The 129,238-nt window shown below is 41.6% G+C and overlaps 1 protein-coding gene, 1 long non-coding RNA gene, 1 other non-coding gene and 2 pseudogenes across 15 annotated transcripts; 2 read left to right on the forward strand and 3 right to left on the reverse strand.

Annotated features, from left to right (window-relative positions):
* Positions 1-1,580: 1,580 nt before the first annotated feature.
* LIN54 (lin-54 DREAM MuvB core complex component) lies at positions 1,581-80,362 on the forward strand. Of its 8 annotated transcripts, none has more exons than XM_066279903.1 (13): positions 1,581-1,716; positions 18,643-19,358; positions 24,682-24,805; positions 31,269-31,411; positions 49,883-50,099; positions 57,220-57,290; positions 57,896-58,093; positions 59,590-59,681; positions 60,817-60,888; positions 61,687-61,789; positions 61,947-62,084; positions 74,303-74,505; positions 77,249-80,362. In XM_066279903.1, exons 2-13 carry the CDS (start codon positions 18,675-18,677, stop codon positions 77,448-77,450), a joined length of 2,247 nt encoding a protein of 748 aa, XP_066136000.1. In that variant the 5' UTR covers positions 1,581-1,716; positions 18,643-18,674; the 3' UTR covers positions 77,451-80,362. The 8 variants fall into 8 exon arrangements, with proteins under 8 accessions (XP_066136000.1, XP_066136004.1, XP_066136002.1 ...); XM_066279907.1 differs by having other exon boundaries at positions 18,643-18,695; XM_066279902.1 differs by lacking the exon at positions 1,581-1,716 and adding an exon at positions 1,970-2,484.
* LOC136307267 (small nucleolar RNA SNORA51) lies at positions 46,925-47,048 on the reverse strand (annotated as a pseudogene).
* Positions 57,416-57,751, reverse strand: LOC136338037 (large ribosomal subunit protein eL30 pseudogene; annotated as a pseudogene).
* A 7,914-nt stretch (positions 80,363-88,276) lies between the features above and the next one.
* On the reverse strand, positions 88,277-88,352 carry TRNAT-AGU (transfer RNA threonine (anticodon AGU)). The gene has a single exon. It is a non-coding gene; the product is annotated as a tRNA-Thr (tRNA).
* A 17,022-nt stretch (positions 88,353-105,374) lies between these two features.
* On the forward strand, positions 105,375-121,344 carry LOC136338038 (uncharacterized). Of its 6 annotated transcripts, none has more exons than XR_010731907.1 (7): positions 105,886-106,027; positions 106,195-106,362; positions 110,207-110,409; positions 111,462-111,560; positions 115,972-116,097; positions 116,363-116,441; positions 118,013-121,344. It is a non-coding gene; the product is annotated as an uncharacterized lncRNA (long non-coding RNA). The 6 variants fall into 6 exon arrangements; XR_010731910.1 differs by having other exon boundaries at positions 116,029-116,097; XR_010731908.1 differs by lacking the exon at positions 110,207-110,409 and having other exon boundaries at positions 118,013-119,942; positions 120,968-121,344.
* Positions 121,345-129,238: the final 7,894 nt, after the last annotated feature.

The following is a 129,238-nucleotide window of genomic DNA, read 5'->3' on the forward strand; positions in this document are numbered from 1 at the left end:
GAGGTGGGGGGGGGCTCCAGCCCAGTCAGTGACCCCTTGCTCAAGCCAGCAACCATTGGATCCTGTTGATGATTCACACTCAAGCTGGTGAGCCTGAGCTCAAGCTAGCAACCTACAGGTTTCAAACCCTGGATCTCAGCGTCCCAAGTCTAGGTCCCTATCCACTGAGACACCACCAGTCATGCAAGGAGAAATCATTTGAGGCGGAGACTGTAGCCGCTTGATACCCTTTCAACCCTCAGATTCCTGCAAAGCTTTATTTTTAATTCATAGATGAAAAAAGGAACTTGATAAATGTTGTACACTAGTAAGTGGTGGTGCCAGAATTTAAAACCAGGACTTTTTTGGCCCTGGCCGGTTAGCTCAGTGGTAGAGCGTTGGCCTGGCATGCAGGAGTCCCAGGTTCAATTCCCAGCCAGGGCACACAGGAGAAGCGCGCATCTGCTTCTCCACTCTTTCCCCTCTCCATCCTCTCTGTCTCTCTCTTTCCCTCCTGCAGCCAAGCTCCATTGGAGCAAAGTTGGCCCCGGGCGCTGAGGATGGCTCGGTGACCTCTGCCTCAGGCGCTAGAATGGCCCTGGTTGCAACAGAGCGACGCCCCAGATGGGCAGAGCATCGCCCCCTGGTGGGCATGCCCGGTGGATCCCGGTTGGGTGCATGCGGGAGTCTGTCTGCCTCCCTGTTTCCAACTTCAGAAAAATATAAATAAATAAATAAATAAAATAAAACCAGGACTTTTTAATTTCAAAGTGATTGCTGTTTACACTGCACCTCAACTCCTCCATCGTTCCATGGCTACAGTCTTTCAGGTTTACCTGTATGCCCTCCATGCTCCATTAGCAATTATAGACTGTACCACAGTCTTTTACTTTATACTATTTTGTAATTTCTATTGTTTCTTCTGTGTAGTTCATCTCCCACATGGAGCAGTATTAACTGAATAATCTCTCAGTGCCTGTTTATCCAACTCCAAGTCTAGGCACCTTTTCTTATTTTATAATGAAAGATAAGTGGGGGAAAAAAATAAAAGTAAAAGGTGAATAAATACAAAGAATTTTGATTGTGTTAGTCTTAACTAAACACTGTAAATTTCTCCCTTTCAAAATAAAAATAACTCTGCGAGGTCTCCAGGGGCTTTTTAGCTACCTCTACAAAATTAGTGCCTAAAAAAACCAAGATTTAGCATTTGTGAATATGGATCACTTCCACACCAAAGCACATCAAACAGCGTCAGGATGCTAGAAATCGCACCTGCAGCACGGACTTCCTAGCAAGAAATGCTAGACGAGGCAAGTCCTCCAATTGCTGGCGCAATCCCACTCTTCCCCCTCCCAGCCTCAGCCGGATGGAACATTCCGTGCGAAAGCTTTGAGAGCGCTCCCACTCGGAGTCACGTGGAGCTGGAGCGTACAGACGGCGCCTTGCGGAATGACGCGAGCTTGGGTTGCCAAGGGGAGGGCCCGGCGCCGCGGAAAGGGCGGGGCGGAGAAAGTCAGAGGGAGAGGCGGGGCGGGGGGAGTGGAGGGGCGGGCGGATAGGGACGCACGGGCGGGCAGGGGAGGGCCCGGCGTATTATGGGATGCGGAGGTGGAATGGCGCTGGGCGCGTGATTTTGAACAAACCAGGGTCTGTGTCTCGGAGGCGCCGCCGCCGCCGCGGCTGCTGGGAGTCCAGGGAGCACGGCGCGAGGAGGAGGCGGCGGCGCCGCCGGCTCTGGTGAGTGTCAAACCTCGGGGTGGGGGCATCTGGGCGGGCGGCCGGGAAGGGGCGCTGGCCTCTCCTGCGGGTGGTGGCGCGGGCGGAGGGCGCCAGACCGCCCCCTTTGGGAACCAGGGCTGCCCTTCCGGGAGCCCGGGCTGGTGGGTCGTGATGGAGAGCGGGAACCTGCAGGCTGGGGGTCGCCGCGCCCCACCCCTGGGCTGCAGTGGGCGGGAGGATCCTCCGGGCTCAGCCTCTTCCCGCCCGCACCCGGGAGGGCGGCTGTCACCCGGCAGCCCGCCCTTCCTGGAGGTCTGGAGGAAGACCTCCCGCGGCTATTGACACGCACACTGCGTGGCCCGAGGAGCCGGCCGTGTCGGCCCCGGGTTTCTGGGAACCGGTTTTGCTGCTGTGTCATTTTGTACCAGCCCCTCCTTTCCCTGCTGCCCGCCGCCCCGTTCTTTCTACGCCCCTTCGTATGGTATCTTCGTGTGTGTCCGTTTTCCTCGCGAAGCCCACCAGCCAAATGTCATAATGTCCCCGAGGTGCACGGGGGAAGGGAGCGGGCCGGGACTTAGCTTGGCCAAGCAACGGTAAACACCACGCAGAGTGCGGATGGACGCGGCTGGCGGTGTGGAAATAAAGTTTAAAGATGAAGACTCCGGGAAGACTTGATACTTTTAAGCCTCTAGCAGGCTGCATATAGAGACGGCGATTAGACTGGGTGATAACACTAGTTTAAGCCTGAATCTACCGACTTTTATATGGAGTTGCCATTCAAGCAAGGTAAGGAAAATGGCTTTTTCAGCTTATACGTCGCTCTTCTTAGACTAACTTTTAAAAAAGACAGTAGAGTGGACCTATTCGAACCTTGACATTCAATTTGCTTATTTCAGATTGGTCTTTTAGAGCTTATGACTGTATTTGATAGGTCTAGAATTCAGCCTTTGAATGGGTGATTGTCATATCTTTCTGAAATTAACAAAGTAGACAGTTTAGGTTTTTGAAAAATTCTGGTCTAGTCAGAAGCCTTGCAGCTTGTTTTCTTATTTCTTTGATGATTAAAAAAATACCTGCGTTCTCTTTTTGTTATTTATTACACTGCATAATGAGAGGAGCTAGTGGGGGTGGATGGGTAACTCCGGGGTCTTGTTCTAAAGCAAGCTGTTTATTTTCACTGTATTGGACAACGGTAGATATTTTTTTCATTTGGTGACTTAGATCCTAAAAATGTGGCAAAGAATTTTAGCGTGGAGGTATATTTGCTATATTTTAGAAACTGTTCATCCACAAATACATTTTAAACGTAGTTGCACTTTGACGTCTTAAACCAGTGACCAACTGGAAGTTACAGTACTACTCATGGACAGAATTTATCAAATAAATTTACGTGGAGAGGAAAATAGTTCAGAACTTTGTTTTGCACAGTATCTGCGTAAGGATCAATGTCTGTAATTTGCAAATATGTCAGTGAGGTCAGACGTGCATATGGAAATAGCTCATTCTGTTAGAGTAGTGCTGACAGTGGAGGAAAAATGTCGAGTTGGTCTTGATTAAAGGTCTTGATTAAAACATTAAAGGTCTTGATCTTGTTTTATTGCCTGAGATGAGCACAGTGAATAAAATGCATTTCATCACCTCAAGTTTCTTTTTTGAAAATGAAAGAATGTGGGTTCTTTATTGTCCTTATGTCACCTTCCCATGGCTTTTGCTCTTCAAAACAAAAATATGCCGGACTAGGGACCCCGCAGGTGGCGCGACTTCCTTTGGCGTGGCTGCCAGGCCCTCAGCAGCACCATTTTTCGTTGTGGGGTGGGAGGTCTCGGCGTGGGCTGTGTGGGCATTTGTGTCTTCCTGTACATTTGAAGGTTGGCGGGGCCGGCGGGAGGTTTCCCCGGATATGTGGGTGTGCGCCTCTCGGGAGGGGAGGGCAGGGAGGGGAGGAGGAGAAAGGGGGAGGTTACTGGCGGCGGCTGCAGCCGGGGCTCTGGCTGTCGGGGAAGCTGCTGAGCTGTGATGGTGATGACGAGGTGAAAATGGCGGATCTTTCGAAATACAATCCCGGCCCCTGACATACCAGAGGCGGCGGCAGTGGCGGCGTCGCCACCCGGGCTCCCTCCTCGGCCCCCGGTTTCCCCGGAGCGCTCCACTTCGGGCAAACTGGGAAAGGAAGCATCTGGACAGAGCTACCGTGCACAGGCAAAACAAGCACCGCCCGGGCTCGGAATTGCCCGGGACCTTCTGGAGCCCCCACCTCGGAGCCGGAGGGAGGAGAAAGCGACAGCCGCTGGAGGTAGAGAAGGGGGTACCAGAGGGCTTCTCTGTCTTGAGATCTCTTTATTTGAGGGGTGGGAGGAATAGACTTGCATTGTGGATCAAGGAATGACTAATCCAGAGTGCAAAGAATCAGTAGCCTCGTAATGACATCAACATTATTCTTTGGGTGTTAAGAGGGCTCGAGTTTGCTGATATCTAAGGCTGCTGCTGAGGCCTAGAGGAGCCGCCAGCACTTATCATGATTTCCTGACTTAATATTCAAAATATCCACTCTGGCGGGTATTGGTTTGATGATGTCCAGCAGTTTACGAGGTTATATCTTTCTTTATGGAAGCAGAGCATTGCCATTTTATTCTGCATTTAAGCTCTTGATTTAGATCATAGTCTAGAACTTGTTGGGGTATGGATACTCACATTTTTTTAGTGCATGTACCAGTTTTGTAACAATTAACAATGTTGTGCTTTTCTTTTATGGCTCTGTCATCCATAGAGTGACCCCCTTTGCCCCTGCCATTGGCAAATAACAATTGAGATACTGTCACGCGGGTTTTATATTTATGTTTTTCTCTGTCCCCTCCCCCATTCATTTAATCAATTCAGAGAATAAAGTTATGAAAGATTTTGCAGAGGATTTTATAATCCAAGTGAATTACAGTTCTGGGAGCTCTAGTTTTGTCTTCATTGTTAAGAAGTTGTGAGATAGCTTGATGCATACATCTGATGTGTGTCATTACGTTGGTAAAGATGAGTTGAGAATTTTTATATTCCAGAATACTGGTCCCTGTTGTTTAAAGAGCTGGAGACCTGTTTTGATTGACTTTATGACAGCCATAATTTAGTTTTGTTAGGTTACCTAAAGGTCCATGTGTGTTTTAGATTGTGCTGCAGAACCCTAAGGAATCTGTCTCCCTGCACCAACAGTACATGTGAATCAAATCTTTATATACTAATATCAAGCCCTGTATTTTTCCAGCTTTTGTAGTGGAGGATTGGGTCAGTGATATTAAGTATATAAGAGAGAACAGAGAAGTGAATATTTAAGAAATGCCTACTGGTAATTTTTTGATTAGCAATATTTTCCTTATCCAAGTTTCCTATAAACAGATGATGTCATAGTATGTCATAAATATACATTTTTTTTATTCATAGGGGAAATATTTTGTGTGTATGAGCATGTCAATCTTGGACATTTGTCTTTCATTCATTAGAAGATTAAACCAAAAAAAAATTTTAAGGGAACTGAGAGATACTCAGAAGGCTTAGTTAATGAATTTTTTTTTTTTTAAAGGTTGAATTGTTTAATTTTATTTATTTTTTACAGAGACAGAGAGTAAGTCAGAGAGAGGGATAGATAGGGACAGACAGACAGGAACGGAGAGAGATGAGAAGCATCAATCATTAGTTTTTCATTGCGCGTTGCAACACCCTAGTTGTTCATTGATTGCTTTCCCATATGTGCCCTGACCGCGGGCCTTCAGCAGACCGAGTAACACCTTGCTGGAGCCAGCGACCTTGGGTTCAAGTTGGTGGGCTTTTTTGCTCAAACCAGATGAGCCCACGCTCAAGCTGGCGACCTCGGGGTCTCGAACCTGGGTCCTCTGCATCCCAGTCTGACACTCTATCCACTGCGCCATCGCCTGGTCAGGCTAGTTAATGAATTTTTAAAACTCATTTGTCTGATGTCCTTGTACCTAGTAGGACTTTGATTGTTTTATTTTGTTTTTTCTTAGAGATTTTATGTTGCAATTATTTGGTCCTTGCCAACCCAGCTGCTAAATTAGTAGTAAGACTAAGAATTTTAAAAATAATAAAGAGAGATTAAAATGTTTTCCTCCCCATTTGCTTTCTTTTTCTTTTAATCGGGAAGGGTTGTTGTCATCCTTTGTGACTGTCTTTAAAGACCAGTTTTTAGATTTTTGTGGTTGGAACAATTGTCTGTTAATAATTAAAGTGTGTTAGAAAGAAATGAAGGAAGAATTATGCCACTGGAGATAGTCTAGTGTCTTTTTTGTGGGGAGAGGAGCATTATACATTTCCATTAATTTTTTTCAAATATTACTATTGGTTATCTTATCTGTTGTGTTCTACATACTATGCTAGTGAAAGGGAAAACCTTGATATTATTGCCTCAGGAACTTTTAGTTTAGGAATCGTTAGAGGTAAGTTGGAAGGATGGGGTTGAGTTGAGCCTTAATGCAGAAGGCTTGAGAACTATAGAAAGTTTTTAAATAGGAGAGTGGCAGCCTTAGAGATCCTCTTGAGGAAGATGAATCCTGTAGCTTTAATGTAAGATGTTGAAGGTTAGAGGAGATGGAGACAAAAATAGCATAGTAGGCTAAAAGCTTTGAAATTTTGGAAATTCTTGGTTGTAGTGGGAAGGAGACATTGTGATATATGACTAAATTTATAGAGAGACATTAAGGATGACAAGACCTTACACCCTGCTGTTTTATAGAATAGAATATTGAATGCCATAAAAAAAGCGAAATCAGCCTTGGCCAGATATATTGGTTGGTTGGAGCATTGTCCCAAAGTGCAGAGGTTGCCTGTTCAATCCCCAGTCACCATACATACAGGAATGAACAATGTTCCTGTCTTTCTCCCTCTTCCCCTGCCCCTTTCTCTCAAATCAGTATAATAAACATTTAAAAAAGAGAGAGAGAAATCAGAAGAAGCTTTTTTTGTGTGTGACAGAGAGAGAGAGACAGAGTGAGGGACAGATAGGGACAGACAAACAGGAATGGATAGAGATGAGAAGCATCAATTCTTTGTTGTGGCTCCTTAGTTGTTCATTGAGTGGTTTCTCTCATGTGCCTTGACCTGGGGGCTACAGCAGAGCGAGTGACCCCTTGCTCAAGCCAGTGACCATGGAGTCATGTCTATGATCCCATGTTCAAGCCAGCAACCCTGCGCTCAAGCTGGTGAGCCCACACTCAAGCTGTCCTCAGGGTTTTGAACCTGGGTCCTCTGCGTCCCAGTCTGACGCTCTCTGCTGTGCCACAGCCTGGTCAGGCAGAAGAAGTAAATTAGCTTAGAAGAAAGGAATTTTCATTTGAGGTATAATGTGCCACATAACTGTATTCACAGTTATCATGCAAATAAATGAGGCTTAGAAATTATTGCTTAGTTTTACACATTAGTAGGAGAGCCAAGATTTGGAAGTGGATATTTCTGATTTGAATCTCTTTGTTATTTCCATCATGTTAGTCTTAAACATGAATGTAGCCCTTTAAAGGTAGGAAAATACTGTGAATCCCTAGTATTGGCCTAAATACACTGCTCACAAAAATTAGGGGATATTTTATTGCTTCTTATTTATTTTGAAATATGCCCTAGGTTTTGTGAGCAGTATAATTTTATTTTATTAACATATTTTATTTTAAATGTATATACAGTTTGTCCGTAAAGTCATGGTGCACTTCTGACCGGTCACAGGAAAGCAACAAAAGATGATAAAAATGTGAAATCTGCACCAAATAAAAGGAAAACTCTCCCAGTTTCATACCTATTCAGTGCAGGTTGATGTAGGCTCACGCACAGATTTTTTAGGGCTCCTTAGGTAGCTATCCCGTATAGCCTCTACAGGTACAGACTCGTCACTGACTGATGGCCTATCAGAACGGGGTTTCTCCACCAAACTGCCGGTTTCCTTCAACTGCTTATCCCACTGAGTAATGTTATTCCTATGTGGTGGCGCTTCGTTATAAATGCGCTGATATTCACGTTGCACTTTGGTCACAGATTTGAATTTAGTGAGCCACAGAACACACTGAACTTTCCTCTATACCGTCCACATCTCGACTGGCATGGCCGTGGGCTGCTCTGCTGTATACACGGTGTTACGTCATCATCTGTGCATGCGCACATGCTGCCACATCACCCTACAGAAACTGGGAGGGTTTTCCTTTTATTTGGTGCAGATTTCACATTTCTATCGTCTTTTGTTGCTTTCCTGTGACCGGTCAAAAGTGCACCATGACTTTACCTTGTAAGATTCTTCTGTGCCTTTTTCTTTAGTTCACCCTAATTCTAGTACCATTGATTGTGGATATGAGGTGACTATCTAGATGTTCCACAATATACTTTAAAAAATATGCCTGACCTGTGGTGGCACAGTGGATAAAGCGTTAACCTGGAAATGCTGAGGTCGCTGGTTCAAAACCCTGGGCTTGCCTGGTCAAGGCACATATGGGAGTTGATGCTTCCAGCTCCTCCCCCCTGTCTCTCTCTCCTTTATTTCTCTGTCTCTCTCTGTCTCTCTTTCTCCCCTTTCTCCCTCTCTGTCTCCTCTCTGAAATGAATAAATAAAATAAAAAATAAAAAATAATATATTACCAAAATGAAAATATAAAAATTTAAAAATCTTTTTCAGGACTCATAACTTTCAGTCTGCTGCTCCCAGTTAAGTTCGAGAAATGTTCTGTATCTAGTTTTTGAGTTGTTAATGTTTAATTTTAGAAATCAAAGGTAAAATCCAAATGGTATAGTGAACCAGTTAGTACTGGTGATAATCACCAGGTACAAAAGTATATTTCTTAAACACTCAGATATTTCTGTCTAAGCATCAGCAAATTACTTATTCATCTCTAATAGGATAATAGGTCATCACTTTATTATTATGTATAAGAATTAAACAGTTGTTCACCCAGGTTGTCCACCTGTAACTAAGAAAAGAACAGTAATAACACTGGTAATATTCTATAAGAAACTTTTTTTAAAGTTTCTATTCATCGATTGACTTTTAGAGGCGGGGGGGTACACTGATTTGTTGTTCTACTTATTTATGTGTTCATTGATTGATTTTTGTATGTGCCCTGACCGAGGATTGAACCCACAAACTTGGCATATCAGGACAGCCCTCTTACCAACTGAGCTACCTGGACAGGGATATAAAAAAACTCTTAAAAAATATAAAAACAGGGCCTGACCTGTGGTGGCGCAGTGGATAAAGCATTGACCTGGAAATGCTGAGGTCGCCGGTTCGAAACCCTGGGCTTGCCTGGTCAAGGCACATATGGGAGTTGATGTTTCCAGCTCCTCCCCCCTTCTCTCTGTCTCTCTCTCCTCTCTCTCCTCCCTCTCTCTCTCTCTCTCTCTCTCTCCTCCTCTCTAAAAATGAATAAATAAGAAAAAAATATATATAAAAACATAGAGCATTTGTCATTTCTATCTTATGTTGTTTTTCATTTTATATTTAATTCATTTATTTTAATTGTCACTATTCTATTTTTTTAATTTTATTTTTATTTTATTTATTCATTTTAGAAAGGAGAGAGAGGGGGGGAGAGAGAGAGACAGAAAGAGAGAAGGGGGGAGGAGCAGGAAGCATCAACTCCCATATGTGCCTTGACCAGGCAAGCCCAGGGTTTCGAACCAGCGACCTCAGCATTTTCAGGTCGATGCTTTATCCACTGCGCCACCACAGGTCAGGCAATTGTCACTATTCTAAATCATACCCTCCATTTATCTCTGTCTTGAACTAAATACTATTAATATAATTGCCTCCTAACTTGTCTCTCTGCCTACAGCCCAATAAGATACTGAGATGAAGTTAATCCTCCCAAAGTACAATTATGATCATGCCACTCTATTGATTTCTATGCTCTGTCAGGGCAAGATCTCTGGTTAATTTCCAATAATGCCCTGCACAAACTTGGGAAGCAATTAGTATTTGTTAATTAAATGACTGATAAAAATCTTAAGCTAGCTAAAAGCTAAGAGAACCTTAGAGATTTTCAGATGAGATGTAATTGTAGCATTTATTGTTTAAAAGCTAAATCTAAGTGTTTAAAAACTTATTTGAAAAGGAATTTCTCAATTTGTTATGATAATGTTACTTTAAGTATTATGAAGACTCAGAGCATTATATAAACCTATCTTTCTTAAATAGACAAACCAAGGTTATCTTTCAGAGCCCAGTGTAAATAAAACTAGAGTTTTAGATGACACCCCTTCTCCATATTTATTTATTCATCCTTCAGATTTGTGTTGACGTAGCACTATCATTTGCCAGCTCTGTTCAAGGCACTGGGGAAAGGGGATACAGTGGTGATAAGTATAGACAGATCCCTATCCTCATGGAGTGTGCATTCTAAAACAAGTGGGGGAGGAAGAATCAGACTATAAACAAAGGTACTTTCTGATTGTGGTAGATGCCATGATGGAGGTGTCCAGGTGATGCGATAGAATGCCTAGAATAGTGGAGATGAGAGTGGGGGTGCCATTTTAGAGACGTCTTAAAAATGTTATATAATTAGATTTAGAAATCATTAAACTTTCTGAGATTCAGTCTTTAAGTATCAGTAGGTTATAATCATTTAACCATGTTGGACTGGGAGGGGGAACCTCAATGTCTTGACTTTTGTAATCGTACTTTGCCTTTAGAACTTCGGGGTTTTTTTAGATTTTATTTATTTTTAGAGAGAGAGAAGGGAGGAGGAGCAGAAAGCCTGAACACCCATATGTGCCTTGACTGGGCAAGCCCAGGGTTTTGAACCAGTGACCTCAGCGTTCCAGTTTGACGCTTTATCCACTGCGCCACCACAGGTCAGGTGACTAGAACTTTGTTTTATGAGCAGAAAATATAGGAGACATGGGGAATGCATTGTATATTTTGCATTCTTTTCCTATAATCCCTTCACAAGTAACCCCTTGTATAGCTGAGGGGACTGGAGCTCTCAGTCCTGTTGGCTTGTGATAATACTCTCTTTTTTTTTTTTTTTAATTTTTTTTTTATTTATTTTTTTACAGAGACAGAGTCAGAGAGTCAGAGAGGGATAGACAGAGACAGACAGGAATGGAGAGAGATGAGAAGCATCAATCATCAGTTTTTTGTTGCACATTGAGCCACCTTAGTTGTTCATTGATTGCTTTCTCATATGTGCCTTGACCGCGGGCCTTCAGCAGACCAAGTAACCCCTTGCTGGAGCCAGCGACCTTGGGTCCAAGCTGGTGAGCTTTTTGCTCAAACCAGATGAGCCTGCACTCAAGCTGGTGACCTCGGGGTCTCGAACCTGGGTCCTTCCGCATCCCAGTCCAACACTCTATCCACTGTGCCACCGCCTGGTCAGGCTGATAATACTCTCTTTTTGTTGGAGTGGTCCTCCAAACAGGGATAATGAGGCTGCATGTGCTATTACATATCTTCCATTCCTAAGGGGTAAAATTAGAGCGATGATTCATGTAACTAGATGGCCGTACCCTTTCCTGCCATGCCCACAAGCTCCTTTTTGAGAGTTTCTTTTAGCATAGGCTGCTCTGCTGGTGACCCTGCTTGAAACAGATAATGAATTTCTACTCGTAAAGTAATTATCATCATCTGTTCAGTGGCTGATGAAGTGTGTTGGCTCCAGAACTCTGCACAGACCCATACTACAGAGATTGGTTAAAACAATCAGACCTTTTCTTACAAGTTTGAACTTTATTCTCAGTTCAAAGGTAGACTCCTAGTCCTGTAACTCCCAGGCTCTTTTAATAGGACAAAGAAAAAGACATGTTCTTCCTAATGACAGAGCTTCAAAATGCACGGAGCAGAAATGCACAGAAGGGAAGAAATAGACAAATCCACAATCATATTAAGGGATTTTAACAGCCTTTCTCAGTAATTGATAGAAGAGGAAAAAGTAAGAATATAGAAGATATGAACCACAGTGTCAACAAACATGACCTAGTTGACATTTATAGAACAGTACTCCTCGGTAACTATGGAACACATTCTTTTCAGATGCACATGCAGTGTTCACCAAGATAGACCATCTACTGAGTCATAAAACATCTCTAATTTCAAATGATGGAAACATTGTGGAGTATTACATTCTCTGACAATAGTAGGAGTAAATTAGAAAGCAATAATATGTTTTTAAAAATCACCAAATAGTTGGAAATTAAATAGCACACTTTTTTATTTTCTCGATATCAAAAATAAAGTCATAAGGAATATTAGAGAACATTCTAAATGAATGAACGATAATAAAAGCATTAAATTAGTAGAAAGCAGCTAAAGCAGCATTGGGGGAAATTTTTAATGTTAAGTGTTTATTTTAGAAAAGAAGAAAGGGTTGACAAACTTTTACTGTAAAGGGCCAAATAGAAAATATTTCAGACTTTGCAGGCCATGTAAAAAAATTATATGTTAATAATCATATATATGTTATAATATATAATTATTAAAGACGTAAAAATAATTCTTTGTTGCAAAGTAATACATAAACAGACCATGGTCCTGATTTGGTCTATGGGCTGTAGTTTGCTGATTTGTACTTTCATCTTAAGCTTCTAGAAAAAGAGCAAAACAAACCTAAACTAAGTAGAATGAAGGAGATAACAATAGTCAATTAAATTTTTTTAAAGTGTGATTATTAATGACATCAAAATGGTTCTTTGAGAAGATCAATGAATTGCTAAATCTCAAGCCAGATTGATCAGGAAAAAAGGAGAAGACAGAAGTTATCTAAATGAGGAATGGAGAGTTGACATTTCATAAACATTAAAATAAAAGAATATTATATATAACTTCATGCTAATAAATTCGGCAACTTAGAGGAAATATACAAATTTCTTGAAGGATGCCAACTTTCAAATATCAAGTCATTCCAGAAGAAAGAGAACCTGAATAACCCTACATCTCTTGAAATTGAATTTACAGTTTAAAACCTTCCCAAGGCCCTGGCCAGTGGCTCAGTGGATAGAGCATCAGCCTGGTGTATGGATGTCCTATGTTCAATTCTGGGTCAGGGCACACAAGAGAAGTGACCATCTGCTCTCTCTTCCTCCCTCTCCCCTTCTCTCCCTCATCCCCTCCTGCAACCAGCTGCTCGATTGGTTTGAGTGTAGGCCCCGGGGTAGCTCAGTTGATTCAATCATCGGACCCAGACGGGGTTGCTGGGTGGATTCCTGTCTAGGGCACATGCGGGAGTCTGTCTCACTATCTTCACCCCTCCTCTCTCTTGGAAAAGGGGGAAAAAAACCTTCCCAGAAGAAAATTTTATGTCTAGATCGTTTTACTGGTAAGCTTTAGCACATGTTTCAGGAAGAAATAGTAGCAATTCTATGCAAACTTTTCATGAAAATTAAAGAGGAAGGAATATGCCCTAACTCATTTTATTAGGGTAGGATTATCTCCTGACAACTACTGCAAGAAAAAACCCTACAGACCAATAGCCCTTATGAATGTAGACAGAAATGCTTAACAAAATATTAGCAATTAGAAGTTGGCAATAATATCTCAGTTCGGATGCAAACCGCTCTGCCTGCACAGCATGTTCCTGGGCCAGTCGCTGTCTGCTCTGGGGTTGAGAGCAGTAAGGGAACTGATACATGCATGACGCTCATGATCCTTGCTGGACTGTGGATAATAAGTCCTGTCTCTCTCTTTGTTTTTGTTTTTAATTTTTATTTATTGATTCTAGAGAGGGAGGAAGGGAGAAAGAGAAACATTGATTTGTTCCACTTATTTATGCATTCATGGTTGATTCTTTTATGTATTCTGACCAGGGATTGAACCCACAACCATGGCAATTCAGGATGAAACTAACCAACTGAGCTACCAGGCCAGGGCCAAGTCCTGTGTCTCAGACCTAGGACTACTGTGTCTGCCAGTATCAAGGAAACAGTAAAGGTCTACTTAGCTTGCTTGGAAGGTCAGAAATCTCAAACTTGCCTGGCCTATGGTGGTTCAGTGGATAGAACGCCGACCTGGAATGCTGAGGTCACTGGTTCAAAACCCTGACCTTGCCCAGTCAAGACACATAGGAAAGGCAACCAGTAGCACAACTAGAGTAAAGCAATTCTTCTTTTTTCTTTAATTTTTTTTATTTATTAATTTTTAGAGAGGAGAGAGAGAGGGAGCGAGAGAGAGAGAGAGAGAGAAGAGGGAAGGAGCTGGAAGCATCAACTCCCATATGTGCCTTGACCAGGCAAGCCCAGGGTTTCGAACTGGCAACCTCAGCATTTCCAGGTCGACGCTTGATCCACTGCGCCACCACAGGTCAGGCCAGCAATTACTTCTTATTCCCTCTCTATTGTAAAACCAATAGATAAAATCTTAAAAGATAAAAAAAGAAATCTCAAACTCCATGCAGTTCTTGACAGTTTTGGCCTTGAGGATAGAAGGCTCACAAGAGACATGGCTTTCTGAAAGAGGCAGGTTGAAGGCTGTGTGGGCTGAGTTAGGGGATAGGAAAAGACTCCGCATTTCGTAGTGAATGTTTTTTTTTTAAGGAATTTTTTTTTTTTTGGTATTTTTCTGAAGTTGGAAACGGGGAGGCAGTCAGACAGACTCCCACATGCGCCCGACTGGGATCCACCCGGCACGCCACCAGAGGGCGATGCTCTGCCCATCTGGGGCGTCGCTCTGTTGTGACCAGAGCCATTCTAGCGCCTGAGGCAGAGGCCATGGAGCCATCCTCAGTGCCTGGGCCAACTTTGCTCCAATGGAGCCTCGGCTGCGGGAGGGGAAGAGAGAGACAGAGAGGAAGGAGAGGGGGAGGGGTGGAGAAGCAGATGGGCACTTCTCCTGTGTGCCCTGGCCGGGAATCAAACCTGGAACTCCTGCACGCCAGGCCAACGCTCTACCACTGAGCCAACTGGCCAGGGCTATTTATTTATTTTTTTGACAGAGACAGAGAGAGAGAGTCAGAGAGAAGGACAGACAGACAGGAAGGGAGAGAGATGAGAAGCATCAATTCTTTGTTGTTGCATACTAGTTGTTCATTGATTGCTTTCTCATGTGTCTTGACCGTGGGGCTACAACAGACCGAGTAACCCCTTGCTCAAGCCAGCTACCTTGGGCTCAAGCTAGTGAACCTTGCTCAAACCAGATGAACCCGCACTCAAGCTGATGACCTCAGGGTCTTGAACCTGGGTCCTCCACATTCCAGTCTGACACTCTATCCACTGCACCACTGCCTGGTCAGGCTAGTGAATGTTCTTATCCAAGTGGTGGGCAAGGGTGACGGGCAGGGAGGGTAAGAGTCCTTCAGAGTTTTTCCTTTTAATGAACATTAGAAGCTGAGCTGAGAGGTGGTAGCCTGGATGGTGTTTGGATGTTATACACTCAACTCCATGGCCTTGCCTGAAAGACTGTGTGATTGCAGCAGCTGAATCAAGGAGTCCCAGAGGTGATAAAATGGTGTTAGAAATAAGGATGGAGCCCTGGCCGGTTGGCTCAGCGGTAGAGCATCGGCCTGGCGTGCGGGGGACCCAGGTTCGATTCCCGGCCAGGGCACATAGGAGAAGCGCCCATTTGCTTCTCCACCCCCCCCTCCTTCCTCTCTGTCTCTCTCTTCCCCTCCCGCAGCCAAGGCTCCATTGGAGCAAAGATGGCCCGGGCGCTGGGGATGGCTCCTTGGCCTCTGCCCCAGGCACTAGAGTGGCTCTGGTCCCGGCAGAGCGACGCCCCGGAGGGGCAGAGCATCGCCCCCTGGTGGGCAGAGCTTCGCCCCTGGTGGGCGTGCCGGGTGGATCCTGGTCGGGCGCATGCGGGATTCTGTCTGACTGTCTCTCCCCGTTTCCAGCTTCAGAAAAAGAGAAAAAAGAAGAAAAAGAAAAATAAGGATGGAGAGCTTTGAGTGGATTGAAAACATTAGGAATTCATTTAGTTGAGAGGCAAGTGTGGGTGCTTGAAACTTAAAGTAAATGCACTGTCAGGCCACTATCGCCTTCATGGCGTGACTTTCCCTCTTCCTACACCTGACTTCAGGTGCGTTAAAAGAGAAAGATAAATAGGGGTTGGGCTGAGGTCTCTGTATCCTCAAAGAAGGATCAGATGCCAAACCCACATGTCAAAATATGCTGGGGGAACTTCAGGAAGCTGAGGGAGTTCATCTTTTATGGCTCTATTGGGTACTGGCACCCAAGTCGTTGTCTTGCCTTATTCTGTGGGGGATGGAGTGTTCAGATGCCAGTTGGGGCTTGGGCTGGGGTTGCACCCAGGGAAGGAAAGGCGATGTGACATTATTGGGCTGGGTTGGGGGGTGTTGTTGTGTACTGTTGTGGCTTCCATTGCTAAGGTATAATTGGTGTTGAGTTCACATGCCTGTACTGTAAATTCCCATAACTGCCAGAGTGTATTCTCCTGGTCAGGAGGAGCCATATATAAAGAAGTGTTAGTACTTTGTGGTCCCACTAGTACTAGTGATTCCTTTGATGTACAAGTTATTGTGACTGATGATTTTGTAATAGATATAAAGAAATCATCCACTTCAATAAGAAGCAAAAAAGAAAAAAGTATTTTAAGAATGGTAAAGATTTTGACAGGCACTTTTCAAAAGAAAATATACAAATAGACAATACACATATGAGAAGATACTCAACATCATTAAGCATCTGGAAATTTCAAATTAAAACCATAATGAAATATCACTTTATACCCACTTGAGTGGCTAAAATTGAAAAGACTGATAATACCAGTTGTTGGCGAGGATGTGGAAAAACTAGAACTAGTGTACATAGGATGGTGTAGCCAAGTTACCAAGTTGTTTGGCAATTTTATGCAAAGTTAAAAATAAACTTACCTTATGATCCAGCAAGTTTACTTCCAAGTATTATTCAAAAGAAAAGAAATTATGGCCTGACCTGTGGTGGTGCAGTGAATAAAACGTCGACCTGGAATGCTGAGGTTGCCGGTTCAAAACCCTGGGTTTGCCTGGTCAAGGCACATACGGAAGTTGATGCTTCCTACTCCTCCTCCCTTCTCTCTGTCTCTCTCAAATGAATAAATCTTCCCAAAAAAAAGAAGAAGAAAAGAAATTATACATACAATAAAAATTGAACTTGCTGACCAGGCAGTGGTGCAGTGGATAGAGCATCAGACTGGGATGCGGAGGACCCAGGTTCAAGACCCCAAGCTCACCAGCTTGAGCCCAAGGTTGCTGGCTCGAGCAAGGGGCCACTTGGTCTGCTGTAGCCCCCTGGTCAAGGCACATATGAGAAAGCAATCAATGAACAAAACTAAGATGCCACAATGAAAAATTGATGCTTCTCATCTCTCTCCCTTCCTGTCTGTCTGTCCTTATCTGTGACTCTCTGTCTCTGTCACCAAAAAAAAAAAATTGAACTTGAATATTCATAGCAGTATTATTCATAAGAGTCCAAACTGGAAACAACCCAAATGTCCATCATTTGGTGAATGCATAAACAAGTCATGGTAGATTCTTACACCGGAATATTACTCAACAATGAAAAGGAACAGAACTACTAATTAGCTCAAGAATAAAGATAAATCTCAACATGCTGAGGGGGAAAATTCATATCATATGATTCCTTTCTGTTATGAGTAACATTTATGTGAAGTTCTAGAATGGGTAAAAAGGCAAAGCTAATCTATAGTGACAGAACAGATTAGTGGTATAGGCTGGGATTGACTATAAAGGAGTAGACTTATTTTTTTCCGTTTAAAAATACCAGTGGTAAAACGTTAAGGCAATATAATTTTGTGATTAAAATTATGAACTTTGGTATCATAAAACATATCCTGAGTTTGATTCCTGGCTTGTTCATTTGATAGCTATGTGACCTTGGGCAAATTATTTAACCTAAATTTCTTTATCTGTCAAATGATACCATTTTACATTTGTTGAGAAAGCAAATTAAATTGTCATCCATCACTGGTAGATAGTAAGTACTTAATAATCATTAATTTTGGCACTATTAATATTTATCAGTGCTAATAATTATAACTTGCAACTCAAGTCTGTTACTTTTAATCTTGGAACAGGTATTGCATTTTATATTTTAAAGGGCAGAAGAAAGAATTGTTGATTAGGTTCCTATGAATCTTTGATACTCTACGGACAAATATGTAACTTAATATATAACTTAGTCATAAACATGATATACTTTCTTTAATAAGTGAAGGTAATGATACTCTTATTGGAAGTTCTACATGATGTTTGGCTAAAAGCATCACAGTTCTGATTTGTTCATAATCTGCTTCATTATTACTACCATTTTTATTCTTTATGAGGACTGGCTGTATACCTCTCAAATTGTGCTTTTATTTGACATTTTAAATGGCTGAGGAGAGTTTGAGAATCTTCTTTTCAAATAAGGGTTTCTTTAGTATGAAACTAATTGATCAAACTTGGGCCTAATAAGCCTTTTGATCTTCACTTGCTGGGGTAGATTACTCTAAAAACTTTTAACATTGAGTATTTAATGGATTTTAATGAAAGGTATAATATCATCATTTTAGGACCTAGCTCACTTGAAATTTGGAGATATTTTTCCAATATCTATTTATATTTTAAAATCTTTATTTCTTTGTGTGTATCAGCAGTTTTGAAGTCTGTCAGTAGGGCAAAACTGGGAAGAAACAACATGATCATACATGTCAAAGACTTGAAAGTTTTATGAGTGGGCATTGAAAAGGAGTTTTCTGTAATTATGTGACTTAGTGTTGTCTGAATACGGTACACTTTTGGATTGAGGCATGGTGAATGAGGATATCTGCTTCTAGTTTTGTGTCTCATATGACTTATATTTCTGATTCTTGAAATTTGAGGATGTTAAAATGGTTTAACCAACATCTGCATAAGGAACAGCCTCAATTACACAGCATTAAAAAAATGTCATTTTAACTTTATTATTTGCATTTTTCTGGAATAATTTTTTCCTTCTCAAATCTATTTTGAAACCTAGTAATTTTTTATTTTTCAACTTTTATTGCAGTGCCTGATCAGCTTTCTAGCAGGAGAACGATCATGGAGGTGGTGCCAGCTGAGGTGAATAGTTTGCTTCCAGAGGAAATAATGGACACTGGTATAACTTTAGTGGATGATGATAGTATTGAGGCTGTTATTGTTTCATCCCCAATTCCTATGGAGACAGAACTGGAAGAAATTGTCAACATAAATTCTACTGGTGACTCTGCAGCCACGCCCATTTCCACGGAACCAATCACAGTGTACAGTAACCACACTAACCAAGTTGCAGTGAATACCACAATTACTAAAGCAGATTCTAATACCACAGTGAAACCAGCTTTTCCAAGTGGCCTTCAAAAACTTGGTGCTCAGACTCCTGTGACTATATCTGCCAATCAGATTATTTTAAACAAAGTATCACAGACATCTGATCTTAAACTTGGCAATCAGACCCTTAAACCAGATGGACAGAAGTTAATTTTAACAACTTTGGGCAAGTCTGGTTCACCAATTGTTTTAGCACTACCCCATAGCCAACTATCCCAGGCTCAGAAAGTTACAACTCAGGCCCAGTCAGGAGATACTAAGTTACCACCGCAGCAAATTAAAGTAGTTACCATTGGAGGGAGGCCAGAGGTGAAACCTGTCATTGGTGTCTCAGCATTGACCCCAGGAAATCAACTGATTAATACTACAACTCAGCCCTCTGTGTTACAGACCCAACAGTTAAAAACAGTACAGGTAAAAAAAAATAAAAAGGGGGCTTATGAATTAAAATATTAAAATGCATGTTAAAATTAAATTGATTGGTAGTGTGTTTGTAGGGTGATTAAATGCTTAGTTGTTACTGAATTCTCTTCATGTTGCATTTAGTAATGTGGTTTTGTAGAGTTTGATGTCTAATCCTTTAATATTTTTGCTAGAGAACTTAGAGCAAACTTAATCTTGATTAAATTCTAGATGAGTATATTTATAGCTTTATACTAATTTTTAAATGCATTTTATTCTTAGTAATAGTTTGATTACAAGAATGTTCTGCTGGTATAAAGATGCCAGAATTGCTAGTGGGCTATCAAAACATCATTCAGACATGATTTTTTCAGTTAACAGATGGCCAGAATTGAGGAACACTTGCTGCTCTGAGAAACCCTTGGAGCTAGAAATAGTGCATACTAGCCAGTGTGTGCCTTTCTTTGGAGTTTACTGTCCATTACCATCATTCATGTTTGCATTTTGGAATATATGCTTTAGATGGGGACAACTAGATTTGAGTCACTTCTTTGCTACCCTATTACCTGTGGAACTTTGGATAGGTGACTTATCATCTCTGAGTTTTTTACTTTAGCTGGAAGATGGCTGTTTGATCATGATGAAATACCGTATTTCCCCATTTATAAGACACTCCATGTATAATACACCTTAATTTTGGGGCCTGAAACTTGAAAAAAAAATGTATTACATAAAGTTATTGAACTCAAGTTTTATTCATCATAAAATTCTTACAACTCCTCATCACTGTCGAAACTCCCATCCATTAGCTTGTCCTCATCTGAATCTGAGTCTGATGACGAATTGCTGTCTTCATATATTGCCTCATCCTCAGTTCCATCTATGGCATTTGAAATGCCATACTTCTACAACCACTGTGCATAAGACTCACCCAGTTTTTAGACCCCAAATTTTTTGAGAAAAGGTGAGTCTTATACCTGGGGAAATACAGTACATAGTAACATCAAGTTCTTAATGTAGTTCTCAAAACTTTTAGGATCCTTCAAAATGGTACTTACTATTAGCATGATTAGGACCTTAACATAGAAGGTTAACAGAACATTTATTAAGTGGTTTCCTGTTTTTTATGCCCAAATAGGCCTTTTTTGGTCACCATTACTCTTAGAAATACAGTGATCTACTTAAGACCAGGGAACACAAATACATTCCCTGTTTGAAAGAGGTGACTTTTAGAAAAAGGGAGGAGGCATCAGTTAAAGAACTAAAGCAGTGGCATAAAAAAATAGGAAGGTTTGAGGAACTATCCACTCTCCACTGATACTAAAATAATGTTTGGTTGGCAAAATATTAGAAACTTTTTTTCTGTGGGCTTTATATTTAAGAACTTTGTAAGTTTTCTTAAACCTTGTAATTTGCCCAAATCCCTTCTGCCACTGTTAAACATTCTCTATTCTTTTGTTGTTGTTCATTATACTTAACTCTGAATTTCTTTTAATTCTTTATAAAAAAAAATTTTTAATTAATTTATTTTAGGGAGAGAAATAGAGAAAAACATTGATTTGTTGTTCTTCTCATTCATGCATTTATTGGTTGACTCCTGCATGTGCCCTAACTGGGGGTTGAACCTGCAACCTTGGCGTGTATGGGGTTGATGTTCTAACCAATTGAGCTACCCACTACCCTCTTTTACTTCTTTTAATGAGGGTTTCTTCCTTTTTTTTTGTTGGTTTTTTTTTTTTTTTTTTTTTTGTATTTTTCCAAAGCTGGAAACGGGGAGGCAGTCAGACAGACTCCGCTATGCGCCCTACCGGGATCCACCCGGCATGCCCACCAGGGGGCGATGCTCTGCCCATCTTGGGGGCCTCGCTCTGCCGCAATCAGAGCCGTTCTAGCGCCTGGGACAGAGGCCATAGAGCCATCCTCAGCGCCTGGGCCATCTTTGCTCCAGTGGAGCCTTGGCTGCAGGAGGGGAAGAGAGACAGAGAGACAGAGAGGAAGGAGAGGGGAAGGGGTGGAGAAGTAGATGGGTGCTTCTCCTGTGTGCCCTGGCCGGGAATCGAACCTGGGACTTCTGCACTCCAGGCCGACGCTCTACCACTGAGCCAACCGGCCAGGGCCTGATGAGGGTGTCTTGAATGAGATATTCTATCATCATCAAGCATCTTTTCCTCAGCTTGGTTTTTTAAATCAGTTTAGAAATATTTTTCTTTTTTCTTACTAGAAAGTTTATTTAGAAAAGTTACAGAGGTAGAAGCGAGTCATAGAAGACATGGGCTCAGGAAACAAGTGACAGAGGAAAAAGAAGAACCCCTGGAGCTTAGGCTACAGAGAAAGGCAAGAAAACGTACCTGGGGGAAGGAGGTGGGGAAAGGTGGGCATACTCCATTAAAAGAGCTGCTGAAACTTGTTTTTTATTGGTTTTCCAGAGTATATCCAGCTTTGGGGATATGGATCCTAGCCATGTCACAAGAAACTGATAATGTAAATCAGAATGTCATTCATTTACAAGGACAATGTATTACATACTGTTTTAATGACTAAGTTATTTATATCCATTAGTTTTCTACTATAATCACAATAAAAACAAAGACTGAGACCTAATTCTTTTAACTTTTTATTGTTACTTTTATAAACCCTGATTCTATTTGTTAAAAAGAACTTTGGGTTAAAAAAATAACAAAAACAAAAGAAACCCCATTTAGGATATTATTCTACTTGTCCAGTTATTTTTAGGTAACCCAAATCCTTCTAACTAAAAAGTAACCTACAAAGCTCTGAAGCACAGGAAAAAACAAATCAGCAACACATCTATATGTTTTCTTCTTAGGCATCAGAATATTTGGTTTATTATTACACGGTGTATATGATTGTCTGGTTTTTTTTTCCTAGATAGTCAGTCCTCAGAGTTAAGTTTAATGAGCATTGAAACTGTTAGGGTATGGACAGCAGGTAAGGGTGGAAGAAGGAGACCCATCTTGAAAAATGAAGGAAAGAGGTGACAATTGAGGCCAGAGGCAGTAACAAAGAGGTATAGTTATACTTAATTACAGATATATAAACATTTCCCCATATTTTTATGCATAATATATAAGAGTAATAAATAACTAGGAGTTTGGAAGAGTGTAACTCCTAACTAGTTCCTATATCGCTACAACACAGTGCCCAAAATTACCTGCATGTATTATCTATTCAAATATTTGATAGTCTTAATTTGTAAATATCCTTTTTTGATTCATGTTGGCCTTAATCTGCTGGTTGGATAAATTTGTTATAAATGATCCGTCATGCTTTGTTTTACCTAATGAAATAATTTTGTTTTAGGGGAGTTTAGAATTCATAATGCAAAAATCATGGTTCCTTAATGGAACCAGAAATCATTAGTTTTCAGCAAAGCTCCATTAAAGAAACATAACAAAAGGGCAGGTTGAGATTGTTTATTTGATAAATCACTGTGCTTTTAGTTGTATTGTTTATTTTTTTTTCTGATTGGTAAGTATTCATATAGTCATATAATTGTGAAAATCAGTTAAAAATAGGTAAATACTCCTAATCTTTATAGCTAAGATTATTTCTTTTTTTTTTTTTTTTTTTTTTTTCATTTTTCTGAAGCTGGAAACGGAGAGACAGTCAGACAGACTCCCGCATGCGCCCGACCGGGATCCACCTGGCACGCCCACCAGGGGCGAAGCTCTGCCCACCAGGGGGCGATGCTCTGCCCATCCTGGGCGTCGCCATGTTGCGACCAGAGCCACTCTAGCGCCTGGGGCAGAGGCCACAGAGCCATCCCCAGCGCCCGGGCCATCTTTGCTCCAATGGAGCCTCAGCTGCGGGAGGGGAAGAGAGAGACAGAGAGGAAAGCGCGGCGGAGGGGTGGAGAAGCAAATGGGCACTTCTCCTGTGTGCCCTGGCCGGGAATCGAACCCGGGTCCTCCGCACTAAGATTATTTCTTTTGAGACATGGATTTTAAGACTGTCAATACTTCGATCTCTTGAGATTATTAATACTAAGTTAATAGGTGGCATATTATGGCTTGCTTTAGAGTTTCCGGCCTATAAACACAGTTAAGGAAAACACGTATGTCTCCCAAATTACATATATTTTTTTAAAGTACAATTATGAACTCATTTGAGTATATCAGGGTTTTTGCAAGTTGGGTGTTTTTTTAATATAGTACTGGATCCCCTTATTTTTTAAAAAAATGATTTAAAATTTATTTACATTTTATTTTGTCAGTAATATGTTCTGAGTGCCCGAAAGTAATATATGCTGTGTAACAAAATATGTTAGTTTAACTTATAACTTGAGCATAAAGCTAATATTTACCTAGTTCTGTGATCTGTCACAGCTTCCTGCATATTTCTGTCATTCAAGTTGGTCATGTTTTTTCATGTTGAGTCCTTTTTAATAATAAATAGTATTTTCAGGGCCTCAATGTTCATGTCTGCCCAAAGATAAAATTAATATTTAATGTTCTTCCTGCTCTAAAAGTCTAAGTGTATGCTTCTAACTTTAAGAAGAAACTATGTTTTTGCATACACTTATAATTTCAATATAAAAACATTGGTAATTCTAACTTCCTTGACTTGTGGAGAGTTTTCGTTCAGGTCAACAGTGTACCAATATATAACCTAAGATCAGAGATGAGTAAAAGACCCTCCCTTCAAGGAATTTATACTCTAGTAAACAATGTCTTAGTAAATAATATTACATTTGAGAGGATTTGCCTTTAGAATAATCTTTGTTTTGCCAAAGTTGTCTCTGCATCTTAGGATGTTAACTTGTTCAGTTCTTTGTTTATCTATCCCTAACATATATAGATGTAAAGCTGAACATCTAGGCATAAGTCCATCTTATGTATTTATATTCTGCTTCTAGGAGTCAATCTAATTTAATTATATTTGCAGATGGCTTCATCATTTGCACTATTCTTTCTTACTCTAGTCCATCTTTTTATTCTTGAATAATTTTTTAGTTTGAAAAAATATTGCTGTGCCATAGTATTTTGTTTCTATTATTAAATGTTAAATAAACTATTTTAAACATTTTTTTAAAATACTAATTTGGTTTTAATTATATGTCTATTCCCAGGGACTAAAATAAGGATTTACTGTGAACTACAAAGTTATTTGGCCTAAGGATGTTATCATATTAATATTTTGATGAATGGCTACATTTTAAATGTTTTTAACATTAATACTTAGATAATATATGTGATATATTTTGTTAAATGAGCTTGTTTTATGTGTCCTTCTGTGTGTCAGTCTTTTGTCTAATTTTGATTGAATAGGTGTTTTGTAAAACCAAATGGTCTTCATAGTTATTTATATATTTCAGATTGCTAAGAAGCCTCGAACACCAACCTCTGGTCCAGTAATTACGAAGCTGATCTTTGCAAAACCAATTAATAGTAAAGCAGTTACAGGACAGACAACTCAAGTATCACCACCAGTCATTGCAGGTTATATTTCTTTATAGTTCATTAAGCTATATTTTTACCTTCCTTTTAGGTTTAAAGAAAGGCTGTTCTGCCTCCTTGAAATACATTAGTGAAACAAGTATAGCTTATCATAAACCAAACTGATTAATAAGAAATGTTACACTTTTTAAATTTAAATGTGTGATTAAAGTAAAACACCTTCTCTTAAAATCAGTCCATTATTTTAGTCTCCTTAATTTTGGGTAGAATTTTAGCATGAAAGTAGTACAAAGTCTTAAACTCTAATAATACTACCTAATATAGTGGTTACTATATGCCCTGCACTATTCTTGGCTCTTTACATATAGTGACTTCTATAATCCTGGCAGTTATGTGAGGTAGGTACAAATACCAGCCCCATTTTGTCACTGGGAATACGGTGGTGCTCATCTAGTTAATGGCCAAGTTGAAATGTGAACCCAGGCAGTTTGTCTCTAGAGCACAGGTGCTCAGTCTAATTGTTTTAAATTAATACATGTGGGAGTATACTAGTTCATGGTTTTAGTTTGACTTTTTAGTTTCAGTATTTTAAAGTGCTCTATATGCAGTTTTGTATGAATAGAAAATTGTCGTGATGCTTAAGTGATAACAGAATTTTAGGTATATTTTATCAGCAAATTTCTTAGTGTGACCCGATTCTCTTTTATTGTATACTTTAAAATTGGTCATCACCCAGTATCAGTAAGACCTCAGAAATCTTGATTTTAGTATTTTCTTATTTTTATTCTAGATTATCTGCCTTTGTACTCCCATTCTGGCAATTCTTTGACTTTGAAAGCTCTGGTCCATTAACCCTCCCACTTTCTCATTAATAACTGTCCTCTTCCTGTCCTTACAGTCTTCCTTATTCAGCATGGAGTCCAGGACCCATCATTGTCCCCCCTTGCAAACATCACAGATGATCTTTTCCCTGTATCTTTCTGTAATAGCTTGGTTAAGTCCATCTCTCTTCTTACTCTTGCCAGGCCAGCAGCTCAGTATTCCTAGAGAAAACCACACAGCCATGATAACTGGTCTTTAATTCAGAGTTAAACTGGCATTATTCCTAATGCCAATTTGGAACTCATTTCTAGTTTCCATTGTGCTGGAAGGAAGTACCCCAGGACGGTCGACTTTGGCTAAAGAATTTCAAATGCTAATTACCCATTCCTGTATGGTGTTTTTTTTTTTAATGTTTTGTTCTTTTTTAAAGATTTTATTTATTGAGTATTAGAAGAGAGGGAGAGAGAGGAAGGATGAGGGATGGGGAACGAGAAGCTTGCTTCTTGGGCAAGCCCAGGGTCTTGAACTTGCGACCTCAGCATTCCAGGTCAACACTTTATCCACTGTGCCACCACACATCAGGCCTTGTATGTATTTTTTTTTTTTTTTTTTTCTGAAGCTGGAAACAGGGAGAGACAGTCAGACAGACTCCCGCATGTGCCCGACCGGGATCCACCCGGTACGCCCACCATGGGGCGACGCTCTGCCCACCAGGGAGCGATGCTCTGCCCACCCTGGGCGTCGCCATGTTGCGACCAGAGCCACTCTAGCGCCTGGGGCAGAGGCCACAGAGCCATCCCCAGCGCCCGGGCCATCTTTGCTCCAATGGAGCCTTGGCTGCGGGAGGGGAAGAGAGAGACAGAGAGGAAGGCGCGGCGGAGGGGTGGAGAAGCAAATGGGCGCTTCTCCTATGTGCCCTGGCCGGGAATCGAACCCGGGTCCTCCGCACGCTAGGCCGACGCTCTACCGCTGAGCCAACTGGCCAGGGCCCCTCGTATGTATTTTTGAATAACGTTCTTCAAATGTTAACTAACCATGGATAGGGTAGGACTATATCGTAAAACCACCTACTACTGTCTTTGCTAAACAGACAGCATAACAGTAGGCAATTCTGAAGTCAGTGGCTGTGATTAGCCATTTTCCTGTGGTTTGGAATTGTATGTAGGTAGACTTCTCATTTTAGCAGATGTGAGAATGCATGGAAAGATTGTGATTTGAGGGCAGTGTTGGGTGAGTGAATGTTTTCTTTCTCTTTTGTCCTCAGTAGAGATTTGGGATGAATATAGAAGGCTGGTATCTTGAGGGCTGCATGGTAGCAGGTATAGTCCCAGAGGAAAGATTGGAAAAGGGTTGGAATTTGGAGCTGGTTTAGGAAGTGGGCTTCAGTTGGCTGAAAGTGAGCAAGGCTTGGATGTATTGAGGAAAAAGGGGCTGCCAGCTCCCTGGGAGGTTTTGGGGAGGTAGAACAGGTTAAGCAAGAGGAATGTCTCGGTGCAATGTTCTTTACTGTTTTTGAGTCTGAGAGAGTCCCTTAAATTTTTTTTAATTATGTGGGAATATTGTATGCTAAACAGTCAAGGTCTTTATAGAAGTGTCTGAATGTATTTTTGGTTAGTGTCCAGATTTCACCTCTTACATTTGACTATAATAGATGTCATTGTTGGATCTTTGGTTAATTTATAACACGTTGCACACTAATCATAGCTTCGTCTTTTAACTAGTTTTTATTAGCCTTACCAAAATGTATAGAGATAGACTTCTGTTAAATTTCACTAGAGTTATTGGCATTATGTTCAGTTTGGAAGGATAATTTCTTCTGTTAAATAGTTATTTATAGCCTTTTAAATTCATGTAAACCAAATTTTAAACTGCTAAAGTAGCTCTCCTGTTGAATTGTCTTATCACAAGAAGGTTCCTACCAGACCAGTCAGTGGCACAGTGGATAGAGTGTCAGCCTGGGATGTAAAGGACCCAGGTTCCAAACCTCGAGGTTGCTGGCTTGAGCACGGGCTCACCAGCTTGAGCGCAGGATTGCTGGCTTGAGGGTGGGATCATTAACATGACCCCATGGTCACTGACTTGAGCCCAAAGTTCGCTGGCTTGAGCAAGGGGTCACTTGCTATGCTGGAGCCCCCCCAGTCAAGGCACATATGAGAAAGCAATCTGAAAAACTAAGATATCCCAACAAGGAATTGATGTTTCTTATCTCTCTCTCTTCCTGTTTCTCTATCCCTCTCTCTGACTGTCACTCTGCAAAAAAAAGAAAGTTCCATCATCTTTATATTGTAGCTAATGATCTTTCAAAGCACATTTAGATTGTTTTTTAATTACTGTTGGGTTTCTCACTGAAGCTGGATATCTTTTTCTGACTCTTCCCTCAAGACAAACTTATGTTTGTATAAAAGTGATTTTCCTAAAATGGAAATCTGATCTTGTTACACTGTTGCTTAAAATTTTCTTGGCTGTATCCTTTCCTGGGCTTTCATCCATTAGGATTAAGTTTAAATGCCAGTGCTTTCTTAACATTAAAGACATTTATGGTGTATGTAATACATACCTTTTTCGTTTTCACCTCCCATAAGCTCTAGATCTACTGATTTAATTTATTTTAAGAGATTACCAAATGGACCATTGTTCTCTCAGAATTTAGGATCTTGGCACTATTCCTTTTACCTGAAATGCCTTTCTTTGCTCTTGCTCTTGACTACTAACTCTTCCATTTTATCTTTGGATTACCACCCCCTACCTTGAAAGCTTTTGACCCCTAAGTAACTTGCACACTGCCTTTTAAAATTTCTTAGTCATACTTTATTGTAATACTTGTCTTTCTTGTCCGTCTCCCTACTAAATTCATTTTTTTTAAATGGCAACTTTTTTTTGTTTTGTTTTGCTTGCCATTTTATTTATTTTTTTAGAAATTGTGGTAAAAAGATATATATACATATATGTGTGTGTGTGTGTGTGTATATATATATGGCATAAAGTTGACCATTTTAATCATGTTTAAGTGGATAATCCAGTGGTATTAGATACATTCACATCATTGTGCAACCGTCACCACCATCCATTGCCAATACTTTTTCCATCTTGCAAGACTGAATCTACTGCTCACAAAAATTAGGGAATATTTAAAAATGAATATGAAGTGATAAAAAAGGCATTTGATTTTTTTTATTAAACAAAAACATCAGAAAAACAAACGACAAGTCAAAGAAAGTTGTTCAGTTATGCAAATGAGATGCAAAAACAACTTATTTTATTGGTGAAAATGCACTATACAAAAGGCTGAAAGTACTGGAGTATCTGCACGTTCCCTGATCCCCTAATTTTTGTGAGCAGTGTAGTTATCCATTCTTCCCTCCTCCCAGCCTCAGTAAAGACTTTATCGTTTTGACTTTGTCCTTTTATGACTGGCTTATTTCCTCATGGTCCATCTATGTGATAGCATGTGTATATATAGCCAATTGATGGTAGTTCTTTTGTCTCTGCTTCTCCAATACCTAGAACAGTTTCTTGCACATAGATATGGTTTAGGGAACGTATTGTTGAGTGAATATGTGTATCATGGAAGCAGTGTAGTGGTGTGGAAGAGCTATTGTGTTTTAGTCATGGCTCTTCTATTGATTTTCTCTTTGATCTTGAGTAAACACAGTATCTGTTTATCTTACTCATTTCTGTAAAATGTTGATATCACCAACCACTGCACAAGACTTTTGAGATGGTTAAGTGAGACACAGGTCCTTCTTATCAGATTTCCCAAGGTATAAGGTTGCTACTGTGGAGCAAACTTCATCAATGTAAAAATACTCACTAGTGAATTAATTTCTTGTTGCGACACCTTAGTTGTTCATTGATTGCTTTCTCATATGTGCTTTGACCGCGGGCCTTCAGCAGACCAAGTAAATTAATTTCTTATAGAGCTAGTTATCACTCAGATATGCTAGCTCCCTGTCCCATACAGCCCCCCGATCTGTAGCTTTCTGGAATATGTCTCTTGATTCAGGTGAAGAACACCTGACAGTAGAGTGTAAATGCCTTGCAAATACAGTTTCCAGGTGAAATTGTATTAACTTGCATACTTGCATGAATTTGTCTACAGAGCTAAGGCTAAAAAGGGATTTGGAGATTAGATAATGAGAAGTGCTCTCTGGGTGAAAAACAAGCAGGCCTCTTAGAAGATTTGATTATCCAGCATCTGCTTGAAACGCTTTCAGTGACTAGAAACTCACTTGTGTTGAAACAGTCATTTCAGTTGGAAATTTTTGTTAGAAGTTTTTCTCAGTGCTGAACTGAATGAACAGTTTTTGTTTGTATGCATTACTGCCGTGCAACTGATTATTCTAATCCTTCAACTTGACAGCCTGGATCAGTCTGGAGAATCTTGATTTTCCTGCTGTAAACAATCTCTAAATTCAGAAGTTTTAGGGTTTTTTTTAATCCCCCAAATTTATTTTTTTATTCATACTTAGTGATTTTCAAAGGGCGTTCTTCTCGTGGGTCTCTCAAGGACCTGGGCTGAAGAGTAGCCATTATCTCAGGCGTGGCAGAGAAAAAGAGCTTTGAAAGGCCTTGCTCAGGCAGTAAATGTTCTGGCAAAGAAAAGACACACCTCACTTGTACTCATAATTCATTTGCCAGGACTAGTCACGTGGTCATAACCTAACCACACGGAGTGGGGAAGGGTAGAAGTGCAGTTCTATCTAGTGTCCGGAATGGGAGAGAACCAGAATACTTGATAGATGGCACTAATAACTACCACACAGTCTTTTAAGAATTTGAAAATGTGTCATGTCTTTGTATTTCTCTTGCCTAGGATAAAAATTAATATTTCAACTCATTATAATATGATTGCTAATTCCCTAAGTCCCTGGTCGGCAAACTGCAGCTCGAACTCTTTGACCCCTTGAGTGTGGCTCATCCACAAAATACCACGTGCGGGCGCTACCTCAATAAGGAATGTACCTACCTATATAGTTTAAGTTTAAAAAACTTGGCTCTCAAAAGCAATTTCAGTCGTTGTACTGTTGATATTTGGCTCTGTGGACTAATGAGTTTGCCGACCATGGCCCTAAGCCATCTAGACACAGTTTTTCTGTTCCTGAAGGTTATTGTCCAGAAGGGAACACAGTATTTCTGTATTCTTGCTGGAATCTAGATGGGAAGATTTTTTTTTTTCCTTTTGGCAGTCTAAAATCAGACAGTATTAAGCCAGACAGTGTTCAAGTGAGTCCAAAAACTATATTTTTATAGATGTGGATTTAATTGTGGCCTGTGGTTTAAGTTCAAAGAGTAAGACAGCTCCAGTACAGTAGAAAACAGATTGAAGTTTTAAGACTTCAAGTCTTGACTTTCAGCAACTCTGTTTGCACAGCATTTTGCTTAGCTATCCTGAGCCTATTTTCTGATAGATTTAACAAGATTGGTGAGAATCTGAGCAGAGGTGTTTTCATGGGCTTTATGTAAAGTGATGTTACAATACTATTACTAAGACACATTGTTTTGTTTCTTTTTGCTTAGATTCATAATAGGTCATTAGGAACTTAATTGAGTGTTTTAAGTTCATATGTGGATACATATGAAATAGTAAACATGTCCTACAGTCCTTGTGAGCGTAGATACATTACATACATTTTTGTATTATTATTTTAAAAAGTCAAACTGATGTGCTGCCTCTCATTTGCAGGTAGGGTTCTTTCACAGTCTACTCCTGGGACTCCATCAAAGACCATAACAATATCTGAAAGTGGTGTTATTGGATCAACTTTAAATTCTACAACACAGACACCAAATAAAATAGCCATCTCACCTTTGAAATCACCAAATAAGGTAAAAATAATTAACCACAAATGCCAAATACTGTGGTTAATGCCTTTATTTTCTTACTAGTCACTTCAGATGCCTTGGTTTTAACATACAGTATTCCCAGACAACTGAATAGGTATTCAGTGATACTGAATTCATTTTGAAATCAGGGATATATGACATAAAAAACTAACTCTAAACACATAGCAACCTAGTAATCATTTTGCGTGCTAAGATGATTTTCATGGTCCATATGACTAGGTACAACAAAGCTCTCTTGGATAAGGTACGTTATATGTTTAGTACTTCAGTTAATATTTGTGCAGAATTACTGTTTTTGAGTAGTCATTTATATATATATATAAATGACTATATAAGTCTAAAATGGTAAATATAAGTCTTTTTGATAAAATATTTTGTGTCTTTTTCTTAAGTTGCCCTGGGTTTTATGGAGAATTGAACTTCTGCTGGGTAACAGAGTACCCAGAGACTAGAAATTGCCATCAGATGTTGGTAACCATATTATCAGAGCTTTAAAGCTTATGTGCAGTTCATTCGAAGCATTTGACAGCTTTTCATGATTTGTTTTCTTTTGAAGGTAGCAAAGTACCCACTATTTTACTCTTAGTTCAAGTAAGTAGTCTCAGTTCACTTTCCTAAAATATACAGAAGTCATAATAGCCAGCAAAACTTTTGAGAAAGTTATGTTTTAAAGGACATATTCAGTTGGAAATTCAAGTGTCATTATTCTGTAAGATACCACCCTTGTGATTCTAGAAACATACTGCCCTTTGTACTGCCTTTTTCCTTAATTTGTAACTTTTCATAAATAGAACAAGCATTAAGTATTCACTTTCATTTTTAAGCAGTCTAGCTATTGATTTCTGTCTTAATGAGACTTGAATATAATTTATAAATATGATATCTTACAGTTTGTTAAAATGGGGTTCTAACTGCATAATAATATAGATCTTTATTAAATGGAATGAATTCAGCAAAGATTGAGTGCTTATATATACTGTACATAGTAATAGGTACTGGAGATAAAAACATAAATCAGATAAGTTTTTAATTTTCAAGTAGTTAAATAGGAAAGACTTAAACATTAAGAATTGCCCTATAGAATCATTAACAGTCATAGGTAGATTGATGAGCTCTGCTGTGTATGTCAGGGAGGGTTTATACAAAGGAAACTATTCTTTTTTTTTTTTTTAAGGAAGGAAACTATTCTTGAAAGGTATTAATGTTAAAAAGCTGGTTTTGGTTTTAGCTGTAGGTAAGCAGAGAAGGCTTTCTGGATTAAGGTAATACTTTACACAAAAGTCTAAATGTGTGGCCCTTTCAGGGAGCCAGGTTGCTTTGGTAGTGTGAGAGGTGAGGGGGCTAACATTAATGGAAAGTCTCATGACCTTCAGGGGAGTTTGGATTTTGTTATTTTTAAAGACTTTCTGTTGCTTCCCATTGCTGCTAGGACATGGGTCTCAGCCTTGTCTGCTGGAATTACCTGGGGAGCTTTAATACCATTGTCTGGTTCTTATCCCCAGAGACTCTGTTTTAATTGGTCCAAAGTTTGGCCTAGAATCACAATTTTTGAAAGCTCTGTGCTTCTAAACCACTGCTCTAGGATAATAGGAGGTTTATAGTTTTTAAAAGAGGAGTCTTGTGGCATTATGAAAGACAGTTTGGAGGAAGGGAAGCCTGGATTCTGGGAGAGACCAGTTACGTTAGCAGTTCTCAACCTTGGCTGCACTTTCAAAGCACCTGGGGAGCTCTTGTAAAAACTAGTGGCTGGGCCTTCCCTGGAACCCATTTAAATCAGAGTTTCTAGGCCAGGGGTCGGGAACCTTTTTGGCTGAGAGAGCCATGAACGCCACATATTTTAAAATGTAATTCCGTGAGAGCCATACAACGACCCATGTACGTTACACATTATCCAATAAAAATTTGGTGTTGTCCCAGAGGACAGCTGTGATTGGCTCCAGCCACTCGCAATCATGAACATGAGCAGTAGGAAATGAATAGATTGTAATACATGAGAATGTTTTATATTTTTAATGTTACTATATTTTTTATTAAAGATTTGTCTGCGAGCCAGATGCAGCCATCAAAAGAGCCACATTTGGCTCGTGAGCTGTAGGTTTCCGACCCCTGCTCTAGGCTAAGGCCTAGAAATTAGATTTAATACTTTAAAATTCTGAAGTATAGGCCAGGATAGAGAATCACTAAGTTTGGTTATTGTAGCACTTGAGGTGAGAGCTAGACTAGTAGCTAAGGGGTTAGGGAGGAAGAGATGTGTTGAAAGCGGTTTAAAGCATAATGACTGGATGCTGGGCTGTTAGGGAAGGGTTGAATCCACAATGATGCCTAGATTCCTGACTGGCATAATGGAGTATGTGGTGGAACTGGAATGACACCACTGATGTGTGGGCTGTATCTGGAAGCATAAAAACAGGAACTAGCCTTATTTTTCTGTCATCCTTGACTTAGCCACGTCATGTTGGATCTTCTTTTCCTGGCCCTTGACCGGAGGTCATTTTTAACTGTAAGCCTTACTTGGTGATTGAATGTACAGTTATGAAAATTTGGTCAAAAGCTGACATCCTGTTGAAAGCTGCTTCTCTCAACTCAGACCTTGAATTGGCCCAGGGATCATGTGGTAGAAAAGAGGAGTACAATCTGTTTCTTGACTCTTATCCCTTCTCCTCTTTTCTGCTTTTGACTTCTGATTGGAAGGAAGATTAGGAGAAAAAGAACAAGGTTTTATATGCCTAGCACTGTTGTATTTGTAATCCAGCTGTTGGTACCCACTTGTGACAGGTGTCCAGGTGTGGACTTTTTTGGGGGGTGTGCATTTAGAAAGGGTTTTGGAGACTCCTGTGGGTATGCCTACACTGCCCAGTTCTCTGTCATGGGTGTGGCGAACACTCCAGCAACCTTTGGCCGTTTCCTCCTGACTCTCCTGCCTCCTGTAGTCCACCTTCCAGCCTGTTACTGCTGAGCGGCCTTACTTCAGAAGGCCCATCAAGATTGGCCCATCAAGACCCTTTAACCATACTGCAGCATCTGCTTGGCTAACGGGAAACCTACGGGACAGAGATGGAAGTGCAGCTTGCCTGGCTGTCCTCTGAGTCCTTGCTGTGCCATTTTGACAGTTCTGTCCATCCTCTTGCTTTCAAAATTCTCCAGGATGGGACCAGTTTCTGTGTTCACATATGCCCTAAACTCCTGGGGATACCTGCCACATTCTCCTAAGGACTTCCTCATTGCATTTAATTCTGGTAACTAGACCAAGATGGGCTTAAGAGTTTCTTTATCGTAATGCATTGTCCTGCAAAGATTCAGATGCCAGTTTTCTCTCCTTGGAGAGCTCTTCTGTCTTAGATCCCACCCTGGGGTAAAGTTCTAGCATACTCTGTGTTTATTAATTTACTTCTATTTCTAATCTGTCTTATTTTGTTTCCTTTTCAATGGCAGGAGGTGTATGATAATAGGGATGCTCTCTTTTAGTAAATCTGACATGGGTGTTTTGTCTTCCTCCTTAGAGTTGTGGGCATTTATCTTTTGTAGTTCTTATCTTTGGGGGCCTCACTTCAGCCAAATTTTGAGGTAGAATAAAACATCCTTTTATCTTCTTATATATATTTGAAGGGATGGCTGATTTGAGCAAAGAGGTACATTGTTTTGTCCTTGGAGATGTTTGTCCTTGAAGTACACACTGATTATCTAGAGGAGAATGTCCATTAGGAAGCTGAATATAGGCAGTGCTGAAAAGTACTGCATATAAGTGAAATCAACAAGGGAACATGAGGCTTTGTGAACAATGGAAAGAAAGCAGGGCTGAAGCACAAAGTAATACAGGTTTGTAGAAGAAAAGGAGCCAGTGGAAGAGAATGAACGGTAAGAGATAGTAAGAGAGAGGGAAGGGAATATGATTTCAAGAATGATACTGAGCTGCAATTTCAAATGTCATAGAAAAGTCAATTTAAAAAAAGTCTAGGCCTTGGCCAGTGGGCTCAGAGGTAGAGCGTCGGCATGGTGTATGGAAATCCAGGGTTCGATATCTGGTCAGGGCACACAGGAGAGGTGACCATCTGCTACTCCACCCTATCTCCTGCACACCCCTCTCTTCCTTTCCATGGCTCGTATGGTTTGAGGAAAGTTGTCCCTGGGCACTGAGGATGGTTCCATGGCCTTGGCCTCAGGCACTAAAATAGCTTGGTTGCCCCTGGCAACGGAGCTGTGGCCCCAGCTGGGCAGAGATTATCGCCTGGTAGGGAGCTTGCCAGGTGGATCCCAGTTGGTTGGGGCACATGCAGGAGTCTGTCTTGGCCTCTCCACCTCTCACTTAATAATTTTAAAAAAAAGAAAACAAAAAGATTAAAAAGTAAGGATTGGCTGGAGATCTCCCTACTTTTAATAAAAAGTGGTCACAAGGAAACCCCAAACACCCACCCTTCTCTAGCTATCAACACTCACGCTTGACCAGGTGGTGGCGCAGTGGATAGAGCATCAGACTGGGATACGGAAGGATCCAGGTTCGAGACCCCGAGGTCACCAGCTTGAACGCGGGCTCATCTGGTTTGAGCAAAAGCTCACCAGCTTGGACCCCAGGTCGCTGGCTCGAGCAAGGGGTTACTCGGTCTGCTGAAGGCCCGCAGTCAAGGCACATATGAGAAAGCAATCTGAACAACTAAGGTGTCACAAAGCGCAACGAAAAACTAATGATTGATGCTTCTCATCTCTCTGTTCCTGTCTGTCTCTGTCTGTCCCTCTCTCTGACTCTCTCTCTGTCTCTGTTTAAAAAAAAACAAAACAACAACAACAACAACAACAAAAAACCATTCACAATGTGACCATTTGCTTTGACTATTCCAGGATTTCTCTTGTTATTTATCCTTGTGTATATTAGGTACCACTGAAAGGCCCGGATTCCTAGGTCACCTTTCTATAATTAATATCTTCTGTTAATATAAGGTCTACCGTAAAGTTCTGTTCGTTTTTGGAATAAAACAAAATACAAATTTTTCTTACCGTCAATAAACGTTATTAAATAATATAATTGCCATTATTATTAATGATTTCTTGCCAGTGTGAGGGCAATTTGTATATCCCATTTTTGAAAAATGTTTTATCTTTTGATGAGAAAAATTGAACCAGTGCTTGTTTGATATCTTCTTCATTTTTGAATTTTTTGCCCTTCAAAAAATTTTGTAAGGACAAAAACAAGTGATAGTCGGTATTATTCCTTCACCAAACACTTTCAATAAATTTCTACATGCTTCTGTAGCATTTCTTCCTTGTTGAAATTTGTAAAAATTACAGTGGCGTAAATGAACTTTATCAGTAGCCATGGGTACACTATCGCTTCACACATAAGACTAATGTGAATCAACTTTGTTTTAGTTCATTTGCTACGTCAGTATGTATACATTAAGTGATAAAAATAGAGAGGCACACATGCGCCAAATAAACGTGCTTATGTGTCGAAACTTGTGATAGAAACGGACAGAACTTTCCGATAGACCTTATATATACTTATTTGTGAAAATGACTTTCAGCATTTATAAAAGGAAAAGATGCTGGAACTCTCATTCTAGTAATAATGTAATATTTACCTATGGATCCAAGAAGTAATCCTTAAAAATGATTTCCATCATCTATCCTTTTTTTTTTTTTTTGGTATTTTTCTGAAGTGAGAAGCCAGAAGGTAGAGAGACAGACTCCTGCATGCACCCAACTGGGATCCACCCAGCATGCCCACTAGGGGGCAGTGCTCTGCCCATCTGGGCCGTTGCTCCGTTGCAACTGGAGCCATTCTAGTACCTGAGGCAGAGGCCATGGAACCACCCTCGACACCCAGGCCAACTTTGCTCCAGTGGAGCCTTGGCTGCGGAAGAGGAAGAGATAGAGAGAAAGGAGAAGGGGAAGGATGGAGAAGCAAATGGGCACTTCTGTGTGCCCTGACCGGGAATCTAACCCAGGACTTCCACATGCCGGGCCTACACTCTACCACTGAGCCAACTGGCCAGGGCCTTGATGACAACTTTTTTATAGTAGCAGTCCTAACAGATGTGAGGTGGTTTCTCATTGTACTTTTGATTTGCATTTCCCTAGTTATTAGTGATGTTTATATATCTTTTCATGTGTTTATTGGCCATTGTATATCTGTTTTGGAGAAATATCTATTTCAGTCCTTTGTCCATTTTCTAATTGATTTGAGATTTGGAAGTTAATACACTCTGGATCTTAGTTTCTCATCAGATACATGATTTGCACATATTTCTCCCATTCTGTGAGTTGCTGTTTTACTTTTGACAGTGTCTTTTGAGGTACAAACTTAAAATTTTTCATGAAATCTAATTTGTTTATATTTTTATTGCCTTTGCCTTTAGTGTTATATCCAATAAATCATTGCCAAATTCACTGTTGTGAAGCTTCACCCTGTGTTTTCTCATAAGAGTTTTCTAGTTTTAGGTCTTGCAGTTAGGTTGTGGATCCCTTTCAAGTTGATTTTTACATTTGATGTCGGGAAAGAGTCCAACTCCATTCTTTTGCATGTGGATATCAGTTTTCCCATCACCATTTGTCAAAAAGACTGTCTTTTTCACAGTGAATAGTTTTGGCACCCATGTTGAAAATCATTTGAACATATATGCGCAGGTTTATTTCTGGACTCTTCTATCCTCTTGGTATATGTGTCTGGCTATATTCCATTGTTGGTTTTATTTTTTAGGATAAATCTTTGAACTATTTGGGATTGTTACAAGGATTCTGTTATTAGGGACCCAGCTATTTTTCTTCAGACCAAATAACTAATCCAGTTAACTTTTTTTTTTTCTCGAGAGAGAGAGAGAAAGAGAGAGAGACAGAGACAGAGACAGACAGGATGGGAAAGATATGAGAAGCATCAACTTGTAGTTACTTCACTTTAGTTGTTCATTGATTGCTTCTCATACATGTCTTGACCAGAAGTTGGGGGGTGCTCCAGCTGAGCCAGTGACCCTTGCTCAAACCAGCGACCTTTGGGATCAAGCTAACAACCATGGGATCATATCGATGATCCACACTCAAGCCAGTGACCTCACATTCAAGCTGGTGAGCCCACGCTTAAGCCAGATGAGCCCACATTCAAGCCAGTGACCTTGGGGCTTCAAACCTGGGATCTCAGTATCTCAGGTTAATGCTATATCCACTGCACCACCACTGGTCAGGCCCAAATAACTTATTAAATATCTTGTCACTTTCCACTGATTTGATTAGTGTTTATTTTTAAATTTTATTGATTGATTTTAGAGAAGGGAGTAAGAGAGAGAGGTAGGCAGGGAGAGAAACATTGATTTGTTTCACTTATTTATGCATTCATTAGTTGATTCTTGTCTGTGCCCTGACCATGAATTGAACTTTGGCATATCAGGATAATACTAACCAACTGAGCTGTCTAGCCAGGACCACTTTCCATTGCTATGAGATGCCAGCTTTCATTGTGAACTGTTTAATATATGGTTTATTCCTTTTATCTTTGGCAGTCTGTTCCTAGGCCAATCCTATACTGTTTCATTTACCCTATCTTGGTACTATGTTTTAATCCTTAGTATGGTTGGTTTCTTTCTTTTTTTTAAATTTTTTTTTATATATTTTTTTTCTTTATTAATTTTTAGAGAGGAGAGAGAGAGAGAGAGAGAAAGAGAGAGAGAGAAGGGGGAGGGAGGAGCAGGAAGCATCAACTCCCATATGTACCTTGACCAGGCAAGCCCAGGGTTTTGAACCAGCAACCTCAGCATTCTAGGTCGACACTCTATCCACTGCACCACCACAGGTCAGGCCAGTATGGTTGGTTTCTGACTTTCATTAGGCTTATGACTTATAAAGCAGATTGTCTAACTTTGTCTGGTAGGGTATTTATTAGTTCCTTGAATGCTTGTATCTAATTCATCACATTTAAATTATTCATCATTGCTACTATAATAACTATGAATAAAATATAAGTTGGGCCTGACCATGGGGTGGCACAGTGGATAGAATATTGGAATGGAATGCGGAAGACCCAGGTTCCGAACCCCTAGGTCACCGGCTTGCGCGCAGGCTCACCAGCTTGAGCGTGGGGTCACTGGCTTGAGTGCAGGATCATAGACATGACCCCATGGTCACTGGCTTGAGCCCAAAGGTCACTGGCTTGAAACCTAAGGTCACTGGCTTGATCCCAAGGTCGATAGCTTGAGCAGGTTGTCACTCGCTGTGCTATAGCCCCTGCCAGTCAAGACACATATGAGAAAGCAATCAATGAGCAACTAAGGAGTCTCTATCTGTCCCTCTGTCCCTCTCTGTCTCTCTCTATGTCTCTGTCACACGTACACACACACAAATATAAATATATATATATATGGGTTAATATCCATGGAAAATAGCAAATGAATGCCTTACACCTATTTAATAGTACCTCACCAGTCAATAAGTCAGTGCTGAAAGTTGTAGTATCCATCTCTATGTTTGAAACTGTCATTATTCATACAATACATATAATCTTCATTTTCTTTTTTGTCTCTTCTAGCTTGAAAGCATTTTAAAGCTTTCAAATTTGCTTCTAATGGTAGATTTATTTATTTTAAAAGCCTAAAGTTTGGGAATTAGGATAATGTAAACATAGTTATTTTATGATAACTCTATAAATATTGTCACAAATTTTTAAAAACATATTTATAACCTGACCAAGTGGTGGCACAGTGGATAGAGCATTGGACTGGGTTGTAGAGGACCCAGGTTCAAAACCCGAGGTCACTGGATTGAGTGCAGGCTCAACAGCTTGAGTATGAGGTCAACGACTTAAGTGTGGGATCATAGACATGACCACATGGTCTCTGGCTTGAAGCCCAAAGTTGGTGGCTTGAGCAAGGGGTCACTGGCTCAACTGGAGCCCTCGGTCAAGGCACGTATGAGAAAGCAAACAATGAACAACTAAGGTGCCACAATGAACAATTGATGCTTCTCATCTCTCTCCCTTTCTGTTTGTCTGTCCCCACCCCCATTAAAAAAATAAGTAAAAATGTCCCTGTTTATTTTACAGGGTTTAGCCAAGGCATGGAAACACCTTAAGTCTCTATCAATGGATGATTGGATAAAGAAAATGTGTTTATTTGTACACATGCATGGAAATTATTCGGCTTAAAAAAAAAAAAGAATGAAATCCTGCTATTTGCAATAACATGGATTTACCTAACGAGGGCCTTATGTCCAATGCAATAAGTCAGATAGAGAAAGACATACTGTGTGATCTTACAAGTGGAATATAAAAAAACTAAAAGTGAACTTAAAGATACAGAGAACAGATTGGTGATTGCCAGAGATGGGAGTGTGGGTGAAATGTGTAATGGCGTTCAAAAAGTACAAACTTCCAGTTGTAAAATAAATAAGTTCTGTGGATGTAATGTGCAGCATGGTGACTAGTTAATAATACTGTATTGTAAAAAGTATACAAAAACTTTAAAAAAAGGCCCTGGCTGTTGGCTCAGTGGTAGAGTATGAGCCTGGCATGTGGAGTCACAAGTTCAATTCCTAGTCAGGGCACACAGGAGAAGCAGCCATCTGCTTCTCTACCCTTCCCCCTTCCTTTCTCTCTCTCTCTCTATATATATAGATATATAGATATATAGATATATATATCAGTCCCAGGTGCTGAGGATTGTTCCATTGAGCCTCTGCCTCAGGCACTAAATATAGCTCAGTTAGAAGCATGGCCCCAGGCACTGGCCGGTTGGCTCAGTGGTAGAGCGTCGGCCTGGCATGTGGGGGACCCAGGTTCGATTCCCGGCCAGGGCATATAGGAGAAGTGCCCATTTGCTTCTCCACCCCCCCCCTTCCTCTCTGTCTCTCTCTTCCCCTCCCGCAGCCAAGGCTCCATTGGAGCAAAGATGGCCTGGGCGCTAGGGATGGCTCCTTGGCCTCTGCCCCAGGCGCTAGAGTGGCTCTGGTCTCAGCAGAGCGATGCCCCCTGGTGGGCAGAGTATCGCCCCTGGTGGGTGTGCCGGGTGGATCCCGGTTGGGTGCATGCAGAAGTCTGTCTGTCTCTCCCCGTTTCCAGCTTCAGAAAAAAATACAAAAAAAAAAAAAAAGAAGCATGGCCCCAGATGGGCAGAGCATTGGCCCCAGGTGGGGTTTGCCAGGTGGATCCCTATCAGGGTGCATGCCGGAATCTATCTCCCCTCCTCTCACTTGGATAATAAGAAGAAAAAAATACTGTATTATATATTTGGAAGTCACTTCATAAAATTTTTGTTATCATCACAGGAAAAAATAATTTGTAATTATGTGCAGTAGTGAATATCAGCTAAACTTATTTTAATCAATTATATATAATATCATTATATTGTATAACTAAAAATAATGCAATGTTTTATGTCAAGGGTAGTCAATCTTTTTATACCTACTGCCCAATTTTGTATCTGTTAGTAGTAAAATTTTCTACTGGTTCCACAGTAATGGTGATTTATAGAGTAGGGAAGTAACTTTACTTTGTAAAATTTATAAAGCAGAGAGAGTTACAGCAAGTTAAAGCATATAATAATAATTACTTACCAAGTACTTTATGTTGGATTTTCGCTAAGTTTGGCAGAATAAATCTTTATAAAACAACTTACTGTAGTTAAATCTATCTTTTTATTTATACTTTGGTTGCTCCACTACCGCCCACCATGAAAGCTGGAATGCCCACTAGTGGGTGGTAGGGACCAGGTTGACTACCACTGTTTTATGTCAATTATAAGTATTTCAATAAAAAAGGAAAAGAAAAAGACAGGCTCTTTCCCAATAAAAAGTATGCAAAAAATTAGCAGCCAGTTAATCTAGATTAAAAACTGAGTCTCAAGTCATATTCTAGGCAGAGATGATATGAATTGCTATTTTAAGAGATTTTACACATAAGACATTCATGCCTTAGGTTGCTTAGGATTAATTATTTCTGCCCCCCCCCCTTTTTTTTTGTAACAGAGACAGAGAGAAGGACAGATAGGAACAGACAGGAAGGGAGAGATAAGAAGCATCAGTTCTTCATTGCTGCACCTTAGTTATTCATTGATTGCTTTCTCATAAGTGCCTTGACTGGGGGCTATTGCAGAATGAGTGACCCCTTGTTCAAGCCAGCGACCTTGGGCTCAAGCTGGTGAGACTTGCTCAGACTTCATGAGCCCCCACTCAAGCTGTCTGTCCTATTTCTTATTATAACTTCTGTGAAAAAGTATTTCCTGTGGAGTGTCTGTACATGATACTATATCTGCCCTGCTCTTGTCACCCATATATTATATACAAACTTACAAAGTGAAGTTCCTCCCCACAAAATGCTATTGTTATTTATAAATAAGTTTAGGAAATACCATATTCCTCTAGGAGATTTTTTAATGCTTATTAGCATGTTAAAGGCTTTGAGCAGTCCTGCAGAAAAGGCCTTTGTTTACCTGGGGATTTTATCAATTGACTTGACAAAGGTAGGCCATTTATTTCATCCTGAAGAGCTAATATTTAGTGAAATAAACACTGTAGTAAACACTACCCAAGAGCATTAAGGAAGTTATTCTGATTTTGTGATAGATTAAACAAATACTATTTATAAAAAAAAATTTTTATTGAATATATTGGGGTGATATTGATTAATAAAATTATATAGGTTTCAGGGGTACAGTTTTATTGAATACATCATTTGTATATTGTTCACCACTCCAAGTCAAGTCACCTTTCATCACCATTTACTGCCCTATACCCTCTGTAAAGCCAGTATCCACGGCCACCATCACAGCCGCCTGGCCCATGCAGGTTCGCATTTGATTCGGACAGTCGGTAATGAAACAATGGAGCCAAGAACTGGTGGGCCATCATCTTTAATCCTAGCTGCACCTGGCGGGCAAGTAAAAATACACACTGGGCTCCAAAACCCACTCACATTCAGTGCTCACAAAGCTACTGACTTAACCAAGTTTCCTAGAATCAAAGGTTTCTAGCTCACCAGACTTATTCACCTCTGTTCCCCATCTCCTTCCTTCTCCCTGCACAAACTGCACAAACTGGCTTCTCACTAAACACTCCACCATCTTGGCTGCTTCTCCTGGCCTCTTCCACGTGGCTTTTCTCTGCTCTCTGCTCTCTCCTCTCTCCTCTAATGCTAATCTCAGGAAGCTCCCGTTCTGCCCCCATTTTATAGTGCAGAAATCAAAACCTTTAATCCAATATACAAAATAGGGAAGTCTCTAATACAGAGTCACTTATTTGGGGCATGATGGGATTGCACCACCCCACATCAAAAAGGGTGGGAAAGGCTTAGTCCTAAAACCAAGCCCCAGGCTACAAGGATCCTGCCTGCCCACAGCCAGCCCCCAACACACATTAATATCATCTGGGCAGCGAGCTTCCATGTGGGCAGCGCCATCTTTAACAAAGTGAGCATAGTATATTTTATCTGCCCAACACCCTGCTTCACACTCATCTACCTCCCTCCATCCCCCTTCCCTCTGGTAATCACCAACAGTGTGTGTCCCAAAGCACTATTTGAATTTCTTTTTTTTTTTTTTTTTTTTTCTGAAGCTGGAAACGGGGAGAGACAGTCAGACAGACTCCTGCATGCGCCCGACCGACCGACCGGGATCCACCCAGCACGCCCACCAGGGGCGACGCTCTGCCCACCTGGGGCGTCGCTATGCTGCGACCAGAGCCACTCTAGCGCCTGGGGCAGAGGCCAAGGAGCCATCCCCAGCGCCCGGGCCATCTTTGCTCCAATGGAGCCTTGGCTGCGGGAGGGGAAGAGAGAGACAGAGAGGAAGGAGGGGGGAGTGGAGAAGCAAATGGGCGCTTCTCCTATGTGCCCTGGCCGGGAATCGAACCTGGGTCCCCCGCACTCCAGGCCAACGCTCTACCGCTGAGCCAACCGGCCAGGTCCTTGAATTTCATTTAGTGGTAGTGTTCTCCTTGGTACAAAGAAAAAGGTATAAAAATGCAATGAATAGCTTGCCAAAATACACACAAGACTGAGACTAACTGGAACAAAAGCTCATGTCTGAATAATGACTTTTTTTTTTTTTTTTTTTTTTAATTTATTCATTTTAGAGAAGAGAGAGAGAGAGAAGGGGGGAGGAGCAGGAAGCATCAACTCCTATATATGCCTTGACTAGGCAGGCCCAGGGTTTTGAACCGGCAACCTCAGCATTCCAGGTCGATGCTTTATCCACTGCGCCACCACAGGTCAGGCTGAATAATGACTTCTAAGCCATGTTTGCAAACAGAACCAAATTGCAAATTGTACAAAAGAAAAAAAAAGCAGGCATATTGATATGGAACCCTACAAATTCAGTGTTTTCAGGATATTGGTTGAGCCATCTATCTATATAACTGTCTTGTCTCCAACATTAGCAGATAAAATAAGAATCCTCGCCTGACCAGCTGGTTGTGCAATGGATAGAGTGTCGTACTGGGACTCAGGACCCAGGTTTGAAACCCTGAGGTTGCCGGCTTGAGCACGGGCTCACCAGCCTGAGCTTAGGGTTGCTGGCTTGAGCACAGGATCATAGACATGACCCCATGGTCGCTGGCTTGAAGCCCAAGGTCGCTGGTTTAAGCAAGGGGTCACTCATTCTGCGGTAGCCCCCGGTCAAGGCACATATGAGAAAGCAATCAATGAACAACTGAGGAGACTAAGGTGCTGCAATGAAGAATTGATACTTCTCATCTCTCTCCCTTCCTTCTCTCTGTCCCTATCTGTCCCTCTCTCTATCTCTGTCACAAAAATAGAGAGGGAGGGAGGGAAGGAAAGAAGGAAAGGGAAAGGAGAGGAAGGAAAGAAAAGAAAGAAAGAGAGAGAGAAAGGAAAGAAAGAAAAAAAGAAAGAAAAGGAAGGAAGGAAAGAGAGAGAAAGAAAGAAAGAAAGAAAGAAAGAAAGAAAGAAAGAAAGAAAGAAAGAGAAAAGAGAAAGAAAGAAAGAAAGAAAAGAAAGAAAGAAAGAAAGAAAGAAAGAAAGAAAGAAAGAAAGAAAGAAAGAAAGAAAGAAAGAAGGGGTGAAGGAGAGGAAGGGGTGGAAGGGAAGGAGGGAGGGAGGGAAGGAGGAAAGAAAGAAGACTTTATTAGGTGAAGGCCCTGGCCAGTTTGCTCAGTGGTAGAGCATTGGCCCAGTGTGTGAATGTCCTAGGTTTGATTCTCGATCAGGGTACACAAGAGAAGTGACCATCTGCTTTTCTACCCCTCACCCTACTCTTTCCCTTTCTCTCTCTCTCTCTCCCTCCCTCCCTCCCTCTCCCTTCTCCCTCAGCCTTGGCTTAATTGTTTCAAGTGCTGAGGGTGGTTCCATGAAGCCTTTGCCTTAGGCGCTAAAAATAGCTTCATTGTTAGCATGGCCCCAGATGGGCAGCGCATTGGCCCCAGACGCATTGGCCCCAGACGGGGGTTGCTGGGTGGATCGCTGTTGGGGTGCATGTGGGAGTCTGCCTCTCTGTCTCTCCTCCTCTCACTTGGAAAAGAAGAGGAAAAAAAGAATTTAGTAGACAAGTTCATCAACAAATTAGATATAGCTAAAGAAAGGATTAGATTTTTTTTTTTTTTTTGAGAAAATGAGAGAATTCCTCACCAGCAGGTCTGCACTTAATGAAAAGACAGAAAGGCTGAATTTGTGTGGTATATATAAATGAATGTCTTTTGGAGTTTAAATTATATGTAGAATTAAAATACGGAAGCACCAAGAGGAGGCAAGAGTAAATGGAGTTTGTGTTCTGTGGTTCTTTCATTGTCTGATATGTAAAGTGTTAACTTAATTCCTTCATTGTAATCTCTAGGGTAACTACTAAAGAATAGTAACATAATTATAAATAACAAGTTAATGGAGTGGGGAAATGAACTAATAAAATATTTAACCAAAAGTAAGGCAGTAAAGGAGAAAAAGGAACAAAAGAGAGGATATGTAGTTCAAATAGGAAGATGTACAATGGTAGATTTATGTTCAAATATTTAACTATGTTAGATATAAACAGACACTGATTAAAAATATAGTCAAATCTGATTATTTTAAAGACTAAATTATATATATATAGCAGGGGTTGGGAACCTATGGCTCGCGAGCCAGATGTGGTTCTTTTGATGGCTGCATCTGGCTCGCAGACAAATCTTTAATAAAAAATGTTAAAAATATAAAACAGTCTCATGTATTACAATCCATTCATTTCCTACCGCTCATGTTCATGGTTGCGGGTGACTGGAGCCAATCACCAAATTTTTTATTGGATAATGCATAATGTACACAGGTCATTGTATGGCTCTCATGGAATTACATTTTAAAATATGTGGCTCTCTCAGCCAAAAAGGTTCCCGACTCCTGATATATAGCTTGTAAGAGCTGTAGCTTGAAGTTTAGGATATAAAAATTTGAAACTAAAGAGGTGGAAACGATATGCAATGCTGTGCCCCTGTATTGGTACTATGTTTTGTCTAGCTCATAAAGTTGTTCCTAGACTTAAGTCAGATCATCTTAGAGGGTTTTTTTGTGTTTTGTTTTTGTTTTTTGTTTTTTTAGAAACCCCGTGTCCCCCCATTCACAATACATACCAGGCAAAGAGCCAGGGCTGAGGTGTAGATGGGTGGGTTTACTCTGCCTCCTCTTTCTGTACAGTAGTGTAACACAGCCTGCGGTAAGCGCTTGACCTGTGGTGGCACAGCGGATAAAGAGTCGACTAGAAATGCTGAGGTCTCCAGTTCAAAACCCTGGGCTTGCCTGGTCAGGGCACATATGGGAGTTGGTGCTTCCAGCTCCTCCCCCTTCTCTCTCTCTGTCTATCTCTCCTCTCTCTCTCTCTCTCTCTCCTCTCTAAAAATGAATAGAAAAAAAAAGTCCACAGAACACAGCCTGCGGTAAGCACTGGGAGGCCGATAATCTTAGAGGGTTTTTTTGTTTTTGTTTTTGTTTTTACAGCGACAGAGAGAGAGTCAGAGAGAGGGATAGATAGGGACAGGCAGACAGGAATGGAGCGAGATGAGAAGCATCAATCATCAGTTTTTCGTTGCAACACCTTAGTTGTTCATTGATTGCTTTCTCATATGTGCCTTGACCATGGGCCTTCAGCAGACCGAGTAACCCCTTGCTCAGATCAGCAACCTTGGGTCCAAGCTGGTGAGCTTTAGCTCAAGCCAGATGAGCCCACGCTCAAGCTGGCAACCTCGGAGTCTCAAACCTGGCTCCTCCACATCCCAGTCTGACGCTCTATCCACTGTGCCACCGCCTGGTCAGGCAATCTTAGGGTTTTTTTAAAGCATTGTCCTGTATATATATTAAGTAACCAATACTCTTAACTGTTGTTTGAGGCACCTTGTTTTTGAAGACAGAATCCTTCCTCCCATTTTGAGCTAATACAGCAAGGACTGTATGTCTTGCACCATTGTATGTTATTTATCTCATAGGTTGCTTGATTTTTCAGTAGCTTCCATATGTACACATTTTATTCCCTTAAGCTATATATTTTCATTAAATGCACTTATTTATGGCTATTTTATTTTTAATCTGCTTTGTGGTATCTCTGCCTAATGATAATATGATTTATTTGGAGAAAGAGAAACATTGGTTTGTTGTTTCATTTAATTATGCATTTGTTGGTCAATTCTTGTATGTGCCTTAACCAGGGATCGAACCTATAACTTTGACATATTGAGATGACGCTCTAATCAACTCAGCTACCCGCCAGGACATGTGTTAATTATTTTATGCTTAAGTAAGTCAATGGAGATTGACTATTAAATTTTCAAACTAAATGACATTCTTCTTTTTCATTTCCTGAGCTTTAAAGAAAATATTCAAGCCCTGGCCGGTTGGCTCAGTGGTAGAGCATCGGCCTGGCGTGCAGAAGTCCTGGGTTCGATTCCCGGCCAAGGCACACAGGAGAAGCGCCCATCTACTTCACCCCTCCCCCTCTCCTTCCTCTCTGTCTCTCTCTTCCCCTCCCGCAGCCAAGGCTCCATTGGAACAAAGTTGGCCCGGGCGCTGGGGATGGCTCTGTGGCCTCTGCCTTAGGCGCTAGAATGGCTCTGATTGTGGCAGAGCGACGCCCCAGATGGGCAAGCATCGCCCCCTGGTGGGCGTGCTGGGTGGATCCCGGGCACATGTGGAAGTCTGCCTGACTGCCTCCCCGTTTCCGACTTCAGAAAAGTACAAAAAAAAAAGAAAAAGAAAATGTTCAAATTCTTCAGAATTATTCTTTCATAAATTGTTATTCACATAATGAGTATAGGTCTCCATCATGTTAGTTACCTTTTAGCATGAGGGCTTTTTAAAGAAGAGGTGGGACCTGACCGGGCGGTGGCGCAGTGGATAGAGCGTCAGACTGGGATGTGGAAGACCCAGGTTCGAGACCCCGAGGTCGCCCCCGAGGTCGCCAGCTTGAGCGAGGGCTCATCAAGTTTGAGCAAAAGCTCACCAGCTTGAGCCCAAGATCGCTGGCTCGAGCAAGGGGTTACTCGGTCTGCTGAAGGCCCGCGGTCAAGGCAGGTATGAGAAAGCAATCAATGAACAATTACGGTGTTGCAATGCACAACGAAAAACTAATGATTGATGCTTCTCATCTCTCTGTTCCTGTCTGTCTGTCCCTGTCTATTTCTTTCTCTGACTCTCTCTCTATCTCTGTTAAAAAAAAAAAAAAAAAAAAAAAAAAAGAGGAAGAAGTGGGGATGTAATTCTTTATAAAATAATATTACAGAAGTAGTTAGAGGATCTTTTCTGGATCTTTGCTTTGTATGACAGTCTGTTATACATCAATTAAACCTTGATTGGAGAAACTTAAAAGTTTGTTTTGCCTCTGATGTTTCATTTAGCTTTTTAGGAAGTCACATAGCTTTTTGTTGGACTGAAGGAGAAAATTAAAAATGATTATGTTGACTCAGATCTGAATCACCCAAAATTAGTTTCCCTGGACAACCAAAGTTGGTGTAATTCTGGACTGAGTTTGGCCTCCTACCCGTATGTTAGTGGGTACATTTGTATCTGTGGAGTGTTTTAAGCCTTTCAGAAATTACTAAACCAAAAGAGGGCTTTTCTTTTGGGTTTCTTTCTCCTTTAAAACATGGGAAAGTGCAATTTGCCGTAGTTAATTTGGTGGGTAGTAATAAAGCCAAATATCTGCATCCTTCTTTTTCTTTTGTCTGTGTCAAATATGGGGCTTAATCCTGAGAGTTTTTAAATAATCTCTTTCTTCTAAATTTTACCTGGTATTAACAAAACTCTACATACAAGATTTTGTAATTTAAGTAATAATTTCTTCATAGCAAGTCATCTGACCTGGATTACCAACTGGAGATGGAAGACAGAACTCATTGTGGTTTCACTCCTGTATTTGTGACTATTCTTTTTATTTCTCTTTGAACAGGTTGTTCCTTTCAACAGCTTTTGATGAAATACAGGAATATACTTTTACTTGAGCTATTGTCTTAAATTAAAAGGTGTAGGAAAGTTAAATACCAGATTGATGGTAGCCATGTTGTATTGTTTAATAGGGAGTGAAATCAGCTGTGCAGACCATCACTGTTGGAGGCGTGAGCACATCACAGTTTAAGACAATTATTCCTCTGGCAACTGCTCCCAATGTCCAGCAGATTCAAGTGCCTGGAAGCAAGTTTCATTATGTCCGGCTTGTTACTGCCACAACAGCCAGTAGCTCCACGCAGCCAGCTAGTCAGAGTCCCAGCACAAACACTCAGCCTCTTCAGCAAGGTTAGTAACCATTTCTTTAAATAGTAATTAATACTTTTAACATTATTAAAGAACATCGTGTCCTTTTCTTGCTGAAAGCCTGATGAAGTATGGCATTCCAGTTGCGAGTTTGAATCAGCAGCTATTATAGAAAGCAGTGAAATAGTCATAGTTATATAGTTGTGACCATAGTATTTCATTCTGCTAGATGTTGTTGGTCACAGTATTATAGTGCCAGCTAATCATAATTATTTGTCAATTTGTGGTTGACCATTATATTGCTGGTTTAAAAGCCTACCATTTATGCCAGTGGGATAGATTTAGATGGAACCAAATTATGTATTTGTCTTATTTTTTTAACTATCAAGATGCTTGATAAGATTTATGTCAGTGGAAATGACCAGTAGACAAGGTATAAATAGGAAATAAAGATTTATATAACTTTCATTCTTATGTTGAATCTGTAATTGCTAATAAAAAGTTATTAAAATATTCTGTTACTTTGCTCAGTTGTATCTTTCCTGTAGGGTATTTCTGTTTATAGTTTTTCCATTTTCTGTTTGTGTTTAATCCTTTCTACCACCTGAAACACAGACTCATACACATAATCTTTCTCCATATTTATCTACTTAAAAAGTTGAATGGTGTGGCCTGACCTGTGGTGGCGCAGTGGATAAAGCATCGACCTGGAAATGCTGAGGTCGCCGGTTCAAAACCCTGGGCTTGCCTGGTCAAGGCACATATGGGAGTTGATGCTTCCTGCTCCTCCCCCTTCTCTCTCTCTGTCTCTCTCTTCTCTCCCTCTCTCTCTCCTTTCTAAAATGAATAAATAAAATAAATAAAATTAAAAAACTTAAAAAAAAAAAAAGTTGAATGGTGTGACAGAATCAGAACAGGGCTTTATTTATTTATTTATTTATTTATTTATTTATTTATTTATTTATTTTTGAAACTGCTGCATATTCCAGTGATGTCAAAAAGCAGTTGATGGCAAGTGAATGATGGCAAGTATTGTTTACTAGATGTAACTAGAAGAAATAAGATCACTTCTTGAGGCCCTGGCCAGTTGGCTCAGTGGTAGAGCATCAGCCCAGCATGTGGAAGTCCCGGGTTCAGTTCCCAGTCAGGGCACACAGGAGAAGCGCCCATCTGCTTCTCCATCCTTCCTCTTCTCCTTTCTCTCTCTCTCTCTCTTCCCCTTCAGCCGAGGCTCCATTGGAGCAAAGATGGCCCGGGTGCTGAGGATGGCTTCATGGCCTCCACCTCAGGTGCTAGAATGGCTCCAGTTGCAACAGAGCAACACCCCAGATGGGCAGAGCATCACCCCCTGGTGGGCATGCCGGGTGGATCCCGGTCGGGTGCATGCGGGAGTCTGTCTTTGCCTCCCCACTTCTCACTTCAGAAAAATACAAAAAAGAAATAAAAGACCACTTCTTTATTTCTTTCATTTTATTAAGAAATTGGAGGATGGAGCTATCTATTGCTAATAGTTTACCTGAGGGAAAATCTATTTCATTAATTACTGGTAGGAGAAAAATGAGAATACATGAGGGAAACAGTACTTTGGTGTGTATTTCATTAAAATTAAATGTATCAAGTAATTAATTTTCTAATTCCTTTTTAAACTGATAATGTTCTTAATGAGAGGAAAAATGAAACAGATTGCTGCCTGACCTGTGGTGGCTCGGTGGATAAAGTGTCAACTTGGAATGCTGAGGTCACTGGTTCAAAACCCAGGCTTGCCCTGTCAAGGCACATATGGGAAGCAACTACAAATTAATGCTTCCCATTCCTCTCCTCTCTTTCCCCTCTCCCTAAAATGAATAAAAATCTTTTAAAAAAGAAAAGAAACATTGCTTCCTACAGGACTTTCATTTTATATTCTCTCAGTACTTAAACTTAGTAGGGTACTAACAGAAGTACAAGTTCAGTTTCCTTAGATATCATAATGATATAAAGATATTAGTTGTGTTTTATGTGTGTGTTTGTCTGTACCCATATGCTGAATGTCTATTTCTAGTGTAATGTTAAGACTAATTTACTCATTATCAGGAATAAGCCTTTGGTATAAGTAAAAGAGGGAGCTGAAGATGCAGGAAGAGTAGAGAAGCAGTTGGACATTTCATATTTCTAGTATATTTACTAGTGTCTTCTTTCCCAAATTCAAGTCTGTCTTTCTGCCTTTCTCTATGTCTCTATTGTCTTTGCCTCCTGGAAATTCCTCACCCCACCTTCCTCCCCCTTCTGCCTCCCTGCCTCTTCCTGTTGCTTTCCACCTTCAACTTCCTCCCTGATCTCCCTTCCCACTCTCTGGATCCTTCTCTGGGTATAACTTCTTCCACACTCAAGTACACTTATTACTCATGTGATTCCCCTTATATCTACTCAGATTTTTCTTTTTATTTTTCTCTTTTATCCCATGAAAGATGTGAGTATATATAATATATTTTTTTTCACATAAATAACAAATTAAATATGCAGTTTTTATTGGAAATGCACTACTTTATCAGAGTTGCTCTACTTTATCAGAGGTATATCTTTCTAAGGACTTAATTTTCTATGAGCAATTTACTTATGCCGGAAGGAATTGGGCTCATCTTGTACATTTTCCCACCAGAGCCTTACAAAAATCAGTGTTCAAAGGCTGCATACTATTAATTGCTGGCTGGATGACAGGCAGCACTGTAGAAAGACCCAAAAGAGTGCTCAGTTAGCCTTTTAAGAATATAATCTCCTGCCTGACCAGATGGTGGTGCAGTGGATAGAGCTCCTGACTGGGGCACAGAGGACCCAGGTTCAAAACCCCGATGTCACCGGCTTGAGTGTGGGGTTGCTGGCTTGAGCATGGGATCATAGACATGACCCATGGTTGCTGGCTTAAAGCCCAAGGTCACTGGCTTGAGCCCAAGGTCGCTGACTTGAGCAAGGGGTTACTTGCTCTGCTGTAGCCCTCCAGTCAGGGCACATATGAGAGAGCAATTAATGAACAACTGAGGTGCCACAACAAAGAATTGATGCCTCTCATCTCTCTCTCTTCCTGCCTGTCCTGTTCCTGTCTGTCCATCTCTCTCTTTGTCTCTGTCACATATATATATATAATCTCCTACCATCTTGGTGAGGGAGGAACTCAATTTAAGAAATTTAAAGTCTCAAGAACTTGCATATATGGTTTCTGAAGCTTTGAGTGGGCTGTTATAAAAGGATTGTTTAGAATTTCTGTTGAAGACTAAAAAACAAAAGATGACCGCCAGCGTCTGTGAAAACTGCAGTAGTGGTAATCTGAGACCGCTCAAAAGTTGAGGAGGAGAAAGACTCTGGACTTAGTAACTGGACATCAGTATTACCCCCTCCCTCCCTGGGTAATACTGTGTTCTGTTTTCTTCATTTTCCAGGTTTCAGTTAAAACTCGAAATGCAGATGCAAAACTATTTCTAAACCTAGAGTTCCCAAATTTTCTAGCTCTGTGTTTGCACTCAAGTGCAGGGACAGTTACCTTTCGTTATTATAATAACAATCATCCTAGTCTAAGGACAACCCACTTCTTCCCCATTATTTCACAGACCATTAGGAGGTTCTTACATTCCTCTAGTTTTTGGACTCGCTTCAGAATCACTGCTCTATATGCAAGTGGTATAGGGGTCAACTCTTCTGTGTCCCAAGCATGAAGGCTTTTAATTCACATTTTAATTCCTTATAGCAGTGGACCCCAACCCCTGGGCCGGGGACCGGTACCGGTCCGTGGGCCATTTGGTACCGGTCCGCAGAGAAAGAATAAATAACTTACATTATTTCCGTTTTATTTATTTTTAAGTCTGAACAATGTTTTATTTTTTTTAAATGACCAGATTCCCTCTGTTACATCTGTCTAAGACTTACTCTTGACCAGGGGTCCCCAAACTTTTTACACAGGGGGCCAGTTCACTGTCCCTCAGACCCTTGGAGGGCCAGACTATAAAAAAAACTATGAACAAATTCCTATGCACACTGCACATATCTTATTTTAAAGTAAAAAAAAACAAAATCGGAACAAATACAATATTTAAAATAAATAACAAGTAAATTTAAATCAACAAACTGACCAGTATTTCAATGGGAACTATGGGCCTGCTTTTGGCTAATGAGATGGTCAATGTGCTCCTCTCACTGACCACCAATGAAAGAGGTGCCCCTTCCAGAAGTGCGGCGGGGGGCGGATAAATGGCCTCAGGGGGCCGCATGCAGCCCGCGGGCCGTAGTTTGGGGACCCCTGCTCTTGACGCTTGTCTCGGTCACGTGATACATTTATCGGTCTGTGTAAATATTTTCTGACATTAAACCTGTCCGTGGCCCAAAAAAGGTGGGGGACCACTGCCTTACAGTATTGCTGAGACCAGTCTGCAATGGTTATTATAATTTCACTAAAGATAATGAGGAGAAGCAAACAGAACAGGAAACACTCAGATCAAGTATCACGTGTCACTGCTCCTATAAATCATGGCCCTATACTCTTTGTATAGCTACTTTATTGAGATACTGTATATCCCTATGTATAAGGCGCACTTTAATTTTGGGGTCCGGAATTTGAAAAAAAAAGTGTTAAATAAAGTTGTTGAACTCAAGTTTTATTCATCATAAAATTTGTACAACTCCTCATCCACACAAAAAAGCAGGAAATGCAAGCAAGAAAATCTACAGCCACTGTATGAGATACACCCAGTTTTTAGATCCCAAATTTTCGGAGGAGGAGTACGTCTTATACTTGGCAAAATTCCACTTTGTTAAGCATGTCATTTAGTTGTTTTTGTTTTATGTTCAGAGTTAGCCATCATCACCACTAATCATACACTTCCTGGGGTTGCCCCCTTCTCCCTAGTTTGTTACCTTGCTGCAGGGGCTTTTTCCTTTCAGGTCATTAGCACTAATGTTCTTCTAGGACTCTCAACTTCAATTGTTTGCCATCAAGCCTTCCAGCCTTTCTATCAAAGGAGGTATATATTTATTTATTTTTCTTTTATGGTAGAGCAGTTTAGGTCCTATTATCTCAGCATCTCTCTTTCAGACCAGACTCTGGACCATCAGCATGAATAAAACTAGCTGGTTGGGTCAGTGGTAGAGCATCAGCCCAGCACGTGGAAGTCCTGGGTTTGATTCTTGGCCAGGGCACACAGAAAAAGCGCCCATCTGCTTCTCCATTCTCCCCCCCCCTTTTCTTCTCTATCCCTCTCTTCCTCTCTCGCAGCCAAGGCTCCATTGGAGCAAAGTTGGCCCAAGTGCTGAGAGTGGCTCCATGGCCTCCGCCTCAGGCTCTAGAATGGCTCCGGTTGCAACGGAGCAACGCCCCAGATGGGCAGAGCATCACCCCCTGGTAGGCTTGCCACATGGGTCCTGGTTGGGAGCATGCAGGAGTCTGTCTCTCTGCCTCCGTTTCTCACCTCAGAAAAATGCAAAAAATAAAAAAAAACGAAGGGATTTTCTTTCTGTCTCTCTAAAGCCTTTTTTAGACTGTAAGTGGCAGTAACTTATTAAACATTGTATTTCTTTTGGTCCAAACATAATAAGTCTAGTGCCAATCTGTCTCCTGAATTTCATTATAGCATTCCTATGTCAGGTTTCATCTTGCCTTAAAATCAGCTCGTCTGTGATTTTAGTTTTAACAGCTGTCATTTTCTCAGTCACTTGAAAGCTTAACGAATACTTTTCTTCTCTTATAACTACAGTTTCTGCCAAGCAAATGGTTGCTAACTCACGTTCCTTTCCCCTCCACAGTGTCCCTGCAGCTGCTCGCTTCTTTCCATTCCCAGCGCTGTCACCCCAGATTAGACCCTCATTTTTGTGTTCTTCTTTCTTTGTTTCTTGCAAGTCCATTCTGTTTTACATACTGCTTCCAAATACAGTGTCTTTTTGTGCTATTCAGTGGTATTTCTGTACTTCAGAATCCTCAGAAACTTCCCATTGGCTACTGAATTAAAAATACAGATTTCTATCATAACATTCAAGGTCTTCAAAACAGCTGTAATCCCTCTTTCTGCCTGTGCTTGCCAGCTTTAACCCTAGGTTCCAACCAAACTGGTCTGTTCACCAACATTTTTGTGAAATGCTTTGCAGCTTCCCAGCATCGAGCCTCCACTGCTCATGCTCCTGCCTCTGTGTGGATTGTCCTCCTCCTATCTGTGTGCCCTCTCTGCAGCCTGCCCGCTGACCAGCAACCATCTCAGACACGGTCCTCAACGCACTGGCCGCACTCCATCCTCTGCCAGTCACCTGCATGTTCTGTCTCTTTTGAACTCCCATAGCTTTCTCTTTTTTAACAGTATTGACTTTATTTGGGTGCTGTCTGATCTGTTCTACTTGAACATAATCTCTCTGAGCGGGTGTCTTATACTTTAGTTTCACTGAAACACTGTCTCCAATGCCATGTATATAGTATATAGTAATGGTTGTAATAATAACAACAGTAACAGTAATGGCATCTAACGTTTATTGAGCACTTACTATTTATTGGGCACTATTCTAATAAACTTCTATGAATTAACATTTAATCCTTATACTCTTTAAGGGAGACACTGTCTCCATATTGCAGAAGGAAATATAAGCAAAGGGAATTGAAGCAGTTAGAAGGTACCAGAATTGGAATTTGAACCCCCATAGCAATTAGAAATAATATAGAACAGCATTGTTACCCAAGCTCCTGAATGGCAGGTTTTTATTTTATACAATGTTTCATCTGACTGTATTTAGTAGTGAATATATAAATCATGTGAATAAAAATTGAAGTATTTTTAGAAGAATGTCTTAAATGACAACAACAAACATTCCCTTATAAAGCGACTATAGCTACCTGGTAGGTGGGTTAAGAAATTTTGATTTAAGTTCCCTGGTAGATGGGTTAAGGCAGTGTTTGCAACTGCCAGTGCTGGTCCACCAAAGAGTTAACCACCCAGACGTTGTATGAAGAAAGAGGCTCTGGCAAACTTGCACTGGAGTACGGGGCTAAGGAATTTTGAAAGATAACTATCCTGGATAAAGATTACTCCAAATAGGAAGCAGGTGGAATTCTTCAAGCTCTTTCCTGACGATATCTTAAGAAAACTAAGTACCTTAAATGCTTTAAATACTATTTTCTGAAAGTATATTGTCCCTCTTTTTCTTCTCTTTTAAAAAGCAAAGCCAGTGGTTAGTACCACTTCAGTGCGGATGTCCGTTCCACTTGTATCTACACAGACTGTCAAACAAGTGAGTATCATCTAACTTCCTTTCTCAGTCTTTCCCAAGCGGACAGTTCACTTTTAAAATTGTAAGTTTAGATTTTTTTTAATTAAGCTCTAGCCAGTTTTATTTATTTTTTTAATTCGCATGACTTACTTCTTACCAGTCTGTTCTAGCATGCTTCTAATGCTGTCAGAGTCGCTTGGGGCAGTGACAGTGTGCACGCTCTGTAGTATTTTTCACACGCTCTACAGTTCCGTATCGTTGCCACTGTGGTGATGATGTCAGTCCTGGCCAGCAGGGCCTAGAGCCCTGTTCGCGATTTCCTCAAAGCTGGACAGTAGGCAAGGATGACCATTTTGGCTTTGCCTAGTCTGATCATTTTCGGTGTGCTTGTACCCCAGCATGTACTTTTCACTTTCCATACCAAGTTGGAAGCTAGAGTTGATCAACTCTAGTGACTTTTTTGTCTTCTTTGTGGCCACTATCTTCCTGCCTTACGTGCAAGATGGCCCCCAACCAAGAGCAGCCACCGAGATGACTGAGGGTGAAAGTTTAAGATTTAAGTATAAGAGGTGTATTGAGAAGCTGTGAAATTTATTTTTGTAATAATTGATGTACTTTCTTTTTAGGTTGTCCCCAAACCAATCAATCCAACTTCACAAATAGTTACTACTAACCAGCCACAGCAACGGCTGATCATGCCTGCCACTCCACTGCCACAGATCCAGCCCAACCTCACTAACCTGCCCCCGGGCACTGTGCTGGCACCGGCCCCGGGGACAGGGAATGTGGGTTATGCAGTGCTGCCAGCTCAGTACGTTACTCAGGTATGAGGCAAACATGAAGTCAGTGTATTCCCGAAAGGATAACCGGGTCCAAGATGTCGCGTTGTCACATTCTGAAAACTACTCAAAACCATCTAACTCAGTATTAAAATGACTGTTTCCAAAATCTTAAAATGTCAATGAAAACTTCTGAGTTCATTTTTATGTTTCTTTAGCATTGAGAAATATAGAGCACAAGTCAAGTACATACACAAGTTAGGCAGTTTGGAGCTGAGAGCAGGTTGGTGAGAGGGCAAGATCATATAGATATAGAAGAGAATGGGTTGAAGTTAAAATCAGCACAATCCAAATGCATTCAGGAAGGTCTGTGAAGAAGAGCTCTAATAAAGCTTTTCCTCCCTTGTGAATATAATGTCACTGACTTGTTCTTAGAAAATACACTGTGAGGTGATTTCTAGGTGACATACCTTGAGTGATCTGTTCAGACCCATTTGGTGGTCTTTAGATCAAAGCCACAGGTTATCCTTGGCTGGCTTGGATTAGCACTGCTCCTTCTAGGAAGCAGTTTTCTTTTTCACTTAAGAAATCAAGGCCCTGGCCGGTTGGCTCAGCAGTAGAGCGTCGGCCTGGCGTGCAGAAGTCCCGGGTTCAATTCCCGGCCAGGGCACACAGGAGAAGCGCCCATCTGCTTCTCCACCCCTACCCCTCTCCTTCCTCTCTGTCTCTCTCTTCCCCTCCTGCAGCTGAGGCTCCATTGGAGCAAAGATGGCCCGGGCGCTGGGGATGGCTCCTTGGCCTCTGCCCCAAGCGCTAGAGTGGCTCTGGTCGCGGCAGAGCGTCGCCCCCTGGTGGGCGTGCCGGGTGGATCCCGGTCGGGCGCATGCAGGAGTCTGACTGTCTCTCCCCGTTTCTAGCTTCAGAAAAATACAAAAAAAAAAAAAAGAAAAGAAAAGAAAAATCAAGCAAATTAGCACTATGTTCTAAGCTGTTGATTGTAAGAGAAACAGAAACCTATCCTTTTTTTTTAATGAAATGTACTTTGGATTATGTTATGTAGCTACTGATTTAAAAAATTGTTCAGTATTTTTATCATTAGCATTTTTTAATGTTTAGAAATCAATGTAAAGTAGAAAATTTTGCATGTAACTTCTCATTTTCTATAACTTGTAATGTGATGAATGATCAAATAAATTTTATTTACAAGTAGACACATTGCATTTTCCTAGCCAGTACTTGTACTACAGTACTTTCAGGGCACTTACTTATAATTTTTTAATTCTGATGACATACTCTTCTATGAAAAAATGTATTATATTTGTACTATACTGTATGTTAAAATGTTCACATTGTTTTCACCTCTAATATTATTTTGGATCTTTAGAAAAGCTCCATGAGTGGGTGTGTTTGCATCAAATTCACCATTCTATTATATTTTTCCTGCTTCAGTAGATGAATTTGTGCTTCTTACTGATCATTGTATCTGAGAATGTGATAATTTTTGTAAATATGGTCTGAAGTGATCTTTTCTTTACATGTAGCTACAGCAGTCTTCATATGTGTCTATAGCAAGCAACTCCAACTTCACCGGCACACCAGGCATCCAGACCCAGGCAAGGCTGCCATTCAATGGGTGAGTATTTTGAAAATTTGTAAGTTGTTAGATCAGGTTAAATGCAGCATCAAATATATTTATTTCAAAATACATTTATTTGATTTTTTTTTTCCCCCTCAAAGCTATGTGAGCATGCCTTTATGGTACCTTTTATTTTGAAATACTTGAAACAAAAAAATTACAGGAATAGTCAAAAGAACTCCCAGATATCTTATTTGAGGGTCACCCCTTGAGATGCCTGCTAGTCTTGTCATAACCAACATTGTATCCATGCCAGCCCAGGGTCCCCCCCACACACCCCTGTCATTGCCATACATTGTCTTGCTGCCAGGTGTGAATGATGGTGTTTCGCCCACGCTGGAGGGCTCCTCTGCCTCCCTTTAGCCAGGCTTCCTGCTCAGGATGAGTTTCCAGCCAAGTCCAGAGGCCTCTGGAGTTTGCCCAGGCATGGTGGGAGTGGTGGGGTCTAGGTGATAAGTGGGTACACTTTTTAAATTTTAAGAGTCATTTGTTTATTTTCATGTATTAAATATATCAGTAGCTCATCAAAAAAAACAAACTCCATAATATCTTTCTTGGATTTACCAGTTTTTCCACGTGCTGTATTTTTCTCTCCTTTCCTCTGTCTCTCCTTTCCTCTCCTCTCTTCTCCTCTTCTCTCTTTTTTCTACCTGAATCTATTTTTTAAAAGGTACTGGTTTTTAAATAGTTATGTTAGGTCCGTGCTGTTTTTTGTGTGTCTGTTGTTTAATCTGTTAGTTGCTGCCTGCAGTGTTGTGTGGAACCGGCGACCTCTCCCTCCCTTCCCGAATTCCAGCCCCGCACACCCTTGTCTTCCTACCTGTTATAACTGAATCCGAAAACCTGTGAGGAGATAGCCGGTTTCGTTTTCTGAAGGAAGAGTATTGCTGTTTGAACCTTCTGTAGACGTTTACTGATAACTTTTTCCCCTTGCATCTCGGCTCTCTGCCTCCCTTTCATGTTAACTTTTTTTGAACTTAATGTAAATTAACAACATAGCAAACTTTTTCCTAGAGATGGATACATTTGTTAAAGCTTTATCTTAGGAGGAATTTACAGGTTGGGGACTTTCTAATTTTGAATAGTTACTTTTAATTGATTAAGATTTGTATTTTTTTGTGTGTCTGTATAGCATAATCCCATCAGAGTCTGCCAGTCGGCCAAGAAAGCCCTGTAATTGTACAAAATCGCTGTGTTTGAAATTGTAAGTCTTTTTTGCTACTGTTTCCTCATTTGATATACCTGAAAATGCTTTTAAAAATAAATGGAGTTAACTAAAATTTCTCTTAACAGTCCAATTTCACAAGTCTAAGCAATTTAAATAGATGCACAAGTGTAAATGTTTGATAACATGACAGTGTGAAATTACTGTTTCATTCATTTAGTAAGAAATAATTGTAGAGTTTTTACCATTAATGAGGCACATGAGTAGGGGTTAGGGACACAGCAGCAGGAGACATAGTCTCTGTCCTTAACAATGATAAATTTGATTTATTTATTACCTTTATAATTTGATCTCCTGAATGAGGTGCTATTCTGAGTAGTTTTTAAAATTGTAGGGTGATTAATTTCCTATTAATATTGAGCTAAGAGATTTAACATGAAACAATTAAGTGAAAAGCATTGGTCTTCTGGGAGTTTAGAACCCAAAGAAGCATGATAGTAGTTCAACTGAGTAGGTTCCACTAATATAATATAGCCTATATTTATCTTTTTTTATGATTTGAAATAACTTACTTTGAGAGCACATAAAATTATGTAGCTCTTGTGTTGACAGCTCTTACGATGGGAACAAAGGTTTGAAACTAAAATTTTAGGAACCAATGACTTTAAATTTTAAGCTTTATCATGTCGTTGACAATATATGTTAACTCTAACCAGGTGGCTCTAAGTACATTTCTAAAGTGCTTTACCACATATAATGCTATTAAATCAGATAATTTATAGTTTTGTTTAACAATGACATTTTTATATAACTTAAACACTGATTTTTATATTCCAGATATTGTGATTGCTTTGCAAATGGTGAATTTTGCAACAACTGCAATTGTACTAATTGTTATAATAATTTGGAACATGAAAATGAAAGGCAAAAAGCAATAAAGGTGATTATTTTTTATTTCATTTAACTGACAAAAACTTCAGTTTTCATCTGTCTTATGTAGAACTCTTTATTTTACAAAGAAAATTAATTCCCTTTGCATTGTTTAAATTTAATGTCCTGTGATTTAACTTCACTTGGTGTTTCATCTGTTTTGATAGGCATGCCTTGACAGGAATCCAGAAGCTTTTAAGCCGAAAATAGGGAAAGGCAAGGAGGGAGAATCAGATCGGCGTCACAGCAAAGGATGTAACTGCAAACGATCAGGATGTCTTAAAAACTACTGTGAATGCTATGAGGTGAGGTGCTTGTTGGGGAAAATAATGTCTTTCGAAAATAAGGTTAGAAAGTAAAATACTGTAAATTTACTTGAGAGATTGCTTTGCTATTGCAGCTTGAAAATGTGCATAGTTGGCCCAAGGGCCCTCATTTGAGGAAGACCTTCTGGCCTCCCAAGAGGGCTCAGAGAGCAACACAGGCTCCCTCGTTTACCTGCAGCTTGCTTTACTGTGCTTCACAGATGCACAGATGGTGAGGTTGTTCTTTTTAATTAAAGTAAGACCCTCCACAAGGAAAACGGTTATAACTCACTTTACTACAACCCTGCTTCATCGCAGTGACCTAGAACTAACCCCTCAGTATCTCTGGGGTATGCCTGTACCCTCGTTTTGTCATTACACTTTGGGCTCTCAGCTGATTTACCAGTTGGTAACTTCTTAGTCATTATTCCAGGAAATATGCAAATCAGAGCACCCATATATGGGGGCTTTTTGTTCTTTTTTGTTTTGAGAGAGAGAGAGAAACAGGAAGGAAGAGAGAGAGAATGAGGGAGAAGCATCAACCCATTGTTGCTTTCACTCTAGCAGTTCATTGAGCTTCTTGTATGTGCCTTGGCTGGGGCCAAGCCAGTGTCCCTTACTCAAGCAGTGACCCTGAGCTTTTCATGGCAGTGCCCTTAGGGCTCAAGCTGGCAAGTTTGAGGATCATGTGGACAAACCCCAGTTCAAGCCAATGACCCCATGCTGATGAGCCCCACATTCAGAGCCAGCAACCTCAGGGTTTCAAACCAGCAACCTTGGCATTCTGGGTTGGTGCTTTATCCACTGTGCCACCACTGGTAGGCTGTTTATTGATTTTGGGGGGGCTTTCTTTTCCAAGTGAGAGGAGGGGAGATAGACTCCCACATGTGCCCCTCCCAGGATCCAGGATCCAGGATCTGCCTGGCAACCCTTGTCTGGGAATAATGCTCTCTGCCCACTGTGGCCATGCTTGCAAGTGAGCTATCTTTTTTTTTTTTTTAAGATGAGAGATGGGGAGATAGTGAGGCAGACTCCTGCGTGTACCCCAACCAGGATCCACCCAGCAACCCCGTCTGTGGCTGATGTTCGAGTACTGAACTATTTATAGTTCCTAAGGCTGATGTGCTCCAACTGAGCTATCCTCAGTCCCCAGGGCCATGTTCGAACCAATTGAACCACTGGCTGCAGGAGAGGAAGGGGGAAAAGCAGATGGTCGCTTCTCCTGTGTGCCCTGACTGGGGTTCAAACCAGGATATCCGTACATGGGGCCAATGCTCTAGCCATTGAGCCACCGGCCAAGACCACAACTGAGCTATCTTTAGTGCCTGAAGCTAAGGTGCCACAGAGCCATCCTCAGCACCTGGGGCTAATGTGCTCAAGTCAATCAAGCCATGGCTGCAGTTGGGGGGAGGGGGATGGAGAAGCAGATGGTTGCTTCTCCTGTGTGCCCTGACAGGGAATCAAACCTGGGACATCCACATGCCGGGCCGATGATCTACCACTGAGCCAAATGGACAGAGCCTATTAATTTTTAATAAAAATAATAATATCAAAGTGGATGGGAAACTTTATAGTGGTTCTCAGCAGAGGTCGGTACTACCAATTCTGTCCCCAGCAGGCTCTTTGGAAATATGTATGGATACAAAATAGCCTGCATTTCAGGGGATAGTCCTGAAAGTAGATTTATTTTGCCCAAATGCTAATAGTGCACTGTTGAAGAACACTGCTCTGTGGAAAACTAAATTGTTATGAAGTCTGCCTAGTGAACATAAAAGTAGGAAAGAAGGAATGTGGAATATTGCTGGAAGAAGTTATTGGTCATTATTTAGATGTTTGCATCTGTTTTTACTATTTTACCATGCCACTCAGCTCTCTGTTTTTATTTATGGATCAGACATCTTTTCTGAAGAATGTAGTTGAAACTCGCCTTTGATATGTGCCATGTAAATCATCCCCTTCTTTCTTTAGACAAAATACTATATGTTATTATTCTTATTTTCAAAGCTTAAATATAAGAATCTAGCCTGACCAAGCGGTGGCGCAGTGGATAGAGCATCAGACTGGGATGCAGAGGACCCAAGGTCACCCCTTGAGTGTGGGATCATAGACATGACCCCATGGTCTCTAGCTTGAGCCCAAGGTCGCTGGCTTGAGCAAGGGGTCAGTCATTCTACTATAGCCCCCCAGTCAAGGCACATATGAGAAAGCAATCAACAAACTACTAAGGTGCTGCAATGAAGAATTGATTCTTTTCATCTCCCTTCCTGCCTGTCTGTTCCTGTCTGTCCTTCCCTCTGTGTCAAAAAAAAAAAAGATAGTCATGCCTGAGGTTAACGCTAGGTTTACTGTAATTGGTTTTTTGATGCACCTGAAACTGATGATCTTTGGGGTTGAATCATTCTTGCAGTTGGCTCTTCTCATCTGGTATATTTTCATTCTTTCAAATTTCATACTCAGAGGGAAACCTTATTTTTAGATTTGGCAGAAAGGCTAGCCTTGCAGTTGGTAAGGTAATGTCACCAGGACTGCACTCGGCCCTGCTAGGGTCTGCTCTGCTCCAGGGACATGTGTCTGCCGTTCAGGGCCCTCCCGTACAAAGTATGTCAGGAGTGAGGATTTGTGCGCTGAGTTCTTCATCTATGTATTATATAAGTCAGGTACTTCACTCAGGAAGAAGAAAAGCAACATTTTTGTTGGTCCTAAAGCCAGTATGAGTGAAAATTGCATTTAATCAAGGTTATTTTTGAAAGTCTCTAATGTCTCAGAGCTCAACAAGCTAGTTTTTCATTCAGTGTTGGAAGAGATTGACTTTTTTGTTTGAGCATCTGATCAAATAGGTGGCTTCTGTTCATAAATCATATCATATAAAATTTTCATGTCCCTGGCCAAGTAGCTCAGTTAGAATATCATTTCGACACGCCAAGGTTGCAGGTTTGATCCCCAGTCAGGGCACATACAAGAATTAACCAATGAATGCATAAATAAGTGGAACAATAAATTGATGTTTCTCTTTATGTGTCTGTCTCTCTCTCCCCTCCTCCTCTCTCTGAAAACTAACTTTAAAATATTTTAAAGCCCTGGCCGGTTGGCTCAGCGGTAGAGCGTCGGCCTAGCGTGCGGAGGACCCGGGTTCGATTCCCGGCCAGGGCACACAGGAGAAGCGCCCATTTGCTTCTCCACCCCTCCGCCGCGCCTTCCTCTCTGTCTCTCTCTTCCCCTCCCGCAGCCAAGGCTCCATTGGAGCAAAGATGGCCCGGGCGCTGGGGATGGCTCTGTGGCCTCTGCCCCAGGCGCTAGAGTGGCTCTGGTCGCAACATGGCGACGCCCAGGATGGGCAGAGCATCGCCCCATGGTGGGCGTGCCGGGTGGATCCCGGTTGGGCGCATGCGGGAGTCTGTCTGACTGTCTCTCCCTGTTTCCAGCTTCAGAAAAAAATAAAAATAAAAATAATAAAATAAAATATTTTAAAATTGGCCCTGGCCGGTTGGCTCAGTGGTAGAGCGTCAGCCTGGTGTGCGGGAGTCCTGGGTTCGATTCCCGGCCAGGGCACACAGGAGAAGCGCCCATCTACTTCTCCACCCCTACCCCTTTCCTTCTTCTCTGTCTCTCTCTTCCCCTCCCGCAGCCGAGGCTCCATTGGAGCAAAGTTTGCCCGGGCGCTTAGGATGGCTCTGTGGCCTCTGCCTCAGGCGCTAGAATGGCTCTGGTTACAACAGAGTGACGCCCCAGATGGGCAGATCATTGCCCCCTGGTGGGCATGCCGGGTGGATCCCGGTCGGGCTCATGCGGGAGTCTGTCTGACTGCTTCCCCGTTTCCAACTTAAGAAAAATTTTAAAAAAAAATTTTTAATTGCCTGACCAGGTGGTGGCGCAGTGGATAGAGCGTCGGACTGGGACGCGGAGGACCCAGGTTTAAAATCCTGAGGTCGCCAGCTTGAGCACAGGCTCATCTGATTTGAGCAAGGCTCACCAGCTTGAGCCCAAGGTTGCTGGCTCGAGCAAAGGGTCACTCGGTCTGCTGTATCCCCCCAGTCAAGGCACATATGAGAAAACAATCAGTGAACAACTAAGGTACCTCAACGAAGATTTGATGCTTCTCATCTCTCTTTTTTCCTGTCTGTCCTTCTCTCTGTCTCTGTTGCAAAAAAAAAAACAAAAAAATTAAAATTGTCATTAATATACAAAAATGTAAGCATGAAAGCAAGTCCACAAAAAGGAAATGGAAACTGATATAAAGCTGTGTCAGATGGGCAGAGGAACCCTTTCATGCCAGTGTCACTGAATAGTATGTACTAGGCATATGAAATTCAAACATGTGAACTAATAATTTAATTGAACTGGTTAACAAATTTGTGAATCAGTAGTAGAAAAGGCAATAGACTGGTTGAAATATGATAAAAGAGAGAAAGTTGCCATATCTGTTATAATGATATCCTTGGCATTCAGGACATACACAGTCTAATTAATTTGTTGTTCTAAAAGAGAAGAAATAGAAAAACTTGGAATATATGTACTAAACTATGACTAGCAGGGCTAATTGGGTCACTATGAATTAGCTGCAGTGTTGTCTGACAGTTTTGTTTTTTGTTTTTGGGGTGTTTTTTTGTATTTTTCTGAAGCTGGAAACGGGGAGAGACAGTCAGACAGACTCCTGCATGTGCTCGAGATCCACCCGGCACGCCCACCAGGGGCAACACTCTGCCGCGACCAGAGCCACTCTAGCGCCTGGGGCAGAGGCCAAGGAGCCATCCCCAGTGCCCGGGCTATTTTTGCTCCAGTGGAGCCTTGGCTGCGGGAGGGGAAGAGAGAGACAGAGAGGAAGGAGGGGCAGGGGGTGGAGAAGCAAATGGGTGCTTCTCCTATGTGCCCTGGCCGGAAATCGAACCCGGGTCCCCCGCATGCCAGGCCGATGCTCTACCGCTGAGCCAGCCGGCCAGGGCTGACAGTTTTATTTTTTAACAGTATTCTGTGTCTGACAGTTTGTATTGAATTGTTGGTCTTTTTATTATTTTTTTTTTTTAATGAGAGGAAGGGAGATAGTGAGACAGACTCCCGCAGGTGCCCCGACTGGGATCCACCCAGCAATCCTCATTAGGCTGATGCTTGAATCAACCAAGCTATCCTTAGTGCCTGGGGCCATTGCTCGAACCAATCAAGCCACTAGCTAAGGGAGAAGAGAGAGAGAAGGGAGAGAGGGAGGGAGAGAGAAGCAGATGGTCCCTTCTTTTGTGTGCCCTGACTGGGAATTAAATCCAGGACATTCATACCCTCGGCCCATGCTCTATCCACTGATCCAAATGGCCAGGGCTTGAATTGTTGGTCTTTTGAATTGAATTGTCTTTTTTGTTCCATTTGGTCTGCACCTGGATAACATATTTGTTTCTTTCACAGAGCTTGTTGATTGAGTGACTGTCCACATAATTTAAATGGTTGTGCTTTTTTTTTTTGTGAACTTTCCCCCCTCTTAGTTGAATTAGCAAAGCCAAATGGATGCCTAATCATTCTAATTTCTCCCTCCTGAGTTTCTGTTAGATAATAGTACCTTTACTATGGTTTATTTTTGTTTGTTTTTGGGGGGGGTTGTGAGAAAGAGGGGGACAGTGACTGACAGGAAGGGAGAGAGATGAGAAGCATCAATTCTTCATTGCAGCACCTTAGTTGTTCATTGATTGCTTTCTCACATGTGCCTTGACCAGGGGGCTCTAGCAGGGCCAGTGATCCCTTGCTCAAGCCAGCAACCTTGGGGTTTCAAACCTGGATCCTCAGCCCTGGCCTATTGGCTCAGTGGTAGAGTGTTGGCCTGGTGTGTGTATGTCCTGGATTCAATTCCCGGTCAGGGCACACAGGAGAAGCGACCATCTGCTCTCCACTTCCTCCTCTCTCTCTCTCTCTATTTCTTTCTCTTTTTCTCTTCCCCTTCCACAACCATGACTCAATTAGCTTGAGCAGGTTGACCTGGGTGCTGAGGATGGCTCCATGGCCTCTACCTCAGGTGCTAAAAATGGCTCCAGTTGCAGTGGAGCAACAGCCCCAGATGGGCAGAACATCACCCCCTCATGGGCTTGCCAGGTGAATCTCGGATGGGGCACATCTCGGTCTCTGTTCACCGATTATCCCCTATACCCTCTTCTCCCGCCCTCCGTCCCTCAGCAGTCACCACACTGTTGTCTGTCTCTCTGCCTCCCCTCCTCTCACTGAAATAAAAAAAAATTAAGAAAAACCTAGGGCTCTGGCCGGTTGGCTCAGAGGTAGAGTGTTGGCCAGGAGTGTGGAAGTCCCGGGTTCAATTCCCGGCCAGGGCACACAAGAGAAGCGCCCATCTGCTTCTCCCTCCCCCTCTCCTTCCCTTTCCTCTCTGTCTCTTCCCCTCCTGCAGCCAAGGCTCCATTGGAGCAAAGTTTGCCCGGGCGCTGAGGATGGCTCCATGGCCTCTGCCTCAGGCTCTAGAATGGCTCCGATTGCAGTGAAGCAACAGCTCAGATGGGCAGAGCGTCGCCCCATAGTGGGCATGCCGGGTGAATCCCAGTTGGGCTCATGCAGGAGTCTCTCTGCCTCTCCCCCCCCTGCTTTTCACTTTGGGGCGGGGGGGAAACCTGGGTCCTCTGCGCCCCAGGCAATGAATGCTCTATCCACTGCGCCATTGCCTGGTCAGGCATTCCTATGGTTCTTAAAACTTAATCCAAATTTACATTATTAGTATGTCTGTGTCTTTCACCTCCTCAGGGGTTTTATCTCTTCATCATTAGATAATTCTTGTTGTTGAATTTACTAGGGTGACACTGGCTGACAGTTACACAGGTTTCAGGTGCACAGTTCTACAACACATCTGTACACTGTATTGTGTGTTCACTGCCCCAAGTCAGGTCTGTCCACCGTTTATCCCTATACCCTCCTCCCGCCCTCCGGCCCTCAGCAGTCACCACTCTGTTGTCCATATTCATGAATTGTTTTTGTTTTTCTCTCTTTGCTCAATCTCTCTACCCTCCCCCACCTTCTCACACACAGTTGTCAGCCTGTTCTCTGTATCTGAGTCTGTCTCTATTTTGCTTGTTCATTTTGTTCATTAGATTCCACCTATGAGTGAAATCATATGGTACTTGTCCTTCTCTGACTGGATAATTTCACTTAGCATAATAATCTACAAGTTCATCCATGCCATTGCAAAGGGTAAGATTTCCATATTTTTTTGTGGCCCAGTAGTCTTACTTCAGGTAGTGAGTTCCAGACTTGCTCATAGTGACACAGTTAACGCAAAATATACCGTATTTTTCGCTCCATAAGATGCACTTTATTCCCCCCAAAAGTGGAGGGGAAAATACACATGCATCTTATGGTGTGAAAAATATGGTATTTTATTAAATATTTGACCACATCAATTGGTTCAGAATTTTTTTTTTCTTATTTTCCTCCTTAAAACCCTAGATGTGTCTTATGGTCAGGTGTGTCTTATGGAGTGAAAAATACAGTATATCCATTTTTCCCCTTGATAAATGGAATGTATTAGTGTAGTATAAAAGTGTTCATAAAATGATGTTTATCTTGCTAGATGTTATGGAGAGAAATTATTTATTTAAATTGACACGGGTTCATTAAAGAAAAGATACTCAGAAGGTACTCAGAATCACTAGGAGTCTGTGAAATGTAAAGAACAAGGAGCCCTCACTTTATTTTCCCCCAGTCAGATTGGCAAATATTTTTTTTTAATTATTAAATTTAATGCAGTGACATTGATAAATCAGGGTACATATGTTGAGAGAAAACATCTCTAGATTATTTTGACATTTGATTATGCTGTATACCCCTCCCCCAAAGTTACATTGTCTTCTGTCACCTTCTATCTGGTTTTCTTTGTGCCCTTCCCCTCCCCTAACCCCTCTCTCCTTCTTCACCCCATCTCCCCTCCCCCCACCCCCACCCCTGTTGGCATCACATTCTTGTTTATGTCTCTGAGTCTCATTTTTTATGTCCCTTCTATGTATGGATTCATATAGTTCTAAGTTTTTTTTCTGATTTACTTATTTCACTCCGTATAAAAAGAGCTATAATATACATTGTTGGAAGGACTGTAGGAAAGGCTTCCTTTATACATTGCTGATGAAATGTGTCACAGCCTTATGGAAGAACGATCTGGCCACATCTGTTAAAATTAAAATATATGTGACATTTGACCAGTGAGCCCAATTCTAGAAATCTAGTTCATAGAAATAAAAACAATATATACAAAAAAAATCTTTTTATGCATTGTTTGTGGTACTCAAGAGCTAGAAACAAATGCCCACCAATAGGGGAGTGAAATTAGATGTGGCCCATCGTTACCAGGGAGTAATTCCCAGCCATTACATAGAATGAATTCAGTCTGCCAGGCGACTTGGAAGGAGGGAATCCTGAGGCATAGTGTGAGAAAAGGAAGATGCCAAAAGGTGGGAATATGATTTTGTAAAATAAAATTTAAAAAACCTTTTGTATTTGTGAGTTAATAATATATATATGTATATATATAATATCTGTGTTTTTTATAAATAATATATATTTTACATATTTTTCATGAAAGGACATACTGATTATATATGAGCTATTGAAGGGTTTGGGGAATCTGGAGAGGGGTTTGGGGGAAGGAGATACCCATAATAAAAACAGCATCTGTGGAATCCCTTTGAAATGATAGTGTATGTGTGTGTTTGCATGAGTGGGAGGTCACCACTGTGTTAATGATGGCTTGATTGAGGTGGTTTGATTCTAGATGACCCTTATTTTTTGTTGTAATGTATCAATTCATGTTCTTTATAAAGAACATGTTTTTTGCCTGATCAGGCGGTGGCGCAGTGGGTAAAGCATTGGACTGGGATGTGGAGGACCCAGGTTCGAGACCCCGAGGTTGCCAGCTTGAGCGCGGACTCATCTGGTTTGAGCAAAAGCTCACCAGCTTGAGCCCAAGGTCACTGGCTCAAGCAAGGGGTTACTCGGTCTGCTGAAGGCCCGCGGTCAAGGGACATATGAGAAAGCAATCAAGGAACAACTAAGGTGTTGCAGCGCGCAACGAAAAACTAATGATTGATGCTTCTCATCTCTCCATTCCTGTCTGTCTGTCCCTGTCTGTCCCTCTCTCTGACTCTCTCTCTCTGTAAAAGAAAAAAGAAAAAAAGAACATGTTTTTTTACCTTTTTTATTGAGGTGACGTTGCTTAATAAAATTATATAGGCTTCAGTTGTACAATTCTATAATATATCGGCTGTATATTGTATTGTGTGCTCACCACCCTGAGTCATCTCCTTCCATCACCATTTACCCCCGTATCTTTTTCTACCTCCGCATCCTCATTTCCCTCTTGTAATCACCATAATGTTGTTTGTGAGATTTTTCTTCCTTTGCTTAATCCCTTCACCCTTTTCACCACCAACCCCTGTCAACTCCATCACCTTTGACAGCTGTCAGTCTGTTCTCTGTATCCATGAGCCTGTTTGTATTTTATTTTGTTCATTAGATTCCACATATGAGTTAGATTATATGGTGCTTGTCTTTCTCTGACTTATTTTGCTTAGCCTAATAATTTCCAGGTCCATCCATGCCGTTACAAAGGGTAAGATTTCCTTCTCTTTTATAGCCGAATAGTATTCCATTGTATAAATGTACCAGAGCTTTTAGTTTTGTGTTTCTCTTTTTTTTTTAAGTGAGAGGAGGAGAGATAGATAGACTTGCACATGCGCCCCAATTGGGCTCCACCCAGCAACCGCCATCTGGGTCTGATGGGTGAAGCAACTGAGCTATCCTCAGTGCCTGAGGCCAACACTCGGACTAATGGAGCTATCTTCGGTGCCCAGGCTGATGCTCAAGCCAGTCAAGCCACTGACTGTCAGAGGGGAAGAGAAAGAAAACAGGAAAGGGAGGGGAAGAGAAGCAGATGGTTGCTTCTCATGTGTGCCCTGACTGGGGATCAAACCTGGGATGTCTGCACGTGGGGTGGACGCTCTATCCACTGAGCAAGCCAGCCAGGGTGCACAGCTTTTTTATCTACAGTGGTACCTTGACACACAAGTTTAATTTGTTTCATGGCCGAGCTCGTGACTCAGTTTGCTCATATGTCAAATTGAATTTCCCCATTTAAATTAATGGGAAAGCAACTAATCCGTCCGGCCCCAAAAAAACACCAATTTTTTTGTTTTATATACTTTTTTTTTTTTTGCATTTTTCCGAAGCTGGAAACAGGGAGGCAGTCAGATAGACTCCCGCATGTGCCTGACCAGGATCCACCCGGCACGCCCACCAGGGGGCGATGCTCTGCCCATCTGGGGCGTCGCTCTGCCATAATCAGAGCCATTCTAGCGCCTGAGGCAAAGGCCACAGAGCCATCCTCAGCGCCCGGGCCAACTTTGCTCCATTGGAGCCTTGGCTGCGGGAGGGGAAGAGAGAGACAGAGAGGAAGGAGAGGGGGAGGGGTGGAGAAGCAGATGGGCGCTTCTCCTGTGTGCCCTGGTTGGGAATCGAACCCAGGACTCCTGCACGCCAGGCCGACACTACCACTGAGCCAACCGGCCAGGGCCTGTTTTATATACCTTTAAATAAGAAAATGTACTTTATAAATAACAAATACATATATATATACATAATAAGAGATCATGTAAAGAAATAAACTGGTTTATGAACTATATTTACCTTCAAGGTCAGGCAAAGATACTGGCAGAGGGGGAGGATACATTAGCATAACAATGGCTCTTCCCAAGCAGGAAGGTAATTAGCAATTTCACGGACAGCTGCCCAGCACCATTTTTTTTAATTATTTTTATTTATTTATTCACTTTAGAGATGAGAGAGAGAGAGAGAGAGAGAGAGAGAGAGAGAGAGAGGAAAGGGGGAGGAGCAGGAAACATCAACTCCCATATGTGCCTTGACCAGGCAAGTCCAGGGTTTTGAACCAGCGACCTCAGCGTTCCAGGTCGATGCTTGATCCACTGCGCCACCACCAGTTAGGCCCCCAGCACCATTTTTAACAATAAAAGTAAGCAAAATCAGAAACTAAAAATTTTACAAACTCGTTTGCCCAACAATCATCATTTTCTTCACTGACTTGGCTTTTTCACCACACTTTCCTCACTTTCAGTTACAGGCTGTTTCAACAAAAACCTTTCCATGGAAATTTGTTTCTTCCTCCCTTTCAGAACGTTCAGCAGGCTATCTAGTGGAGGGTGGTGAAAGCTCGTGGTTCAAACATCTGCTCATGCCTTAAAGCAAAAAATCCCACAAGTGACTGCTTGTCTCTCAAATTGCTCATGATTCAAAGTGCTCGTCTGTCAAGCACCACTGTGCTCATCTCCTGATGGATCCTTGGGCTGCTTCCAGATCTTTTTTTTTTTTTCTTGTTGCGACACCTCAGTTGTTCATTGATTGCTTTCTGATATGTGCTTTGACCAGAGGGCTCCAGCAGAGCGAGTGACCCCTTGCACAAGCCAGTGATCTTGGGCGGGCTCAAGCCAGCGACCTTGGGCTTCAAGCCAGCAGCCATGGGGTTCTTCTGTCTATGATCCCACACTCAAGTCAGTGACCCCATGCTCAAGCTGGTGAGCCCCCACTCAAGCCAGATGAGCCTGTGCTCAAGCCAGTGACCTTATGATTTGAACCTGGGTTCTCCGCATCCCAGTCTGGTGCTCTATCCACTGTGCCACCACCTGGTCAGGCTCTCATTGTGGTTTTAATTTGCATTTCTCTGACGATTAGTGACAAGCATCTTTTCATGTCTATTCGCCATCTGTCTTCTTTAGAGAAGTGTCTACCCAGGTCCTTTGCCCATTTTTTTTTCATAAGATAATTCTTTTATTGATTTTAATTTATTGTGTTTACATAGATTCTAGTGTTACCTCGAATGCATCCCTCTCCCCCATATTCTCCTCAACATCTCCCTTTCCCTTCTCCCAATAGCACCCTCCCCCCTTCCCTTCAGCTTTATCCCATCCTATCATCCCCTTTCCCTCTGTTCTCTTTTCCTCTGGTCCCTTTGATCTCTCCTCTGTCTCAATTCCGTCCCTCAGTTCACATTGTTCATTGAATTCCTCAAATGAGTGAGGTCATATGATATTTTTCTTTTTCTGCCTGGCTTATCTCACTTACCATTAATAACTTCCATGTCAGTTAACCAGTTGATTGTGTTATCTGTTGACTTGATCTTGGAGTTTATAGTAATGTGTTCTGGTTTTGATTTGGAAGCTTTTCTTTTGTAAATCTTCTAGGCAAAAATAATGTGTTCCTCAATATGCAAATGTATTGGCTGTAAGAATTTTGAAGAAAGCCCAGAAAGAAAGACACTGATGCACTTGGCAGACGCAGCTGAAGTGAGGGTACAGCAGCAAACGGCGGCGAAGACTAAGCTATCCTCTCAAATTTCCGACTTGCTTACTAGGCCGTCACCAGCTTTGAATAGCGGAGGAGGAAAGTAAGTCAATAGTTTCATCCCTTTTATAGTATGACATGAATATTCTTTTTTGGTAAAGTTTCTCTTTAGACAGAACTGAGTTCATATTGTTATTGCAAATCTGATTTTTGCGATTTCTGTCTTTCGTTACTTTTTGTAAAGAAATCTAAAGGCAACAGAAAAGCCGCCAGCAGATATATTGCACAGTTCTAAAATGTACAGTAATGCTTTAGTTCACTCTCTTTTAATTCCATTGGCTTTCTCCCTACTAAGATGAGCAATTATGTAATGTGACAAACCACTAAGAAAACCAGATTTTTCATACCTCTTATTGGTTATGTCATTACCCATATTTGTTGCACTCTTACCTTTCCCTCGTAGCACTGTCCATACTATTGAAGCAGCCATCACACACTATATTATTGTAGCTCCTTATTTCACAATACTGCTGAGCGCTGGAGTAGAAAAGCTGGAGCTTCATTTCAAGTCAGGCCAACCTGCATTTAAATACTATCTGAGCTCTGTAGTGGTTTGTGAATTCAACAAGAACTTCATCTCTCTGAGCCTGTTTTCTTAGCCTTCGAATCACCCATACCATGTGACCGAGGAGAAAAGCACCTTTGTTGCCCCGTTTGTCAGGGCCTGATCCATCCAGTTTACTGTCTTAGATTTATATTAGTTTGCTACAGGTTAATTTGAGGAACTAGTAAATGGAATAAGCCTTGCAAATGGTAGGTAAATCATTTAAAATGCCTAAGTTGAAATAAGATCCAATGCTTATAAAAGTAATGCATTTTTTTTTTTCCAGAGAGAGGGGTAGATAGGGACAGACAGGAATATAGAGAGATGAGAAGCATCAATCATTAGTTTGTTGTTGCAACACCTTAGTTGTTCATTGATTGCTTTTTCATATGTGCCTTGAACATGGGGCTACAGCAGACCAAGTGACCCCTTGCTCGAGCCAGCGACCTTGGGTCCAAGCTGGTGAGCTTTGCTCAAACCAGATGAGCCCGCACTCAAACTGGCGACCTCGGGGTCTCGAACCTGAGTCCTCCACATCCCAGTCCGACGCTCTATCCACTGCGCCATCGCCTGGTCAGGCAGTAATGCTTCTTTTGTACAAAATATTTTTCAGATATTAGTTCTAAAGAACTCTTACAACTGCAATATAATCAGCAAATGGTTCTTGAGTAAATAAAGTGGAAATGAATTTAATCTCCATTTGGAGATTAAAGATACTGCTACACTCAAATATTTACAATTAAATTTTCAATTAGTTTTCATGGGGAAATGTTTATATTATGAGATGTCAAAGAACACAAAATTATATACTGTAATGTTCTGCTAGCATAAAATATTTGTCTTTGAGTGACAGAGATTTGTATTTTTCTTTCCTTTTTTCTGTTTTCCAAATGTGATATATTGAGCACTATTATACAATATTACTAATACAACATATATTATATTATTGTAATAGTTACATGATTGTAATATTATAATATTTTCTAATTTAAAGTGATTTTTGTATTTTAAATATTTCTGTTGGCCTGGCCAACACTTGGCTCAGTGGTAGAGCATCAGCCTGACGTGTGGGTGTCCTGGGTTCGATTCCCAGTCAGGACACACAAGAGAAGCACCCACCTGCTTCTCCACCCTTCCCCCTCTCCTTTCTCTTTATCTCTCTCTTCCCCTCCCACAGCCAAGACTCCATTGGAGCAAAGTTGGCCCGGTGCTGAGGATGGCTCCATGGCCTCTGCCTCAGGTGATAGAATGGCTCTGGTTGTAACAATGCAACGCCCTAGTGGGCATGCCGGGTAGATCCCAGTCGGGCACATAAGGGAGTCTGTCTCTCTGCCTCCATGCTTCTCACTTCAGAAAAATACAAAAATATAAATAAATAAATAACTATTTCTATACAATTGTATAGCAGGCTGGCTCCTAATATCTTCTCTTATCACAGTGGACCTTAATTAAAGGCTTCATTTTTTTGTTTTGTTTTTGTGGCTTCCTTCTATTAGTGACTACTTAAAAGTTGAATTAGTGGTTAGGTTTAGGTTGCCCAGTTTTATCTGTTGAAAGCTTTTAACACTTGGCTGCATATAGCAAGCCTCAGAATGGGTTGCTCTAATTCAATATTCAGTAGTTCAGGTCTTTATGAATGAAACTCCCATGTACAGAACAGCATTTGGTTTCCTTATTGTTGTTTCTTGTAATAGAACAATGCAAAATTTTGGTGTTTTGATTTTTTACAAATATATTTGAAATATGAGAAAGTGCTTTATTTTTAGTGTTGTCCAGTAAATAGTACTTTCAGTTCCCAATATAATTTATTCATTCCTTCAGCAAATATTCATGGAGTGTATCTTTGTCAGGCACTGTTCTAGACAGTGAAGAGACAGCAGTAAATAAAACAAGACTGCACCGTGGAGCTAACAAGAATGAATTGAGAGGACTTCTGTTACAGAATTATCAAGTCAGCATGTAGAATGACATCTTTTAGTTAACTAGATAACCTTGTCTAGGGAAGAAGACATATATTTATGTAAAATGTTATATTTTCTGAACAATATTTTTAAAATATGCTCAATCATAAAACCAGGTCCAGCTGTTTAAGGCTCTTTAGGATGTGCTTATGTTTGTTGCATAAATCGTAATGCTTAGTGCCCGGGTGAATATGAAGATGTCAACAGTTTTCGAAATGAAACACGTCATCCACTTTTGTAGTTTACTTAGCACCACCATCTCTCTTTCTCTCACTTTTCAGATTGCCATTTACATTTGTAACAAAAGAAGTAGCTGAAGCCACGTGTAACTGCCTTCTTGCCCAGGCAGAGCAGGCAGACAAGAAGGGAAAGTCAAAAGCAGCAGCCGAACGGATGATACTTGAAGAATTTGGACGATGTTTGATGAGCGTCATCAACTCTGCAGGAAAAGCAAAAAGTGACCCTTGTGCTATGAATTGCTAATTCTTGCACAGAAGACTGATAAATGGAACTATACAGAAAATTGAAGGTGCAGGGACACTTGATTTTCTGGAAGATAATTTAATAATTATTGTATTGTTAATTTAGTCCTTGTCAGACCTGAAATTATAATATTGAGAGAGAAGAAATTTTAAATGAGGAAATTAGTACATTTTAAAAATTTTAGTTAATCTTCTTATGCCCCTTCTAAATTGAATTTTTATTGTATTATATAACTTTTTAATTTGCTTGGGTTTCTTAAGAATTGGATGTTCTATCCTTCTGACTCTATTGATAAAGAACATTTATAAATTACTATAATTTATACTGTATGGCGTTGTATGACTTTGTTCAGTAGAAAAAGTCAAAGCAGCATTGGTGTTACGCAGCCATTCTGTGGTACCAGACCTAGAATATAAGCAGATGGAACGTCTACATAAACAAATTCTTATGGAACATAATTTCAATGGCATTGTGTTTAGAAAAACATTATCTTTTTTTTTTTAAGAAAAATCAACTTTTTATGATGGATTCTGGAATAATATGATCACTTTGGGACTGTCAGAAGGGAAAGTAATTCATAGGCACACTTTTAAATAAAGAAATTACTTTGTTTTTTAAAAAAACATATAAAACCTTAAGGGATAGTAAAGAATTCTCAAAGGATGGACATGTGATTTTATAATAAGAAGTGACTAAGAAATGCTCTGGGATGTTTCCATTTTCTTTCAAGGAAGTATTATGTATTTGAAATGATAATAAATTATCAATGTGATTACTGGGTACTGTTCAAATGAAAGGTTCCTATATATAAAAGCTAAACATATTATTAGGTAGTGGTAAAATAGAACCTTATATAATTACCAGGTATAAAAGTTGGCTTGGATGGAAAAACAAAGAATATTGAAACTCTAAGACATGAATTTAGGGGAGGATTTTTCGTCTGTACAGTTCTCTTTATAGACTTTTTGAACTAAGATGTTTCAAACCAGTATATGATTAACTTGATTTACTGAAATGGGCCTCCTAATAATGCTTTCAAAATTATAGTGGGATTTTTTTTTATAAGGAAAGTTTAATATGGCATTATTTTTAGCCAGTGATTTGGTAAGCTGAAGGTATGAGTGTTTTCATATAATTACTAAAATAACTTACAAATCATTTTCAGAAATTCAAGAGCTTTATGAATTTAAGAAGCCTGTTATAATAGAACTCTAGATTTTATGACAAAAAAAAAACCATGTTGGAATTCAGGCCTTTTGTTAGGTACCTTAATCCTCAATAATTATTAGTGTATAATTATTACATTTCCTACAAGGAATCTATAGTTGTATGTATTAAGTGTGTATATATGTTCATATGAACATGCAAGATATAGGCAATAGAAATTAAGTAATCCAAAAGAAAATTCCGTTATGCATTAGTATCTTTCTTTGGAAATTCGAATTTACAAAATTACAGTGCAGTAAACTTTAAATGTAGATAGTGCAAACATTCTTAGCACCTCAATCTAGTGTGTTTAATTAAAATTTGTATAAATGTAAATTAGTGTAAGAGGATAAAATAATATCTAATCAAGTTATTTTTCAAAAAATTACAGTACCTTTTTGGTCTAAACCTAAACTTTGTTCATTTTGTACATATTCTGTGTTCACTTCTAATTGCACCTTTGTGATGTGTATTTATATACAGTGTGCAGAAAATGTTTGTGAAATTTGGATTACAATTATAAATTATGTATGATGGCATTGCTTGATAATGTTTTGCTTGTAAAAATTTGAAGGTGCGATCAAATGCTACTAGTTTTTCTGATTTTCAAAAAGCGAAAGTATTAAGTCTTTTCCTTTGTGTGTAGTGCTTACTAAACAACTTTTTGTATTTAAGCATTTGCATCAAATTGCTGAACAAGATTAATATCCACATTAATTCAACAATTTTAAAAGACTATTTGGGGAGGGTTGGGTATATAATTTTTTAGCTCTATTTACATCCCAAAATAGAAAGATTAAATTTATATTTACTAGAGCTATTCAAAGAATACACTTTTCTATATTGTAAAAACATAACAACAAAGTAAATCATACAAAAAATAAACATTTATACTATTCTGTACAAAGAGCTTTCGCACTTTTTCTTTAATAACACTACTTTTTAACCATTTAACATGCACAAAACCTTTTAACATACCTGATTTTAGGTAAATTTAACATTACTTTTGAAAAAACACAACTAAAATATCTATCATTTTGTGCAATTATTATTAACATAAATCGCTTTGAAATGAGACATTCTTCCACTATTTCTTTTTTATTTTTTTTTTACAGTGACAGAGAGAGGAATAGATAGGGACAGACAGACGGGAACGGAGAGAGATGAGAAGCATCAATCATCAGTTTTTCGTTGCAACACCTTAGTTGTTCATTGATTGCTTTCTCATATGTGCCTTGACTGTGGGGCTACAGCAGACCAAGTAACCCCCTTGCTGGAGCCAGCGACCTTGGATCCAAGCTGGTGAGCTTTTGTTCAAACCAGACGGGCCCGCACTCAAGCTGGCAACCTTGGAGTCTCGAACCTGGGTCCTCCGCATCCCAGTTTGACGCTCTATCCACTGCGTCACCACCTGGTCAGGCTTCCACTATTTCTTTTAAGGACAATTTACTCTTTTTTTTTTTTTTTTAATAATGCTTGATGTTTCTATGGGGTGGGCACTTTCTTATAAGAACTGAAAGCAATTTGTAGGTCTTGTCCTTGGACTATATTAAAACCAGAACCATAACATTACAGGATATTAAAACAAGATGAGCAGCAACTTCGGGGAGACTGCTGCTTTGGCCTCCCAATCTTCTTTTATGGACATCTGACATTTTTTCAATTCTTATGTAAAATGTGAATAAAAATACCTCTAGAAAAGTTTATTTTATTGTTTTGTAATGAATAACTAAGAAAATGAATACTTGTTATGTAAATACAGCTTCAAACCAAGGACCTCAGCCCTGCATGTGATCATATTGCACCTTAAACATTTCATATAGGAATTTTGTTGCAGCAGTTCAGAGGCTGGAGCCAGTCACTACTGTTAATGATAATTATATTCTATGTAAATTACTTGGGTCTTTCCCCTTGTTAGGGCTTCTTTATTTTTTTAGTTTATTTGTTTTAAAGATAGGAGAGAGAAGGAGGGGAGGAGCAGGAAGCATCAACTCCCATATGTGCCTTGACCAGGCAAGCCCAGGGTCTTGAACTGATGACCGCAGCATTCCAGGTTGATGCTTTATCCACTGAACCACCACAGGTCAGGCATTAGGGCTTCTTTAATACTCATTTTGTCATCTACAGACCAAATGTGAACTTCCTTCTTTTTAATATTTTTTAAGACTTTATTTATTTTAGAGAAAGAAAGAGGGAAGGGGGAGAAGTAGGAAGCATCAACTCTCATGTACCTTGACTGGGCAAGGCCATACCTTGACCAGGTAAGGCCAGGGTTTTGAATTGGCATCCTCAGCATTCCAGGTCCATGCTTTATCCACTGCACCACCACAGGTCAGGCCAAATGTGAACTTTTTATGATCCAAGTAATTTTATTAAATGTAAGGTATATAAAGTTTTTAAACTTTTTAAATTAAAATTTTAGTTTTAGCCTGACCTGTGGTAGTGCTGTGGATAAAATGTCAACCTGAAATGCTGAAATCGTAGGCTTGAAACCCTGGTCTTACCTGGTCAAGGCACATATGAGAAGCAACTACTATAATCTGATGCTTCCTGTTCCTCCCCCACTGCCTTTCTCTCTCTCTCTCCCCCCCCCCCTAAAATCAATAAATAAAATCTTAAAAATATATATCTTTTAAAATTTTACTTTTGGCCCTGGCCAGTTGGCTCAGCAGTAGAGCATCAACCCAGTGTGTGAAGTCCCTGGTTAGATTCCTGGTCAGGGTGCACAGAAGTAACCATCTGCTTCTCCACCCCTCCATCTTCCCTCTCTCTCTCCTGCAGACATGGCTCAAATGGTTTGAGCAAGTGGGCCCAAGGTGCTGAGGATGGCTCCATGGCCTCACCTCAGGCACTAAAATAGCTCGGTTGCTGAGCAACAGAGCAGCAGCCCCAGATGGGCAGAGCATTGCCTGGTAGGGAGTTTGCCAGGTGGATCCCAGGCTGGGCACATCCAGGACCCTGTCTGTCTGCCTCCCTGCCTCTCAAGTTAAAAAAGTTTTAAAAGTTTTATGAAAGTATTTAAGGTATTTTTAGTTTTCACCCAAAAGCAATAAAAAATCAGTATATCCAGGGTAATGTTTATTATGGCCACAGACTTTAATATAACTAATTTATTAGCAAGTATAATCTGGCAATATATAAAAACAACACATCATGACCAGGGTGAGTCTATCCCAGGGATAAAACGTTGACCCAGGCCCTGGCCGGTTGGCTCAGTGGTAGAGCGTCAGCCTGGCGTGCGGAAGTCCTGGGTTCGATTCCTGGCCAGGGCACACAGGAGAGGCGCCCGTCTGCTTCTCCACCCTTCCCCCTCTCCTCCCTCTCTGCTTCTCTCTTCCCCTCCCGCAGCTGAGGCTCCATTGGAGCAAAAGATGGCCTGGGCACTGGGGATGGCTCCTTGGCCTCTGTCCTGGGCGTTAGAGTGGCTCTGGTCGCGACAGAGCGACGCCCCAGATGGGCAGAGCATCGCCCCCTGGTGGGCGTGCCGGGTGGATCCCGGTCGGGCGCATGCGGGAGTCTGACTGCCTCCCCGTTTCCAGCTTCAGAAAAATTTAAAAAAATTAAAAAAAATAAAAAAGGTTGACCCAACATTAAAAAAAAAAAAAATCAGTGTTATGTATTAACATGCAGAAGAAAAACAGCATCTCAAAAGTTGCAGAAAACAACCTTTTGGATATACTAAACACCACTAAGTTGTATGTTTTAAAAGGGTAACTATTGGCCCTGGCAGGTTGGCTCAGCGGTAGAGCGTCGGCCTAGCGTGCGGAGGACCCGGGTTCGATTCCCAGCCAGGGCACACAGGAGAAGCGCCCATTTGCTTCTCCACCCCTCCGCCACGCTTTCCTCTCTGTCTCTCTCTTCCCCTCCCGCAGCCAAGGCTCCATTGGAGCAAAGATGGCCCGGGTGCTGGGGATGGCTCTGTGGCCTCTGCCTCAGGTGCTAGAGTGGCTCTGGTCGCAACATGGCGACCCCCAGGATGGGCAGAGCGTCGCCCCTTGGTGGGCGTGCCGGGTGGATCCTGGTCGGGCGCATGCGGGAGTCTGTCTGACTGTCTCTCCCTGTTTCCAGCTTCAGAAAAATGAAAAAATAAAAAAAAAATAAAAGGGTAACTATTATAGTATTTAAAGTCTCAAAATAATTTTCCTAAAAACTGAAGAAAATTTGACAAAATTCAATATCCATTAATTATTATAAAACAACTCTTCAGCAAACTGGGAATAGCAGAGATCCTCAACCTGATAAAAGAGCTTTTATGTAAAAATGTACAGCTAACATATATGGTGAGGACAATGTTTGCCCTCTAAGATTGGGAACAAGGTATTCCTATTCAACACTGTTGGAGGTCACTGTATGAGCAGAGAAAAGTCCATTGATTAAAAATGAGTAAGACAGTATCAATTTGTGGATGATGTGAATACCTATATGGGAAAGTCAAACGATCTTTTTTTAAAAAGCTACTAGAACTCGTAAGTGAGTTTAGCAAGTCAGTGTGCAAAAGTGTGTTTCTACATAGAAATCAGCATTTAGAAACTGAACATTTTAAATTACCATTTAATTTTTATTTATTTTTTAAGTGAGAGGAGGGGAGATAGACTCCCTCATTCACCCTGACCAGGATCCACCTGGCAACCCTTGTCTGGGACCAATGCTTTAATCAACTGAGCTACCCTCAGCACCTGAATCCAAAGCTCAGAACAACCAAGCTACCCTGAGTTCCCTGGGCCTACGCTAAATCCAATGGAGCCACTGGCTGCAGAATGGGAAGAGAGAGAAGGGGGATGGGGGAGGGGAGAGAAGTAGATGGTCACTTCTCACGAGTACCCTGACTGGGGGCTCAACACTGGGACATCCACACATGGGGCCAACACTATCCACTGAGCAAACTGGCCAGGGCTTAAATTACCATTTACAGCAGCACCATAAAACATAAAATGTAACAAAAATATGTACAAGATGTATATGTGAAGTGTAGAAAACACGTGTGTGTGTGTGTGTGTGTGTGTGACAGAGAGCGAGAGAGGGATAGATATGGACAGACAGGAAGGGAGAGAGATAAGAAGCATCAGTTCTTCATTGCAGCACCTTAGTTGTTCAGTGATTGCTTTTTCATATGTGCCTTGATGGGGGGGGGGGCTGCAGCAGAGCGAGTGACCCCCTTGCTCAAGCCAGCAAACTTGAGCTCAAGCCAGTGACCTTTGGGCTCAAGTCAGCGACCATGGAGTCATGTCTATTATCCTATGCTCAAGCCAGCGACCCCACGCTCAAGCGGGTGAGCCTGCGCTCAAGCTGGCAACCTTGGGGTTTCTAACTGGGTCCTCTGCATCCCAGTCCAATGCTCTATCCACTATGCCACCGCCTGGTCAAGCAAAAACACTGATTTTTTAAAAAAATCAAAGACCTTAAAAAACAGAAAGATACCATTCATGTTCATGGATTGGATCATTCAATATCATTTAAGATGTCATATCTCCTTTGAAGAGTGTCTACTCAGTTTTACTCACTTTAAAAATTGGGTTAATTGTTGTTTATTATTGAGTTATATTCTTTGTATATTCTAGATACAAACTCTTTTCCAGACAATATGATTTGTAAAAATTTTCTCCCATTCTTTGGGTTCTTACTTTATTGACGATGTCCCCTGAAGCACAAGTTTTTAAATTTGATGAAGTCCAATTTCTTTTGTTGTTGATGGTGCTTTTGGTGTCCATGTCTCAGAAAACAGAGATCTAAATCTCAGCTCTCTTCTAAGAGTTTTGTACTTTTACCCCTTACATTTAGATTTAGATCCATTAAGTTAATACTTTTGCATGTAGATATCCAATTGTTACAGCACTATTTGTTGAAAAGTAGGAAGGATAAGGCCCTGGCAGGTTGGCTCAGTGGTAGAGCATCAGCCCAACATGTGGAAGTCCTGGGTTCAATTCCCTGTCAGGGCACACAGGAGAAGCACTCCTTCTCCTCTTGCTTCTCTCTCTCTCTCTCCCCCTCCCCCTGGCCCCTCCTGCAGTCATAGCTCGAGTGGAGCGAATTGGCCATGGGCGCTGAGGATGGCCTCTGTCTCAAGCACTAAGAAGAGTTCAGTTGGAGCAATTGAGCAATGGCTCCAGATGGGCAGAGCATCGTCCCCAGTGGGCTTGTGTGTGGATCCTGGTCAGGGTGCATGCGGGAGTATGTCTCTGCCTCCCCTCCTCTCACTGATTAATAAAAAAGAAAAAAAAAAAGTGGCCCTGGCCAGTTGGCTCGGTGATAGAGCGTCGGCCTGGCATGCGGAAGTCCCGGGTTGGATTCCCGGCCAGGGCACACAGGAGAGGCGCCCATCTGCTTCTCCACCCCTCCCCCTCCCCTTCCTCTCTGTCTCTCTCTTCCCCTTCCCACAGCCGAGGCTACATTGGAGCAAAAGATGGCCAGGGCGCTGGGGATGGCTCCTTGGCCTCTGCCCCAGGCGCTAGAGTGGCTCTGGTTGGACAGAGCGATGCCCCGGATGGGTAGAGCATCGCCCCCTGGTGGGCGTGCTGGGTGGATTCCAGTCGGGCGCATGCGGGAGTCTGACTGCCTCCCCGTTTCCAGCTTCAGAAAAATAAAAAAAGAAAAAAAAGAAAAAGAAAAAAAGTAAGAAGGATACATTTCTAAAGGGAATGTTAGTTTTCTCCAAAGAAAAAAAAGAACAAAGGTGATGCATTGAATTTATAAACTAAATAATCCTACTCAGATATGAATATTGAAATATTTCACACCTGACCTGTGGTGACACAGTGGATAAAGCATTGACTTAGAATGCTGGTTTGAAACCCTGGACTTGCCTGCTCAAGGCACATATGGGATGCAACTATGAGTCGATGCTCCCTGCCTCCCTTCTCTTTCTCTCTTCTCTCTTTAAAACAAAATAAATTAAAAAAAAATTTTTTTTTAATTTTACTGTAGGCCTGACCTGTGGTGGCACAGTGGATAAAGCGTCGACCTGGAAATGCTGAGGTTGCCGGTTCGAAACCCTGGGCTTGCCTGGTCAAGGCACATATGGGAGTTGATGCTTCCAGCTCCTCCCCCCTTCTCTCTCTCTCTGTCTCTCCTCTCTCTCTCTCTCTCTGTCTCTCCCTCTCCTCTCTAAAATGAATAAAAAATTTTACTGTAAAGCAAATCATATCAAGTAAATCTGATATCACACTTCACTAGGGCAAGGGCAATTAACTGTGCTAAAGGCAGTGATGAAAATATTATCTTCAATGTTTGTCCAATTTATCTAGCACTTAAATAATGCGAGCAACACTAATTTCTTTTTTTTTCCCAAATATTTTATTTATTCATTTTAGAGAGAAAGAGAGAAGGGGGGAGGAGCAGGAAGCATCAACTCCCATATGTGCCTTGACCAGGCAAACATGGGTTTTTGAGCCAGCAACCCTAGCATTCCAGGTTGACACTTTATCTACAGCACCACCACAGGTCAGGCACTAATTTCTTAAAATACAGAATATAATACTTCATTAATCAAATGTAACAGCAAAGAACTAAAACATTACAATGAACATAGTTTTAAGTAAAGATCGGGTAATAAATTAATAAGTAATAAATTAAAAGTAGTGACTTACATAAAGGTTTCCTTTAAATATCCTGGTGAATCTAAATTCATTCTATTGCAAACAAAACAGAAACCACAATATTCAGACTTCTCAGCAATAGCTCATATAAAATGTAGTGCAACTCTTAATTACATTTCAAAACGTAAGCCTTTGTTTGAGGTAGAACAAATGTAAAAGTATATCAAAATATACTACTTAGGGTAAATTTTAATTCAAGAAACTCAACTTCTACCTAGTCATTAATCTTGTGCAATTTTCAGTTTCCTGTTTATCTTTTCAAATCTGGGTGTGAGAGAATGGAGAATATTACCCTTATTATGTTTCCATCTTTAGATTATTTCTCTTAAATTTCTGAAAAATTATGTAGTTAAGGCAATGTTTTTTCATATCTATTGTCTCAGTTGACCATCTTTTCTCAATTTATTACTCATATACTATGAAATTTCACTATTCCTTCAACACTGAAATATGTTTCATTATTTTAGCCTTCCTGTAATCAACAAGTAGACTTTAGAAGTTGAAATCAAGGCTTCTCATTCACTGATGAGCATTGAGCTCTTCCAATAGGAGTCAAATAAGTGTCCACTCTATTATTCAAAAGTAGTATTTCGAAATCTAGAGACAATGGATTTTGAAAATTATATCACCTGTGTACTTCCCAAAAACTAGACTCCCCAGGTTCACTGCAGCGCAATGAACCATCCCGTGGCTCACGTTTACCTTCTGCCAGAGATAATGAGTATTTCTATTTTAGGGTACCCCGGCAAAGGGATTTTTATGGTCACTTTTTTAATTTAGCCTAATTCTCAAACCACACCTTAATTTTGATTTGTAAGTAAAAATTATATTCAAGGTTTTATAGGTATTCTGTCAACATTCTTAAAAGCTGTAAACCAAAGCTCTTTTAAGGAATATAGTTTGTTTGTAAAAGGAGTCAATGTGTTGGTAATCCTCATTGTAACTCTCTTGTTTTAAAGTAGACTGAATAAACTTAAAGTATGTCCAGTCACATTATTCAGTCTTATAGTAGTAAATTCAAAGACAGCACCTCTTACCTACTTTGCTCTTAATGCTTTGCACAGTCTGGGTAACTCTGAAATGCTGCAGGCCATACCAAAGTTCCAGCAGATTTTACAATATGCAGATTTTAGATTCTGAGTCAGAACTACAAACTTGTCCACTGTGCAGAATGGTCAATTTAGAAAATAGGGTAAGTTGAACTTTTAAAATAAATGTTGACCAAGTATTCTTAATATAAATTTTATTGTATTTTAGGTCCCTCATTTGAATGGATATCCATCGTTACTTAGCAGATGCATGAATTGTATTGGTATTAGCAAAACTTAAACATTTGTAATCCTATAAAGATGACCAGTGTTTCCGTGATATTTTCAATTGTTTCTGAATGGTTTTATAGGGAAACGAGCTGTATCTTTAGCTCTGAACTTTAAAAAACAGAGTATTATAAATATATCCCTTAGTAATTTTACAAGGTGAATGATGGCACACGCTTCTCCATCACAGAGAGGCTCATCTAAATCTACAAAAAAGATAAATATGTCCAGAAAACTCACATAATATTTTCTGCTGAAGATAAAATTCCCTCTGTTTAGGAAGTCATTTACAAACTGCCATTCTTGAATGCATTCTTACAACGTGTTCACAAATATCAATATTTATGACTCGACATAAACTTTCTGATGGGATATACAAACCACTCTTCTTCTTTTTTTTTTTTTTTTTTCATTTTTCTGAAGCTGGAAACAGGGAGACACAGTCAGACAGACTCCCGCATGCGCCCAACCGGGATCCACCCGGCATGCCCACCAGGGGCGACGCTCTGCCCACCAGGGGGCGATGCTCTGCCCATCCTGGGCGTCGCCATGTTGCGACCAGAGCCACTCTAGCGCCAGAGGCAGAGGCCACAGAGCCATCCCCAGCGCCCGGGCCATCTTTGCTCCAATGGAGCCTTGGCTGCGGGAGGGGGAGAGACAGAGAGGAAAGCGCGGCGGAGGGGTGGAGAAGCAAATGGACGCTTCTCCTGTGTGCCCTGGCCGGGAATCGAACCCGGGTCCTCCGCACACTAGGCCGACGCTCTACCGCTGAGCCAACCGGCCAGGGCCCACTCTTCTTTTTGACACACAACAGTGACCCAATTTTAGAGACTTTGAGATCTGAAGCATACAGTGCACTGATGCAGTCCTCACAAGTTAAAAGAGCTGATAACTTATCTGCAATATAACCAACACAACAGGTGAGATTTCACCTGTGATCCAATAGGTCTAGTAATGCCTCACTTAGTGAACAATTAGACCAGTCTTGACAAATATCCTCTTTGTGAAAAACAGTCTTTATAACACTGACACCATATTGACACTGAACTGTCCAAAGGACCAAATCTGTCCTTTGAGCAACTGAAATGTCAAGAATGCTCAATTTACTTAGAAAAACTTGATCTTGTAATCTGCATCTGGTTTCCAAATTATGGTAAGCTTTCTGGAATGCCATACAGGTAGAGTTAGACCTGGTTGCTAATATTTGTCTAAGCATCTTTAGAAATAATTCCAGATGGGCTTGACTGAATTTGTAAGCCAGAAGATATAAAAAAGGCATTACCGTTGGGAAGACATAATTTTGATAGAGCCATTTTAAGCTCTCAGCGTTAAGCAGAAATCCTAGTTTTCACTTACCTTTAATTATTTGATTATTGCTAGTGTAAGATAATGTAACAAAAATTGTCTTGGCTTCCATTAACACGTGATTAATTTTACCAAAAGTTTCAGGCATTAGATGTCCTCTAAGTCCCTTTCCATAATAGTTCCTACTAATAAAAATGTCAAACAGGCCTTGACCAGTTGGCTCAGTGGTAGAGCGTCAGCCTGGCGTGCAGGAGTCCCGGGTTCGATTCGCGGCAAGGGCACACAGGAGAAGCGCCCATCTGCTTCTCCACCCCTCCCCCTCTCCTTCCTCTCTGTCTCTCTCTTCCCCTCCCGCAGCCAAGGCTCCATTGGAGCAAAAGTTGGCCCAGGCGCTGAGGATGGCTCTGTGCCCTCTGCCTCAGGCGCTAGAATGGCTCTGGTTGCAACAGAGCGATGCTCCAGATGGGCAGAGCATCGCCCCCTGGTGGGCATGCTGGGTGGATCCCGGTCAGGCGCATGCGGGAGTCTGTCTGGCTGCCTCCTCATTTCCAACTTCAGAAAAATACAAAAAATAAAATAAAATAAATAAAAATGTCAAACAGATTATTAATTAAGTGTAAAAATGGACAGTACAAATACACTTTTGGAAAGGAGGCAGGCCTAATGACAGCAGACATACTAATGTGCTGGCCACATTCTCACTGAAGAGTTGGGTAGCTGAATTCATTTTTAGTATGTGGTTTTTCAAACTTGCAAGTTTTCCTGCGATCTTTTCCATGTTTGATAATTCCTGTTCCTCTAGTGCTACTTACTCCACAAGGTGCTGCCAATGTGCTATGCCATTAATAAACTGAATGCTTTGAAAATCCTGAAATGCATTTCTTATTCATCTAAGCAAGTGGCACGAATCAAAGTATGCAATCTGTTGGCTAGAAGAGGAAGGATATGAAATAAACAGTTCATGTTGTCTCCATCAACGTGTATGCCCAATGCTTTTGCCATCTGCTGTGATGCCCAATGCTTTTGCCCAACGCTGATGCTACTGTGAGCTGTAGCATCAGATGTAACAGCCACAACTGTGATCCCTATGTCACTCAGTTTTCCAACAGTAAGACAAAGCAGCTGAGCTTGCAATATCCAGAGGCCCCGTTTATAAAACAATAACCAAGAGGTGTTCTCCAGTGACCACAAATACACACTGCCATTAATAAAATAATATCTTGAGATGAGTGGCGTTTCATTGGCATCAAGTTTGCCAAGACCAAAGTCCATAAACCTTTGCAAATGGTGACTGCTGGGGTCCCACTGCAGCTGATGCTTGAGAGATTATACTTTTTATTATCAGTGAACAATACTGATGATATAGCTGGTCTCCATTCTCCACTCTTTACTGAAGAAAAGAAAAAAATGTTGCTGTTGAAACCTGGACTGGGTTTACATTTGGATAACGATCTGGAAAAAATGAAAAATATAAAACTCAGATGAAGAAATTAGACAAAATGCCTTAAAAATGGTACTATAGTGCTCTCAAATCACTGCAGAAATAAAGCTAAGTGTATGTAGCCAAATTCAACAGAAAATATTTCCAACTTAATGATCAGTTATAAAAAAGTAAGATAATAGAGAAACTTAGAAACACAGAGTAGTATTTTAAGATGCAAATATACCATAAAATAAATTTTACTTTCTCACTTATTTCTTTTAAAAGTATACAAATCAATTACCCAGTTTGTTCTAATTGATGTGTTTAGCATTTAGATCATAAATCAAGTCTTACCTGTAAATTCACTGAAATGAGGTAAGTGTTAAAAGGGGAAGAAAACTTTGGAAACATTCAGTACATTTTATATATAAAGTGAGTCTACCTCACTTTATTGTTAGGAATCTGGGACACGAGGAGAAGTGAAGCCTGTTGGCCTATATTGTGCTGCTAGTTCTGCACAAATGTGAAGCCCAGCTTTGCTTATGCCCTATGCAGAGTTTTTCTCACCACTTCTTATAGCCTCAAAAGTAAGCCTTTAGGGGCAACTAAGGCGTCTGCATCTGTTTGTAACAACACTGCTCTCTTAGGAGTTCTTTTATACATGATATCTCTGCCCTTCCCAGCCTGCTGATGATTCTTTCCCGTTACTGTTAGTGTCTGTCTTCAGAATTCTTTTCACTTAGCTCTACTTGACTCTTTCTAGTTTGCTGTACATCAGGGAAGGAAACAACCAACTTTAATAACTGTCTAAAAACTAAATAGATTCTGAGGTAAAGACTAAGGTGCTTATCTTCAATGAAATTTACTTTTGTAATTCAAATTACTTTTCTGAGTTAAATTCTGATTTGGGGGCTAAACTCTAGGCTGCAAGTTTGTTTGTTTTTTTTTTTGTATTTTTCTGAAGCTGGAAACAGGGAGAGACAGTCAGACAGACTCCCGCATGCGCCCGACGGGGATCCACCCGGCACGCCCACCAGGGGCCACGCTCTGCCCACCAGGGGGCGATGCTCTGCCCCTCCGGGGCGTCGCACTGCCGCGACCAGAGCCACTCTAGCGCCTGGGGCAGAGGCCAAGGAGCCATCCCCAGCGCCCGGGCCATCTTTGCTCCAGTGGAGCCTTGGCTGCGGGAGGGGAAGAGAGAGACAGAGAGGAAGGAGGGGGTGGGGATGGAGAAGCAAATGGGCGCTTCTCCTACGTGCCCTGGCTGGGAATCGAACCCGGGTCCCCCGCACGCCAGGCCGATGCTCTACCGCTGAGCCAACCGGCCAGGGCCTAGGCTGCAAGTTTTTCCCTAGACATCTGGCCTCTATTTAATTGAGATTTCAATATGCAGTACTGTATTTCCCCATGTATAAGACGCACCTTAATTTGGGGGCCCAAAATTTGAAAAAAAAAAATTGTATTACATAAAGTTATTGAACTCAAGTTTTATTTGTCATAAAATTCATACAGTTCTTCATCACTCTCAAAACTCCCATCCATTAGCTTGTCCTCATCTGTGTCTGATGATGAATCACTGTCTTCAACAATGAATGCAAAAACAAGCGCAAAAAAAGCGGGAAATGCAGGTAAAAAAAAATCTACAACCACTGTATGAGACACACGAAGTTTTTAGACCCCAAATTTTTCAGAAAAAGATGTGTCTTATACATGGGGAATATGGTACTTCCCTAAGTATTTCAAGACAAGGCATTCCAGATATTTTGCTGCAACATAGAAGTTTCATAAACAGAATTTACCTTTACTACCTGCCATACACATATATATGTATAAAACTGTGAAAGTCGGTTTACAGTTGTATTAATAATACAATAATTGGCCCTGGCCAGTTGGCTCAGTGGATAGAGCATCAGCCCAGCATATGGACGTCCTGGGTTTGATTCCCTGTCAGGGCACACAAGAAAAGTGACCATCTGCTTCTTCCCCTCTCCTTATCTCCTATGTCTCCCTCTTCCCCTCCCACAGCCAGTGGCTCAATTGGTTTAAGCATTAGCCTCAGGCACTGAAGATAGCTCAGTGGGTCCCAGTGTGTCAGCCTCAGGCACTACAAATAGCTCAGTTGATTTGAGCATCAGGCCCTGACAGGGTTACCAGGTGGATCCAGGACAGGGTGCATGAGGGAGTCTGTCTATCTCCCCTCTTCTAACGTAATAATAATAATACGAGAATGAACTTTGTTTCATGTACTCAAAACTGTATAGTTGTCCCTTGCCATATCGTGGTTCACTTTCCATGGTCTCACTGTATCACGTATTTTTAAATTGTATATATCTAATTTTGTATCACGCATTTTTTTTGCTATATCACAGGATATTGAAATATATAGGTATCTTTATATGTTTATTATTTTAAATTATTTTTATGGTAAAATAAGCATTTTATAGCCTAAAAAATTGAAAATAATATTTAAAAATATAAAAAATATTAATTAAAACATATTAGTACTCACTGGTGAGTACCCATATAGAATTTTATGTTGTTAAAATTACATAGGTTTAAGAGTGTACAAAGTGTTTAAGAGCATAGGAAGTGTTTATAAGAGTGTGAGAAAGATTAATAACAGTATGGGAAAGGTTTATAAGAATGTGGGGAGGGTTTATAAAGTCTTAAAATATATATAAATAATAAAATAAATATAAAGTCACTACTTCACAGATTTCGCCTGTCACAGGGGGTTCTGGAACCTAACACTCATGATAGATGAGGGACTGCTGTAAATCCTGTATTTATGTATGTATATAGTGTATGTATACATATATATGTATATATATATATAATTTAATGCCAATTATGACCCTGTAAATTAATTTCAAGATGCACTAATGTGCTTGAAAAACAAGATGAAAAAGATATATTTTGACTATAAGTAGCTTATAATCTACTTAGGAGACAAAAGTATTATCAGCTGTTTATATTTTTTAAAATATGGCTAAATAGTAAGACAATGAAAAAATTAGTACAGTGGCTCTCTATCAGGGCGCTATTGCACACTAGTATTAAAACCAAGACTATGACCAAATTTTAATAAATTGTCTAAAATTTATTCTTTTGCATTAGGATTCTCAAATGAACAACAAAGACGCTTACCGCATATGCAGTGAGTAGGTAATGAAACTTAATGCCTCTAGGTAAAACTTTTCTTTTAGATAGTTTTTAATAAAGCTCTGGTGAGCTTGATTTTTATTTTTTTATTTATTTTTAAATGTTTATTTTATTGATTTTAGAGAGAGAGAGACAGGAACATCAATCTGTTCCCGTATGTGCTCTGACAGGGGATTGAGCTTGGCCACCTCTGTGGTTCAGGACAATGCTCTGAGCAACTGAGCTATCTGGTCAGGGCAATAGTCATGTACTTTTAATTTTTATAATAGCATTTACTCATATTACTGCAAATTTTTATAAAGTTTTAACTGCTACAGAATTTACCACTAAAGTCTTTTTGCAATTTAGTTGAACTGTAGAATTTCAGAATCCCTTTAAGCTTGAAAATTGTATGAATCCTGCCTGACCTGTGGTGGCGCAGTGGATAAAGCGTCGACCTGGAAATGCTGAGGTCGCCGGTTCGAAACCCTGGGCTTGCCTGGTCAAGGCACATATGGGAGTTGATGCTTCCAGCTCCTCCCCACCTTCTCTCCTCTCTTTCTCCCTCTCTGTCTCTCTCTCTCCCTTTCTCTCTCCTCTCTAAAATAAATAAAAAAATAAAAAAAAAAATTAAAAAAAGAAAATTGTATGAATCCCCAAGTTATTTTCTAAAACACTCTATAGAGTAAAATATATATGTCCATTGAAAAACTACCTAGTCTTCTTTGTAAACCAGAATGTTTGAAGAGGGGCAAAATAAGAATATGTATCCAACTTACTCTTTGATGGAAGCAGAGATTTTGGATTTACATTCTGTTAAATAAGAAGCATGTCCTGTTGGCCCTGGCCGGTTGGCTCAGTGGTAGAGCGTTGGCCTGGCGTGCAGGAGTCCCAGGCAAAATTCCCAGCCAGGGCACACAGGAGAAGCGCCCATCTGCTTCTCCACCCCTCCCCCTCTCCTTCCTCTCTGTCTCTCTCTTCCCCTCCCACAGCCGAGGCTCCATTGGAGCAGAGTTTGCCCGGGCGCTGAGGATGGCTCTGTGGCCTCTGCCTCAGGCACTAGAATGGCTCTGATTGCGGCAGAGCAATGCCCCAGATGGGCAGAGCATTGCCCCCTGGTGGGCATGCCGGGTGGATCCCGGTCGGGCGCATGCGGGAGTCTACCTCCCCCGTTTCCAACCTCAGAAAAAAAAAAAAAAAAGCATGTCCTGTTTGTAGAATAAGAGTAGGTATCTCTAAAGGAGGAGAATAGGCCTGACCTGTGGTGGCACAGTGGATAAAGCATTGACCTGGAAATGCTGAGGTCGCAGGTTCGAAACCCTGGGCTTGCCTGGTCAAGGCACATATGGGAGTTGATGCTTCCAGCTCCTTCCCCTTCTCTGTCTCTCTCTCCTCTCGAAAAAATGAATAAATAAATAAAAATAAAATAAAAAATTAAAGAAGTGCAAAAAACCCACAAAAACATGTAATTAAAAAAAAATAGAGGAGAATATTTTGTGTTGTTCCAAGGGGAATAGAAGTAATGACTAGCCTGACCAGGCAGTGGCTCAGTGGATAGACCATATGAAATTGACTCTCAATAGTAAGTAGTATTATGTTACTTTCATCATTTATATATTTCTTTGCTTTTCCTGTAATAAATATTACTTTTTTGAAAGATTTTATTTATTGAGTTTATGGGGGTAGGGGCGGTGAGAAGTACCAACTCATAGTTGCTTCACTTTAGTTGTTCATTGCTTGCTTCTTGCTTGTCGTATGTACTTTGACCCAGCAAGCCCAGGGTTCTAAACTGTCGACCTCAGCATTCCAGGTCGACACTATATCCACTGTGTCACCACAGGCCAGGCTAAACATCTTACAGGGGTCTTTTACTGCCGTCTTTTTATTTATTTTGTGACAGAGACAGAGAGAGGGACAGAAATGACAGGCAGACAGGAAGGGAGAGAGATGAGAAACATCAATTCTTTTTTTTAAAATTTAATTTTATTTATTCATTTTTAGAGAGGAGAGAGGGAGAGAGAGAGAGAGAGAGAGAGGAGAGAGAGAAGGGGGGAAGAGCTGGAAGCATCAACTCCCATATGTGCCTTGACCAGGCAAGCCCAGGGTTTTGAACCGGCAACCTCAGCATTTCCAGGTCAACGCTTTATCCACTGCGCCACCACAGGTCAGGCCTTACAGGGGTCTTTGGGTTACAATAGTCTCAACATGCGATGTTTTGAGTTTATGACACTCACGCCCACAAAATTTTTTTAAATTTGAGACATGAGTGTTTCAGTTTATGCTATCAGTGTTATACTTACAGACTGTGTGGGCAAACTAGTTTGGTTGCGCACAGAAGAATACACAGCAACACGGCCTATGAGTGAGGGAGTTGGTGTCTACCCCCGAGTTTACTTACCTATGCCATTTGGGGCTGTTAAAAAGAACAAGAATTCTGTTTGTGTTGCTTTGTTTGGTGACTTTTTGGCCCTTATTATGGCTCCTAAATAGAAGTCAGAATCTTCAGGTGGTAGTACTTCGAAGAAGAGGAAAGCCATGATGATGGTTGACACAGAGCTACTGGCATCACATGGAGAGGAGCTGTCAGCTGAGGACCTCATTCAGCTGGAGAAGCAGCTGATTGAAGAGGAAGAGTTAGAAACCCCAGAACCCAAGAGATTAACTACCAAGGGTTTGGCAGGTTTTTCTATGGCAGAGGATGGGTTGGCAAAATTTCAGGCTGAGGACCCCAGCGGTGACAGATTCAGAAAGGTCTACTGAGCTGTTATGGATGCCTCGTAATGCTATAGACAGATTTTTAAAGAGAAGTCATCAACCTTCCAGACTAGCCTGGAACAATTTTTTAGGAAGGTAAAAAGGCCTGCAACAGATCCTGTACCCTCTACATCAGCTGCTTCTCGAGATGAAACACCTGTAGTACAGGTAGAATCATCTCCAGTGTCTCCTGCATGTTCCTTAGGCAATCCTGATTCCCCTGACCCAGTGTTTCCAGCACCTTCTGCAGGTTCTCTTGCCTCTCCAGCTTCCTCCTCCCAGTAGGTCACTCTCCCACCATGCAATGCCCCTTCCAGTGTGCAAGCCAACCACAGGAATAAAGGTAAGGAATTCTTTTACACTCATTTTTCTGTCATTTTTTTGTTACTACAGTGTAGTACAGTATATTTATGTCCTTTTCCTTTTTCTGTGGCTTAGTTGTGTTTTTATGTTCTAGGTTATAATTTTATGACTGAGTAGGATAGGTAAGTGACTTAGGCGAGGGTGTGTTTCAACTTACACCAAAATTTGGGTTATGTCACTGTTGTAGGAATGGAACTGTGTCATAACCAAGGACCCCTGTATTTTTTTTTAAGTGAGAGGAGGGGAATAGATAGACTCCTGTATGTACTCCAACTGCTGGGTGGATTGCTGGTCCACCCAGCAATCCCTGTCTGGGGCCGATGCTCTGCCCATCAGGACTGCTCGCAACTAAGTTATTTTAGTGCCTGAGGCGGAAGGTCCATGGAGCCACTCTCAGCTCCCAGAGCTGATGTACTTGAAGCAATTGAGCAATGGCTTAGGGAGCGGAGGGGAAGAGAAAGAGGGAGAGAGAAAAAGGAAGGGTAGAGGTGAAGAAGTAAAAGGTCGTTTCTCCTGTGTGCCCTGACTGGGAATCACCCGGGACTTCCACATATTGGGTCGATGCTCGACCACTGAACCAACCAGCCAGGGCCAAATATTACATTTAAAATTGGAAAACCATGAAAGGAATTTGGTGATTACTTTTCATTCTTCTTGCTTATATTACTGAGATTTTTCACTTCTCAGCCAAAAGCAAAGTAAGGACTTAATGTTTCAGAAAAATTAAGAGCTATTTTGTAAATATTACAGGTCAGTGGGGAACATACCTGAAAATTGCTCATAGCAGACACTCTGTTTCTTCAGAGAATAGTTTCTCATCTACCAGTGCATCAATTAATCCTAAGCCTTTTCTCTTCTTGATCATCCTGTAGTTTTTTATAGGACGTCTTTTTTTGGACAATGATAGCATCTCTTGCACATCGGCCAGTTTCTCTACACTTATTGTCAAAGGTCTCTTTAAACTGTAGTTATAGGCCTGACCTGTGGTAGCGCATTGGATAAAGTGTCAACCTGGAACACTGAGGTCACCAGTTCAAAACCCTTACCGGGTCAAGGCTTACCAGGTCAAGGCACATATGGGAGTTGATGCTTCCTGCTTCTCTCTCTCTCTCTCTCTCTCTCTCTCTCTCTCTGTGTCTCTCCTCTCTAAAATGAATAAAAGACCCTGGCCAGTTGGCTAAGCGGTGGAGCGTTGGCCTGGCGTGCAGGAGCCCCGGGTTCGATTCCCGGCCAGGGCACACAGGAGAATCGCCCATCTGCTTCTCCACCCCTCCCCCTCTCTCTCCTTCCTCTCTGTCTCTCTCTTCCCCTCCCGCAGCCGAGGCTCCATTGGAGCAAGGATGGCCCCGGCGCTGAGGATGGCTCTGTGGTCTCTGCCTCAGGCGCTAGAGTGGCTCTGGATGCAACAGAGCGACGCCCCAGATGGGCAGAGCGTCGCCCCCTGGTGGGCATGCGGGTGTCTGTCTGGCTGCCTCCCTGTTTCCAGCTTTGGAAAAATGAGGGAAAAAAAAAATTAAAATGAATAAAAAAAATAAAAATTATAAAAAATCCTGTAGTTACAGTACTCAGTAGCAACGTCTTCAGAATCATCAGGAAGTGGCTCTTTTAGGGTTTCCTGTCTTGCTTTACCTTTAAGATGTACACCATGGAGAACCTATCACAGAAATAAAAAATTAAGGTTTAGAAATTATCACACAGATGATCTATAAAAATACCACTGAATGCAAAGCACTTACCTGAATGCTGTGGAGGCTCAGTTATGAAAGAAAAGTCAGAATCTGTTTTTTAAAATATTTTATTTATTGTTTTTAGAGAAAAGGGAGAGAGAGAGAGAGAGAGAGAAAGGGAGTGGGAAGCATCAACTCGTAGTTGAGTCTAGTATGTGCCTTGACCTGGCAAGCTCAGGGTTACCAACTGGCAACCTCAGAGTTCCAGGTTGTCACTTTATCCACTGCGCCACCACAGGTCTGGCCATTATCTGTTTTTTTAAATGTACAGTCTGTAGGACAACGTAAATAGGGATTTTTTTTTTCCATTTATACAGAAATAGTAACATGATGCTGAAAGTTTCTGAAATGACTCAAGTAACTAGAGAAAGGTGGTAATTTGGGAAGTCTTCATAGATATGAGTTTTGAGAAATTCTTTGGAGGAGCAAAAACATGGCTTAATGGAGTGGACAGGGAAGTTACTTGTGCAAAAAGGCATAGTGGACAGAGCCTGAGCTTTGGAATTGAGACTAACCAGGGTTCAAATTCCCGCTTCCTCACTGTTAGCTGTCTTTTTTTAAAAAAAATTTTAAAATATATTCATTTTTAGAGAGGAGAGAGAGAGACAAGAGAGAGAGAAAGAGAGAGAGGAGAGAGAGACAGAGAGAGAGAAGGGGGGAGGAACTGGAAGCATCAACTCCCATATGTGCCTTGACCAGGCAAGCCCAGGGTTTCAAACCAGCGACCTCAGCATTTCCAGGTCGACCTTTTTTTTTTTTTTTTTTTTTTTTTTTTTTACAGGGACAGAGAGAGAGTCAGATAGAGGGATAGATAGGGACAGACAGGAACGGAGAGAGATGAGAAGCATCAATCATCAGTTTTTTGTTGCGACACCCTAGTTGTTCATTGATTGCTTTCTCATATGTGCCATGACCGCGGGCCTTCAGCAGACTGAGTAACCTCCCCATGCTTGAGCCAGCGACCTTGGGTCCAAGCTGGTGAGCTTTGCTCAAACCAGATGAGCCCATGCTCAAGCTGGTGACCTCGGGGTCTCGAACCTGGGTCCTTCCGCATCCCAGTCTGACGCTCTATCCACTGCGCCACCACCTGGTCAGGCGTTAGCTGTCATTTAACCTCCAAAATTCCTCATCTCATTTGTTTCGAGAATACCAGTTTTTTAAAATTTTTTAATGATAGATTGATTTTAGAGAGAAAGAGGGAGAGAGAGAAAGCGAGAGAGAGAGAGAGAGAAACGTTGTTGTACTTAATTCATGCATTCACTGGTTGACCCTGCATGTGCCCCAACCAGAGACTGAACCCACAACCCTGGGGCATCGGGACAACACTCCAACCAACAGAGTCACACAGCAAGAGCAAGAAGTTGTTTTGAGGATAAAAAAATAATTTATGTAAATCTCCTAGTACAATGCCTGAACCATTTTAGGTCTCAATAAAGTTATTATTAATTTTATACAAAAGCATAAAAGCAAATCAATTTACTACATATTCAGTAGGTAAGTATGTGTGGTTCAAAAAGACAGTTCAAAGCAATTAGAAATGCATATCAGTTAAATAGAAAGTTCTTGGAATTTATGAGTTTGCATTTAACACCAACTATATTCTTCTGAATGGGGAAGAAGAAAAAACAATACCAAAAGAAGTAGACTCTATTAAGCAAATAAGAGGAAGTTAAGGGTAATGGCAAGACAGAAGAGTTAGATGACTATTGCAGACAGTGACCAAACCATGGACAGAGTGTGGCTAATGGCTCAAAGGATAAAATAACAACAAGCAATAGAAGCAAAAGGATGTTAACACCAAAAGTGGTGACTGACTCTTAGAAAGTCTTCTTTTTTTCGCCTGACCTGTGGTGGCGCAGTGGATAAAGCATTGACCTGGAACGCTGAGGTCGCCGGTTAGAAACCCTGCACTTGTCTGGTCAAGGCTCATATGGGAGTAGACATTGCTTCTCCTATGTGCCCTGACTGGAATTGAACCTGGGATATCCGCATGCCAGGCTCACCCTCTACCACTGAGCCAACCGGCCAGGGCCAGGGACTTTTGACTGTTCTAGGAAGATGATGCTACTTGATCAAGAGAGAATGTACAGGGAGTTCTTTTTCCAGTAAACAAGAGGCAAATCTATCCCTTTTCATTAGGTTCTTTTCTTAACTAATGGCACATTTATGAGGCAGCATTCCACAGACTGGGTGTAGTCTCTAACCATGCAAGAGACCATCAAAACTGGCTAGTCCACCAGGTTACATTACTAGCCGGATCCTCTGAAGCAAATCTTCACAACTGGCATGTGTGGTGAGCTATCAATCCCCTTAGCCCAGGGCATGGCCTGGACCACCTGGAACCCTTGTAGTTACATCATGCCAGTCCCACATAGCTTAGTTGGTCTGTCCCAAAATATTAAATATTTCCTACGTGTAAAATGACATTAATGGGTTAGGAAATAGTGTAGTCTGACAGGCGTGGCTAATTTGAATTCTGGACAATATATATATATTTTTTGTATTGAATATTTTTCTGAAGTTGGAAATGGGGAGGCAGTCAGACAGACTCCCGCATGCGCCCAACCGGGATCCACCAGGCACGCCCACCAGGGGGCAATGCTCTGCCCATCTAGGGCGTTGCTCTGTTGTGACCAGAGCCATCCTCAGCGCCCTGGCCAACTTTGCTCAATGGAGCCTTGGCTACCGGAGGGGAAGAGACAGAGAGGAAGGAGAGGGGGAGGGGTGGAGAAGCAGGTGGGCACTTCTACTGTGTGCCCTGGCCGGGAATCAAACCCGGGACTCCTGCACGCCAGGCCGACGCTCTACCACTGAGCCAACCGGCCAGGGCCGAATTCTGGACAATATTAAAGTTGCAATAATTAATACTACTTTTACAGCATTTATCTTCTGCTTATATGCATTTTCAAGATTTTATTTATTGATTTTACAAAGAGGAGCAAGGGATGTGGGGGGATAAGCAAGAAGTATAAACTCATAGTTGCTTCAGTTCAGTTGTTCATTCCTTGCTTGTCATAGGTGCCTTGACCAGGCAAGCCCAGGGTTTTGAACCGATGACCACAGCACTCCATGTTGACACTTTATCCACTGCACCACCAGAGGCCAGGCATTTTAAAGACTTAGTTTTAGTCTTGCAAAAACTCTGCAAGACAGATAGATTTTTATCCTTTTACAGAAGATGACCCAGACCAGAGCCAAGTATAGTCACCAGTAAATAGGCGGTTGAAATTGGAATTCATGTTTCCCAAACCAATCACCATCTCATATACATAGTAATGAAGTGGCTTACACTGTAATACAGAATCTGTTTTCTTTCTCCTGTTGACTATGCTTTTTTACACTCTGGCAGTAATTTACCTTTGGCTCCTTGCACATCAAATGTTTTTCAGAAAAGTGGCTAACAAAAACCTGTTCTACAGTGGGTTACCTCTGGGGAGGAAGAGAAAGGATTGAGGGTTAAGGCTTTAATTGTACCTACAATTTAGGTGTCTACTAAACAAAAATCTGAAACTAGGAAATGTGTTAACATCTGCTTAATCCCATGGATGGGGACATAGGTATTTATTATATATTATTTTTTGCTTGCCAGTGTGTTTAAAATGTTTCCCAAAAGTTTAAAAACAGAATTCATTACAAAAATTCAGGCGAAAACTCTTCAAAATTATTGTACATATATTTCTTTGGTTATAAAATAAACTTAATGTCTTTTTTTTTTAATCAAGTAAGAGGCAGGGAGGTGGACAGTCAGACTCCCGCATGCACCCGGACTGAGATCCAACCATCAATCCCCATCTGGCAACCGAGCTATTTTAGCACCTGGGGCAAGGCCATGGAGCCATCCTCAGTGCCCAGGGTCAACTTGCTCATTCAAGTCATGGCTGCAGGAGGAGAAGAGAGAGGGAGTAGTATGGAGAAGCTGATGGTCGCTTCTCCTGTGTGCCCTGACTGGGAATCTACCCGGGACTTCCACATGCCTGGCCAATACTCTCTACCTCTGAGCCAACTGGCCAGGGCCTAAATTTATTAATCTTTTTAGAACAAAAAGAGAATGAAACAAAGGGCTGCTTTAATTTTTAAACTGCCAGTCCCACTTAACATTTAGCTGTTTATGTGTTTGACAAAGCATCAATATTCCCTGATAGTTTCTATACCTTTGAGTTATTGGTTCATGCTTTTCAAATCAGAGCCTTTTGCCTATGTCTTTGTAACTTTTCACAACTCTGATATACTGAGGGATGCTGGGTAAGGCTCAAGAGGGAATGATACTGGAACTAGAGCTGAAGTATCAGTAGGAGTTTGCTACACAGATAGTGGCCACTCCAAGCAGATGCAAAAATACAGAGATATAAAATAACTCCTTGGATCTTACTGTCTAATAAAGCAACGAAAAATAAGTAATTTGGAGGCTTGAGAGTGGAGAGGTAGCTGGGCGTGGTTACAGGTGGGCTGGATGGCTAGAGAGGTAGCTGGACACCGATCACAAAGGGCCTTGTGTGCTAACAAGTTGTGGATCCATCCTTCAGGTCATGTCCACCACTGAGATTTGAAGAAAATATTACAATTTATTTTTATATTTTTCACCTCTAGCCCAGACTGGATAGCTCAGCTGGTTAGAGCATCGTCCTGAAGCACAGAAGCTGCCGGTTTGATCCACAGTCAGGGCATGTACAGGAACAAATTGATGTTCCTATCTCTCTTTGCTCCCTCACTTCCTCTCTCTAAAATCAATAAAATAAATATTTAAAACAACTCTTTTCACCCCATCCTTTAGTTTTTTTTTTAATTTTTTTAAAATTTATTTATTTATTCATTTTTAGAGAGGAGAGAGAGGGAGAGGGAGAGAGAGAGAGAGAAGGGAGGAGGAGCTGGAAGCATCAACTCCCATATGTGCCTTGACCAGGCAAGCCCAGGGTTTTGAACCGGCAACCTCAGTGTTTCCAGGTTGACGCCTTATCCACTGAGCCACCACAGGTCAGGCATAGTTTTTGATATACTAACATATATGAGTCTATCATTTCATATATGTAACTTATAAATCACTTTGCATATATCAGGGGCATATGCTCAAATTTTTTATGGAGAGAATTCCATGATAAAAAAGTGTGAAGAGGCATCTTTAGACAATAGCAAGTTGATTAAGTCTCTCCTTCTCATACTACCTTTTTCGCTGAGCCTTAAACCCAGATTAAGACTACCTCATTGCTGCTAGGACTAACACTGTCGTTCTTCTCACTCTTCTCTCCTGCCTTTTTTTTTTTTTACAGTTTCTTAGGTGGGAAGACAAAGATAATTTCTTCCCATTCATACAGGTGTGTGTAATTCAGCATATGTACAATATTGTAAATCAGGCTGAAAGGTGTGTGAGGAAAGGCTTCACAGAGGAGCTTGGACTCTTGCCTTTGAGGCATTAGAGAGCCCAAGGGATTAAAATCCTTACTTCAGGAAACCAGCATGATACAATTTGTGTTTTTAGAAAAATCATGGCCAAGAAACTAGAAAATGGAATGAATGGGGAAAACATCAGGCTGGAGGAATCATAGAAAACTATTGTAATAATGCATCATTTTGTAAATTAAGCAAGTCTTACTTTGGTCCACAACATACCAAATAAAAGCATTAAGTGAGCATTCCCTATTTAAGGTACCCAAGGAGAAGGCAGAGGAGAAGCAGGGCAGTGAAAGACTGAGAAATAAGGAGTGTCAATCGAGCCAAGGGAGGCGAGAATTTCAGAGAGTAACTATGATTAAAAGTGAAAAAGACGCCAAGAGAAGGGCTTAGATTTCAGTTAGATTTGGCAGGACTACCAGTGACCCTTTGTCAGCTATGTTGCATTACAGCAGTGATCACAGGTATATGGCTACACTAGGTGGAAAAGTCAATGGGACTCAGAGAAGCAAGTGCATGTTCCCGTGTTGAGAAGCCTGGTTATAAAGGTAGGGTAGTGAAGAGGTGCACATAGGCTCAAGAGTTTCTGTGTCTGTGTTTAAAGATGTAAGTACAGGTATCCTTCATTCTGAAGTTTAAATTAAGCAACTTCGCTTTACGAAAGACCTAATCAGTACAGCAATCACTTTTTCCCCCTGTAATAGCGAAAATCCTCTGGATTTCTATTGGTTAGTTGAAAACGTAGGTCACTCATAAAAGTGAAGTGGTGTAATGCAAACTTTCTGGTGAATGCGAACTTACTGTTCATTTTATGCCATTTCAGCTTATGAAGTTTCATAGGAATGCTCTACCTTCAGTTGAGGGCTTGAGGGAGCTGTAATGTAAGCATTCTGCTTTGAGACAAGTAATCTGTAGAGAAAGCAGTGTAATGAATGGGGGAAAAATCCTAGAGGGAAATGGAAAAGCCAGGAGACAATTATAAGTTTATGTAGAAGAATGAGCCCTACTTAAAAAACAAAACAATGACTACAAAAGGCCTACCATACATAGTTGAAACTCCGTAACCTGACATTAAAAAAAAAAAAAGTTTACAAGCTACTTTTTCCACTTCTGTACCATCACCCACTCTAGGTAAGGTTCCAAGTCCAACTGAATTACCTCCTGTCTCATAAAGCTCTTTTTGATCTCAAAAAAGTGCTTCAATAGCTTAGCTCTGCATTTCACATTACCTTAATAGCCTACCTCTTTTAAAGTACATTTCTTTTTGTCTGTGCGGACGTTTTACCTACGTTCTATTTCTTACTGTGCCTTCAACATTGATTTAAATGACCTATATGACAGCCTGGACCATAGACGCGGGTTCAAATTAGATTGGTCTGAAGCTCCTCCCTCCTCCTGCGCCAAGGGAAACTTCCTTGCCACGACCAGATTCAGCCAGCATACCGCCAGCCCTCTATCTCGGCGAACCACTGAACAACTTGTTATGACAGGCAGTACTGAAAACCGATCTGTACTCCTGCTCTTGAGTGACACCCACACTGTAAACGGAAGTGCACGCCTTCAAAAGTTCTCCCAAACTTCCCTTCCTTTCGTCTCTTCACGTTAAATGAGACAGAAAGGAAGCGGAATTCCTTTTGAGTCACTACCTCTAAAAGCCATAGGCCAGCGCTAGGCAACGAGCCTTACCAATCCGGAGGTAATCACAGACCGGGAAAAGCTGGAACAAACGTCCTGAATCCTGAGTTCCCCAGTTTCCTTTCCCCGGCACACGTTACACACGTCAAACACGTCACATCCACGGCAGGACTCGCTGCTCGGCCCCGTCCACCCTGGCCTACTGTGCGCCTGGCAGTGCTGTGGGGATAAGACAGCTCCGAGGCTGCTCTCCCGCACTGGGGGAAAGAGCAGCCGCGCTTGCAGCTCAGCACGGTGTCCAGAATGCTGCAGCCCACTGTTGAGATAAATTCGGGTCATCTTGCTACGTGTCCTCCCCAGTCCGTGTTCTGGGGACAGCGTGGATCACGGTAAGCTTAGCTCCGCCCACACTGGATTTGCGACCTCTATTTGTTGAGAAGGCGGGCTCTTAAGACTCGGACCCTTACCCTTCTTCCTGTGAGCACTTCGCTTGACGTGATGGCCAATCACAGGTCACGTCATGTCACAGCAGCCAATCGGAAAGGCCAGGGGCGCATGCAGTTCGCTCCTCCCTCTCTGTTCGGGGTGATTCGGGAGTTTTGCTGTGGTGTGCACGTTGTTCTGCTGTTGTTGCTTGCTGGGCTTAAATCCAGTGCCATCGCGCTTTTTGTGAGGCCAGGCCTGAGAATGCGAAGTGGAGTGGCAGGACAACGTTGGGATCAGTCCAGGGGTATGCCGATGGGTCTCCGGCTGCGGGCTCTGAAAAGGAATGGAGGAAATGATGAGAAGCAGAGATAGAGGGAAGAGGGATAAACGGGTGTGCCCTAGAAATGTTGAAGACAAATTGGACCAAAAAGAAACTATTTACTGAGAGACATGTCTTTTTTTTTTTTTTAGTAGTTCCCTGTTGCGAAGATAATGTAGGAGCTGTTGGTATGGTTGGGCCTCGGTATGTGACCTCGGGAGCGTGAATGAGTCTAATATGAGAATATGTCGATTTTTAATTCATCGAACACTTTCTTGCAAGACCCTTTGAAACAACGCGGGAATTAAGAAGGAAATAAGGTGAGGTTCTTGGGGCTATTTGGTAATAATCAGGGGCTAGTGCGGACTCGTCAGTAGCAGTACTAGGAGGGGCAATAAAGAAGGGGCAGTGAAATGGTTTTGTTTAAGATGTGGGAGCGGTCATGGACCGTTACAGGAGATCTTTGGACGATTTCTTTCTTTTTTTTTTTCCTGAAGCTGGAAACGGAGAGACAGTCAGACAGACTCCCGCATGCGACCGGGACCCACCCGGCACGCCCACTAGGGGGCGACGCTCTGCCCACCAGGGGGCAATGCTCTGCCCCTCCGGGGCGTCGCTCTGTCCCGACCAGAGCCACTCAAGCGCCTGGGGCAGAGGCCAAGGAGCCATCCCCAGCGTCCGGGCCATATCTGCTCCAATGGAGCCTCGGCTGTGGGAGGGGAAGAGAGAAACAGAGAGGAAGGAGAGGGGGAGGGGTGGAGAAGCAGATGAGCGCTTCTCCTGTGTGCCCTGGCCGGAAATCGAACCCGGGACTTTTGCACGCCAGGCCGACGCTCTACCACTGAGCAAATAGGCCAGGGCCTGAATGATTTCTTTGACTTTTTTACGTTTACGGTATAAGCTTTCCATTTCTTTTTTTTTTTTTTTTTTGGTAATAAAAGTTCATATAGAAGATCACAAGTAGCCTGGCCTGTGGTGGCGCAGTGGATAAACCTTCGGCCTGGAATGCCAAGGTTGCCAGTTCGAAACCCTGGGCTTCCCTGGTCAAGGCACATACAACAAGCAAGCAATGAACAACTAATATGAAGCAACTATGAGTTGATACTTCCCATTCCATGCTCCCCTTTCTCTCCTGTCTCTGTAAAAACCAATAAATAAAGTATTAAAAAAAAAAAAAAAAAGATCACAAGTAGAAGAAGTGAGCTGTAGAAGAAATTGGCCCAGAGGCAAGGAGAACCGGCCTGGGGGGAGGAGTCGGGGGTGGGGGGAGTGGGGGGGAGAGGAAAGGAGAAAGGGAAAGGTGTGGGACTGCTCCGCCTCCAGATTTCAATTTCCATAAATGAAACAAAATAGGGCCAATGAGGGCATAGTTTCTATTTCGTGTCTTGGAAGAGGTCCTTAGTATATCTAGTATATCTGTACTGGAAGAGAGCCTAAGTTTCTTTCTCTGCTGGCTTCTTTCTCTCCTGCTTAACAAATTTTTGTAACGTTTTCATTTCCTTCTCTAGCTGGTAAGAATGATTACATTTCCATACAAGATTGCTTCTTTCTCCCCTTTTGTTTACTTTGTCCAGATTCCATCCAGAAAAGACTCAGCTCAAGGAAATATTTACATCCGCTTTCAATTATAATATGCTTATATGCTTACCTGAAGCCTGTGTATTCTTATTGACCAGCGTCACTCAATTAAATTTAATTTATTTAAAAATTGGCCTGACCTGTGGTGGCGCAGTGGATAAAGCGTCGACCTGGAAATGCTGAAGTCGCTGGTTCGAAACCCTGGGCTTGCCTGGTCAAGGCACATATGGGAGTTGATGCTTCCAGCTCCTCCCCCACTTCTCGCTCTCTGTCTCTTCTCTCTCTGTCTCTCCCTATCCTCTCCAAAAAAACAAACAAACAGCCCTGGCCGGTTGGCTCAGCGGTAGAGCGTTGGCCTAGCGTGCGGAGGACCCGGGTTCGATTCCCGGCCAGGGCACACAGGAGAAGCGCCCATTTGCTTCTCCACCCCTCCGCCGCGCTTTCCTCTCTGTCTCTCTCTTCCCCTCCCGCAGCCAAGGCTCCATTGGAGCAAAGATGGCCCGGGCGCTGGGGATGGCTCTGTGGCCTCTGCCTCAGGCGCTAGAGTGGCTCTGGTCGCAATATGGCGACGCCCAGGATGGGCAGAGCATCGCCCCCTGGTGGGCAGAGTGTCGCCCCTGGTGGGCGTGCCGGGTGGATCCCGGTCGGGCGCATGCGGGGAGTCTGTCTGACTGTCTCTCCCTGTTTCCAGCTTCAGAAAAATGGAAAAAAAATAAAATAAAAAAAATTAAAAAAAAAATAAATAAAAACAAACAAACAAACAAAAAAACCCTAATTTATTTAAAAACTGCTATCTCATTTGAAAGAAATTAACAGATTTTGCTCATACAAGATTTCTTAAAAGTCACATTTGTGGAAAATTGGTACATGGGGAATGACCTTGCTTGGCTGTAAGAGGAGCAAAGGATAGGACCTGAATTTAAATCACTGTCAGTTTGTTAGACTATTAGAAACTTTTCTAGTAACCAGTTAAGATATGAATGAGGCTAAATAGAAATAAATAAGTTTTCAATTATCTTTAAGGAAAAAAAATGGTTGCTTTATTTTTTGTGATAGTTTTATTGAGATGTAATTTATATATAATACAATTAATCCCTTTAAAGTGTACAATTCAGCCCTGGCCAGATAACTCAGTTGGTTCGTGCAGCTACACCAGGGTTGCAGTTCCGTCCCTAGTCTGGGCATATAAAAGAATCAAGCAATGAATGCATAAAGAAGTGGAACAGCCTGACCGGGCGGTGGCGCAGTGGGTAGAGCGTTGGACTGGGATGCAGAGGACCCAGGTTCGAGACCCCGAGGTCGCTGGCTTGAGCGCGGGCTCATCTGGTTTGAGCAAAAAGCTCGCCAGCTTGGACCCAAGGTCGCTGGCTCGAGCAGGGGGTTACTCCATCTGCTTAAGGCCCACGGTCAAGGCACATACGAGAAGGCAATCAATGAAGCACTAAGGTGTTGCAGCGAAAAACTGATGATTGATGTTTCTCATTTCTCTGTTTCTGTCTGTCTGTCTCTGTCTATTCCTCTCTCTGACTCTGTCTCTGTAAAAAAAAAAAAAAAAGTTGAACAACAAATTGATGTTCCTCTTTCTCCCTCTGTTTTCCTCTCCCTCCTTCTCCCTTTTTCTCTAAAATCAATAATTTAAAAGGGGGAGATGGCACACTAATTCCTTCTTTTTTAAATAAAGTGTTTAAATCAGTAGTTTTTAATTTTCTGAAGTGAGCGTTTTTAATGTGCAACCGTCACCACAGTTTGGGGACATTTTCATCACCCACCACCCAAAAATTCATTCTCATAAGAAGTCACTCCCTGTATCTTATTTTTCCCAAGCCCCTGGTAACCACTAATCTTTTTGTCTGTGTAGTTTTGCTTATTCTGGACACTTGTATAAATGGAATCAAACTAAAACATGGTCTTTGTGACTGGTTTAGAATGTTTAAGGTTCATCCATGTTGTGGCATATATATGTCCTTTTTTTTTTTTTTTTTTTTTTTTTTTTTGTATTTTTCTGAAGCTGGAAACGGGGAGAGACAGTCAGACAGGCTCCCGCATGCGCCCGATCAGGATCCACCCGGCACGCCCACCAGGGGGCAATGCTCTGCCCACCAGGGGTCAATGCTCTGCCCCTTCGGGTCGTCGCTCTGTTGCAACCAGAACCACTCCAGCACCTGGGGCAGAGGCCAAGGAGCCATCCCCAGCGCCCGGGCCATCTTTGCTCCAATGGAGCCTCGCTGTGGGAGGGGAAGAGAGAGACAGAGTGGAAGGAGAGGGGGAGGGGTGGAGAAGCAGATGGGTGCTTCTCCTTTGTGCCCTGGCTGGGAATCGAACCCCGGACTTCTGCACACCAGGCCGACGCTCTACCACTGAGCCAACTGGTCAGGGCCTATATGTACTTTTTTTTAATTGCCAAAAGATATTCTGTTGTGTCGATATACCACATTTTCTTTATCCATTCATCACTTGGTGGACATTTGGGTTGTCTCCATTGGGGGGGCGGTGCTGTTGTGAATAATGCTGCTGTGGACAGTAGTGTATAAGTCTGTGTGTACACCTGTATTTTTTGTTTGTTTTATTTTTTGTCTTTTTCTGAAGTGAGAAGCAGGGAGGCAAAGAGACAGACTCCTACATGTGCCAGACCAGGATCCACTCAGCATACCCATCAGAGGGCGATGCTCTACCCATCTGGGGCATTGCTCCATTGCAGCTGGAGGCATTCTAGCGCCTGAGATGGAGGCCATGGAGCCATCCTCAGCGCCTGGGCCAACGTTGCTCCAGTGGAGCCTTGGCTGCTGGAGGTGAGGAGAGAGATAGAGAAGAAGAAGGAGAGGGGGAAGGGTGGAGAAGTAGATGGATGCTTCTCCTCTGTGCCCTGACTGGGAATCGAACCGGGACTCCCACATGCCGGGCTGACGCTCTACCACTGAGCCATCCAGCCAGGTCCGTGTGTGGACCTATTTTACTCTTGTCTATACCTAAGGGTGGAATTGCTGGGTCATGTGCTAACTCTTACGGTTCACCTCTTGAGAAAATGACAAACTTTTTCCAAAGTGGTTACACCATTTCCACTAGTGATAGATGTGGGTTCCAATTTCTCCACATTCTCGTAGGTGTGAAGTGGTATCTAATTGTGGTGTTTGCCCTATTTTTAAGGATTCAGAACTTTGTAAGGTACCTGTTGGAAGGTGCTCCTTGAGTGTAGAGGCGATGTCTAAGGTCAATTTGTCTTTTCAGTCACTGACACAGGAATAGATACATGTGTTTCTGCTTTTCTTCTCTGATGTCCTATGTGTCCCTAAAACAACCTCGTGTTCAGCAGAATTGTGCATTTGAAAGAAACAGAGCATGGGAAAAATAAGGTTGACTACTCAAAACCTATGCAATTTAATAATCTTGATAATAAGCAATGATTAGCACAGGGAAGTATTCCCCCTCCCCTATTTTTTTGAAAGACTTCATTTTAGAGAGGAGAGAGAGAGAGAGAGAGGAGAGGGAGGAGCAGGAAACATCAACTCCCATATGTGCCTTGACCAGGCAAGCCCAGGGTCTCAAATGGGCGACCTCGATGTTCCAGGTTGATGCTTTATCCACTGCTCCACCACAGGTCAGGCAGTTGTTTCACTTTAGTTGTTCATTGATTGCTTGTCACATATGCCTTGATGGGGCAAGCCCAGGGTTTCGAACCAGCCACGTCAGCATTCCAGATCAACACTCCGTCCACTGCACCACCACAGGCTAGGCCGGTTGTGATTATTGAATATGTTAATGAGGACATAAAAGCTGTCTTAAAGATATTATTTCTCAAAGGCAATGGCTGTTACACAAAATAATTTAAAACATCTCTTTGCAGGAATTACATTCTTGGAGATAATCAGAACAAGATTTCTGGGTCTTGGAAGATGACTCAGAATATACAGGGAAGATAGTATTTTTACTGTCTGTCTTAAATGTAAGTATTCCTGGAAAAGTGTCCATGAATTAAAAATGCAGGATTGTCTAAGTAAAAAAAAATGCAGGATTTATAAAGGCCTCAGTGAAGTCTAATTTCCTATTTTATGGTATAGAACAGGCGTCCCCAAACTATGGCCTGGGGGCAGCATGCGGTCCCCTGAGGCCATTTATCCAGGTCCCCGCCACACTTCTGGAAGGGACACCTCTTTTCATTGGTGGTCAGTGAGAGGAGCACTGTATGTGGCGGCCCTCCAATGGTCTAAGGGACAGTGAACTGGCCCCCTGTGTAAAAAGTTTGGGGACCCCTGGTATAGAAGCTCATTAATTAGTCACTTGGGGAAAAATAATGACAGCTATTGCTTATTGTACAGGCATTGTGCTAAGTGTTTTATATACATAGACACACAGTTGGGTTTTTTAGCAATATTTCTTACAGCAACCCTGTGAGAACAAATAGACTTTTTGCTTTCTAGTACTGGTATCTTCTTCCTTGAACACCTACCTTTTTGTCAGATTCTTAGCTAGTTCTACTAAAGCCTTTAATTTTGTTGTCCCGATATAATAAAATGTATTTCTAATAACTGATTTATATTCTTGCTGAATTTTTCATCCTTGTAGTACTGTTTTTTTGTTTGTTTTCCTTCTTCAGAAAACCTGGGGTTTTGAAATTTTGGAAACTAAATATAAAGACAATTCTGAATCTGATTTTTCCCCCACAAAACTTCAGACCTTTTCAGCTAATTCATAAGTTGTACATTTTATTTTTTGGCTATGGATTGTGGCCCTCTACATGATTTATACATTGCTATGTAACAAGTTACTCAAAACTTAGTATAGTAGTTTAAAATAACAAACACTTATTATGGTGCAAGGAAGAGAGACATCAGCTTTCAAACTCTCACACCTGGTAGCCTCATTTTCTTTTTACTTTTTTATGAGACACACAGGAAGGGAGAGGTGAGAAGCATTAACTCATAGTTTTGGTTTTATTTATTTATTTGAGAGACACACAAGAAGGGTAGGAGATGAGAAGTATCAATTTGTTAGAGCACTTTAGTTGTTCCTTGATTGCTTCACATATGTGCCTTGACAGCATGGTGGGGGTGATTCCAGCTGAGCCAGTGACCATAGTATCATGTTGACGATCCTTTGCCCAAGCTGGTAACCCCGTGCTCAAGCCATCAGGGTTTTGAACTGGGGACCTCAGTGTTCCAAGTTGACCCTCTATCCCCTGCGCCACCACTGGTCAGGCAAGCAGCCTTAGTTTCTTAATGGCTGTTGGCTGACGACTTCAGTTATTTTTCATGTTGTAAATCTCTCCATAGGCTGCCTGTGGGTCCTCACATATGACAGCAGGCTTTTCTCAGAGGGAATGATACAAAAGAAAAAGGCCAAAATGGAAGCTTATCTTTTTTTTTTTTTTTTTGTATTTTTTCTGAAGTTGGAAATGGGGAGGCAGACAGACTCCCGCATGCACCTGACCGGGAACCACCCAGCATGCCCACCAGGGGGCAATGCTCCGCCCATATGGGGCGTTGCTCTGTTGCATCCACAGCCATTCTAGCGCCTGAGGCAGATGCCATGGAGCCATCCTCAGCGCCTGGGCCAACTTTGCTCCAATGGAGCCTCGGCTGCGGGACGGGAAGAGAGAGACAGAGAGGAAGGAGAGGGGGAGGAGTGGAGAAGCAGATGGGTGCTTTTCCTGTGTATCCTGGCCAGAATTGAACCCAGGACTCCTGCATGCCAGGCCGATGCTCTACCACTGAGCCAGCCAGCCAGGGCCTGGAAGCTTATCTTTTAAAAGTTAATCTTGAAGCCCTGGTCACTTGGCCCAGTGGTAATACGTTGGCCCTGTGTATGGAGATGTCCCAGCTTTGATTCCCAGTCAGGGCACACAGGAGAAGCAACCATTTGATTCTCTCCTCCTACCCCCCCCCCCTTTCTTCCCACAGCCATGGCTTGATTAGTTTGAGCAAGTTGGCCCCAGCTCCACTGAACTTCTACCTCAGGTGCTAAAAATAGCTCAGTTGTCAAGCAATGGCCAAAGATGGGCAGAGCATTGCTAGATAGATCCTGGTTGGGGTGCATATGGGACTCTGTATCCTTTCTCCCCTCCTCTCACTTAAGAAAATAAAATAGAAAAGTTAATTTTGAAAGTGATATAGTGTCAGTTCTGTCTTATTCTTTTGGTTACAGAGACCAGTCCTGGTGTGTGGGTTGGCACTATACAAGGTGGTGAATACGAAGAGGTGGGGATCATCTTGGAGGCTGACTATGACATTTGAATAAAATGCTTTTTTAAAAAAAACTTAATTTATTGAATCAAGAGGTTTAATATTTGACCTTTAAGTCAGATCATTAGACGTGAAAGTGTGTGTACAAAAAGTGCTCTCTTTTCTAAGGTGCATGATTTCTTTCTTGTCTACGTATATAAAATACTTAGTGATGCTACACTCCTTTGAAAAGTTTCTAGGGAGTTCATAAGAAAGTTCTTTTTTTAAGAGAGACAGAATTGGAGAGAGATTAGAAACATCAGCTCAAAAAGAAAAAGAAAAAGAAACATCAGCTCATAGTTGCATCACCTTAGTTGTCCATTGATTATTTCTCATATGTGCCTTGATGGGGAGGTACTCCAGCCGAGGCAGTGACCTTGGGCTTTAAGCCAGCAACCTTTGGGCTCAAGCCATCGACCTCAGGATTTCAAACCTGGGTCCTCAGTGCCCCAAGTTGATGCTCTATACACTGTGCCACAACCAGTCAGGTAGAAAATTCATTTTCTAGTCAGAATGTTCTACCTTGATTGTATGTATTTTTCTTGGACCCATTGCCCCTCTCCTAATTTTTAGGGGGGAGGTGGTTAGAGAAGTGGTTAGAACTAGACTTTAAATAGAACTTGAGTGTCCCTGTGCCTAGTATTTTGCTTGGGGTGTAGACTGACTTGGAAAGGTTGAAATTTCTGTGTAGAGTTTTCAAAGAATAGTCCAATCACTTATAGGCAGTTACATAAATATTTGACATAGGATGGAGGAAAGATGCAATTATACAGCAGCAGCTTAGGGCTGTTTGCCCTTTCCCCCCAAAGCTTGGTTTTTATCCAATATGGTGAGTATACTTTCTTTTCTTTATACTGCTTCCCACCTCCGTAGGCTCAATCCCTCATAATGAGCAAAGTATAGACCTTGTCAAGCAATCAGAATGTTGTGAAGAATTCTAATTAGTGTCTAAGATTTGTAATTTTTTTAGTCTTTTTCCCTTTATCACTGCTTAAAAGTTCTTTGTTAAGAGAGACAGCTCTCCTCCTTTTAATTTTTTTTTTTTTAACAGAGTCAGAGAGAGGGATAGACAGGGACAGACAGACAGGAATAGATAGATGAGAAGCATCAATCATTAGTTCTTCGTTGCATGTGTGATACCTTAGTTGTTCATTGATTGCTTTTTCATGTGCCTTGACTGCGGGCCTTCAGCGGACCGAGTAACCCCTTGCTTGAGCCAGAGACCTTGGGTCCAAGCTGGTGAGCTTTGTTCAAACCAGATGAGCCCGCGCTCAAGCTGGCGACCTTGGGGTCTCAAACCTGGGTCCTCCGCATCCCAGTCTGACGCTCTATCCACTGCGCCACCACCTGGTCAGGTAGCTCTCTTCCTTTTAAAGCTTTAGAACTCATGTTCTCAGAGATAACCCTCTCCCTCTTAAAGTTTTAAAACTTCTGATCATTGGAAACCTTGTCTAATAACAAAAGCATTAGATGCAAAGCAAGGCAAAACCAGTTTTTGAATGGTTTAAGGTAGGATTTCCCTTTCCATATCTGGCCTCATGGTGAAAAGAAGATACCTGTACGTTTGCATAAGAGAATCTGTACAAAGTAGATAAATGATATTCAGTCGTTCCTCACCATATCGTGCTTCACTTTTCGGAGTCTCACTGTCTTGTGGATTTTTAAATTGTATATATCTAATTTTGTATTGTGGATTTTTAGCAGTATTGTGGGATTTTGTGGTATATAGGTACTTTTACATATTTATTCTAATTATTTTTGTGGTAAAATAAGTGTGGGAAAGGTTTATAAGAGTGGGGAGGATTTATAAGCCTTAAAATATATGTAAATAATAAAATAAATATAAGGTCGCTACCTTGTAGATTTTTACCTATCACGGGGTTTCTGGAACCTAAACCCCACAATAGATGAGGGACCACTGTACTTGAGATTATCTTTATTATGGGTTTTTTCCAGTTGTAAAATCAGAGGTCTTATCTGTTCTACATGAGAAATTGGGATGTATAGGAATGTTCATGTATTACATGCTTTTTTAAAAAAAGGCTAAGCAATGAAAACCTTTTGACTAGAGTGTAAGTTGAAAATAAGAAGAAGGCATAAATGTTCAATGATTAAACAATATTGTTGCTTCTAAAGATGGAGGAAAGCGGTCTCTAAAAGCCATGAAAGTCAAAGAAATGAATTCTTCCCTAGAGCCTCCAGAAGGAACAAAGCTTTTAGCCCAGTGAAATTCCTACAGAACCTAACTCGCAGAACTGAAAGGTAATAAATTTGTCTGGCTTCCTACCACTGTTATGACAGTTTGTTACAGCAGTAATAGGAAATAAATATATTCACCATTGCTGCTTGAAAAGAAATAGAAAGTAAAAATGTCCAATGATTAAACTTTTTCCACTGCTGTTCACATCATGATTTGTTGTGATTAATGTATGTGGATGAGGACATAATAGGAAAAGAAAATTGTGAGGCTTATAGATACGTAGTGTTTGTACATTGATTTATCAGTAAATGTTTTTTTTCTTTTTAGGAATAAAACTGAAGGGTGTTTTCTTAAAAGACATTTTTATTATTTATCTGATCAAGAATTCAAAGATTTCTATAACAAGGTAAGGGATTAATAAATTAGTTTTGATAAAATAAAAATATCTGAGCAAAAATATTGACATTTGAGCATAATTCAGATATTGTTCTCAATGAAAATTTTTTCCTTATATTAGCTTTAAAAGATAACAAATATAATTTCAAAGGTAATATAATTTTCTGAATCAATAGATTAATAATAGGCCATTAGATTGGGGGTAGGACTTTTAATCTTAATAGTCACCATTTCATTTTTATTTTATTTTTTAAGGTGAAAGGAGGGGATTATGAGGCAGACCCTCTATATGCACCCTGACCAGGATCCACCTGGCAAACCCATCTTGGGCCGATGCTTGAGTACTGAGCTATTTTTAGTGCCTGAGGCTGATATGCTTGGACTAACCGAGCTATCTTCAGTGCCTGGGGCCACACTGAACCAATCAAGGCAGTAGGAGAAGAGGGAAAGGGAGAGAAGCAAGAAGCAGATGGTCACTTCTCTTGTGTGCCCTGACCAAGAGCCCAGGACCCTGGTCGGCATCTGCGGCTCATGAGCCACATGTGGCTCGTTGGGCCCTTGAGTGTGGCTCCTCCACAAAATACCATGTGCGGGTGCTATCTCGATAAGAAATGTACCTACCTATATAGTTTAAGTTTAAAAAATTTGGCTCTCAAAAGAAATTTCAATCGTTGTACTGTTGATATTTGGCTCTGTTGATTAATGAGTTTGCTGACCACTGGCCCAAATATTCCAGGCCAACGCTCTATCCACTGAGCCACCAGCTGGAGTCTCTCTTTTTTTTAATGTTTATTTTGCTGATTTTAGAGAGAGGGGAAGGGAAACAGGGACAAGAACAATTGATCTGTTCCTGTATGTGCCTTGACCTAGGGATTGCACCAGCAGCCTCTGTGCTTTGGGGTGATGATCTAACCAACCGAGCTATCCTCTCACACACCCAGCCACAGAGACAGACAGAGAAGGACAGACAAATAGAAAGGGAGAGAGATGAGAAGCATCAATTCCTTGTTGTGGCACCTTAGTTGTTCATTGATTGTTTTCTCATATGTGCCTTGACCAGGGGGCTACAGCAGAGCGAGTGACCCCTTGCTCAAGCCAACAACCATGGGGTCAAGTCTATAATCCTACACTCAAGCTGGTGAGCTCTCATTCAAACCGGTAACCTCTAGGTTTTGAACCTGGGTCCTTTACATCCCAGTCTGACGGTGTACTCACTGCTCCATGGCCTGGTCAGGCCAGTCACCATTTCTTAAAAATACTGACATAATTCTTTCAGCCCCTGAAATTCTTAGGGAATATATGTTCTGGGTTTCAATTGCTGAACTATGGATATTTTATAAGTACTCTTTGATATGAGTGATCACCTTTAACTTAAGCTTTGTTCAATACTAGTAGATAGTCAGGTGGTTGGAAGCTGGAAATCTCAAATCTAATACTAGGTTAATCTGTCATTACTTAGGCATGCTGTCTTGGGTGTTTCTCAAAGTTGAAGAATATAAAGGAAAAAAATATTTGTGAATACTCAAATGTTGATTTAAGTTAATTTTCTCTTTTTTTATCTTTTATTTAATTGATTTTTAGGGAGAGAGGAATGGGAAGAAAGAGAAACTAAGATGGGAACATCGATCTCTTCTTGTATATGCCCTGACCAGGGATCAAACCAGCAACCTCTGTACTTTCGGACAAAGTTCTAACCCAGGGGTTGGGAACCTATGGCTTGCGAGCCAGATGCAGCTCTTTTGATGGCTGCATCTGGCTCGCAAACAAATCTTTAATAAAAAAAAATAATGTTAAAAATATAAAACATTCTCATGTATTACAATCCATTCATTTTCTACCGCTCATGTTCATGGTTGCGGGTGGCTAGAGCCAATCACAGCTGTCCTCTGGGACAACACCAAATTTTTATTGGATAATGCCTAACGTACACAGGTCGTTGTGAGGTCAGAAAGTAAACCTCCCTCCTTTTAATCAAGTAGTCAGCTAGCTAATTGCAGATACCCTTTTGACAAAGAAGATGGCTAGAAGAGAAAAATGAGGAGTATCGTACTTTTCAGCAGGAATGGACAGGAATTCGCCTTTGTGGAGAGAGCAGGTTCTGCAGTGTGTCTAATATGCAATGATAAAATTGCATCGATGAAATGGTCAAATATAAAGTAGCACTTTGACACATGCCATACTACATTTGCATCAAAATATCCAGCAGGGAACAGCAGGAAGAAAGCATGACAAGAGCTACTGTGCAGAGTGCAAGCTAGTCAGCAGCAACTCTGTGTTTGGACCCAACAAGGTGACTGAAATTCGGCTAGCTTTGCTGGTGCTTTAGCAATTGTGAGAAATGGAAAGCCATTCACAGATGGGGAGTGTGCCAAAACATTCATGCTTGATGTTGCCAATGAACTTTTTGACAACTTTTCAGATAAAGACAAGATAATCAAACGAATAAAAGACATGCTTCTCTGTTGGCAAGAACTGTTCACGATCATACCATCATAATGGCAGATTAAATTGAGGCAACACAAGTGAAGGACATTAATGCAGCACCATTCTTTTCTCTTGCTTTGGATGAGTCAACAGACATAAGCCATTTATCCCAGTTCAGCGTGATTGCAAGGTATGCTGTCAGTGACACACTACCTGAGGAAAGTTTTGCTGTTTTGCCTATGAAATGAAAAACGTCGCATCCTGAGTTAGCTAACACTGAGTGGCTCCTGAAGTTCTATCCCGTGGACATGACTGAACATCTGAACCAGTTCAATGTGAAAATGCAAGGTGTTGGAAACACAGTCTTATCCCTTCAACAAGCAGTGTTTGCATTTGAAAACAAGATGGAACTCTTCATCACTAACATTGAAACAGGTCGTTAACTACACTTTGAAAAACTGGGAGAGTTTAAAGATGCATGCACAGCAAGTGACTCTGCTCAACATCTTGATTTCCAGCAGCTAGCGGGCTTCACATCTAATCTCCTCCAGTCATTCAAAGCGTGCTTTGGAGATTTCATGAGCGCATTCGTCTTTTAAAATTCATCACCCATCCACAGGAGTGTGCAGTGGACAGTGCTGACCTGAGTTACATTCCTGGTGTCCCCGTCAGAGATTTTGAGCTACAAGCTGCTGACCTGAAGGCCTCAGATGTGGGCGAATAATTTCAAGTCACTGAATGAAGATTTGGAAAGACTTGCACAATAGCAAGCAGAGTTGGCAAGCAAACACAAGTGGGGAGAGATGAAAAAACTTCAACCTGCGGACCAGCTGATTGTCAAAACTTGGAACGCATTTCCCGTCACATACCACACAATGCAGCGTGTGAGTATTGCTGTACTGACCATGTTTGGCTCTACGAATGCATGTGAGTAGTCTTTCTCACAACTAAAGAACATTAAGACCAACCTATGATCACGTTTAACAGATGGAAGTCTCAATGCCTACATGAAGCTTAACCTCACCACATATCAACCAGACTACAAACTCATCAGCAAAACTATGCAGCACCAGAAGTCGCATTAATGGTAAGAGCTTTATTCATCGTTGGTTAGCAACAGCATAACAACGTTATTAAAAAGAATTCAGACTTACTGTACTTTAAAAGTGTTAGTCTTACATAAAATGCACACATTTACTTGTATTTAGTGTTAAACATATTGTATGGCTGTCACGGAATTATATTTTAAAATATGTGGCGTTCATGGCTCTCAGCCAAAAAGGTTCCCCACCCTTGCTCTAACCAATCAAACCATCTGGTCAGGGCAATTTTCTATTTCTTAAAAGTTGATGTATACTTTGTTTATGGCCTCTAATGAAAATATTTATTAAATAAATGCATTCAAAAATGAAAGTAATTGCTTCTTGGCCTTTTGGCTAAGATCTAAGTGCAAAAAAACCCAACTAAAACAACGAGTTGGATGGTACTATTTTACAGCAGTAAACGTGATGATAGTTGCTATGGAGTAAGTTGTAGACATATGGTCTTGTGACTTGTGATGATTGTAAAGTTTTATAATCTGGACAATTGTTTTTTGCAAATGTCAAATTTATTTAAATCTTTGGATGCTCTGCAAATCCTGATTTGAAGAATTCTGCATTACTTATCTCCAAACATTCTTCTAGCTCCAGTGAGTAATTCAGAGTTTTGGTAGCATTCTTTTGAGAACTCAAATTCCTTTATTTAATCTAAGATTAGGCTTGGCTAGTAGTTAACTAGATTGAAATAAAAACTTTGTGAATTAATACATTATTCTTTTTAGATACAGGCAGTCCTTCCTTGCACCATTCCAACATGCATTTTTCACAGTTGAAATAAATAACATCAGTCCCCCAACAACATGGTTAAAATTTCAGTGACCACAATATTAACTGAATTTTTGCATAAACTTTGCTACTGGCTGTTTATTCTTATAAATCATTATGCAAATAAAAGATGTGAGTCATGATCAGTAACCAGTTATATCACTTCTTTCAAAGTCTGTTGGTGATTGGTTATTGAACATCTGTTAGTTCACAGAGAGTAAAGAATAGTTGTGTTTTCTTCTTCCAGTGATAAAAAGGGAATTGGTCAACAAAGGTGACAGCTGTAAAGAAACGAAAAGTGGTGACGCTGGAAGTGAAATTGGATGTGGTTATATTTGAAAATTCTGATACAAAGCAAAGACAAGGTGAGACTGAGCTTCCATTAAGTTGTAGTACAAAGCATATTTTAAAAAGCAAGATGGAGTTGCTTCAACATGTTTGAGTTTAAGTTGTACTGGGAATTTATGGTTCAAATGGAGCATTTACTTACATTTAACATTGGGGACTAATCAAAAACAAATTCCAGTCAGTTTCTCTAACATTGAGGCTGAAGTGTGGAAGTGCTACATTGAAGGAAATTGTAATTACTGTACAAGGAAACAAGAACATTTTACTGCCAATAAAGGATGGTTTCATTGTTTCAGAAGTCTGCGTAAATTCATTAATTTTTTTTTAATTTATTTTATTTTATTTTATTTTACAGAGGCAGAGATAGACAGGGACAGACAGACAGGAACGGAGAGATGAGAAGCATCAATCATCAGTTTCTCTTTGCGTGTTGCGACTTCTTGGTTGTTCATTGATTGCTTTCTCATATGTGCCTTGACCGTGGGCCTTCAGCAGACCGAGTAACCCCCTGCTGGAGCCAGCGACCTTGGGTCCAAGCTGGTGAGCTCTTTGCTCAAGCCAGATGAGCCCGCGCTCAAGCTGGCGACCTCGGGGTCTTGAACCTGGGTCCTTCCGCATCCCAGTTTGACGCTCTATCCACTGCGCCACCACCTGGTCAGGCTCATTAATCTTAAAGTCACTTTAAGTCTGGTGAAACTGCAAGCTCAGATAAGGATGCTACTGTGACATTTGCTCCCAGATTCCAAGAATTATAAGCAGTCCTGGCTTTGCCCAGTAGTGTAAAACTACTGTTGAAAACACTGCAGGATTCTGATGACCTGTGAATGGGAGTTAGAGAAGATGTAGCCGACCCTAGGAAGTCGACACTGCCTCCATTCAGGAATCTGGGTGTGCAGCCTAAGGAACTTAGTAAGGCAGTCAGTTGTGAGGAAAGTGGTGTGTCATTAAGGAGGAATGTGTCTCAGGAAGTGATACAGATGGAAAACTTCATGTTACAGGAACTCGCAGATTGCCTGGCCTGTGTTGGTGCAGTGGATAGAACGTAGGCCTGAGTGAAGTGCTGGTAAAAGTCCTGGGCTTGCCCAGTCAAAGCACATATCGGAGGCAGTCCGTGAGCAACTAAAGTAAAGCAGTTATGATCTCTCCCCCTCCCCTGGATCTAGAAATAATTTTTTTATTTAAAGGAACTCAGATATTTCCACCATTGAAAGCACAAAGGATAAAATTTTGGAAGCTAATCCAGACAGAATTTTAATTTGCCAAGGCATAGAAAAGATGCTCATAAAGAAATAAAACAGCCTGACCTGTGGTGGTGCAGTGGATAAAGCGTCAACCTGGAAATGCTGAGGTTGCTGGTTCGAAATCCTGGGCTTGCTTGGTCAAGGTTCATATGGGAGTTGATGCTTCCAGCTCCTCCCCCCTGTCTCTCTCCTCTCCCTCTCTCTCTCTCTCTCCCCCCTCCTCTCTAAAATGAATAAATAAAATTTTTTAAAAATTAAAAAAAAAACAATTTTCAATGTTTTAAATATTTTACTTTTTGTACATTTATAACCATCAGGAGAGTTTAATGTTTTGACAAATTTTAAGGTCACATTATAATCAAAACTGCTTTGTGGCCCTGGCCAGTTGGCTCAGTGGTAGAGCACGGCCTGGCGTATGGAAATCCTGGATTCGATTCCAGGCCAGGGCACACAGGAGAAGCGCCCATCTTCACCCTTCCCTCTCCTTTCTCTTTCCCTCCCACAGCCAAGGCTCCATTGGAGCAAAGTTGGCCAGGGCACTGAGGACGGCTCCATGGCCTCCACCTCAGGCGCTAGAATGGCTCCAGTTGTGACTGAGCAATGGCCCAGATGGGCAGAGCATTGCCCCCTAGTGGGCATGCTGGATGGATCCCAGTCAGGCGCAGGCAGGTGTCTGTCTCTGCCTCCCTGCTTCTCACTTCAGAAAAATACAAAAAACCCCACAAAACCCCAGAACTACCTTGCATAGTTTTGCCATGCATAGTTAAAAGTGAGAACCACCAGCCCTGGGAACTTGGCTCAGTGGTAGAGCGTTGGCCCAGTGTGTGGATGTCCTGGGTTCAATTCCCAATCAGGGCACACAGGATCCTGTGCCTCCCCTCCTCCCCTCCCACCCCTCCCCTCTTTCTCTCCTCCTCTCGCAGCCATGGCTCGATTGGTTTGAGTGCATTGGCCCTGAGTGCTGAGGAGGGCTCTGTGGAGCCTTCACTAGGTGCAAAGACTAGCTCTCTTACAAGCATAGCCCCAGATGGGCAGAAGATTGGCCCCAGACTGGGGTTGCCAGATGGATCCAGTTCAGGGTGCATGCTGGAGTCCTATCTGTCTCCCCTCATCTCACTTGGAAAAGTGGAAGGAAAAAAAAAGTGAAAACTACCTGCATTTAAAACAAGCTAGCCTGGCTGGTTGGCTCAGCAGTAGAGCGTCGGCCTGGCGTGTGGGGGACCCGGGTTCGATTCCCGGCCAGGGCACATAAGAGAAGTGCCCATTTGCTTCTCCCCCCCTCCCCCCCCTCCTTCCTCTCTGTCTCTCTCTTCCCCTCCTGCAGCCAAGGCTCCATTGGAGCAAAGATGGCCCGGGCGCTGGGGATGGCTCCTTGGCCTCTGCCCCAGGCGCTAGTGGCTCTGGTGGCGGCAGAGCGAAGCCCCGGAGGGGCAGAGCATCGCCCCTGGTGGGCGTGCCGGGTGGATCCCGGTTGGGCGCATGCGGGAGTCTGTCTGACTCTCCCCGTTTCCAGCTTCAGAAAAATACAATAAATAAATAAATAAATAAATAAATAAATAAATAAATAAATAAATAAAACAAGCTAGGAAGGCTGTATTTCACCAGAAAAAAATACATCAAGTCTAAAAATGGCTATATTTGATCTTTACCAGAACCAGTTATAGTTGACAGTTTTCATATTGCCTTTTAATGCTACTATATCAATGATTTGAAATAATTTATATTAGTACATACCTCATTTTTTTTTTCAACGGACTGAGAGAGAGCCAGAGGATTAGACAGGGACAAACAGGAACAGAGGGAGATGAGAAGCATCAATTATCAGTTTTTCATTGCGACACCTTATTTCATTGATTGCTTTCTCATATATGCCTTGACCGTGGGCCTTCAGTAGACGGAGTAACCCCTTGCTCAAGCCAGCGACCTTGGGTCCAAGCTGGTGAGCTTTTTTACCCAGGCAAGGTCACCTTTTTTTTTTTCTTTCTTTTTTTTTGAGACAGAGTGAGAGTCAGAGAGAGGGATAAATATGTGACTTTTTTTTTTTTTTTTTTTTTTTTTAGAGAGGAGAGAGAGAGACAGTGAAGGGGGGAGGAGCTGGAAGCATCAACTCCCATATGTGTCTTGACCAGGCAAGCCCAGGGTTTTGAACCGGCGACCTCAGCATTTCCAGGTCGACGCTTTATCCACTGTGCCACCTCAGGTCAGGCCGAGAGGGATAAATAGATAGGGACAGACAGACAGGAACCGAGAGAGATGAGACGTATCAATCATCATTTTTTTTGTTGTTTTTGTGGCACTTTAGTTGTTCATTGATTGCTTTCTCATATGTGCCTTGACCGTGGGCCTTTAGCAGACCGAGTACCCCTTGCTCAAGCCAGGGACCTTGGGTCCAAGCTGGTGAGCTTTGCTCACACCAGATGAGCCTGCACTCTAGCTGGTGACCTCGGAGTCTTGAACCTGGGTCCTCCATCCCAGTCCGACGCTCTATCTACTGTGCCACCGCCTGGTCAGGCCATACCTCATATTTTGACTTTGAGTGTTAACCCATTGTAGGCCAAATCCTGTTTAACAGAACAGGGCTTGGCAAACTTACTGTAAAGGGCCCTATAGTAAGTACTTTAGGTTTTGCAGGCCATAAGGTCTCTAACAACTATTCAAGTTTGCCCTTATGGTAGTACAGACATGGCCATAGACCATTGAGAGTGGCTATTTTGTGTTGACCTTAAAGAGTAAGAAACTTCTCTAACAAAACGGATTTATTTCCAGAACAAAGAATTTCAGTTTGGGACATTTGGTCTAATGGTAAACAATGCCCAAGCCCAATCAACAAAGGAGAGGAACAGGGAGTGGGGGTGTGGTAGTTCAGAGGGATTGCTGTAGGCAGAGTCCATTGGATAAAATGGAGTTTGCAGTGTAGTGGTTATTTTTTTTTTGTATTTTTCTGAGGTGAGAAGCAGGGAGGCAGAGAGACAGACTCCTGCATGCGCAGGACTGGGATCCACCCGGCATGCCCACTAGGGTGCAATGCTCTGCCCCTATGGGGCATTGCTCTGTTGCAACTGGAGCCATTCTAGCGCCTGAGGGGGAGGCCATGGAGCCACCCTCCGTGCCTGGGCCAACTTTGCTCCAGTGGAGCCTTGGCTGCGAGAGGGAAAGAGGGAGAGAAAGGAGAGGGGGAAGGGTGGAAAAGCAGATGGGCGCTTCTGTGTGCCCTGGCCAGAAATTGAACCCAAGACTTCCACACGCAAGGCAGATGCTCTACCATTGAGCCAACCGGCCAGGGCTTGTAGTGGCTTTTTATTGGCTGGTTACTGGAGAGGAGCAGCAACTTCCTGCTTGAGTAATAAAACATCTTGATGGGGATGGAATGTACTTGTTTGGAGTAATTGAGGGATGGTAGGGAGCAAGATCCCCTCAACTCCAATTTAAATGAAGTTTCTTTTTATTAAATCTTCACAGTTATATAAAACTTTATGGATACTTACATTTGGATTTCATATAATTTTCTCATCTCATGAAATAATTTTTTTTTTGCTCGAATAAACTTTTTTCCTCACAGTATTTTTTTAGCCCACAGGGACTTACAAAAGTGGGTGGAGAAGGGGAGGTTTGTATTTTGATCTATATGAGGAAGGTGTAGTTATACTGTACAATAACAGGATCCAGTTCCTTTGCCATTTCTGTTATCAGAAAGTGATTTTAATACCAGAGTAATACAGTGGGATCACAGGAGTCATAATACTTCTAAGAACTAACATTTCAAGATCACAGACTGCCAATCACTTAGCAGGCGTTACTTCAGTCCTTCCACACAAACCTACTGTCCCCACTTTGTAAACCTCAGAGGAGCCTCCATTCACTCAAGGGCCAAGAGCTGGAGAATGGGCGCAGTAGGTTCCCCAAAGCCTGGGCCTAGGTCATGGTGCATCTTACCCATGCCACATGCCCTGGTATATATTGATAGGTCTACACTGATGGCCTCAACACCTAGGAGGGTGGCAGAGCAACTCTGGTTTGCAGATGTGGGCTCTGGAGTAAGATGGCATTGCTTCCAACCCCAGCTCTTCTGTCACTGTCCCGATTTTCCTCCAGCTCCTTAGCTCTGCGCTTGTTTTTGTACCTGTAGAATCTTAACAGTAATAACCACTAATTTTACAGACTTCTTCTATGCACTGGATATAGTTCCAAAACTTCCTCCTGACAGAACTTGTTTAGTGGGAACATCAGAATCTTCCTCACATGGTAGTAGCTGTACAGTGCCCAAAGCCTGCCTCGCACAGAACAAGTGCTCTATAAATGCAAGTTCTAACTGAGAAGTCAGTCTGTGACTGTTAGTGCTGGGGTCCCTCATGTGGGCTCACTGTAGGTCTTCACAGCGCTAGCAGATGGTCAACCTCAGTTGTAACCAGTTTAGACTGCAGATACCCTCAGTTTCTCGGAGAAGAGCAGCTGGATAATTAAGAAGCTCCAGAGGTAGGTGCTTTTGATTCCCATGATATTAGGCACACGGCACAACTAGCACTCTTCATTTTCATCCTGGAGGGCCCAGGCCTGCTGATCACTCCTCTCTAAGGTGTGCCACCAGATTCAGCCATCAGGCTCTGAGCATCCTTCCCCTTCATGTTCTAGACCAGGGGTCTCAAACTCAACTCAGCATGTGGGCCGCAGAGCAAGATCACAGCCGTTCGGCGGGCCGCACTAGGTCTACAAAAGGCAACTGTTACGCAACACTTTTCTCACTGCAGTTGAAAACAAAAAAAAATCAGTACAACAAGCACAATCGTACATGCAGTTTACTCAGTGTCACAAAACGACCAGAAACTGTAGTTCGCATCACAACTGCTGTTAACTAAGCTAATACCTAGCTAGGATGCTAGATAAATGAAAAATACAAGTAGGCCCCTAGGCTTACTTAATTTTATCCAAAATATTTTGAACTTCGTGGATTAGTCTGCAGGCCGCACAAAATTGTTCGGCAGGCTGCGAGTTTGAGACCCCTGTTCTAGACTCTCAGCATCTCAAAGGATGGGCCCATTTTTAAGTCAGGGATTATTGGCACCTCTTACAGTCATTGCAGCTAGAAATAAAAACAAAGTTTTTTAGAACACTGGAAATTGGCTACTGTAGTCTAAGTAATCTATTTGGGATGGTCTATTTCAGTCCCACAGAAATAAACTTGTTGCCTGACCAGGTGGTGGCGCAGTGGATAGAGCGTCAGACTGGGACGCGGAGGACCCAGGTTCGAGACCCTGAGGTTGCCAGCTTGAGCACAGGCTCATCTGGTTTGAGCAAGGCTTACCAGCTTGAACCCAAGGTCACTGGCTCGAGCAAGGGGTCACTTGGTCTGCTGTAGCACCCCAGTCAAAGCACATATGGGAGATCAATCAATGAAGAACTAAGGAACCACAACAAAGAATTGATGTTTCTCATCTCTCTCCCTTCCTGTCTGTCCTTCTCTCTGATTCTCTCTGTCTCTGCCAAAATAAATAAATAAATAAATAAACTTGTTTTTTAAGTTGAACCACAACTATAGACACTAAAAGGGTGTTAGAGTGTAGCAAGAGTACAAAAATGTGCTACTCTCTAGTATTTAAATAGGGGTGTTTAACATGTGGACAAAAAAGGGGGTTTTAAAATAACCATCCTCCTGACCTGTGGTGGCGCAGTGGATAAAGCGTGAACCTGGAAACGCTGAGGTTGCTGGTTCAAAACCCTGGGCTTGCCTGGTCAAGGCACATATGGGAGTTGATGCTTTCTGCTCCTCCCCCCTTCTCTCTCTCTCTCTCTCTCTCTCCCCTCTCTATAATGAATAATAATAATAAAAATAACAACCATCCTCAAGAAAGCAGTCTTGTTAACTAACCTATTTATAATCCACTGCCCGCCTTGCTTTTTATCTGTTCCCTTCTTAATCTTTTTTTTTTTTTTTTTTTTTTTTTTTACTTATTTACTTTGCAAAGAGAGAGAAAGGGACAAACAGGAAGGAAGAGATATGAGAAGCATCAACGCACCGTAGTTCATTGAGTGTTTTCTCTTATGTGCCTTGAGCCAGTGACTCCTTACTCAAGCCAGCAACCATGGAGTCATGTCTCTGTTCCCACACTCAAGCCGGCAACCCCACTCTCAAGCTTGCTCAAGCTAGTGAGCCTGCATTAAAGCCACCAATCTTGGCGTTTCGAACCTGGGTCCTCAGTGTCCCAGGCCGATGTGCTATCCACTACACCATTGCCTGGTCAGGCAACCTTAATTTCAAATGCATAAGAAAGCTGTAAAACTAATTCTCTGGAGTATGTGAGGTCTTGCCCCTTGGCATATGTCATCAGCTTTGCTCAAATAAACTCATAAAAATGCTTTACAGGTTTGGGCGTTTCTGATGTGGACAACCATACTTTACTTTTTGTGTACAAGAAAGAGAACAGTTCCAATGAAGACATTTAGGAAGGGCTTTAGGAAAGAGACGTTGACTGATCCGTAATAGGAAGAACTAGACGTTGAGAGACCTGGTTGTATATAAGTTCTGGTACTTTGGCAAGTGATTTTTCTTCGGTTTTACTTTCTTCACTGGAAAATAATCTTCCTCTTCCTAACCTAGAAACAACATCCAGGAAACACATTAATTAGATGACAGGCTTTCACAAAAGTAGTCAAGTTCCAGTAACTGAGCAAATGTTCACAAGATCTCAAGTCGTATGGTAGGATGCTAACTGGAATACCTTCCCCAAAGTGTCTCTTTGGAGTAACAAAGAAATCGAGTATGTCCACAACAGTCTTTGAGTATGACCAGATCGTACGTATGGCTTTAAAGAATTTCCCAAAGCCTGACCAGGTGCAGTGGATAGAGCATTGGACTGGGATGTGGAGGACCCAGGTTCGAGACCCTGAGGTCGCCAGCTTGAGCGCGGGCTCATCTGGTTTGAGCAAAGCTGACC

The sequence above is a fragment of the Saccopteryx bilineata genome, chromosome 5 (genome assembly GCF_036850765.1).
Source record: "Saccopteryx bilineata isolate mSacBil1 chromosome 5, mSacBil1_pri_phased_curated, whole genome shotgun sequence".
NCBI lineage: Eukaryota > Metazoa > Chordata > Mammalia > Chiroptera > Emballonuridae > Saccopteryx > Saccopteryx bilineata.

Excerpts from the sequence above, each read along its gene's own strand:
- LIN54 (XM_066279902.1), top strand. The coding sequence starts at position 2,463 with ATGGAGTTGCCATTCAAGCAAG. Across the intron at positions 2,485-18,642 it reads GGAGTTGCCATTCAAGCAAG|TGCCTGATCAGCTTTCTAGC; the intron begins GTAAGGAAAATG and ends CTTTTATTGCAG. Across the intron at positions 19,359-24,681 it reads AACAGTTAAAAACAGTACAG|ATTGCTAAGAAGCCTCGAAC; the intron begins GTAAAAAAAAAT and ends TATATATTTCAG.